The 144,179-nt window shown below is 47.0% G+C and overlaps 1 protein-coding gene across 2 annotated transcripts; it reads right to left on the bottom strand.

The window, feature by feature from the left end:
• Nucleotides 1-41,926: 41,926 nt before the first annotated feature.
• On the bottom strand, nucleotides 41,927-123,237 carry NCOA5 (nuclear receptor coactivator 5). Of its 2 annotated transcripts, XM_085619357.1 has the most exons (10): nucleotides 123,042-123,237; nucleotides 101,864-102,047; nucleotides 100,778-100,885; nucleotides 99,225-99,291; nucleotides 95,889-96,197; nucleotides 92,574-92,677; nucleotides 83,816-83,945; nucleotides 73,492-73,706; nucleotides 44,530-44,841; nucleotides 41,927-43,607 (listed from the first exon to the last, which is right to left on the bottom strand). In XM_085619357.1, exons 2-10 carry the CDS (start codon nucleotides 102,021-102,023, stop codon nucleotides 42,919-42,921), a joined length of 2,094 nt encoding a protein of 697 aa, XP_085475483.1. In that variant the 5' UTR covers nucleotides 102,024-102,047; nucleotides 123,042-123,237; the 3' UTR covers nucleotides 41,927-42,918. The 2 variants fall into 2 exon arrangements, with proteins under 2 accessions (XP_085475483.1, XP_085475484.1); XM_085619358.1 differs by lacking the exons at nucleotides 100,778-100,885; nucleotides 101,864-102,047 and having other exon boundaries at nucleotides 123,042-123,180.
• Nucleotides 123,238-144,179: the final 20,942 nt, after the last annotated feature.

The following is a 144,179-nucleotide window of genomic DNA, read 5'->3' as shown; positions in this document are numbered from 1 at the left end:
ACGGAGTGGTGAGAGTCGTCGCTGCCGGTGGGATCATCTTCACGCTGAGCCTGGGACTGTGATTGTTCCCCCCCCCATTGTTGGGGGAGGTCGATGACGTTGCCCTGTGTGTGAGAGAGATACAATGTTAATGCTGTTTCATGCCACATCCATGTTTCATACATATTCAAGTTGTCACAGATCCTCCAGGTAGTTGGATGTGCCTAGCATTCCTCTCAATGTCCACTTGGGGATGGGTATGTTGCGGGGGACAGTTTGGTATGTTCTCCTGAGTGTTTGACCAGTAGAATTTTAGCTCGGATTTGGCGATGGATTGGTCTTGTTGGGTCACATGTCCGTTGTGAGAGTGGGTAAATCCGTTGCCTGCCCCGGGGGTGTGTGCTTGTGTGAGGGGGGGGTGTGACCGGGCCTGCTGTTAGGTGTAGTGTGATTTGTCATTGGGTCTCCCAGGTGATGTGTCTGTCCCCTCATGGTGCATGCTGGCATGACAGTGAGTTTGAGTGCCTGTGCTAGATATCTGAGCTTGTGTAGTTGGGGTTTGAGTGTACAGTGGTCACAGAAGGGCCTTGTGTTGCATACAGCAGGGCCAAGTGTCAGCTACCTTGTAAGTACTTTGCCAGTCCCTGTGCATTGGGCATGGTGCATGGGTATGTACCTAGTCCATATGGGCTGAGGGCATTGGTGTCTGCTTCGGAGTTTCACAATGTGTTGTGTGAGCCCCACCCTCCCAGCATCTCGGACATCCAGTCTTGGGTTTGTGGTTGGTGTGGCCTGGGACATGGCATTGCCTTTATTTGTGAATGGGGCATGGAGACGTTAGTGGCAAGAGCGTGGTTTTAGAGTGTGGTTGTGTGCGGTGAGGGCTTGGGGGAAGTTGCGTGCATTTGGTGTATTTGTGGTGTGGATGGCATTCCCCCCATGTTACGTGAGTTGTTTGTGTACTCACCAGGCTCTGCGACTCCTTCGACTCCGTGTACTCCCACCGGCGGAAGCATGGCCATCACATTCTCCTCCCAGGGATGGTAATGTACGGGTCTGCGGGGCAGCCCGCCTCCTGTGATGTTACTCTGGGCGTATTCCTCGTTCATCTTCCTCTTAACTGCCCTGCACAGATCGTACCACCTGGCTTGGCATTCATGCCTGGTCCTTCGGATGGGCGCAACAGCATTCACGTTATAGACGATCCTCTGCCACAGGCTTGTTTTTTGGGCTATGCTGGTCTGTCTGACCAATGTTCCAAACAGCTGTGGCTCGACTCTGATGACTTCGTTGACGAGGAGGTCCAGCTCCACCCTTGTGAACTTTGGATTCTTGTCTGTGGGCATGGTGTGGGTGTGGATGGTTGTGGGTGTGAAGGTGTAGGTGTGTGTGTGAATGTGAAGAGGGGGTGTTTGTGAATGAGGTTGTGTGAAGGTGTGTAAGTGAAGGTGTAGTTAAGGTGTAAGTAAGGTGCAGTTGTTTGTCTGTGGGGTCTGGCAGCAGTGAGTCTGTTGCAAAGGCTCATGGGTTGTGTGTGTGCGCCCTTTTTATTGGTCCATTTGCGGGTGTGGCTGGGTTTGAATTTGTGGTGGGTGTGTTATAAGAGGTGGTTGTGATTTAGGGCCTCTGTTTGCCTGTTTGGATGTGCCAGGTCAGTCATAGAGATGTATTTTGTCATGTTGACGTGCTTTGTGGTGTTGTGCGTGTCGAATTGACCCTCCTTGTGCTGTTTTACTGTGTCCTGGTTCTGTACGAGTCTTTTTCGCGTAGGTAAGGTCCGTACATACGCGATGCTGGGTGAGGGGGCTGTGCTACGGTGTTGTGGTACGGTGCGTACAGGTACGGGGCTGGGCTACGGTGTTGGGGTACGGTGCGTACAAGTGCGGCTTTGTGCTACGGTGCTGGGGTACGGTGCGTACAGGTGCAGGGATGTGCTAGGGTGTTGGGGTACGGTGCGTACTGGTGCGGGGATGTGCTACGGTGTTGGGGTACAGTGCGTACAGATGCGGGTATGTGCTACGGTGTTGGGGTACGGTGCGTACAGGTGCGGGGCTGTGCTACGGTGTTGGGGTACGGTGCGTACAGGTGCGGGGATGTGCTACGGTGTTGGGGTATGGTGCGTACAGGTGCGGGGCTGTGCTACGGTGTTGGGGTATGGTGCGTACAGGTGCGGGGATGTGCTAGGGTGTTGGGGTACGGTGCGTACAGGTGCGGGGCTGGGCTACGGTGTTGGGGTACGGGGCTGGGCTACGGTGTTGGGGTACGGTGCGTACAGGTACGGGGCTGGGAGATGGGCCCGGGGTGCGGCGCGTACAGGTGGGGGGCTGGGGTACGGGGCGTACAGGTGCGGGGCTGGGGTACGGACCTGGGGTGCGGCGCGTACAGGTGCGGGGCTGTGCTACGGTGTTGGGGTACGGTGCGAGGGGGTACGGTGCCGACATACGGGGGTACGGTGCTGACATGTGCGGGATGAGGGGGGCTGTACGACTCGTATCTGGGCACAAGTTCACCCGTGTACATGTAGGCTACAGTGTTCGCTCCGTACGGTGCATTTTACATGCGGTTGTGTATTCGGACGGGTGGTACGGATCGTACTTGCGCGCTCGGACTTCTGTTTTACGATTTGCACGTAAAAATGTCCGGCTCCCTGTCGGACACTTTTCCCGACGCTATTCGGACGTAAAAATGTACAGCTCCCTCTCGGACCATTTTCCCCACGCAATTCGTATGTATTTTTCACGTACGAATCGTACTTGGCAGTTTGTACGGTACTTGTACGATTCGTACGTAAAAAAATACGGATACGAGTCGGACGGTAAATTTTTTTAACGGATCGGAATCGGCACCAGAATGTTTTTGTCCACAATATTTTTGTAATCTTATTATTTTGATCATGATATTATGGTTAAAGGATATTTTTGAGTCAATATTTAGTAGGTACACCATGAGGTAGTTAGAGGTTACTATGGTGATTGGTCAAGGATGTTTGTGGCTGCACGCAGTGCTGGTTTCTTGAGGAAACACATATGTGATACCAGTTAAGGGGCCATAGCAAAGGAGATAGTAGATGATGCACTGTAGTGAGGTCGGTATATTTTTCCACAGGCAATTATGAGAGTCCTCACTTGTCTAAAATCTAGAAAATAATGGTATGCTATGGTGAGGGTATATAAGGTTGTTGCTTGATAAGAGGGATAGAATTTCAGTGCTGCCGTCCATGATGGGGGATTCTCTATGCTGTCAAGTCCCTAACTGAGTTACAATCATTCCAGTTTCTTTGCTGTTTTAAAGGTGAGCACGGTGGGAGTGCACAGGAGAAATGGAGATGCAAACCTAGTATGGAGGGTGTCTTACTGGGTGAATGAGGACAAGATGGTTTTTAAGATCCCTTTTTCAAAGACTGACCATTTCAAACAGGGATCATTCCTGACCCTAGAAGCAAGTTCAAAGGCAATAGCATGCCCAGTTACTTTGGACCAGGATGACTTGATGGTCACCACTTGGGGTTGAGCAGTTACTAATGCATGGGGATGGCCCTCCAATCAAGCCTGTGCCTATTAATGTCTATAATGAGCGATGCCCTTAAGAAATGCAATATTAGGCAGTTTATTATTCACTGTATGGGGATGGGTGCCATCTCTGAACCTACAGAACCTAGGGCCTCATTTACAACAAAGTGCTGCAGCGTGGCACCGCTCTTTGGCTGTGCCACGCTGCGGCACTTTCAGAGCACAGGGATACCACTTATTTACAATAATATGTCCATTCCTAAGCTCTCCCCTGCGCTCACGCACAATGGGCTGCCATGAGCCAATGAAGACACCCTTGCACCATGGTGCAAGGATGCCTGGGTCACAGAGATGATTGTTTATGTGCAGGATGGGTTCCCTTCCTGCGCATAAACAATCTGAAATGGCGTTTTACATCTTCTATGTGTGCTGCATTAGCACACATAGAACTTGCAAAACATAATTTTTTTAATGATTGTTTATGTGCAGGATGGGAGACCTTCCTGTACATAAACAATCACCGGACGTGATTTCCTCATTCTATGTGTGCTGCAGAATGCAGCACGCATAGAAAGAGGAAAAAATGAGGAGAAATTAATACATTCCTCCTCGTTGTGCCTCCCTAGGCCTCCCCTGGGGAGGCTTAGCATTAAGACGCATTTCCAGGTTTACGTTTTCTCGTAAATTTGGAAATGTGTCAGGTTCCATGGGTGTTGTGTGGGAACACCCACAGCAACACCCATGGAACTCCCCTTTCATACAAAGTGCTGCGTGTAAAGGGGCCTTATTTACAAGGACAGTAAAAGCCACGCTAAAGAAAAAGTCGAACAAAGTTTTGAATTGCAGAGAGGAACTTTTCATGCCGTTCGCGCAATGAAGGGGCTGACACGGGAGTGCTAGTTAATAGCATCTTTATTCCTTTTCCATTTTTCCCGACTGCCGCTTCCACCCGCGGCTCCTCCCCTTCCTCCCCTTGCCATGCCTGACCTTGGGGCAAACCCGGGACAGGCATGGCGACATGACAGAACTCAGGCCTGAAAGATCACTTGATATGTGTTCAGTCATCAGGTACATGATCAATATCCGGGCCGAGGAGGACAGATCGAGGCTGACCGCGGGAGTGTGCGAGCATGGAAAAACTATAGCTCACTACCCCCCTCCCGGACCCATGATGTTAGTAACATCGAGTACTTAAACATTTATAGCCCCGGAATACTAGGATGGCTAGTCGGTAAAACCGTGAGTTTTACCATTTTGATCTCCACAGGTTAGGGTGCGCCTTAGCGTGTGCATACCGCCGTGGAGACCCTTGTGGTCCTGATGAAAGCTTAGCCAATTGGGCAACATAAGCAGAAACATGTCATGTCGACCTTATCACTAATTGGTTAAGCTCTGGTTAACCTAACAAGCCAGAACTTGTCCAATTCACGTTTTTATCGGTCTTTGGTTTGCCGACATTAAATCAGTTGATGGTTAAAACCATTTACCTTTTAATTCCACTCCCCTTCACATTCAAAAACCAGCTCCGCTGTAATTCAGGCGTTGTAGCACACCAGAGAGGCACTCGGCCTCTCTGGTGGGAACCCGATGATGAAGCATGTCACCAACTAGGTTGGTGAGTGAGGGTTCTTTTAACAATTCCTTTTGGTTTTTGCCCGTGCTTTTTTGCTCCTTCTTTTCCCTTGTCACTCTTTAGTTGTTTAATTGATTTAACCCTGGGGGAACAAGAGTGATAGTCCCTCACCCTCTTAGTGTTGTTTGACATGTACATTTCCACCACCTTAGGCATGGAACCTTACCAATCCTGGATTGCCAACCCAGGCTGAGACTGAATATGACCCACTTTTTAGTGGCCTTTTCTCTAGAAGGCGCCTGGTATGTCTCTTTCCCATGTTGCCCATGTGATGTTATCTCTGCCCAATCCACAATGCTCTTTTGCACCCTGTACCATACCTTTAGAATGTGCCTTTTATGCCCAATACTTCTGCATAAGCACTTTACTTCCTATAAAGAATGATTACTACATCTACAAAGTCTAGCTTCACCTGAAGTTTGCACTGCTGTATGCAGCTTTATTCTTGCTGTTATCAAAGTCAGGAAAAATAATGCATTTGAATAGTCTTATGAGATAGCTTATTATTATTATGCCATCTGTTTTTTAAAATGATATAAAATACATGCTTTAATTTTATTCTGAACTTTTCTTTTTTACATCTGTGCTTTTATGGTCATATGCATTGGCCGAATAAAGATAATTTTGACTTTAATAGATCGAGCTTTTTTGTAAGTAGTGTAGTTTTGACCAAGGTAAGGTAGGGTGCTGATCAGAACAGTGGCAGGGTGTACTATGACTGAGTGTGAAGCCATAGGTGCAAACTCTTTGTGAAACTATGATTGAGCCACAGTCTAGCCCTTAATGAACAGCGGCCAGACATACAAGTTCGGTAGGGAAACTTCTCATTTAGGTGCAAACGATTGTGGTGTGTACCATAGCTTTAGAGAGAAACTGTGTTTAGGTCTATTTACCTGGATTATGTCCTGTTGTTAGTTGCCAAGAATCAGTTTGAATTAAATTATCGAAAGACAGATGGTCACCCTCTGATGCTACCTGTGTGGTCACCTGGTAGCACTACATATGGTCGCAGAAAAAGCAACATTTGGATGTCTCTAGGACTTCTCAAATCTTTTGATTATGGAGCGTATATTCATGTGGTGGTGTCAAGGTGCAACACCATCCTAGTTTCTGGTATTTCGAAGAGCATGCGGTGTTCTGACAATTGGGGTAAGAGTCTACACCTTCTTGCACCAACATCAAAGTTGGTAGGCTTCTTGAGTTCATTCCAGAGAGTGGCTGTTTTTAGCGGATTAACGTGTTGATGTTTTATGCAGAGGTGTGGCATTGGAAGGCAAGAAATAAGATGAACAGTAGGTACTTCTTGACGGATGTGTTTTTGTTATTAAATTTCTCTTATCCTTAAACACATCAAAAAGTTTTCGACCATAAATCCTCGTGTTCTCTTAGGAAAGGTGTTAGAGTTGTACATATGTAGAATAAATGTAGATTCTATACTGTGGAAATAAATACACAACTTGCAATTGGTGGCAAACAGTGTTAGTACTTTAATATAGGCAGATTTGGGTCTTACATTGTATGGTAACAAATATATCGTTCACTGCTCTTCTGCTCTGAAAGTCAAACAACAACTAAATAATCATAGTGCCATCAAGCTCACTTAACTAGCTAAAGATTTTGAAGTTTTAAGAGTAAGAAAGTGGCTGGTCCAGTTATTCGTGGAGCAAATTCCCGGTAATGGCCACAAGAGGGCTCTGTTGGTTAATACAAAAGTAGTCACGGATTTACGTAGAAACCATAAAAGGACATTAACTGTAAAAAAAATACCGGAAAATGTAGGGAAATGAAAGAATATGGACTCACTTCAGGCGCGCAACACCCATTGGACTCGCAGGGCTTCAGCCCCCCCCCCCCCCCGGCGTGTGTGGCAGCCCGGGATGAGACAGCTTCCCGGCGCACACAAAGCCGCACCCGAGCACTTCACAGGTCTTTAAAATACCATTTGCATGTTAATGAGGCCTCGCTGTTGTTTCACCCCTTCTAAGAGCCCCTGCAGCTCCACTCTGCCTATGGCTTAAAAGATTCAGCCCCCCCCCCCGAAATTTTTTCTTAGCCCCCCCCCCCCCCCCCCCGCAATGTGGCTCTAGTTGCGCCTCTGACTCACTTAAACAAGGGTGGGAACACGTATAGTTTTTAGGTTATATTATCGTGTATATTGCTCAACGTCCGCCATTTCCAACAGGACTTCGTCGCTGTTCAGTGCTTAAAAACCTGGCACTGGCCAGACTCTAAAGGAAGATGGTTACGACCATTATCTGGCGTGGAGTTAAGGATCCCTCACTGCGGGTCGACTTATACTGCACTGTAAATGGACTTTCAAAACAGGACCATGACCCGGGGGTGCGGTCAGAGAAGTGAAATCGACACCACTCACCTCGCCGCTCTGCGCAGCGCAGCTCAGCCCAGCTAGAGTCCGCTCTATAACGGGCTGTCTAAGCCACGGAGTCTGCACTGCATCGCACAGCTCAGCCTCACCCTCGGCATAGCGCCGCTACCACGCAGATCTCAGAGGGAGCGTGTGCAGCGTCGGATTGGTAACGCGGGCACTGCCCGAGGGGCCGGTGTCCGAGTTCCAGCTGTTGGGCTACTTTTTGCAGCAGTGCCGATTTGGACGGTGTCGCTATTGTTTGAATACAGCCAGTAGGTGTCCGAGTGGCCTTTCTGGAGGCAGATGGGTGTCCATTACCTTCCTTTTATCAACAGGCAGAGGTGTCGCTTCCTTTCTCTCACTGGGCCAGCCCATTAAGGCAGGGGGGCTGAGCAGAAGTGGCCTCACTTGTTTTCAGGTGTGTTTCACCAGTGAAAACTAATCCGTTGTCCGCCCCCCCCCCCCTCCCCCCCCCCTTTTTTTTTTTTTTTTAAATAAAATTTCGCCGAAGCAGTGTTTTGATGAAAGTCAATATGCAAATGTGGGACACTTTTTTTAAGCGTGCCCGGGCCAATTTTTAATCCCAATCCAACACTGAGTGAGTGAGTAGTACTCAGTGAGCAGTGGTGTGGCGCTGCAAAAGCAATCTCCACCATCGTTCTCGAGCTTTGGTATCTCCCAGTGGTGGCTGGTGACATTTGAAAGTGGTGTGGCGTAAAACAATTGTGAAACTTCACCGATGCGAGCGAGCCCAAACCACCTAGAAAATTTTGAAAAAAGAGTGGACAAATGGTGCATTTTCAAGCAAATTTGAGAAAGCAGGGAGGTTAATAAAGCAATTGTGAAAGTGCAGTTATTACATTAATAAAGAGATGTCATATAACATAGGAAGACGCTTATTCAGTATAACCACAAAGCTTCATAATAGACTTTGCGAAACAATGTATTTCCGAGTACCTCACAGATGCTTTTTATTTAACAAACAATTAAACAGGTTGCAAACGGAACTAGTGCCAAGAACAATATTTGCAAGAGGTCTCATTTCTGGATATGCAGATCTTTCAGAGTTATTCGTGGCCTTAGAGATATAGATGTACAGACAATGTGAGTGATTATGAGAAGGAGTACAGTGTTTGTATGCTTCTGATTAGAACAGCACATGGTCATAAATAAGGATACCACAGAAAAAGAAGGGAAATGTGCCCCTTAATGCCCAAAAACAAAATCCGCACGGGCTAGGTTCAATTTCTCCACAGCACCTCTAAGATTTAACACTCTTTCTGGCAGTGGAAATGTGAACACTGCCAAAAAACAGAAAGATCCAAATATCTTTCGAAGAGGCAATACTCAAATCATTATTTTTCCAGGATGAAATAGGAAAGCACATTTTGATATTAATTTCACAGTAAGGTACTGCTTTGCTTAAAATAATCTTACGTATGTGACTCTAAACAGAAAAAAAAAAACGCTTGACTATTACTTAAACTTGGAAGTAAAGCTGCCTCTTGTAATAGAAGTTTCATACACAGCACAGCAACACAAATCACTAGCAACCACAAATTCACATTTGTAGTGATGCAAAATCAACTAACAAAACTACTATCAAACAGCCGAAGGGTGGCTAGGCTACAGTCTGTCGTTTTAGGACGCAGTATAGCGAATAGCAAACAGTATAGCATTACTCCCAATGTGCAGATACCAAGAGAATTAGATTATGTAGAACAAGACCACCACAATAACAGCGACTGATCGGTGGTTGGATTGTATACATGCAAGCAAAAACAGGGGCAGTAATGTTTCCCGCTTTCAGCATGTGCTGCTGTAGATGACATGCTGCTGTGCACAAACTTTAAAAAGCCGTTTCTAAATCTTTAACAGTATTTTGGGAGCCAAAGCGGGACATTTGTGAAACAGTATTTTAAGTACATTTGGACGGCATCTTGCTGGGATTGAATGAAAGGCTTATCATAAAAGGAGGCCAAAGAGGCAGTGAATCGCAAAGCTCTTTCAAGATGGTGCATAAAGGTGAGCAGCAAAGAATGCCAACAGAGTACTGAATTGTACATTTATACCCTGGTTTGGCGCGGAGGGGTTCTTGTGTTTTGTATTCGATGGACTTCGCTTGCTGTCACCACGGATATCGCTTTCCCTGCCGCCACCGATACATTTGCCATTCACTCCCTGACGCAGCCAACTTTCCTGAAATTCCCAGATTTGTACAGAAGCCTTTCCCTTCGCATTCACAGCAGGTCATTATCGTTTCATATCGTACTTGAAATACCCGGATATTAACGCAGCCATTTGTCAAGATTTCCAAACTGTCGCATTCTGCTACTTTACCCGCTTTTGGTGTTCTCGTCAGTACTCGCAGCCTATTGACGGCCCTCCCTAGCTAACATCACAATTGGACCTAGAATTTTCAAATTATTAAACAAAGCCGATCCTTTTTACAATGCAAGTGTAAACTAAGGAATGTCTTTATTTCTCACCACCACCAATGTGAACGGTATTCTTTAATTATTTGACACCTCTCGGTTAGCTGCGACAGTCAGTCCAATGTTATTTACAGCTGCTCGCCGCATAATGATTCGAGTGGCACTCCCATTAGCATTCACTAATTACTCTGCTCGCCAGTAAGCGTTATTAAAAACCACCAATCACCTGAAAGAAGCTCAATATGTATTGTGTTTTATGGGATTTTTTGCTGTTGATTCACAAACACTCAGATGCACTTGGTGACACTTTGAGATTAAAAATGAATTTAAAAGAAAAAAACAGCTGCAGTGTAATATTGTGTGCATATAACTATTGAAAGAAGCTGTGTTGCCCGGGGACTGCAGGAATTGTGAAGTTCAGGAGTATTTACAGCAGGCACAGACTCGCCATAAAAAGCGCGCTAAAGCTTACTTGGTTATTCCTTTCGAGTTAAGAATGAAAATCCTATTCACTTATGTTTTCCAAATTCCACGAAACTGCTCCACGTCGTGACTCGTGATAAACTTTGGTGGCTGGCTGTGACTATCACTGCTGCTACTAGCCAGGCTAGTCTCGACTCTCGACGACTGAGAGAGGGAAGGTGGCCGATTTTCCCAACAACGGCACAAGGACTGTCAATGGTCAATCAGTTGCATGGCTTAATAATAAACCATTACACTGATTGGCCATTGCTACGTTAGGCGCTGGGCGGGCCCTCCCACCCCTGCGGATTGCGGTGCCAACTGAACTGAACTTCAACTTCGTAACTCAAAACTGGTCATACCCCTGGGCTGCAGCAGCAGCCAATCCCGACGCAGATGCTGCTGTCGTAGGATTGGCGTCATGGCGTGAGCAGGCAAACTCGCCGCTCATTTTGCTCCTACTGGGATCTGCTGTTTTGGCCACCCCCCACGTTACCTTGTGCTTGCTGTAGCACAGCCACTATGCGCATGCTGGGTTCCTGGCCGAGAAAAGGCAGCCGGCCAAACCCAACACGCGCACGCCACCACACGAACATTACATTGCGCGCGGCCGCGCGCAGCACGCTCATCATGAAAATCAATGCTGCCTCCCGAGTCCTGCCTGAGTAACGGACACGGAGTCCGAGTCATAGTCACGTGACGCCGCGAGTGATGCGAGCGCGCCGCTTTAAAATTATTAAAACAATTTCAACTTTGAAAGTTGAATAATTTAAAGCGCCGCGCTCGAAATGTACAACAAATAATTAAGTGGGGCAACGCCCCACCGCCCCAACGCAAAAACCGCCACTGGTATCTCCTATAGATTCCCTCATTTACATCATCATTTCTAGTCTTCAGCCTGGGAGAGTATTATTTTTATTAATATTATATTTATAGTGGATTAAATAAAAGCATACCATAATCTACCAACTAAAACCAATTCAATTAATGATATCTAAAGAACACAGTTTTCAGGTCATTTAAAATCCAGACATTATGATAAAATTACAATCATAATAAAACAATGTACCAGATGTTCATGTTCACTGCTTTCAAAATGGCTCAACGCTGCATTCGTAAATTGAACTAAATTCGCTGTCATTTGGACATCTACGCCACTCATTGCAAATCTCGGATCCGCTTACACTTGACATCCCTTTTTGATGATAAAAAAAAATGGACTGAGCCAGCTTAGACTTTATGGTAAAAAGAACCGCACAAATGCATAATATTAGGAATCGAGTTTCTTGGATGTAGCCGAAGAAGCACAAAAAAAAAATAAGAACAGTGGGGCAGATTTACAAGCCCCTTGCGACACTTTTGCGTCACCGATGCGTCACTTTTGTGTTGTGGAGGGATAATTTGGAGTGCGCGTGATGTGGTAGCGCACTGCCTTTACAAACACCACATCTTCAAGTATTTGTTTCCACTACACTTCAGATTTACCAAAAAGGTGCTTCTTTTGTGCTTTCCATATTCTGAAATATATGCACAGTTTATTTACAGACATTTACAGTTTGCTTTTTTCTAGAGAAAAAAATAACATTGTACAGCACACCCCAAAGCAGCAAGCATGATTGTCATATGTACTCTCACATTGAAGTCAGAGAAAGAAAGATAAACTCCAAGCTCCTTGGAAGACAGAGCCTGATGTTTGGCCTTTGTCTTAGAATGCACAGCAAATGCGACAGGACCAAGATTTAAAGGCCTGTTTAATAAATTCAGTACTGATGGAAGACTACAGTAAATAGGGTTTGGGCTAAGGAAGGGGTGAATTCAAGCTGTACAGCCTAAAACAAATAAAGCCAGCAAATAGAAAGTCAAGCAAATGTCTTACAAACCACAAAGCCAATGGTAACCAATGGGTAGAATGCATTTCCAGGGAAGCTTTCCGAATGTCCTCAAAATGCCGTTAGCAAACCGGACAGCTGTGGTGTCTGGTAGGCTTCGAGCTAAAAACAATGTTGAGGTTCCATGCTTGGTCCTTGTTTTCCTCTTTCACTGGTGTGCAAGATTCCCCTGTGACCATTCAACCAATAGAAAGCGGAAGTAGATTTCCTCCAGCTATCACCAAAAGCATATTGCTAGATCCAATTAGAGGAACTGAGGGGCATATCAGCAACACCCGGCGATAATTATCGCTCAGCGCTCTTAGCGTGAGGATAATTATCACCGGGAAACGTGGATTTTTATCACTGAGATAGCGTGCTATTAGCAACGCTTATCTCCTCAGCAATAAAAATCCTCACGCTAACTGCCTAACGTGAGATTATCGCTGGAAACCCAGCGATAATCTCACGTAGTGTGGCGTTAACTTGTTGTTAGGGCCCCACAAACTTAGCCATGATATCCACCTTCCATAGGATATCACGGCTAAGTCAGTCCTGAAGCAGGCTTAAGGAAAGTAGCAATAACAGGGGTTATCGCTACTTTTCCTGCCGCTATGCTTCATAGCGTGGGGCTTGAAGATAGGAGAAATGTCGCTTAGTGACATTTCTCTTGTCATGTTAGGTCAGGAACGCCCACTTTGCATCTCATTAGAGATGCAAAGCTGGGTGTTAGGAATCCTGACGCTAAAGCAAGGTTTCACGCGTTAGAATGGCCTTGCTAATTAGGCGATAAAATTATCGCCGCTTTTTGGCCGAAAACGGCCGCAAAAGCAGCGATAATTTTTTATCGCCAGCTTGTAAATATGCCCCTATGTTTTCAAAAGACACAAGACACCTTGAATCTGGGCCATTTTTAACACACTATTATAGCACATTTGCAGCACACTGTCCACAATGAGACCTGGTTATGTCGGCTCAGGCTGTCTGTTTTTAAGGGAGACGGCCACAACACAGGAACAAGAGCACATGGTTTCGAAGTGTAAGGAAAAACAAGGACTTAACCCAAAAGGAATTTCCTGGCTACCTTTCCCACCCAACATTTACACCAGTTTCAGGGAAGGCGATAAGAGTTTGTGTGTATATAGGCTTAACATTGGCACTGCTATCACAGCAAAAAGGAAAAGGTCAGCTGGTGCAGCACACAGGTAGAGTACAATGGACTCCAGCACTCACCACTCTAGTGCCCTAAACGCGTACATACATATATATATAATATGAAGACATCTATAGGTATAATTGGTAATATATCCTCCTCAGGGTAGGAAAGGAGTCCCGCTAACCTTCATGAGGTTTGTTAAGCTTAAAAGACACAAATTAATTCCCCTAAAGATCTACTTGAATCTCTGCATGGCAGACTAAATTGAAATACCTTAGAATGTGCGACCCCCCTTATCTAGGTCAGGTACTATTTTGAATAGGCAGTAACTATCATTAGCGCAGCAGACAAAGTGGCACTAGATCCCAGGGTTTTGAGGGGCCTGCTGCACCAGAATCATGACAGTCTTACTCTCCAAAAGAGGCACAGAGCCTCACTAGCATTAAAGCTAAGGAAACTCTTCCTGCAAAGTGGGTGTTCATTTTTTTCTGTAAGGGGCAGTCTGTAACAGGACTGGACTAAAGGCCAGGTATTTGGGGGGGGGGGGGGTGTCAAGGCAAAGAGGCAGCCTGCTACTCAGGGCTGCTGCAAGCATATCATTAGTGCACCAGGTACCATTGCAGCCCTGGAGTGTGAGGGACTCCGTGCACCCTAATTATGTGGGGCAGACTTTTTTGGTACGTTTATGAAGTCTTATTCTGCTCACATTTTAAGCAGAATTTGAGCTAGAGAAGTATCCCTGAAATTCTCATACTCAGTGCCCCCTGTGGTCAACCATACCACTCAGGCCAAGTCTTGCCAAAAAGTTCTAGGGCAGGGGGCCCCAACTTATTTAATTTCTTTAGGGAGGGCTCACAGCAAAAAAAGCTTAAAGACCTCGGATGTAAACTACACTGGGGACGACCTGCCTAATTATAAACGGATGGCAACTGGTTTCATGGCTCTCCAGGAAGATAGTGGCTGGGGCACCTTGACAGACAGGCTAATTTCAACTTCAGGCCCTGCCATGGAAGAAAGTCATCTCCTTTGCCATGGCCACGAGAAAGTTAACAGAAATAAGAGCTCCAGTTACCCACAAGACTAATATTGGAGGTGCTTCAGTCTGGACAGATAGAGACAATGATTTCATTCAAGGGCTCTCCAGTGGCGTCAAGTCTATGTTAATGAACATGCCTTTCAAAGGCTCCCTCCTTTTTGGCGAGAAGGGAGAAACGGCCTTTGAGCGCTTTAAGGATAGTAGGGCCAAGGCAGACCACGGAGTCCGACAGCCCCACCACGCCAGATGCACCAACAGTTTCGCCCACTCCATTGCTATCGCAGGGGCTTTCAATATTGCCATCAAGTTCAGCCTTCCAAGCAAACCCTTCAGGCTTTTTGTGGCAGAGGTACACATACAACATGGACAAGAGCAGTATAGACTTCTACCCCTCCTCTGCCACGGCCTCAAACCCATAGTGTGCCCTTCAATGTACACACCCCATCTAAAATTTTCAGCCAGGGTGAAAGGCTGTAACTTTGGAAGAGCAGGCACTACAGACGTCCAGGGGGAGTTCCGCCCTACCATTTGTCACACTACCGCCAAACTTCCATCCTCACAATGACTGGAGGACCACCTGTCCCTCTTGTAGCAGGAAGTGCACACCCTTCTGCCCAAAGAAGCCAGAGTATGTCAGCATCAGAAAGTGGCTTTTGTTGTTACTCCTACTGCTTTCTATTGGCAGAGGCCTTTGATCTATTTCAGCTGTTCACCCTCTCAATGTCTTCCTACTGACCCAAGAACAGGCTGCCCTCGACCCTGGAGATGGAATGGTGGTGTTGGCCCTGCAGTATGCCACATTTCCATTACTGCAGGCCCACAGGCACAATCTGTAGTTAATGGTGGGAGCTCCACTTTGGTCTTATAAAACCAATCAGGTGTTCACCAAGGTGATAGCAGTGGTTGCACCACATTAAGAAGTCAGAGGTTCCAATCATCACCTAGCTGGCTGGCTGCTGAAGGGGGACTTGCCCCAGGCAGTCATCACCAGACTGCAGCGAACCTGCTCTATTCATTGGCATTCACTATAAACATGCCAAAGTCACACCTGAGCCATTCTGGACATGGTGTATTTTTGAAAACTAAGTGTCCAGGACAAATTGACTAGGATTCTGATACTTTACCCTCCATTCTGGACCACAGTGAGGATTACTTTAGGCTGCTGGGAATGATTGCTTCCTGCATCCAGTTAATTAAGCACACCAGGTGGCACATGCAGGCTCTCTGCAATGGGACCTGAAGTTCCACCATCATAGGATTTCTCCAATCACATCCAGATTTCAGAGAAGACTGCATAAAACCTGCAGTTGTAAATGCTGGACCACAACTTGGTCAATAGCAGACCCCTCTCTCACCCCAGCCAGAGCTAACCGTGGTGACCAATGGGTCACTTCTTGATTGGGGTACCCATTTGAGAGGTGGCGAGCAGAGAAATGTGGTCACCTGCAGAGCCCAGCTCAACATCAATGTTTTGGAGCTGCAGACCCTCCTACGATCCATCAAAAGGAGGCTGGTGCTTATAGACCACACCATTAGATATTGCAAAAAACAAAGCCATGTGAAAAGACATTTCTAAATATAGGTAGAGCACAGGAGGACCTTCCTGGTGGTACACCACCTGGCAGGATCTTTAAACGCTAAGGTGGACAAACCCAAAAGCTAACGCCTAGCAGATCACAAATGCAGTTGCATCCAGGAATGGGGCAAGATCTCATCTGCAAATGAGGAGATCCTTGGTTATCTCTTTTCACCAACACTGAAAAAGCGCAGTCGGCAATTGTGCACATTAGAGCTCAAGGTATCCCCCACACTAAACTCAACCCACTAGAGGGGGAAATCTGTACTAACAGTAAGGGTACCGGTCAGCTCCTTCAGACTTTGTGGTTGCCAGATCTGCTTTAGTTAAAATCAACTGTTGTGATGCATTCTTTTGAAGGGATGACCACATTTCTATTCACCCTCACTATCTTGCTTGTACTCCTTCTGAACTACTGCACAGCTTACCACAATTGCTTTTCACACTAAAGGCAAAGACCATCATAATGCCAGCAGGTGAGGGAGCTGCAAGCCATTTCCATCAACCGACCATACACTTTCTTCCACAGTTAAGCTGGTCCTGCGAACCAGAGCTTCATATATTTTATTTTTTTAAATTTCTTTCCAGGCCGGACGAAACATCACCCTACCAACATACTTCACTATACCTCACCCCTTTATGGACAAGGAGCGTCTCCATCAGCTAGATACTAAAAGGGCTCTTAGTCTTAACATCAATCATATCGGGAGACATTTGGGAATTGCCGGAAATGCAAAAGGGGACCGCCTCGGGTGGAATGTGCTATACATTAAAATCTGCTATGCGTCATCAAAGAGCCCCTCCAAGATTTGCAGACGCATTCCACCTGAGAAAAGGCTACTACCACTGTGTTGGCATTTAAAGTGCCTATTGTGGACATTTGCCAGGTTGCTACATGGGCATCACTCCATACATTCACAAAGCACTGTCTGGACAGCCAGGTTCGTCAAGCTGGGCATTATGCCAGCTCTGTCCAGCAGCACTTTCTGGTTTGACCCATCACCTAGCAGTTACTGTTTTGGTACGCAATTAAAAGAGGAATCTGTGTTAAGTATCTATCAGAAGAACAAGTTCCTTTAGATAACTTTCTAATAGACACCTCACCTACCCTACCCCCCGTTTTGAGAATTAGGCCCTTTTCTACCTCTAGACACTGATCAATATCAATTTGCTGCTGAGCTTTGTGCCTGCGGGGACTGTCAGCTCAGAAAGCAACTGACACAAGTTACTTACTTGTGTAACTATATATCTGTAAGACGTTCGTGATAGATTCCTTACCGTAGCATATCCCCAGGGTCAGACTGGATCCGGAAAGTTTATCAGCAGTACCCCTGCGCGTCGATAGGCGTCGTCATGCGGCTCCGCGTACGTCGCTGGCATTGTAGCCGCCGAGATGACGACGTAGCTACTTAAGACGCGCAGACATCAGTTCTGTACACGACTTTTCCATGCCAGGAACGCAGAGCCATGCCAGAGACCGACTACTGGTACAATAGAACTAGGGCCCTGAACCCTAGACAACAGTTCGCAGAACGGGGAGGATGGGCAGACGGTAAGGAATCTATCACTAACTAATGTCTCTTACAGATATATCGTTACACAAGTAACTAGTGCATCTGAAAGATACACGTTAGTGATCAATTGCTTGGCGTAGAATACATACCCAAGCAATACCAAACCCCATGGTGGGTCTGCGAAGTGAGATTACACCAGAAAGTCACAGAGAACCGAACGGCCAAAGAAGCAGTCTCTCCGGACCAGACTGTCAAGGCAATAGTGCTTAGTAAAAGTATGCAACAAGGCCCAAGTGGCTGCCTGAAAGATGTCTTGCAAGGGGACACCGCGTCCCAATGCTGTAGTAGCTGCTGTCGCCCTAGTAGAATGGGCACGCAGTCCAACCGGAGGTTCCTTTTTAGCCAGAGAGTAACAGACTTTAATGCACAAGACAACCCATTGGGTAATAGTTTGGTTGTGCACAGCCTGGCATTTCTTAGCACCCACATAGCCAACAAAGAGCTGGTCATCCACGCAGAACTGTTGTGTGCGGTTGAGATAGAACGAAAGCGCATGTTTTGGGTCCAGACTGTGGAGCCTCTTGTCTTCAAGGGTGCTGAGGCGGCGAGAAAGTGGGCAGAGTGACAGTTTGCCCGAGATGGAAGGCAGTGACTACTTCGGCAGAAAGGAGGGACGTGGTCAAAGCACAACCTTGTCCGGATGAATTGCCAGGAAAGGAGGTTTACAGGAAAGAGCCTGGAGCTCACTCACGTGCCGAGTGGAGGTGATGGCCACCAGGAAGACAGTTTTTAAAGTTAGTAACCTCAAAGGACAGTTGTGAAGAGGCTCAAAGGGAGCACACATCAAGTATGTGAAAACCAGGTTCAAGTCCCATTGGAGGCATCACAAAAGGAATAGGAGGGGAAAGGTGAGTAATGCCTTTGAGAAATCTATTGACAACTAGGGACTTGAAAAGAGAGGGCTGATCAGGCAGCCTAAGAAAGGCTGAAAGAGTAGAAAGTTAGCCCTTGATAGTGCCCAGAGCAGAGCCCTGCTGGGCCAAAGAGAAGGAACAATAGGACCTCAGAAAGAATCTACAGCTTTCGCTGTACACCATGCCACAAATTTTTTCCACCGACAGGCTAATACTGTTTCAGTGGAGGGACACCTGGCTGCCAGAATCACATTATAGACTTCGGGAGGCAAGTCAAATGGAATCCGCTGTCGCCGCTCAATCTCCATGCAAGGTGGTGGATGTTGGACAGGTTCGGGTGGAGGACTGTCCCTTGTTGCTGCGACGGGAGATCCTCCAGAAGAGGCAGTTGGATCGGGGGATCCACACTCATACTGAGTAGCTCGGGATACCAAACTGAGCCCAGTCCGGTGCCACAAAAATAACTTGGGCCCGGTCGCGTCTGATCTTCAGCACTCTGGGCAGAAGTGGTATAGGCGGAAAGTCATACAATAGACCGCAACTCCACTCGCGACAAAAAGCATCTGAGCGAGTGCCGCCTAGGAAACTCCAACGCGCAGTACTGACATTGCACGTTCTCTTCGGTGGCAAATCGACCTAACCTAGGTTCTCCCCACTGCTGAAAGACCTCGTGACACCTCGGAGTGAAGACGCCATTCATGATCCAACATGCACCTGCGGCTGAGTTCTTCCGCCATGGCATTCAGGGTACCTGCCAGATGTTGAACCACCAAGGAAATGCCTTGACGTTCCAGCCACGTCCAGAGACGTAGAGCCTCCTGACATAGGGTCTATGACCCCACCCGGCCCTGCTTGTTGCAGTACCACGTGGTGGTGGTGTTGTTGTTGTTGTCTGAACACCTGCACTTCTCTCCCCTTGACAGAGGGAAGGAATGCTTTCAGTGCAAATAGGATCGCCCTGAGCTCCAAAAGGTTAATATGGCACTTGGACTTCGCCGGAGACCAGAGTCCTCTGATCTCCGCCTCTCCCATGTGGCGACCCATCCCAGGAGGGACGCATCCGTCACTACTGTGTGCCCCGGTTGGGGAATGGAGAGGGACCTGCCACTGACCCAACGCTGGTCCGTGAGCCACCACTGCAAGTCCTGTGCAGTGCCCTCCAAGATCTGAACGTAGTCAGACAGGGTTCCCCGATGCGTCCACTTGAACTTCAGGTCCCACCTCCGAGCCCGCATATCCCATCTGGCATGACAGATCAGGATGCAGGCGGCCATGGGCCCAGCAGCCTCAGGGTCTTCCTGACCGAAACCCAGGGCCGAACGATCGGAATCATAGCCCGAATGTATTGGACTCGCTGTTCGAGAGGATAAACCCGAAACTGCGCCGTATCTTGAACCGCTCCCATAAAGAGGAGCTTTCGAGAGGGAATCAGGTGCGACTTCGGCACGTTGATGGAAAACCCTAGCAAATGCAGGAGGTCGGCTGTAGTCTGGAGGTGGGAGACTACTGCCTGGCAGCCAGTCGTCGAGATAGGGGAAGACTGAAAACCCTGACCTGCGCAGATAAGCTGCGACCACCGCCATCACTTACGTGAACACACGAGGGGCGCTGGTAAGGCCGAAAGGGAGCACGGTGAATTGAAAGTGCTTGTGGCCCACCGTGAACCATGGGTAACGCCGGTAGGATGGGAATATGAAAATAAGCATCCTGCAAGTCCAATGCTACCAGCCAGTATTGCGGGTCTAGGGCAGACAAGACCTGAGCAAGCGTGAGCATCTTGAAGTTCTCCTTCCGGAGGAAGCGATCGATGTTCCGGAGGTCTCAGATAGGACGCATACCTTTGGCTTCTTTGGAACCAAGAAGTAGTGGGAGTAACAACCATGACCTACTTCTGGCGAACAAATGCGCTCGATGACCCCCTTGGCCAAGAGGGCCGCAACTTCCTGCTGGAGAAGTGCCAAGTGATCCCCACATGCGGTGGTACTGAGGTGGCATGGCTGGAGGGGTAGACTCGAAGGGGAGCGAGTAGCCCTTTCGGACTATTTGCAGAACCCACCTGTCCGAAGTGATGGTGCGCCAGTGGGGAAGGTGATGGCGAATCCTGCCGTCCACTAGCGTCTGGTGGGTCTGAAACAGACTATGAAGGTTGAGGCGGCGGGGGTGGATTGACCCGCCCGCTGTCCCCAGCTATCACCACTGCAGGCTCGACGAACACTGCTGCACGTCTGAAAGTAACACGTTTGGGCGCCTCAACAGGAGGGAAAAGTGGACCCCGAAGGAGTGCGCGTGGTGGCGAGACCCAAGGACTGGGTCATAGCCCAAGAGTCCTTAAAGCGTTCCAGGGTGCTATCCGCCTGGTCACCAAACAGGGGTGTGCCACCAAACGCATGTCCAACAAAGTGTTCTGGACATCCCCAGAGAAGCCAGTCGCTCTGAGCCAAGCATAACGGCGAAGCACCACTGTTGAGGAAAGTGCCCTGCCGAGTGAATCTGCCGTGTCAAGTACACAACTGATTGTAAATTTAGCAGCATCTCTCCCCTCGGTAACAGCCCGGGAGAGCACCCCCCCCCCCCCCCAAGCTTCTACAGGGTACTGAGGCAGCACCTATGCCAGTGTCCCACACAGAATGTGAATAGCGGCCCAACAGGCACGCAGTTTTCACCGCCGCAACCCAGAACAGGTAGAAGTGAAAATCTTTTTCCGAAACTGCTCTTTTCTTTGATTCCTTATCTGGAGGGGCAGAAGGAAAAGCGCTTGGCGAGGCAGAGGCCTGGACAACCAGACTGAGGCATTGGGTGTTGTGTGAGAAAGCTGGGATCGCCCGGCACCGGCACTGGAGCCCCTGTGTTGGGTTTGTTCCAGGTGCTCAACAGGACGTCAGTAAGTGCGTCATTGAAGGGCAGCAGCGGCTCCGCAGAGGACGACGCTGGTTGCAGCACCTCAGTCAGGAGATTGGTCTTGACTGGTACACAGGGGAGCTCGAGGTCAAGAGCCTCAGCCGCCCTAAGCAACACCACAGAAAAAGTCCCAACCTCCTCCGTAGCCATGGAAGAGGGGGACAGCGTTCCAGAGTGTGGAGAGAAATCCAGATCTGGACCTTGCATATCACAGTCCCAGTCCGGCTGATCGTCGCATTGAGCTGCGAGAGGGTCTTCAGACCCCTCCCTGTACTCTCCTTCTTCCACCGGTTGTTGAAGAGGCCGGTTAGGACAAGGCGTCCGGGGAAAAGGGATAAACTCTCCACCAAGAAATGGAATGGGGGCGTAATGTGCCAACCCCAGTTCGCTGGGACTGGAGACGGCGCCGAGGCGGGAGCCTGTGGCGCCACTGGGTATCGTGCCAGCGTAGCCAGGGCCAAAGGCGGCAGCACAGGGGCAGAACCACCCGACAGGTCCGCGAGGCCCAAAGGCGCTCCGGAGGGACCAGAGGGGCCAAACAAATGGCCGACACGAAGGCCTGTATCCCGTCTGAAGTTATGTGCAAACCCAGAAAGTGCGGGTAGGCCGCAGGCAACAGAGGCGCCATCGGAGCTGCGGGGGAGTGACCGCCCGACCCCTCCACCGCGTCCGGTGAGGGGTAGACGAAGAGGGACGTCGCTTCTTCGACTTACCTGTCCCAGATTCAGACGAGCGATGGTGGCTCCGCGACCGGTCCCTAGACCTCCCACGGGACCTCGATCGGCGCGGAACAGATTGCCGGACCTCCAACAACTTTTGGGAACCCTCCTGCAAAGCTTTCAGCACCATGGCCCGACAATCAGGGCACGCCTCGGGTGTCATGGTCATGCCCAAAGCAGAAGAGACACGTCGTGCGGGTACACCACCGACATTCTCCGACGGCAGGCCCTACAGGACTTACACCCGGAAATCCCTACTGCACCAGGAGTCAATCGCTTGACAAAACAAGAGAAACAAAGTTCTCAGAAACCAAGTTAAAGTAATAACTAGGAGTATTGCTCTCATGGATCTGTAGCTCCAATGACATCATCTCGGTGGCTACGACCCCAGCGACTTACGCGGAGCCGCACGACACGCAGGGTTACTGCAGACAAAAACATTCCGGATCCAGTCTGATGCCTGGGGGTATTCTAAACTAAGGAATCTATCACTTACATGCCCTTTCAGATGTAGGTGCATGCAAGTGGCACCTACATGCGGTTCCATTAGTCCATTCTGGATTGAAATGACATTGGTGCAGAGCCACACAATACTACATACCAGCACACGGGTACTGCTAAAAGGTGGCCAGATCCAGTCTGATGCCTGATGAACATAAAAAGGAATCTTTTTAGACACTACCAGAAAGAGCTTTATCAAAAGGTAACAATTGTATAGACCTCTTTTCAGCACAGGTTTAAGAGACTTGATTCAGCCACAAAGGCAAGAGTCTCAAAAAACAGATTTCAAATAACCAGTTCTAAACCGGTAAAATTGCATAACGAAATCTCCAGTCATAAGGATTAAAAAAGTTAATAGTTAATTACCCTGTAACAATCAGTAGCTTGTGATGGTGTAGATTTATATACTCTTCACAATCCTACCCTCTAGTTTTCAGTGGACGTTTCAGAGTTTTGGTTCAAAACGTATTAAAGCACAAGAGGTCTCATGACTCCTACCTGAACCAAAATGCACTAAGATTCTACCCTCAGAGTGCGACCCGATGCTCCACAGCTTCACCCCCAAACAAGAAGTTATGGTGTACAGGTTTATAGTGCAAGCGACAATGATGTGGGGCACTGGCCTGCTTCAAGGAGGTGGGAGGGTGTATGTTAATCTACACCACTACAAGCTTCAAACCAATAGTTAAAGGGTAAACAATTCTCAGTTTCAGCAAGCGCTAATCTAGAGCACATGTTCAGCATAGGCTAAAATGCGGTGTACTCCGAGAAAGCACTGGCTAGATAGGAGATAGCTGTGTGAATGAATAGCTCATAGCAAACTTGAAAGTCCATTCAACGTTTAGTGCATGTGTGTAGTGCTGACAAAGCAGCTGCTTTGCATAACAGTTAAATAACCCAAGAAAGTCACTGTAGGCCCTTTCTTTCCAGCTGAATGTGCCTTCAGCCAATACAAAGTAAGTCATACCTTCACTGAGCAGATCAGCACACATTTGACTATCCGCTACACTAAACAAGACTTTGAAATGGGGTTCCTCACGTGATGTTTAAGAGATAGTTCTTACCGACACTTAGTCCTATTAAAAACATTAGCACCCTTTCATTGTCTGAAACGTGTAGTGCTCACGCTGCGCGCCTGACTTTGAATACAGAATTAAAAGCTTGGTAGCTATATACTTTGGTGAACACGAAATAAATAATCCACTTTGAGAAGAATAAAGTAGTTAGTGCACAAGAAGACTATCCCTGTGTACTTTACTAAAATGTTCTTAAAGGAAGAGCCTGTAACACACTGACTTCTTAGGAGGGTGATTGGGACCAGAACATGCCCTTTCCAAGAAAAGTATTGTGTGTCACTAAAAGGAAGTGTCTCAAATGCATAACCCATTAAATTTCCATGCAGGGAACTGTGGTAATCTTAAAGAGGTTACTCTTTAAACCCTCATTAAATTCTTTGACAGGATAAGGAGTGTTCCATGCTTTTCATTTTAGCAGCAATAGCTGCTAGATGCAATTAAAATGTGTAAAATAGACCTGCCTTCTGAATTTGCAACATTCAACTAATATCTAGCACCAAAGCCTTTAGACTGGCTGTATTCTTGATGAAGCAATAATGGAGAAAAAGTTTTCACCTTACTGACTAACAGGCACACGTGATAAGCTTACAACCCCTCGTGGGATTAGCCTACTCCACTCTGGAAGTTCACAATACTCAAACTAGGACCTCAGATGCCAAATTGTAAGGTTCCTTTCCTTGAGGTTTGGAAGTCTCTTGCCTCGGACTTACAGGACCTACCGTAAGAGGGGGTGCTCATGTAGACGGACTGTCACTTCTGGTGTGCTAAAAAACGAGGATTGCCTTAGCCACATTAGTGCAATTCGAGTGAGTCACTCATCTTGGTCTGCGCTTCTTAACCACATATGGAAGCTAAGGGAGAAGAGATAAATCGTAAGGATAAGTTACTTACCTGTAATCCTAGTTCTCTTCCAGGGGTATCCTCATCAAAGTCATAAGCACGTGAATATTCCCGCCCATGTGCAGGACCCCGGAAACACATCACATGTGAAAACCATAAATGTAGATATATATATACACACACACACACCACACAATGCAGCCTCCCATAGACATGCTGAGCAATGTTGCAATGAATTCTCATGTACATAAAGATATTCCAATAAAGCAGGGAGAAAGGCTCTGAAAACTGTTTTAATATACAGCAGAAAAGCACAATCCTGCAAGGAATAATGAAAGAAACATTGCCAGCACAAGGGCGCATTGTAGAAACAGTGTAGAAAGCTGAAAAGCTAACCCACAAACACTTGGATAAACTGGCATCGTGCCTTTAAGGCAGCCATGACCCCCAGCTTCCCATTATGCCTCAGGGGTGACAGTTAGGTCAGTTCAGTTCTTTGCAGATATCCGCAGACCATTTTACAAAGAATTGCATGCATCATGTTCACTTGCCCGGGGAGGCGGGTGGGTTGCTTATGACTTTGATGAGGATACCCCTGGAAGAGAACTAGGATTATAGGTAAGTAACTTATCCTTCTCTTACGCCCTCGCGCGCTGACGTCAGTTCTTGTACATAGCTTTCCGCGCCAGGAACGCAGAGCCATGCAAGAGACAGACACCGGTGCCAAAAAAGTCTAGGGGCCTGAAAAGGACAACCTTAACCCTAGATGTCAGTTCGCAGAACGGGGAGGATGGGTGGGTCGGTGAGGAATCTAACTAATGTTCCTTACAGATACATCGTTACCGAAGGTAAGTAACTTGTTCATCTGAAAGAAACAAGTTAGTTAGATTCCTCACCTTAGAATAGATACCCAAGCAATACCAACCCCGGTGGTGGGTCTGCGAACCAAGATCACACCAGAAAGTCCTGGAGGACAGAACAGCCAAAGAAGCCATCCCTCCAGACTTGGCTGTCTAGGCAATAATGCCTGGCAAACGTGTGTAGCGAAGCCCACGTAGCCGCCTGACAGATGTCCTGCAAAGGGACTCCCCATCCCAAAGCAGTAGTAGCTGCTGTAGCCCGAGTAGAATGGGCGCGCAGCCCAACAGGAGGGTCCTTTTTCGCCAAGGAGTAACCGATTTTGATGCATAAAACGACCCACCGGGAGATGGTCCGTTTGTGCACAGCTCTTCCCTTCTTAGCACCCACGTATCCAACGAAAAGTTGGTCGTCCACCCGGAACGGTTTTGTGCGGTCCAAATAAAAGGAGAGCGCACGTTTTGGGTCCAGACGGTGGAGCCTCTCTTCCTCTTTGGAAGGATGCGGAAAGAAGGTGGGCAAGGTGACAGATTGCCCAAGATGAAAAGGCGTCACCACCTTCGGTAGAAAAGAAGGACGAGGCCGAAGGACAACCTTGTCCGGATGAACAGACAGAAAAGGAGGCTTGGACGATAGAGCCTGGAGCTCACTCACCCGTCTAGCCGAGGTGATTGCTACCAGGAAAGCAGTCTTAAGCACCAGAAGACGAAGAGGACAATTGTGAAGAGGCTCAAAGGGAGCGCACATCAGAAATGTGAGAACAAGATTCAAGTCCCACTGAGGCATTACGAAAGGAACAAGAGGGAACGTATGAGTAATGCCTTTAAGAAAGCGTTGAACCACAGGGGACTTGAAAAGAGAAGGCTGATCAGGAAGCCGTAAGAAGGCAGAGAGGGCAGCAAGATAACCTTTCAAGGTGCCCAGGGGAGAGCCCTGCCGGGCCAAAGAAAGAAGAAAAAGGAGAACCTCAGAAAGAGGGGCGGAAAGGGGATCCACAGCCTTTGCTGTGCACCATGCCACAAATTTGTTCCACCGGCAGGCGTATACCGTCTTTGTGGAGGGACGCCTGGCTGCCATAATGATATCACAGACTTCAGAAGGCAAGTCAAATGGCATCAACTGCCACCGCTCAATCAACACGCATGGAGGTGGATGCTGGACAGGTTTGGGTGGAGGACCGTCCCCTGCTGCTGCGACAGAAGATCCTCCCGAAGGGGCAGACGTATCGGAGGATCGGTCAACATACTGAGTAGTTCGGGATACCAGTACCTTCGTGCCCAATCCGGAGCCACCAAGATGACTTGGGCCCGGTCGTGCCTGATCTTCAGCACTCTGGGCAGAAGTGGTATAGGCGGAAAGGCGTACACCGCAACTCCACTCGTGACGAAAAGCGTCGCCGAGCGAGTGCCGCCTTGGAAATTCCAACGCGCAGAACTGCTGACATTGCGCGTTCTCTTCGGTGGCGAATAGATCTAACCAAGGCTCTCCGCACTGCTGAAAGAGACCTTGCGCCACTTTGGAGTTCAGACGCCATTCGTGATCCATCATGCACCGGCGGCTGAGTTAGTCTGCTCTGGCGTTCAGAGAGCCCGCCAGATGTTGAACCAATAGGGTGACGCCCTGGTGTTCCAGCCATGTCCAGAGGCGCAGAGCCTCCTGACAAAGGGTCCACAACCCCACCCCGCCCTGTTTGTTGCAATACCACATGGCGGTGGTGTCCGTGAACACCTGCACGACACTTCCCCTGACAGAGGGAAGGAAGGTTTTCCGTGCAAGTCGGATCGCTCTCAACTCCAACAGGTTGATGTGGAGGCGAGACTCCGCCGGAGACCAGAGGCCTCTGATCTCCGCCTCTCCCATATGGCCACCCCATCCCAGGAGGGACGCATCCGTCACTACGACATGCTCCGGGTGGGGAAGGGAGAGGCTCTTGCCCGTGACCCAATCGCGGTCCGTGAGCCACCACTGCAACTGCTGTGCAGTGCCCTCCGAGATCAAGACATGGTCGGACAGGTTGCCGTGATGCTGGGCCCACTGAAACTTCAGGTCATCTGCAGAGCCCGCATGCGCCGCCTGGCGTGATGCACTAGTAGGATGCAGGAGGCCATCAGCCCCAGAAGCCGCAACACTAGCCTGACCGAAACCCAGGATAGAGGCCGAAAGATGGGAATCAGGGCCTGAATATCCCGGACCCGCTGTTCCGTCGGATAGACCCGGAACTGCGACAAATCGAGAACCGCTCTGATGAAGAGGAGCTTCTGAGAGGGACTCAGGTGTTACTTCGGCAGGTTGATGGAAAACCCCAGCAAATGCAGGAGGTGGGAGACGACTGCCTGGGGCAAGCCCGCCTTCAACAACCAGTCGTCGAGATAGGGGAAGACTGGAACCCCTGATCTGCGCAGATGAGCTGCGACCACCGCCATCACTTGCGTGAACACCCGAGGGGCACTGGTGAGGCCGAAGGGGAGCGGTGAACTGAAAATGCTCCTGGCCCACCGTGAACCGCAGGTAACGCCGGTGGACCGGCAGGACGGGGATGTGGAAATATGCGTCCTGCAAGTCCAACGCTACCATCCAGTCTCCAGGGTCGAGGGCAGCTAGAACCTGAGCCAAAGTCAACATTTTGAACCGTTCCTTCCGGAGGAAGGCATTGAAGTTCCTGAGGTCCAAGATAGGGCGTAGGCCCCCTTTGCCCTTCTTGGGAACCAGAAAGTAGTGGGAAAAACAACCACGACCTACTTCTGGGCTCGGAACGCGCTCGCCGGCCTCTTTGGCCAAGAGGGCCGAAACTTCCTCTCGCAGAAGATTCAAATGATCCTCCGAGATACGGTGGTGCTGCGGTGGGATGGCTGGAGGGGTCGTCTCGAAGGGGAGGGAGTAGCCCCTTTGGACGATTTGCAGCACCCACCTGTCCGAAGTGATGGTACGCCAGTGGAGCAGGTGATGGCGAACTCTGCCTCCCACTGGCAAGGAATGGGCCTGAAAGCTCGGACTAGGAAGGCTTTGAGGCGGATGCTGCCGGGATGGATGTGGACTGACCGCGTCGTCCTCCAGAACCGCCTCGGCGGAAACCACGTCCGTGCGCAGGTTGGGTCTGCGGCCGGTGGCTCTGCGGACGTGAGGAGGCGCCCCTTCCTTGGTCACGAAAGGGGCGAAAAGCGGAAGCTTGCGGCCGCGGGGCCGAAAGGCCCAAGGACTTGGCCGTAGCCCGGGAGTCCTTAAAGCGAGCCAGCGCACTGTCCACTTACTCACCAAAAAGGCGAGCGCCATCAAAGAGCATGTCCATGAGAGTGCTCTGGACATCCCCCGAAAATGACGTGGACCGCAGCCAGGCGTGACGCCGAAGCGCCACCGTGGTGGAAATCGCCCTACCCAGCGAGTCCGTGGTGTCAAGTCCACACCGGATTGCATGGCGCGCTGCATCCCTCCCATCGGCCAGAGCCTGGGAAAGTAGTGTCCGGGCCCCCTCCGGGCACAGGGGCAGCACGTCCTCCACCGTATCCCACAGAGTGGGAGAAACTGTTTAAGAGACAGGCGGTGTTTAAAGACCGCAGGCCTAAACTGAGAGAGGAGAACAGCTTTTTGCCAAACTGTTCCAGTCTCTTGGAATCCCGGTCCGGAGGAGCGGGCGGGAAGGAGGTTTGGGAGGTAGAGGCCTGGATAACCAGGCTCTCGGGGGTGGGATGTTGCAACAGAAAACTGGGGTCGCCCGGAGCAGGGCGGTGGCGCCTGGCGACGTTTCTATCCACAGGAGGGACTGTGGAGGGCTTGGACCAGGTGCCCTGCAGAACGTCAGTGAGGGCCTCATTGAATGGCAGCAGAGGCTCAGTGGAGCTTGCTGCAGACTGAAGCACCTCAGTGAGGATGTTAGTTCTCACAGCCACGGCAGGCAGCTCAAGCCCAAGGGCTTCGGCCGCCTTGCGCAGCACCACAGAAAAAGCTGCACCCTCCTCCGAAGCCACAGTCGGAGGAGAGATGAATCCAGTGTCCGGTGAGGTATCCAGACCACTGGCCTCCCCCAGTTCATCTGCCCAGTCCTGTGACAGTTGAGCCTGAACGGCCATATGGTAATCGGATCCCTCCCAGTCGCCCCCGTCATCCAATTCCTGGTAAACAGGTGGAATGATCGGAGCCGGACGATAGACATAGTGAGTCTCGAGCGGCGTCGGATGCGGCGTCGGTGGCTGCCGCATCGGCGTCTGGTCCGGACAGGGGCTGAACCGGGGAACGACGTCGACCGGAGTCTGCGTCGGGGGTGGAACCGGAGTCGGCGTTACTGGTCGACCGGCGTCGACGGGGGCCCAGGCATGGGCCCCTCGGGGACCAGCGGCGTCGGGGCCGGAGCCTCCAACGGCGCCGCCGGCACGCAAGGTCGCCCAGTCGAGTCCGCGGGGCCCGAAGGCGCGCCGGCGGAGGCAGTTTCCTCATGGCCGAGAGGAAGGCAGCGATCTCCGCCGGCGTCGCGTCAGTCCCAGGGACCGGCAGGTATGAGGACGTGCGCGGCTCCTGCGGAGCCGCGGGGGTGGAACCACCCTGACCCTTGGCCGAGTCGCGCGACCGGCGAGGGGAGTCTGAAGAGCGGCGTCGCCTCTTGGACTTCTTAGATCGCTTGGACTTACCCGAAGACTTCGAGCCAGACGAGCGATGAAGTCTGTCGCGGCTCCGCGACCGATCCTTGGACCTCCTCCTGGACCGGGATCGAGAAGGGCGCGGAGCCGAGTGTCGGGAGCTCGAGAAGCTTACGGGACCGCTCCCGCCTAGCTTTCGAGGTCAGGGCCTGGCAGTCTGAGCACGAGTCCGCGTCGTGGTCGAGGCCCAAACAGTAGAGGCACCGGCGGTGGTGATCGGTCACCAACATCAGTCGGTGGCAATCGTCGCAAGCCTTGAACCCAGGCATCCTACCGGCACCAGATGTCGATTAACAAAGATCAAAATATTTAGTCAAAAAAGACTAAAAGGGGTAGCTCTCCCGGATCGGCGCATACTGGCGCGGAAAAAAGAAGAACTGACGTCAGCGCGCGAGGGCAGCGTCTAAGCACTCAGACGACGTCATTACTGCGCACGACGCCAACAACGGACGCGGAGCCGCAGACTACGCCTAGCGACGCGCAAGGGGTATTGCTGACGAAAAATCTTCCGGATCCAGTCTGACGCCTGGGGATATTCTAAGGTGAGGAATCTAACTAACGTGTTTCTTTCAGATATATCCATGCAGCTTTGAGGAAGGTTCAAATGACCATACTGCAGGACTTCAGGAGCCATGCCGTTAAGCTGAGCGAGGGAAGGCTGGGATGCAGACTCTTCCCTCCCATTTTGGTGAGAAGGTCCGGCCTGCACGGAAGATTCCGATGCAGGCGAACCGAGAGTTGCAACAGGTCTGGATACCACCATTGGCGAGGCCAGTCCGGTGCTATGAGTATCATCTTCATCCTGGATCGCAGGAGTTTGGCCACCACCTTCGGAATGAGGGAGGGAGGGGTGGAAAGGCGTATGCAAACGTCCCTGACCGATCAAAAGCGCATTCCCCCTCGTTCCTGGTCGGTAAAACCTGGATGCGAAGGCGTGGCATTTTCCATTTTAATCGTCTGCAAAGAGGTCGATGAAGGGATGACCCAATTGATGGAAAAGGTCTTCCACCACTTCGTCTTTGAGCACCCAGTTCTCTTGCAAGTGACGACTGAGGGCATCTGCTCGCACGTTCTGCTCTCCCGGCAGGTGGACTGCCGTGATCAATAGGTTCCTGGCTAGCAGCCAGTGCCAGATCACCTGAGATTTGAGAGACAGGGCGAGTGTGTGTTCCACCTGGTTTGTTCAGATAATACATGGTGGTTGTATTGTCAGTTTGTACTAGGATCGATCCGGATTGAATTGACAGCTGAAAAGCCTTGAGGGCTAAATGAACCGCCCGCAGTTCCAGCATATTGATGATACGTCGGTTATGTTGGTCCATCTGCCTTGAGTTTGCAGATGACCCAGATGTGCTCCCCAGCCCTGAAGAGATGCATCCGCAGGGATTTCCCAGACAAAGTTTGGTGAAAAGGGACTCCCACCAGAAGGTTCTGTGGTTGCATTCACCAGAGAATGGACTTCTTTGCTGCAGGAGAGAGGAGAATCCGGTCATTCCACTGACCTGAGGATTGATCCCATTTGTCCTCTAGATCTTGCTGCAACAGTCTCATCCTCAATCTGGCGTTGGGTGTGAGCAAAATGCAGGAGGCCATCGAGCCCAGTAGAGAAGCCACCTGTCTCACTGATGGCGGATTAGTTTGAAGGATGACGTTACCTTTGTCTCATTGATGACAGTCTCTGCTGAAGGAAACGCTTTCCGAGGTCGGAGTTGATATTGGTGCCCAGATAGTGGAGTGATTGAGTTGGTTGAAGGATCGATTTGTCCAGATTGACATGCAGGCCTAAGCGTTGAAGGAGATTCATGCAGATGTGAAGGTGTTCCAGCACCATGTGAGGAGATGTTCCTTCAACAGCCAGTCGTCTAGGTATCGACACACAAACAGGCCTTGGCGATGTAATGCTGCTGCTACAACTGCCATGCATTTCGTGAATACCCTTGGAGCTGATTTTAGGCCAAAGGGTACGACTGAACTGGCAATGTCTTGTTCCCACCATGAATCGCAAGAACTTGCGATGTCGTGTTGTGATTGGAATGTGAAAGTACTCATCTTGGAGGTCCATCGAACACATCCAACCGCCTTTTTGTAGATGTGGCAATATTTGATGGAGCGCCAACATCCGAAACTTTTCCTTTTTGATGTATTTGTTCAGAGCACGTAGATTTAATATAGGTCTGAACTTGTTCGGTTGGTCTTTTTTCTGAACAAGGAAGTATCTTGAGTAAACTCCCATTTCTCTCTGTGCAGGAGGGACCTCTTCTATTGCTTGTTTCTTGAGAAGGGTTGACACTTCCCGATGCAGATCTAGATGTAGCCGACGAGAATTTACCAGAGGACTCTCTTGGGGACGCACAAAAGCGTAGTGCGTACCTATTTTCTAGTATATTTAGCACCCACTGATCTCTGGTTATGTTGCGCCACTCTTGAATGTAACTTGCTACACTTCCTCCCACTGGAGTGTGCAACGGTGCTAGAGGAAGGAGGACTGCTGTTGATGTCCTCTTCCCCTTGAGGAGCGTCGGCCTCGGTGTTGGGATTTACCCGGTTCGTTTTGTGACCATTGAGTGGTTTGAACCCTCTGTTGGTTACGTTTCTGATTGTAGGGCCTGTACCGCTTACTAAACTCCTTTTTCTTCTCCAGGCCCACCACCTTTAAGGTGTCCAATTCGGCCTTCATTCTCGCCATTTCTCAGTCTGTGTGGGCCCCAAACAGTGAAGTGCCAGAAAAAGGGAGATTCAGTATACACTGCTGTGCATCCGGTTTCAATGCGGTCAGGCGCTACCAGGAAGATCGTCATGCACATATGCCATGTGCATAAGAGTGAGCTGCCAAAGATACACCATCTGCTGCAGTGCCGATTACCTGGTTGGCCACCAGAGCACCTTCCTGAATGATTTCAGAGAAGTCCTGCTGATCCTCCTTTGGAAGTTGGTCTCTAAAGCGTTCCAGTGAATCCCATAGGGACCGGTCGTAACGACCCAGCAGGGCCGCAGCGTTGGACACTTGTAGAGATGACGCTGCCGAGCCACAAGCCTTCCGTCCAAGAATCTTGTGCTCTACTCTTTATCCGGATGAGCATGATGCAACTGCATGAGTCTTTTTCGCTGCTGTAATGCCAGAATCCGGAGGTGGATCTGATCTAAGGAAAAGAGGATCTGATGCAGCTGGCTTTTTTTCTTTATGCTCCGCGCTGGAGCTGCTTTAGCCAATGATGGGACTAGAAAGACATCCATTACCGGCTCAATGATCCCAGGGACCAAAGGGAGCACTGGTCTAGCCGTAGACTTTTGATGGAGTCTCAAAAATAATGGACGTTGTCGTCTGAGTAGTTGACATGGTGATGCCCAGCTTCTGAGCTCCTCTGGTGAGATCATGAAAAGTGTTCACATCATCAATGGGCGACACTCTGGAAGGGGGACTATCCGTCAGGGTAGGAGAGTAATCCTCTTGGATGAGTGTCGAAGAGGACGACCAAGACAGTGTACGCAGTCTTTTGTGATGCCCCTGAGTCGACCTGCGTTCAAGGGATCTGCCTTGGTGTTCTCTGGTCCGAGTGGTGGGTGATCTGTCTGCTTCCTGCACAAGACGCTGTAAGGGAGATCTGTGCAGTGGGCTGGAGTATTCCGCAGGCTGTTGTGTGACCTGTGGGTACTGTCTGCCAATGATTAAGAGGTTGCAGCCATCTGGGATAAAGATGGATGGAAGGAGATCGCAGTCTCCTTGGATAACCTCTTGGCGATGATCTTGTAGGCTCCTGTGAATGAGCAGAAGCACTGCGTGAAAACGCAATCGTCTGGGGAGAGCTCCAAATAGAGTGGGAGGACACACTGCGGCTTCTGGAGCGCGATCGCCGTCGTGATGTGACGTCGATGGGAGTGTCTTTACGTTGACTGGCTCTGTGTCACCATTACTGGCGAGTCCCCAGAACCAGATAGTATCCTCGTCGATCTGTGTGCTTCGACGTTGTATGGCGGGATGTCAAATGCCTGGACCCCATAGACCTCGCCTTCGATATTGAGCTTCTGGGAGACGTCAACGATTAGATGGAGAAAACCTTCGACGTCTATCTTTCCCTCGACGCGGACTGCCTGCTAGAAGTTAATGGAGTCGAGAGCAGGACACTTATCAATGGAGATTGCCGTTTGGTATATTTCATCCTTGGTCTCGACGTCGAATGCCTTGCCGGCGAGGATCTAGCCTTCAACGTCGAACATCACATGGACGCTGACAGGGGTGATGAGTGTCTAGCCTCAGGTGATGCGGCGTCTACGTCGATAGTCGCCTGGTTGTCGACGGAGAGGTGTGCTTCGAAGCCGATCGCTGGTGACCCTGCAACAGCGGAGCCCGTCTCGACGTCGAAAGCCGCCTCAACGGTCTGCCGCTCGGTGAGCCCACACCAGCGGAGAGCAACGCAGATCGTCGCCGGGTTGACGGCGGAGGATTCAACGTACCTTTCGACGATGCCCGGTGTTAGATGGCAAGCCCGCCGTCAATTGTCTTTTTCGTTGCCGATGAAGGGGTTTGAGGCGCCGAGCCAGACACCGATGGAGAGCATACTGGAAATCTAGATGGAGTGGATGCTCTCTCCATCGATGACCTGCCTCTAGAAGGGGATCTTCTCTTCTCAGCCAGCCCATAGAGGCGAACCCTCTTCCTGTTCTTCAGAGTTCTCTTGGACAGCAGCTGGCAGGTTTTAGGATCATGATCAGAAGGCAGGCATAAAATACAGACAGGATGAGAGTTTTAGCCTTCTTGCCACAGGAAGGGCAAGGGTCAAAAAGAGTGCATTTGACTAAAAACCAATGCTTAACTCGCTTTCTACACTAATCTTTCTACAATGCAGCCCTTGTGCTGGCAATGTTTTTCGTATTTCCTTGCAAGATTGTGCTTTTCCGCTGTATATTAAAGCAGTTTTCAAAGACTTTCTCCCTGCTTTATTGGTATATGTTTATGTACATGAGAATTCATTGCAACATTGCTCAGCATGTCTATGGGAGCCTGCATTGTGTATCGAATAGTTTACCTGTCGGTGTAGTTTTGCAGCTTGAAGATCTTTCTGGATTCACTATGCTGTGCATTATTCCGCGATCTGGTGGTTGGGTCCGGATTCGTAGTCGTTCTTTTTTTTGTAGCCCAGATGGGAGTCGACGTCCCACCATTTGGTGTACCTCTCGTGACGTCGGCCTGCTTCCTGCGGAAGTCCCACCTTTGGGGCGCCATCTTCGGGTTCTTTTTCCCCTTCCTTTCTCTTTTTTTTTTACCCTAGGCGTTAAGTATCTTCCTTATATCTCCTCTCAGTTTTATCCTGTTATTTATCTTTGTCCTTCCACCACTTTTTTCTCCTGCCTCATCTTTCTGGCAGAGGTGGGTGGGTGGGTTCGCTAGAGAATCCAGAAAGATCTTCAAGCTGCAAAACTACACCGACAGGTAAGAAACTATTTGTTTTGCAGCATGAATCTTTCTGGATTCACTATGCTGTGCATAGATTTTGTAGCGGTTGTTATCTGTGGCGGCTGGGTGGAAGATGAGCGTTGTTCGTTGAATATATGTTGAAGCACCTTCTGTCCTACTTGTGCTTCCTTGTTCATCTGTATATCCACGCAGTAGTGCTTGGTGAACGTGTGCACCGAAGCCCATGTTGCCGCCAGGCATATGTCTTGAATGGGTGTATTTGCCAGAAAGGCAATTGTTGCTCCCTTCTTCCTTGTGGAGTGGGCCCGTGGCCCCTCGGATAGTTCTTGCCCCACCGGTTTGTGGCAGAATTGTATTGTTAGCCAATCCATCGTGCGATGGTGCTTTTTGTCACTGGTCTACCCAGGAAGCTTGTAGCGAAGGACACAAAAAACTGTTTGGTTTTCCCAGAGTTCTTTTGTCCTCTCGATGTAGTGCATCACCGCCCTTCTAGCGTCTAGAGTGTGCAGTGCCCTTTCTGCGCTTGTTGCTGGGTCCTGAAAGAAACCTGGTATTTGAATGGTTTGATTTAAATGGAATGTTGACACCACCTTTGGCATACAGTGTGGGTCCGTTCTCATTACGACCCTGTCCTTGTGTATCTGGATGTAGGGCTCTTGCAGCGTTAGCGCTTGCAACTCGCTTACTCTGTGCAGTGAGGTTATTGCCACCAGAAAGCCTGTCTTCATTGTCAGCATTTGGAGGGAGGCCTTGTGCATGGGCTCAAAGGGCGCTTTCATAAGTTCCGTCAGGACTATGTTGAGGTTCCATGCCGGAGGCGGCACCCTCTTTGGTGGCGCTATTCTTTTCGCCCCTTCCAGGAATCTCTTTACTACCCGTGATGTAAAGAAGCTTCCTCCTGTCTCACCTCGTGTATAAGTTACGATCGCCACTAGGTGTACCCTCAGTGACGATGAGCAAAGTTTCACCTTTAGAAGGTGTGAGGTATCTAAGCACCGTTGATTCCTTTGTCATTTTTCCATGCAGTTTATTTTTGCTGCACCACATTGTGAACCTTTTCCACTTTTCCCCATAACATTTCCGTGTTGTTGGTCTCCTTGCCTCCCGCAGCACTCGCATAGTGCTTGGCGGTAGTTTAAGGTGTGCAAACTCTGTCTTCAGGAGCCAAGCTGCCAGGCAGAGGCTCTCTAGATCTGGGTGTAGAACCTCCCTGTTCTGCATGGAGAGCAAGTCCTTTCTTTTTGCGAATTTGTGTGGAGGTCCCTGTGCCATTTCCACTATTTGTGAGTAACATGTCTGTCTCGCCCACTGTGGTGCCACCAGGATCATTGTCATGTTGCTGGTCTTGCACTGGAGTACTCTGCATCAGTGGTATTGGTGGAAAAGCATATGCAAATGTCCTTGACCAACTTATCCATAGGGCATTCCCCTGGGATTGTTTTTCTGGTTGTCTGGATGCGAAGTTTCGGCATTTTGCATGCAGGCATGTTGCAAACAGGTCTATTGTCGGTGTACCCCACCTTTTGACTAGCCTTTGCGTTTCCTGTCCATTGAGCTCCCACTCGTGGGATGCCGAGGTCTGCCTGCTGAGCCAATCTGCTTCCACATTGTCTTTCCCTGGTAGGTATAATCACCAGCAGGTCTATTTTGAGTGGGATGGCTCATCTCCAAATCTCTTGTGCCAGAGTTGAAAGGGGGAACGATTGTGTTCCTCCCTGCTTGTTGATATAGAACATTGTGGTAGTATTGTCCGTCTGTATCAACACCTTTTGGTTGTATAGCTGCCTCTGGATGGACTTCAGGGCTAGCAGTACGGTCTTCAATTCCAGGCAGTTTGTGTCTGACCACATCTTCTGGAGTCCACAGACCCCTCACTCCGAGCTTGTTCATGTGCGCCCCCCCATCCTATCTGGGATGCGTCTGTGGTAATGGTCACAGTTGGGCTTGGTGGTGTCAAGGGCTTTCCTACAGTTATGTTCTCCCTGTTCCACCATGCTATCTCCTCTTGCACTGCGTGCGTAACAACCACTAGATCCTCCCAACTTCCGTTCGCTTGTGACCATTGTTGTTGCAGCCATTCCTGGAACGGTCTCATGTGAAGCCGTACATTGGGGACTAGGTGAATGCATGACATCATCATGCCCATGATCTTGCTCCCTGTTCTCACTGTCAGAGCTCGCCCCTTCTGGTAGAGACGCGTCTCCTTCAGCAGGGCTATCGTTCTCGTGTCGCTGGGCCTGACTGTTTTGTTTAAGGTGTTGATCTGCGCTCCCAGGAAGATCTTCACCTGTTCTGGTTCCATTGATGACTTTCCCCAGTGTATCGAGAACCCCAGGCTTGTTAGAGTTCTTGTCACCCGCTCTGCGTGCTCCTCGCACTTTTTGCGAGTACTTGCTTTGATCAGCCAGTCGTCTAGGTAAGGATACACATGAATCCCTTCTCTCCTTAGGTACGCTGCTAATGCTGCAAGGCATTTCGTGAATACCCTTGGTGCGGACTTTAGATCGAATGCCAGGGTTGTGAATTGGTAATGGTCCTGGTTGATGTTGAACCTTAACAGGTTTTTGTGGCACCTGTTCATCGGGATGTGCAGGTAGGCATCTTTGAGATCCACGGTGGACATGTAGTCTCCGCCTTGTATTTGAGGTAGCACTTCTTGTAGCGATGTAATTTTGAATTTGTGTCTTTATGAATTTGTTTAGGAAACGTAGATCCACGATGGGTCTTAGTGTTTCGTCCACCTTTGGGACCAGGAAGTAGTTTGAGTACACTTCCTTGTTCCTTTGTCTGCATGGCACTGGTTCTATGGCCTCCTTTTGGAGTAGCTGTATTGCCTCTTCCCTGAGTTGAGCAAGCTCTTGACCAGAGCGTTGTCTTCCCTTTGGTTTCCTGTTTGGAGGCCTTTTCTCCAACTCTATGCAGTATCCGTGCTGTATGACGTGGAGTATCCACTTGTCTGTGGTTATTTTTTGCCATTGTTGAAGGTAAAGTCCCAGTCTTCCGCCTACCGGTGTTGATAGCTCGTAGGCGCTTGTTTCGTGTACCCCCTCACTGTGTTCATTTTGCGCTTCACCCCTCGGGGTATACTGGGAGTGAGAGTCTCCTTGCGTGTAAAGTCACTTAGAAGAGGGTTGGTCTCCCCCTCTTCTTCTTTGGCCACGTCAGTTTCCCCTCCCGTGAAAGGACTGGCCTCGAGGTTGGTACTGCCAGTTCGGCTTCTGCTGTCCTTGTTGGCTGTGACTGTCACCCTGCTGTCCTTGCTGGAATGCTTGGTGTGACGTTCACTGCTGGTTACCTCCCCTTCCATAGGGTCTCTGAGCTGGGGTGCCTCTTCTCATCCCTCTGAACTGCAGGGCCCCCATGGACCTTGCAGTCTCATTTTCCTTCTTCAGTTGGGAGAGCTTCTCGTCCACCGGTGCCCCGAACAGCATTTCACCGTTGAACGGGGTGTTCAGTATGTTGTTCTGGACCTCTTGTTTGAATCCAGAAATTCTCAGCCAGGCCTGCCTCCTTTCAGTGATCCCATTTGCCATTAGGTCTGCTCGAAGTCTCAGCCCCGTCCAATGCAGTCTTAATGCATGAGTTGGCGATATTCTCCCCCTCCTCCACTAGATGGGAAGCCCTTTGTCGGTACTCTTCCGGGAGATGCTGGACTAGTTCCCCCATCTCATCCCAATGCTGGTACTGGTGCCTGTTCAGTAGCGCATTAAAGTTTGCCATGCGCCAGTGCATTGCGGCGTTTTTCAACCTTCCTTCCAGTGAGGTCCATCCTTCTGCTCTCCTTATCAGGAGGTGGTCCTGAGGTCGCCGGCACATTGGCTCTTCTCCTGGCAGTGGAAGCAATGATGGAGTCGGCAGTGACCGATCCCTTCCTGCGAGGAGTGCTTGTACTTTTTTTCCGTTCTGGGCGTGATGGACCGGCATGTTGCTGGGTCCTTAAACGCCTCCTTCCCTTGGTTCATCACGCTTTGGAGTATGGGGAGGAACTGGCTCCTCGTCTGGATGGGGAGCAGAGTCTAGAGTAGGAAATCAGCTTTCGGCTTTTCCTAGTCTAATTTCACTCCAAAAGCCGCAGCAGCGCTCTTGACGACCATGTTGTATACTCCGATGTCGTCTGGCGGCGAAGGCCTCGAAGGATAAGTCTCCACGGGCTCTTCGGGATTTTCGGTGTCGATGTCCTGCCATTCCAGCTCCGGAGTCGTCGACGGCGCCGAGCCGTAGTACGACTGCTGATCTTCATCTTCTCCCCCATAGTAGGGGCCTTCTTCCTCCTCATCCGGATCCTTAGACAGCTCTTCGGCGTCAAATTCTTCCTGTTCCTCGATCGACGACCTCCGTCGTTGGGATCTTGAATTTCTTCATTTTTTCGTTGAACTCCTTCCTCTGAAGGATGCTCTCCATCTCCGCCTCGAGCCTTCTCTTTTTCTTCTCCATTTCAGAGACTTGTTCGGCGTCGACCGCAGGTCTCTTCGACGGAGCTTGCGTCGACACGGCCTTGTCTTTCGACACCGAGCACCCCACCTCGTGGGCCTGCTTCGACGAACTCTGTCTTTCGGCGGCCTTCGGCACCTGGGAGTCCTTCTCGAAGGATCCGCTGGGCCTTCTGTCCTTGGATCCACTTGCGGTCGTCGAGCTTTTCGGCGCCGGTGTTCCTTTTGAGGACTTGGACTCTGTTTTTCGAGAGTCACTTTCAGATTTTCGGGCCCTTTTGGGGGTTTCGCACTCCGTGTCTTACCTAGTCAGGCGTTTTCTTATCGGTCTCTGCGACCGTGAAGACATCAGGTCCTTCGACGATATCATCGGCGGAGAGGCCCAGATCGTACAGCGACGGGGCCTTACCCTTGCCTTCCATGTTGAAATTGGCTCTCCCTCAACCGGAGAGTCTTTGGCGTGAATGCGGAACAGGCGTTGCAGTCCTTGCTCTCGTGGTCGATCGGCAGGCAAAGGTTGCACACCGGATGTTGGTCCTTCTGCACGTACTTGTGGTGGCAGTTAGGGCAGAATTTAAATGGTGTCTTATCCATTGCGCTCAGAGTCCCTGAATGCGCATTTTCCTATGGGCGTCGAAGAATTGAGGATCTCCTCCTTCGCCGTCCCGGCTGTAATTCCTTCCTCTCTGTAGTCTTCTATTAATTCTCCTCCGATGAAACTCGCGTATTTTCCTTCTTCCTTCGTTTAAAACTCTGGAGCTTAGACGAAGATCCAGACCCAACGGCGGTAAAAAGAATCTGAAGATGGCGCCCCAAAGGTGCGACTTCTGCAGGAAGCAGGCCGACGTCACGAGAGGTACACAAAATGGTGGGACGTCGACGCCCACCTGGGCTACAAAAAAAAAAAAACCACAGACTACGAATCCGGACCCAACCACCAGATCGCGGAATAATGCACAGCATAGGGAATCCAGAAAGATTCACGCTGCAAAACTATATAGCGCTATATATATGGTTCACATATATGTGATGTGTTTCCGGGGTCCCACACATGGGCGGGAATATTCAAGTGCTTAGGACTTTGAGGATCCCCTGGAAGAGAAGCTTATATCCATGAGCACCTCCTCTATAGTGCATTGCCCAAGGACTGTAGGTATCTGAATGTGAAGTTGTCATTTACAATTTTCTGCAGTGGCAAACAGACCAGCTGCAGGCGCTCTCAGTCTATGGGAATATTTGCAAAGCGCCTATGGATTCATCTCCCTTTGCATTCTGTCTAATAGGTAAGCAAAGTAGTTGCCCAGCAGATGCACCGCATAAGCCATTTATCGCAAATAGCACAGTGGCTGACACCTGATGAGTAAGTATTTCCTTGTTCCTTAATGTAATACAGAGCAGTCATGATGGCTGTCTTCTCCTAAAAGTTTGTTGAAATCCTAGTGCATATTACCGTGCCTTTTTTCCTTCCTTGGAAAAATCTTTCCAAATCTTTACATTTTTTGATTCAAACTGCTATGAAACCATAAGCATTTTTTCAGTTCGCTATCAAAAAGGTGCATTTCTTCTTCACAAGAAGCTAGATTTTTTTAATTAGTTCTCATCCTGGGTAAGAAACCAGTCTCACGTGTATCTGTATTGTCAACCATCCAAAATATTGACTTCGCGTTTATCAGATGGTTTAACAAGAAAACTGTTCAACAGATTCAGGTTTAAATGAGTACAAACCTAGACTTTGCCAAGAACACATTGACACTACAGAGGTTCTCATCAAAACAAATAAACATATGAACTGTAGGTCAGGGGGACCTTATGGTGCACTATTTTCCACCCTTGGATGAGAAACTTGGCTATGTCTTTATTGAAAGTGACCGGTTTTAAGTCATCTACAAAAAGGTAAATAGAACTGTTGTCTCATCAAGCAATACTAGTACAAGTTTGCAGCTGTCTTTAGAAACCACACCATACCCAACTCACGTTGCAAAATTAATTAATCTTATATCTCAATTACAGGACAGGATATATGGTTAAAGTTTAGGAGCGGCTGCTTGTATTCAGGGTTAATCTAAGACAAATTTTACAATTAACTGACTGTCACAAAAGTAAACACTACAAGTTTGACTTTTTTTTTTTTTTTTTTTTTTTTAATTAAAATTACTGTGCCTTCATGGTAACAATAGTATTTCCAGAATACAAAGGCCCACATTGGGAAACACTATACAACACAAATTTTGGAATCAAACAAATTTAAAAAATATAAAAATGAGTTCTTTGCTTGGACAACTTGTAGTCTTGCTTTGAAGGCTTCATTCTGTAACACCAGTCTGAAGACTCATGGAATCCACCTATGCCTTCCATGTGGGCTATCAGCCGCATTCCAACAAGAATCAGTGGGCAGATAATGCCTCCCCCAGGTTATAAAGTAATCAGGGCAAATAAGTTAAACCATAAATGAAATTAACTGTAGCCAAAAAAAGCCCTTTACAAAAGCAAAGACCTTATGTTTGCATCCCTTCATACCCCCCAAATCCAAAAGGTAGTGGTGCAGGAAGAGAAGCTTATTTTAGTTACCACTTACAGCATGCAAACTCGCTAGTTCCAGCCTCTTTCCTATGAACAAATATTACACAGCTGATGCGAAACAGTTGCTAACATTCACAACTTTAACAGGTGAGTAACAATAGTGAGTTTTAAGAAAAGTAACTGCCAGCATGTATGGTAAACAGTCACAGAACAGAGGTGTGTTCCCAATTTTATATAGCAAAGGAATCACTGCAAGGTCATTATTAGCTACTTGCATTGAAACAAATGCTTATAGCCATATTTTTCAGGTGCAGGCTAGTTCTACATAAGACTGGCAAAAACCCAATATTTTGGTCATGCAGAGATCATGAATCCCAAATTCAATAGAATACCCCAATCTCTAGGAAACCCTCTTAACTATTATGAGCATGGGATCTGCTCATTGAATCAAAGTAGGGTATACACATGAATCAGGAAAACTGCTGCATAACAAAGTTATTGGGGGCAGGGGGGAATTCAGTGAGGGGTGGGTGGTTGGGTAGACAAAGACTATCAACCAGTACTATGGGAAAGAGAAAAATGAAGTTAGAAGTTTCGCTGGTACCCACCCATCGATTGTTGACCCATAGGAGGCCCTGCACGTCCCACTTGTGTGGTTGTCTGGTTGACAAGGTGGGAGAGTGCAGGTCCACTTTGGATAAGTGTGTCCAGTGCTTTCTGCACACTGGGGTTGTCAAAGTTGATACCGGAGGATGCAGATGACTGCTGATTACTGGAATTGCGATTCTGTAGCTGCCCGTACTGTGGCTGATTCTGGGATGTGGACTGGGATGGAACTCCTGGTCTGGGTCCAGCACCCCTAAGACCTCCCTGACCCGCAAGACCAGAAAGTTGATTACTAGGAGCTTGCATCATCTGCTGGGCCTGTCCAAGGCCGGTTGCATTGATTGGGCCAGGGCGTGCCTGGTTTCCGGTACCATAATTTTGATTTTCGGTACTAACTGAGGAACCAGCTGCCAAGTTAGACGTGCCTTTGGCAGCTACGGACCCAGCCCCGCTATTGAAAAGGCTGAGAATCTTTGCCTGAAGCTCCTGTTGTGGATTACTCTGAGGCGGATTAGCAGGTGGGGGATTAGCCAAAACTTGAGACATTGCATGAGCCATAGCTTGAGACATAGGCTGTGAGCTCTGGAGTGGCTGAGAGGCTGCAAGACCAGACTGGCTGTCGAGGGGACGAATTGCAGGTGCTCCAAGAGCTGGTCTAGAGAGTTGAGCTGTGGAGACAAAGTTGGTTTCTGTTATACATTGTTAAAGAAGAGAATGCAATTAACCAACCTAGTCGGTGGCCATGTATTAAGAAAACTTGATGAACTTTGAATATAAACCAGAACATTGCTATACAATGCAAGCATGCACAAACACCTATTCGAGTTACATTCCTTCTGACCCTCAGTACAAACCACCATAACCACATAACTGAAGCTTCGGACACCAACCCAAATACAGCCTACACGTGATTTATATAAAGCATACAAACATTTGTGTATGTAGGGATATAAAAACTGTAGACAACCATTGCTACTAGTGAGGCACAGCAGCAAAGCCTTAAATTTTTACTGCCATAAAGTGCTGCAGTGAGAACAAAACAAGCAGAAATGGCACTAAGTGAGAGAACAGGAATCAGACAGTAAAAGTTAAGGCATAGACCAGGAGTGGGAAGGTGAAAGGCACATACTGGTGGTATTCAGGGGACACTAAGGTGAAAGGCACATACTGGAGGCATTCAGGGGGACACTAAAACGAGTTTTGCATTAACAGAAAGGGAGTACACAGTGGATGAAGGTGTAGTGTGTAAGCAAGTAGGTAGAAGGGTTCAAAATACTGCAAGGTATAGTACCATTAGGAACCATAACACTTACAGGAGAGAGGATGTGAGGCTGAATGGGAAACCATATACCTGATCGTGAACAAGTCTCAACTCCCTTCTTGAAAGGCAGTTTTGACCCACTGTAACATGAACAATGCCATAACACCAAGTATACAGCCCCACCATCGACATGCCGCAATGAAAACCTCATATCCACTGTAATCTTTCCCAAAATAACCGGGCCTATCACATACAAAATACTCACCACTCCTAAATGCAACAGAACCGTTCAACTATGCATTCCAAGTCAAATTAACATTTACACTTACACTGCAGGGGATCAGAGGGTCCACGAATCCTTTCCTTCTTCTCCATCAAGTAATTTATAAGTTTATCAAGTTCATCAGTCGTCAGATACCGGTTTTCAACTAAAAGACTAAGAAGAGACTGGATTCCTGGAGGATGGGCTCCTCGCCCTACATCAGCTAAGCGATCACGCTCCTGGAGAATTATTTCATCAGCCATCTTTGCAGCTTGCCTGGCAATATCTTCTCGTTCCTTTTCTCTGATCTCCAATTTGCAACGCTCATAGCTTCTTGCCACCAGAACTACAGCATCCGCCAGAGGCATATTACGATGTTCTGCAACAAACAGAAGTAACATTACAATATTAGCTTTCATGACAATGCTAAGTTTAGTGAACTCAAGTTTATGGGACTTTGGATCATACTGCACCCACAACCACTGCATCCGGGGGTCAGACATATAGGAAGTATGCAACATTGTTTCATTACTGTCTGCACAAGTCTCACCGAGAAGAACTTGATGCTGCAGGACTCTGGTTTTGCTTTGTTTAGAGGGTCAAGCACAATCCCATCAAACATAACATTGGCCATAGAGCCTTCATGCTTAAACAAAAAGAAAAGGTTTGGGGATGTATCTTGGTAGAAGTAGGCACAAAGGATCTTTTTGCTTTTTTATCATTACAAATTATTTTTACTGCCCGTCAATAGATATTTAGGAACAGGGAAATGACTGGCCCTTGAATGTCCCTGTAAGCACAATATGCTGCATCTGATCCTTCCACCTGCCTACAATAAAGTTTTTCGTTCTCCACCCCTGGAGAGTCAAGAGTAAAGCAAACAACGAAAAGTTACTTACCTGTAGATCTAGTTCTCTTCCAGGAGTATACTGCAAGTCATAAGCACAGACTAGTCCTGCCCACGTGCGGGGACCCCCAGAGCATATACAAAATACATGTATGTTTAAAAACATAAAAGTACCCTCCAACATACATACAGGTGTGTAAAAACATACATGCAGCCTCAACTACCAAATAGGCTAAAATGGCAACATTTCATTTGAATTTTCTTTAAATATATCTATTTAGCATTTTGGAACAGAGAACATACGCTTTCACTGTTTGAACATTGCCTTTTTCTTTGAAAATTAAGGCAAAATAATAGAAGGCATGTTAGCACATAGGCTGCAAACACAGAATAAAACTGGTGCTGTGCCTTTAAGGCCTCCATGCTCCCATCATGCCCCTTTTTTTACGGTGCATCATCATGCGTAGTGAAAGTAAGTAAGAAGAGTTACTGTAAAGGGTATTCTTCCAGGGACGCAGGTGGGATGCTTGGGACTTTGAGTATACCCGTGGAAGAGAAGGAAAATGCTACTTACCAGTATGCATCCGTTCTTGGCATGTAGAGCTGCAGAATATCATACTTTTGATTAGATCGCCATCTGGTGTTGGGCTCGGATGCTTTCACCTTGTTGTCTTGGAAGAAGTCTCTTGTGGTCACGAGATAGGCGACTCCTCCCTTGGACGATAGTGCGCATGGGCATAGACTCCATCCTCAAATTGTTTTTCACCATGATGGGAAATGATGGAGTTTGTTAGAAACAGAAAAGATATCCATGTGAATGTATCTCAGTAGGATAACACTGAAACAGATACAGGTTCCGGGGAGGCAGGTGGGCGTATGATATTCTGCAGCTCTACATGCCAAGAACAGATGCATACTGGTAAGTAGCATTTTCCAGTCAAGGCATATGAGCTGCAGAATTCATACTTTTACATAGACTGTACAGCAGTGTCTCCCTTAGCGGTGGTCACCAGTATCTGTTGCAGTGGTTTGGAAAAGTGTCTTGAGAACCGCCTGGCCTACAGAAGCCTGTTGCTTCGCCTGCACATCTACACAATAGTGTTTGGTGAAGGTGTGTGTGGTAGACCATGTCACTGCCTTAAAATGTCTTCTTGGGGAATGTTCCCTAAGAATGCTATAGAAGCCCCTAGTTTGCGTGGAGTGCGCTCTAGGGGGAATTGTTAATGTGCCTTTTGCCTTCTGATCGCATATTTGAATGCATTTGACTATCCACCTGGCAATTCCAGCTTTGGAGATGGGTTTCCTTTATGCGGCGGAGAGAAAGCTACAGTTGATTTGTCTTTCTAAAATGTTTAGTCCCATCAATGTAATAAAGTATAGCTCTTTTGACGTCAAGAGTGTGAAGATGTCTCTCTGCTACGGAATCTGGGTTTTGGAAAAACACCGGTAACTCTACATATTTATTAAGATGAAAAGCAGAGATTACTTTGGGAAGGAATTTTGGATTTGTTTTAAGAACCACCTTGTTACGATTTATTTGTAAGAATGGTTCTTGTATGGTTAAAGCCTGGATCTCACGTACTCTCCTAGGAGAAGTGATTGCGACAAGGAAAGCTACTTGTCATGCAAGGAACTGCAGTTCGCATTTGTGTAGAGGTTCAAATGCCATGAGCCTAGTAAGGACAATGTTTAGATTCCACACCAGAGAGGGTGGCAGTGTGGGAGGAATCATCATTTTAAGGCCTCCCATAAAGTCTTTGATAGCGGGTACTCTGAACAATGACAAATGTTGTCCGTTTTGCAGGTAGGCAGCAAGGGCAGCCAGATGTAATCTTATGGAAGAGTATGCTCGATTACATCTTTGTAGATGCAGTAAATAGCAAATTATGTTTTGTATTGAAGCATCTAGCGGGTCAATTTTGTTGTGATTGCAGTAAATTACAAATATTTTCCATTTGGCTGCAAAGCAAGCTCTAGTAGTAGGAAGTCTGGCTTCTTTGATAATGTTCATACAGTCCAGTGGAAGGTTAAGGTAGCCAAACTCTAGGACTTCAAAAGCCAGGCTGCTAGATCAGATGTGCTGGATCTGGGTGCCTTATCTCTCCATGGTTCTGCGTCAGCAGCTTTGGGGAGAGGCTTAGTTTTTGGTGTGGAACTACTGAGAGTTCGAGGAGTGTTGTGAACCATGGTTGCCGTGCCCATGTGGGAACAACAAGGATCACCTTGAGACTGTTGCTTGAGCTTGCATACTACTAGCGGAATGAGAGGGAGTGGCGGAAAAGCGTACGCAAATCTGCCTGACCAGTTCATCCATATCGCATTGCCCATGGACAACTTTTGTGGAAACCTGGCGGCTAAGGTTGGGCATTTTGCGTTTGCGGCAAACCGATCTATGTCTGGGTGGCCCCACATCTTGAAAAATGGTTGAAGAACTTGAGGATGAAGTTCCCATTTGTGTATCTGCTGTGCGACGACTTAGCAGGTCCGCAATTTGATTGTGCACTCCTGGAAGATGTTCTGTCAGAAGATATATGTTTTGCGGAATGGCCCATCTCCATATGCTTTGCGCTAGATGAGACAACTGCAAAGTGTGTTCCTCCTTGTTTTTGTATGCAATACATTGCTGTCATTCAGACCCCCAGGATTTTGCAGCAAGGATTAGGAAATTTAGCAGCACAAATATGGAAATTTAGCGGCATTTTATTTTACTCCATCATTAATTTTCTGCCTAGAATCAATGGAAACTGTTTTAGCTGAGTATTCCACTTTGAAATAGGCATGTTTAAAGAGCCTGCAGCTCTACGGAAGCACAGCTCCAGTCCTAACCTCGTAGGAGGGAGCTGTATTTCTAAATGTAATTTTGTAAGTAGACCTCCAAGTGGAGTCTAGTTTCCATGGGTTCATCCAAAGCAGTCTAGGACCCTCACCTAGCCTCAGAGGACTCTCCAAACCCAAACAGGAATCTTCTGATCCGTGGCTTACATTCCTTCCTAGGACTCCGTCCCAGTGTTCATTACGGCCATTTTGCAAGATTACGCAAGTTACGCCCACCCCTAAAGTACCTGCACATAGTACAGGAAACAGAAGCATCATCTTTACTTCATTATTGTATATGTCCCAGAGCCCTCCTGCTCTGTCACTCTGTTGATTGGCACAGTCAGGGTATCCTACTGAGAGGTCAGAAGGGTCCATATCGGCCTGAAAGCTACGTCGGATAGTTTCACGTGGAACCACAAACTGAATAGACAGACCTGCAAAAACACTGACTTAAAATAGCTCTTGCTAAAATATCAATAACTCATGAATCTGATTGCAAAAATGTCAATCGACTTCCATAGTCCAAGTCCAGTCAAACTCGCATCCCATCTATTTTAGGACTGCTCAAACAAAGGGCCCAGCTGCTGCTGGATAGTGGGTTTAGCTGCTTGATGAACACTTTGCATGCAGACATTAATTTATGGCAGATACTTTGAACAGTGATGTTTTAAGTTTTACAGTTGACACTATGCAATTTGAGCCACATGTTCAAAGTAATTAGCATTCTGAAGATCGTAGTGGTGTAGATTTACTAATTTCCGGAATTCGCACAAATTCTGTAATTTCCACCTAAAGTGGGACTCCAGACTTAGCTTTGCAAGTATTACCCCGGAAAACCTGTGTCAATTCCAGTTTCTCATGCAAAAATGTACACGTTTCTCATGAGAAAACCTGCAAAAGAAGTGAAAACGCACTTGCTAACTTCATTTTTTCACATGGAAAATATTTTATCATGGAAAACTGTTTTCCCTCCAATGGACCCTACTAATGTTGAGTGTTTTCTTCCCTATTCCATGTTTTTTTTTTTTTACAGTTTTATATAGTGCCAACGTGACCTGAAGGCTTTCGAGTGCTCTACATGGGCATCAGTTACATTGCAGAAAGAGATTTGCCCAGAATCACGTTGCCCAGAATCACATGACGTTGAGCAGACGCCGAGACTTTAACTTCGTTCTCTGTTCCTAAATCGCGAGCTTTTGCCATAATGCCACATCCTCTCCCACTATGAAAAGGGAACACCTTTCCCATTGATGTAAGCAAATCACCGACCGAGGAAGTGGGTTTACTAAAATGAAAAATATCAGAGTGTAAATCCTTTTATGAGTGGAAAATCTGTATTCTTTCAAAATGCATATGAGCATTTGCATGTGTAAGTCTGTCCTACAGCCCATGTCATTCTAAGATAAATGACCTATGTTTTTCACGTGCTAAGTTAGGCTGCCCACGACAACTAAGTAAAATGTATTCTGCTTAGTACAATGCTCTCTTCAAGGCACTAGAAGGAATATGCTACTTACCAATATGCATTTGTTCTTGGCATGTAGAGCTGCAGATATACACACTTGTGCATAAATCGCCATCTGGTGTTGGGCCCGGATCTTTGTAGTTTGTTTTTCCTCTTGGAAAGTCTTTGGAAGTCACAAGGTCGGTGACTCCTCTTTTGAAATCGTATTGCGCATGGGCTTCGGCTCCATCCTCAGATTGTTTTTCGCCAGCAGGGAAAGATGGAGCGTAGTAGTAGTAACAGTGAAGATGCCCATGTGTGTGCTATCTAAATAAGATAAACTGGAACAGATAAAGGTAGCCGTGGAGGCTGGTGGGCGTGTGTAGATCTGCAGCTCTACATGCCAAGAACAGATGCATACTGGTAAGTAGCATATTTACCAGTGGGAGGGGAATCGGCACTCACGACCCTCTGCGCCGGGGTGATGTCCTCCACATCTGAGTCGTCGGCCTCGGAAGCGCCGACGAGGCCTTTCATTCGGTGTACCGCTCTGGAGCGTCGATGCCTTCTCGGAAGATGTCATCCGGAATATTCGTCGAGGAGTGCGCCATAGTTCTTCTGGCTCTTCGGTCCCGAATAGTCTTTTTGGACCGGAAGGACTTACACGCTGGACAGTCTCGAGCCTCGTGTTCAGGGGAGAGGCAGAGATTGCATACCTAGTGGAGATCGGTGTGGGGGAACTTGGACCCACATCGAGGGCACTTTTTAAATGGAGTCCTTTCCATTAGCCAGGACCGAAGCTTGGAGAGGCCCGAAGGTCGCCGTCGACTAACTGAAGGTCCGTGCCGATGAGAAGGCACGTTGAGTGGGGGAGATCGCGATCAAAACAATACCGCGGTTTGGGGTGAGGATTGCGCGTCGACCGAACTGGAAGCTATTCGGAACCGGAGCGCGAAGATCACATCCGAGCCCGATGGCGGGAAAAAACATTGAGGATGGAGCCGAAGCCCATGCGCAATACGATCCAAAGGAGGAGGCACCGACCTCGTGACTTCCAAAGACTTTCCAAGAGGAAAAACAAACTGCAAACATCCGGGCCCAACACCAGATGGCGATCTATGCACAAGTGTGTAATCTGCAGCTCATATGCCTCAAACTAATTGGTTTTCCAGTAAGCATTCCGCTGCGCCACTAGCCTAACACGTGAAACTAAAAATAACCTAGTTTCCCCTCTTCCGGCTCCAGTTTTTCAATGATTTCACTTTCGTGGTCTTAAAGTAATAAGGTAAGTTAATGAGGCTAAAATGACATTTAAAATCTGGTCAAAATACAGCTGTCCCACAAGCAAATTTAAGTAGACCCCCAGGATTTTGAATTTCGGGCAGTTTTGTAAAAATCATGGCATTTTTACAAAACTGCAGATTTCGCGATTTGGTGCAAATCGCGAAATCCTGGATGGTCTGCATATTGTCCATGTGGACGAGGACAGTCTTGTTGAGAAGTGCTTGGAATGACTATAACGCTAGAAATATCGCTAGTAATTCTAAGTGATTGATGTGGAGCACTTTGTTGAGTGGTCCACCTGCCCTGAACTATGTGGTTTAGGAGATAGGCTCCCCAGCCGGTGAGTGATGCGTCCGCTGTTAGCACCATCTGTGGAACTGGCTCCAGGAACGGCCGCCCTCTGTAAAGGTTTTGTGTGTTCCACCACTGCAGAGAGCGATGTGTGCAGCTGTCCACCAACACCAGATCTGTAAATTGACCTGGAGACCGATTCCACTGACGTGCTAAGCATTCTTGTAAGGGGCGCATTTGAAGTCTTGCGTGAGGTACAATGAAAATGCAAGAGGCCATCATTCCTATGAGCTGCATAAACACTCGAGCTGGAAGGGAGTGTTGGGGTTGAAATTTTGTGATGAGGGTTTGCATACTGGTTTTCCTGGATGGGTTGGGGTATGCTTGAGCTTTGGAAGTGTCTATCATGGCCTCTAGATACTGATGTAGGTAGGAGAGCTGTAGATGTGACTTGGCGTGGTTTATTGTGAACCCCAAGTGGTTTAGTAGTAGAATTGTTTGGTGAGTGTGATAAACACACTGACACTGTGACTTGGCTTTTATGAGTCAGCTGTCCAAGTATGGAAACACATGGATCTGCTGTATTTGCAAGTGTGCTGCTACTACCGCGAGACACTTTGTGAAGACCCTGGGTGCTGCGGTTACTCCGAATGGGAGAACCTTGAACTGATAAGTGTTGGCCGTCCACTGTGAATCTTAGATATTTCCTGTGAGCAGGGTGTATGGGAATATGAAGTAGGCATCCTGGAGATCTAATGTGGCAAGGAAGTAGAATTGTTGAAGCAGTGGAAGGAGTTGAAGAGTGATCATGTGAAAGTGATCTGACTATGTAGAAATTGAGAGGTCTGAGGTCCAGTATCAGCCTGAGAGTACCGTCCTTTTGGGGGATTAGAGAATATAGGGAGTAAAACCCTGTCCGTTGATGCTCTAGGAGAACTGGTGGTTCTAATGCATGCTTTTGAAGCAGCGAGAGAACTTCCTGTTGGAGGAGCGTTAGCTGTTCTGTGGACATGGGATGCTGTTTGGGCTGTATGGTGGTGGTGGTGGGGGTTTCGGGGGGGGGGGGGGGGGGAGTTGCAGTAAGTTCCAGGCAGTAACCATACTAGCTGATTTCTCTTGCCCACCTGTCTATAGTGATGGAATTCCAGACATGTAGGAATGAGTCTCACTCCGACCGGAGTGAAATGGTCTGGAGGTAGTGGAGGGAAGTTACTGTTTGTTAGTGGGGGAGGTGCAAGTGTTGTTACCTCGGCCTCTCCCTTTGTAGTTATTTCCCCTGTATCCACCTCTGAAATATCCCTTGTTGGGGGATGTTTGTGTGGGACTTTTGTAGGAGGAGGAAGCAGTGCCTGTGCTGATGTTCTTGGATGCACTCCTATAAAAAGATAGACGAAACGAGCCTAGTGTAGATGGACTGTAATGCTCCCATAGATTTCGCAGTCTGTCTTTTTTCATTTTCTCTAAGGCGGTGCCTACAGCTGGGCCAAAAAGTTGCTCCTGATTGAACGGCTGATTCAGGATAGTAGTCTGCACTTCTTGTTTGAACCCAGTAATGTGCAACCATGGGTGCCTTCGTAATAACACTAGTGCGGACTGATCTAGATGCAGTTTCTGCTGCATCGAGGCCACATTCAATAGATACGTTTGTTATTAACTTGCCCTCCTGAATCAAATCATTGGCCTTGGCCTTGTATTGGTCAGGCAAATGCTGCATAAGGCCCTCAAGCTAGTCATAGTGAGCCCCATCGTATCTGGCAAGTAATGCCTGTGCATTAGCTATCCTCCAGTGATTAGCTGCCTGGGAGGCAACTCGTATGACAAGCGTCTAGCAATTTAGACTGTCTGGAGGTGCAGCATTACCGGAGGCCTGAGAGTTGGCACGCTTCCTAGCATTGGTCACTACCGGGGAATCTAAGGGGAGTTGGCCCTTAATGTAGGTGGGATCATTTAGGGGCGGGTTTATATTTATCAATCCGAGGATTGAGAATTCTGGTCCTGACAGGGTCTTTGAAGAAGTCTGTAGCATGTTTAATGACACCTTTTAGCATCGGTAATGTTTGTACTGTCTTTTGTGACTGTGCAAAAGGGTCTACCAGGACGTCTTCCTCTGTGGGGTCTGGATGCATTTGAACACCATGATATTGGGCAGCCCCATCAATGAGCAGACTAAAGCCAATGTCATCTGGAGGAGGTGGCCTTGTTGGGTATGCATCTGGACCAGGAAGGTCTGGAGAATCTACAGCATGGGTACTCACAAACTTTCTCTCGGGGGCCAAATTTACAGTGTGGTTTGTGGCCGAGGGCCGCACTGGTGGGGGCGGGGTCAGTGGGGGAGGGGGCGGGGCTAAAGCCACAAAAAAACTGTGACCACGAGGTTGAACACAGGTCCCTGCAGCGGACGCCTACATCCACTGAGCCTCCAGACCCGTTATATATATATATATATACACACATATACACTCGCTCTCTCTCTTTCCCTCCCTCTCTCTCTCTCTCTTTCCCTCCCTCTCTCTCTCTCTTTCCCTCCCTCTCTCTCCCCCCTTCCTCCCTCTGTCACCCTCTCTCTCTCTCCCTCCTTCTCCCTTTCCCTCCCTCTGTCACCCTCTCTCTCTCCCTCCCCCTCCCTTTCCCTCCCTCTGTCACCCTCTCCCCCTCCCCCTCCCTTTCCCTCCCTGTCACCCTCTCTCTCTCTCTCTCTCCCTCCCTTTCCCTCCTTCTGTCACCCTCTCCCTCCCCCTCCCTTTCCCTCCCTCGGTCACCCTCTCTCTCTCTCCCTCCCTTTCCCTCCCCCTCCCTTTCCCTCTCTCTCTCTCTCTCCCCTCCTACTCCCTTGCCCTCCCTCTGTCACCCTCTCTCTCTCTCCCCCTCCCTTTCCCTCCCTCTGTCACCCTCTATCCCCCCCTCCCTTTCCCTCCCTGTCACCCTCTCTCTCTCTCTCCCTCCCCCTCCCTTTCCCTCCCTCTGTCACCCTCTCTCCCTCCCCCTCCCTTTCCCTCCCCGTCACCCTCTCTCTCTCCCTCCCCCTCCCTTTCCCTCCCTGTCACCCTCTCTCTCTCTCTCTCCCTTTCCCTCCCTCTGTCACCCTCTCTCCCTCTGTCTCCCTCCCTCTGTCTCCCTCCCTTTGGCTCCCTCCCTCTGTCTCCCTCTCCCTCCGTCTCAACCCCTTTTGGCTCCCTCCCTCTGTCTCCCTCTCCCTCCGTCTCAACCCCTTTTGGCTCCCTCCCTCTGTCTCCCTGTTCCTTCCTCCTTTTCCCTCCCTCCCTCTCCCTCCGTCTCCCTCCCTCTACCTCCCTCCTTTTCCCTCCCTCCTTTTCCCTCCCTCCTTTTCCCTCTCTCCCTCCCTCTGTCTCCCTCCCTCTACCTCCCTTTGTCATCCTCTGTCATCTCACACTGCGTGTGTGCCAACCGGCTGACGCAGCTTCCAGGGCACACCAACAGCCGCACCCGAGCACTTCACAGGTCTTCAAAAGACCATTTGCATATCAATTGTTGTTTTTCACCTCTTCTGAGGCCCCGCAGCTCCACTCGGACTATCCCTGGAACGCCCGCCCCCCACAGAGCAGAGACAGAGTTGCGCTGGTGCAACCGGACAGTGTTTAGGAACACTCATGATTTTAATGTTTTTTTAACCACGGGTACGATGTCATTAAGGTCCGCGGGCCGCCAAGGGAGGCTTGCCGGGCCTCAGGCGGCCCGCGGGCCGTACTATGAGTACCCGTGATCTACAGGGTCATTGTGGTCATCCCATGTGTCCTGTGGTATATCAGTGTCATCATCAGGATCATTTAAAGTGTCATTTCCACCCCCAAGGTCATCATCCTGTGGTGGTGGTGGTGAGTAAGGAGGAAGTATAGGAGACTTTGGAGGAGAGAAAGTTTTAGTAGGAAGAACAGGAGAAGAGGGTCTTAATGGTAAAGTTACAGTCCTTTTCTTCATAGGCACCTCAGGAAGTTGTGGGGTGTCCATTTTCTCTGGTTCTTGGTAATACTGACAATATGGCCTGTTTTAGGGTTCACATGCAGTGTTTTCTGTTTCGTATCGATGGGATCTGGTAGAAACAGTTCTTCCTCGGTGTGTGCTTTTGGTGCAGATTTTTGTTCGGTTCCGAACGTGGTTTAGATTTCTGCTCTGGAGCCTTAGAAGGGGTTTTGGGTCCTTCGGCTTAGAGTCCGAAATCTTTTTCGGATCCGAAGGTTTGAGGTGTCTTCGGATCAGAGGCCTTTTGTTCTTTCGGTGCAGAAGTGCTTGGTGCTGAGGCCTTATTGGAGACAGCGGGAGTAGGATGTGCTCCCACTTTCGGCACTGACTTTTTGGGGCACCGACATGCGGCTTGTTCGGTCCCATGCTGCCGGAAGGTTTCTCCTTTGTCTTCGGAGCCAGGCCCAGGGCTTCTGAAGTTCTCTTTTGGTTGCGAGTAAGGCCTTCAGGCGAAGTCTTGACCGGAGCCTTCTTTTTTTCGGTTGGGGCAGGGGCAGTTGTACTCGTTGACCTGGAGTGATGGTCAATGGAGTCATCTGCTTCGGATGCGAAGTAGAGATCCTCCAAATCCTCTGCCTCTGGAACATCAGAGCATTCATCGAAGATGTCTTCTGGCACCGGTGCAGCCTGTTGCGCCATAACGTGTTGTCGAGCCCGGCGATCACGGATAGTCTTTTTAGACCGGAAGGAGGCGCAGGCTTGGCAATTTTTCTCTTCGTGCTAGGGAGAGAAACAAAAGTTGCAGACCTTGCGTTGGTCGCTGTGTGTGAATTTAGCTCCACACTGGGGGCCTTTTTTTAAATGGAGTCCTTTCCATTAGCCGTAGGCCCGAATGGCGTCGATGGGCCCAGCGGCCCGTGTCAACGGCCAGAATCGAAATTCGTGTTAGCGCTTCGAAAGGCACGCGAACGAGAATAGTAGAGTTTGCACGTCTAAATGGTTTGGAAAACAGGGTGCAGAACCGGAGTGCTGAAGTTGCATACGAACCCGATGGTGAAAAAAACAATCTGAGGATGGAGTTGATGCCCATGCACACTATCGTCCAAGGGAGGAGTCGCCTATCTCGTGACCACAAAAGACTTCATACAGGACAACAAAGTGCAAGCATCCGAGCCCAACACCAGAAGGCGATCTATGCAAAAGTATGGAATCTGCAGCTCATATGCCTCGAACATAGGATTACAGGTAAGTAACATCCTTCTCTGCCAGGGGATACTCATCAATAGTCATTAGCACTGAATAGAACAGCAACCTCATCCCCAGAATCCTGCGGACAAACACCAGAACAGTTACTAAGGGTAATTTACCCAGACAGGTTCCTGAAGTAGAATTGCCCAAACTGGGCATCTGCCCAAGTGTCAGAATCTGAGCAATAGTGGAGCAAGAGTGTTTACAGAATGCCATGTGGCAGCTTTACAGATTGCAGCAATGGGTACATTTCTTTGAAGGGCTGTAGTGGAGGTCTTTCCCTTGGTGGAATGAGCCTCCAGTCTACCAAGAAGTGGTTTGTTAGCTAACTGGTAAGAGAAGGAAATACAAGAAACTATCCATGTAGTGATGGTTTGCTTTGAGGAAGGAAAACTAGTGTGCATGGGTCCATAATTTACAAATAAATAGTCCGATTTCCTTGTCCTTGGATTTATCCACAAAGTTTAAGAACACTTTTGAGGTCAAGAGAATGGAACGCCCTTTCAGGAGGGATGGACGGGTTAGGGGAAAAAAGGTAGGAGGTGTAAAACCAACTTTATTAATATGAAAATCAGAAGCAACTTTAGGTAAAAAACTAGGGTGGGTTCTCAGTACCACCCTGCTGGAATGGAAAAGGAGATAAGGTTCCTTAGAACACAGGACTGGATCTGGCCAACTCTCCAAGCAGAGGCAACTGACACCAAGAAAGCAGCCTTCCAAGTCAGGTGTTGCAGGGATGCTTTATGTATTGTTTCGAAGGGCGATTCCTTCAATTTAGAAAGGACTAAATTAAGTTGCCAAGGAGGGGAGGGATATCTAACTGGAGGGTAGACCACCTTCAATCCTTCAAGGAAGTCTCAACTACAGGCATCTTGAAAAAGGAAGCCTGCGTGGGTGATTACCAGTATGCTGTAATGACAGCTAAGTGCACCTTTATAGAGGCACACTGAAGACCTGATTTAGCCAAATACAATAAGTAGGGAAGGATACCCTGTTCCTGTCCTAGAATAGGATTTATGGCCGTTGCACCATAAGTAGAAACGCTTCCATATGAAAGCGTACAACTTCCGTAGATATGGCCTCCTTGATTCTTTTTTGAACATTCATACAATCTGATGGAAGATGTAGATTTCCATATTGTAGGACCTCCGGAGCCATGCAGTCAAGCTCAGAGAGGAGGTTGGGTTGTCTGAATTAACAGCGTAGCCATTATCAAAAGTGGGGTGACCCAGTGGTCCTGGACTTGGATTAATTATGATACAAAAAAACAGTCTTGGACCGGATTCAATATCTATAACAACTTACAATAAATATTTCAACAAATTATTTCTTGAGCCGGTAACCTATTGGCTCATGGTAATTAAATACAAAACGATCCACCAAAATGCAACAACCATGAAGTATTGGTTTGACAGTTTTATTACAACATATTTAATACACACTTCTATGTCAATGCAAAAATAAATTTAGAAGTGAATTAGGACGGAAAGAAAAGGAGGGTTGCTCCAAGGGAATGTGCGTGAAGAGGAAGTGCTCTAGTGTAGAGGGGGTGAAAGGAATGTAGACTGTGTGAAACACAAATTGGTTACAATAATTCAAAACTGAGACTGATCCAATTTTCTCAATCTATTTTAACCTGGCCATACACAATACAATATCAATTCGTATAATTCTGGGGACACTATATCAATCTTGTGTTGCACGTTGTAAAACAGGGATACGTGATCCAGGTTGAAAGAACGTGGGCGTCGACGTTTCGGCCAGACTTGGGGCGCAAGGGATAATTGGGGACCTCTGCCAGCAGATCTTCCTCAGGACGAATAGGGGCAACCTGACGGCGGATGCGGTATCAAAGTCCCACACCCGCTAATCCTTTGTGGGCTATGTGGGTCCTCCAGTTGAGTTAGGGCAAAAAGGTCCTTTTTCCAAAGTAAATGGATAAGTAGGATAATAGCGATTATTTCCAATATCGGTAATATTTCAAGGCATTAAATGCTGAGCTGCGTGTAGAACGATCCTGCGTGCACTGTCCGCCCAGGATACTAGCAGCCCCTATTCATCCTGAGGAAGACCCGCTGGCCGAGGTACCCAATTATCCCTTGCGCCCCAAGTCAGGTCGAAACGTCGACGCCCACATTCTTTCAACCCGGACCACGTATCCCTGTTTTAACACGTGCAACACAAGATTGATTGTGTCCCCAGAATTATACGAATTGATATTGTATTATATGTGTATGGCCAGGTTAAAATAGACTGAGAAAATTGGTTGTCACGGTTTTGAATTATTGTAACCAATTTGTTTCACACCGTCTGAATTCCTTTCACCCCCCTACACTAGAGCACTTCCTCTTCACGCACAATCCCTTGGCGCAACCCTCCTTTTCTTCCCAGTCCTAACTCACTTCTAAATTAATTTTAGCATGGACATAAAAGTGCGTATTAAATATGATGTAATAAAACTGTCAAACCAATACCTCATGGTTGTTGCATTTTGGTAGATCGTTTTGCAATTACGATGAGCCAATAGGTTACCGGTGCAAGAAATAATGTTGAATTATTTATTGTAAGTTATTGGTTATAGATATTGAATCAGGTCCAGGACCATTGTTTTTTGTATCATGGATTAACAGGGAGCGTGTCTGGATGGAAGGGAGGAATGACTTGAACGCTAGATGAACAACTCACTTCCAACATATTGATCGGCTACCCCCTTCTCCACTTTTGACCACAACCCCTGAACTTGGAGGGCCAATGTGGGCTTCCATCATTTCATCCACCATTGCAGGGATTCTTTGGCCATCTGAGGCAGTCACTGGGTCCTCCCAGCGGTCAGAGATCTGTGACCACTGATACTTTAAAGCATGCTGGAGAGGTTGCATTTGAACCCAGGCATTGGGAACAATGAAGATGTAGGACACCATGGATCCAAGAAGAGAGGATACCTGTCTGGACATGGGGTGAAGTGTGTGGAAGAGAGTGCGACAATTGGTGATGGAGGATAAAATTTCCACCTGACACTCTTACACCTGCAGTATCCAGAGTCGCACCCAGGTAGTGAATCCTATGGATTGGGTTGAGGATAGACTTTTTGTAGTCAACTTGGAGGCCCAAACAGCATAGCACTTAAATGCAGGATGGAAAGTGTCCCTGCAGTAGATTAGGTGGCAAGCTCTTGAGCAACCAGTCATCCAGGTAAATTAAAATCTTCTGCAGGAAGGCTGCTACCACCGCCATCCATTTTGAGAACGCGTGGGGTGCCGAATTGAGCACAAATGGGAAGACCTAGTACTGGAAGTGCTCGGACGCCACCTGGAACAGTAGGAATTTGATGTTTTCCTGAAATCGGGACATGAAAATATGCAACCTGCAGGTCGATTGAGCACATCCAGTCCCCTTGATGGAGCTGGGGGAATATATTATGCAGTGCCAGCATCCTCAACCTCTCCTTGCAGATGAACTTGTTTAAGAGACTTAAATCCAATATGGGTAGTCCCCTCGCCCTGAAGCAAGTCTTGCTGATGAACAGATGTTATCAGAGGTGGGACTGCCAGAGGCGGGGACTTGATTACAAATGAGTAACCATTCAGCATATTGAGCACCCACTTGCCTTTTGTGAATTTGTGACTCGCCCATGTGTGCCGCGATACACAATCCCAAACCCGGAGTGGGAAACAGACAGGGGAAGCAAACGCCCATTGTCTGGTTGGCTGCTTATGGCCTGGAAGCTTCCCGTCCACGTCCTGGCTGATGGTACTGGGACCTGGACTGGTGATGTGAAGCCCAGTGAGGGGTTTGAACCCCATCTGCTGATACTGGCAACAGTAGTGGGGTGTGTCTCTGCACCTGAAGTCTGAGTTTCTCCAAACCCACTGCTTCCAGGGTGTGGAGCTCAGATTTCATCCTTGCCATTTCATCATCAGCATGTGTACTCAATAGTGAGGTTCCACTGAAGGGCAGGTTCAGAATCCTGCGGAGCCTTTGGTTTCATCCAGTGGGCTGTAGGCAGGAGTAGCAAATAGAGCAGATGCCAGAGGCAGAGCGGCATCTTGTTTCCTTTCTGCCCCTATTCTCTGACTGAACTTGAGAGGAGGGCTCTTTGAAAGATCGCGGAGACCATTCAAGGCCACTTGCAGATCTCACCTTTCCTCTCTCCTGTATGGCACACAGCTTTATTCTTGCACGGTTATGCAGTGCCCTTCAGAAAAATGTGACAGTAGTAACACTGGTCTAGTTGGTGAGAAGATGGTAAGCAATGCACCCTGTGGATCAGATTTTGCCATTTCCCCCCCACACACGAAGGACATTTGTTGACTAAGGCTAGCATTTCTGACTGAAAAGTATAGCAAACTAGTCAGAAAAATGTGATGGTACAACAGATTGTACTAAAAAAAATGTTAAATGAAGGTAGAAAACAACAACTTCTATATAACAATTCTTGACAAAGTCAAAAACTGCCGAGCTCAATGCTCCAAGATTCTCACAGAAAGAGCCGGAGAAAAGACATGACCTAACGGTCACCTGTGGGGCATGATGGGGGCATGGAGATATTAAAGGCACAGCTCCAGTTTTATTCTGTTGTGGTTTCTCTGTGCAGCCTATCGGCTAACATGCCTTCTATTACTTTGCCCTTTTCTTTGAAAATAAGAATAGGTTTGATCAGTGGAAGAGTGCATGTCCTATGTTATAGAAATGCTAAATAGATAATGCATTTATTTTAAATGAAGATTCCAATGAAATTTTGGCATTTTAGTATGTTTGAGGGAACGTCATACTATACAATCATACATATTAACAAGTTACTTACCTTCGGTAACTATGTATCTGTAAGAAACATTAGTTAGATTCCTCACCTTAGAATATCCCCAGGCGTCAGGCTGGATCCGGAAAGATTGTCAGCAAAATACCTTGCGCGTCGGCATCGTGCGCCAGAATGACTGAGTACTTAAACGCCGCCCTTGCGCGCTGACTTCAGTTCTTGTACATTGCTTTCCACGCCAGGAACGCAGAGCCATGCAAGAGACCGACACTGGTGCCCAAAAATTCTAGGGCCCTGAAAGGGGGTGACCTCAACCCTAGAAATCGGTCCGCAGAACGGGGAGGATGGGTGGGTCGGTGAGGAATCCAACTGCAGCGAGGCCCACGTTGCTGCCTGACAGATGTCCTGCAAGGGGACTCATCGGCCCAGGGCAGTTGTCGCCGCTGTGGCCCAGGTGGAATTGGCCCTCAGCCCTACAGGAGGATCCTTTTTAGCCAAGGAGTAAAAAGATTTTATACACAATACGACCCAACGCAAGATGGTTCGCTTGTGTACCGCCCGCCCCTTCTAAGCGCCCACGTAGCCAACAAAGAGTTGGTCATCCACCTGGAACTGTTTGGTGGAGTCCAAATATAAAGACAGCGCCCGTTTTGGGTCCAGACGGTGGAGCCTCTCTTCCGCCTTCGAAGGATGCGGAAAAAAGGTGGGCAACGTGACAGACTGCCCGATGTGAAAGGCAGTCACCACTTTCAGAAGAAAGGAAGGACGAGTCCTGAGGACAACCTTATCCGGATGGACAGAAAGAAAAGGAGGCTTAGAAAACAGAGCCTGGAGCTCACTCACCAGTCTAGCCGAGGTGATGGCTACCAGGAAAGCAGTATTAAGAGTCAGAAGACGAAGAGGACAATTATGAAGAGGCGCACATAAGATACGTCAAGACCAGGTTCAAATCCCACTGAGGCATTACGAAAGGGACAGGAGGAAACATGTGAGTAATGCCTTTGAAGAAGTGAGAAACAGGCGATTTAAAAAGAGAAGGCTGATCAGGAAGCCGCACAAAAGCAGAAATAGCTGAAAGATAAACCTTTAAGAGTGCCCAGAGCAGAGCCCTGCTGGGCCATGGACTGAAGAAAGAGGAGACCCTCAGAAAGAGGGGATTCGCAGCCTTTGCTGTGCACCATGCCACAAATTTGTTCCACATGCAGGCGTATACAGATTTTGTGGAAGGACGCCTGGCTGCCAGAATCACATCGCAGACTTCAGGAGGCAAGTCAAATGGCATCAACTGTCGCTGCTCAATCTCCACGCATGAGGTGGAGACTGGACAGGTTCGGGTGGAAGACCGTCCCCTGCTGCTGCGACCAGAAGGTCCTCCTGAAGAGGCAGTCGTATCGGGGGATCGATTGACAGACTGAGTAGCTCAGTATACCAGTACCTTCGTGCCCAATCCGGAGCCACCAAGATGACTTGGGCCCGGTCGCGCCTGATCTTCAGCACTCTGGGCAGAAGTGGTATAGGCGGAAAGGCGTACAACAGACCGCAACTCCACTCGTGACGAAAAGCGTCGCCGAGCGAGTGCCGCCTTGGAAATTCCAACACGCAGAACTGCTGACATTGCGTGTTCTCTTCGGTGGCGAATAGATCTAACCAAGGCTCTCCCCACTGCCGAAAAAGGCCTTGAACCACGTCCGAGTTTAGACGCCATTCGTGAGCCATCATGCACCGGTGGATGAGTTAGTCTGCTCTGGCGTTCAGAGAACCTGCCAGATGTTGAACCACCAGGGTGATGCCCTGATGTTCCAGCCATGTACAGAGGCGCAGAGCCTCCTGACAAAGGGTCCACGACCCTACCCAGTCCAGTTCGAACACCTGCACTACACTTCCCCGGAGAACGGGAAGGAATGCCTTCAGTGCAAGTCGGATCGCTCTCAGCTCCAAAAGGTTGATTTGGAGCCAAGACTCCGCCGGAGACCAGAGTCCTCTGATCTCCGCCTCAGTCACTACTACGTGCTCCGGTTGGGGGTAGGGAGAAGTATCTGCCGCTGACCCAATCGCGGTCCGTGAGCCACCACTGCAACTGCTTGGCAGTGCCCTCTGAGATCAAGACATGGTCGGACAGGTTGCCCCGATGCTGGGCCCACTGAAACTTCAGGTCCCACTGCAGAGCCCGCATTCGCCACCTGGCGTGATGCACTAACAGGATGCAGGAGACTATCAGACCCAGAAGCCGCAGCACCAACCTGACCGAAACCCGGATAGAGGCTGAAAGATGGGAATCAGAGCCTGAATATCCCGGAACCGCTGTTCCGGAGGATAAGCCCGGAACTGCGCTACGTCCAGAAGCGCCCCGATAAAGAGGAGCGTTTGGGAGGGACTCGGATGCGACTTCGGCACATTGATGGGAGAACCCCAGCAAATGCAGGAAGTCGGGCGTAGTCTGGAGGTGGACTACTTGCTGGGGCGAGCCCGCCTTCAACAGCCAGTCGTCGAGATAGGGGAAGACTGGAACCCCTGATCTGCGCAGATGAGCTGCGACCACCGCCATCACTTTCGTGAACACCCATGGGGCACTGCTGAGAACGAAGCGGAGCACAGTAAACTGAAAATGCTCCTGACCCAACGTGAACCGTAGGTAACGCCGGTGGGCCGGCAGGACGGGGATGTGAAAATAAGCGTCCTGCAAGTCCAACGCTACCATCCAGTCTCCTGGGTTTAGGGCAGCCAGAACCTGAGCTAAGGTGAGCATCTTGAACCTTTCCTTCCGGAGAAAGGCGTTGACGCTCCTGAGGTCCAAGATAGGCCGTAGGCACCCTTTGCCCTTCCTGGGAACCAGAAAGTAGTGGGAATAACAACCACGGCCTACTTCTGGACCAGGAACGCGCTCGACGGCCCCTTTGGCCAAGAGGGCCGTAACTTCCTCCCGTAGAAGATTCAAGTGATCCCCCGACATGCGGTGGCACGGCTGGAGGGGTAGTCTCGAAGGGGAGGGAGTAGCCCCTTCGGACAATTTGCAGCACCCACCTGTCCGAAGTGATGGAACACCAGTGGAGCAGGTGATGGTGAACTCTGTCTCCCACTGGCGTGGAATGGGCCTGAAAGCACGGACTAGGAAGGCTTTGAGGCGGATGCAACTGGGGTGGATGTGGATGGAACGGCACGTTGTCCCCCTGTACCACCTCGGCGAAATCCACGTCTGCGACCGCGTGGAGGATGGTTCTGCGGCTAGTAGGACGTGAAGGGGCGCCCCTTCCTTGGCCACGAAAGGGGCGAAAAGCAGAAGGTTGCGGGCGCAGGCCGAGAGGCCCAAGGACTTGGCCGTAGCCCTGGAGTCCTTAAAACGCTCCAGCGCACTGTCCGCTTTGTCGCCAATGAGGCGATCGCCATTCAAATTGCATGTCCATGAGGGTGCTCTGGACATCCCCGGAAAAAGACGTGGACCGCAACCAGGCGTGATGACGAAGCGCCACCTTGGAAGACATTGCCATGCCAAGCGAGTCCAAACCACATCGGATGGCATACCGCGCTGCGTCCCGCCAGTCGGCAAGAGCCTGGGCGAGCAGTGTCCGGGCCTCCTCCGGACACAGGGGTAGCACGTCCTCCACCGTATTCCACAGAGAGTGGGAGTAAAGGTCCAAGAGACAAGCGGTGTTAATAGACCGCAGCCCTAAACTAAGGGAGGAGAACAGCTTTTTGCCAAACTGCGCCAGTCTCTTGGATTCCTGATCCGGGGGATCGGACGGGAAGGAGGTCTGGGAAGTAGAGGCTTGGATAACCAGGCTCTCAGGGGTGGGGTGTTGGGACAGAAAACTGGGGTAGCCCGGTGCAGGGCGGTGGCGCCGGACCACGTTCCGATCCACAGGAGGTACTGTAGAGGGCTTGGACCAGGTGCCCTTGAGAACGTCCATCAGTGCTTTGCTAAACAGCAGCAGAGGCTCCGAGGAGTTTGCTGACGGTTGGAGCACTTCAGTGAGGTTAGTCCTCACGGCCACAGCAAGCAGTTCCAGCCCGAGGGCTTCGGCCGCCTTACGCAGTGCCACAGAAAACGTAGCACCTTCCTCCAAAGCCACGGTCGGAGGAGAGATGAAGCCAGTGTCAGGGGAGGTGTCAAGGCCACTGGCATCCCCCAGCTCATCTGCCCAGTCCTGTGATAACTGACCCTGGCGGGTCAGAGGGTCCTCAGACCCCTCCCAGTCGCCACCATCATCCGATTCCTGATAAACAGGGGGAAAAACCAGAGCCGGGCAGAAGATGAAATGGTCATCAATCTGCATCGGATGCGGCGCCTCCGGCGCCGGGCCCAGACTGAACCGGGGAACGGCGTCGTCCGGAGACGGCGCCGGGGGTGGAACCGGTGTCGGCAGAGGAGGAGTCCAAAAAGTTTGTCAAAAAGTGACTAAAGGGGTAAGTTCTTCCCGGTTCGGCGCTGTCTGGCGCGGAATAAAGAAGAACCGACGTCAGCGCGCGAGGGTGGCGTCTAAGTACTCCAACGTCGTTCCAGCGCACGACGCTGGATGCGGAGCCGCAGAAGACGCCTAGCGACGCGCAAGGGGTATTGCTAACGAAAAATCTTTCCGGATCCAGCCTGACGCCTGGGGATAATCTAAGGTGAGGAATCTAACGTGTTTCTTTCAGATTCCTATGTTTATATGCTCTGGAGTCCACGCATTTGGCTGGGACTTTTCAGTGCCTATGACTATTGATGGGTATCCCCTGGAAGAGAACTTGTTATCCCCTGGAAGAGAACTTGGTATCCACTTGCAGAACATTAGTATTGGTGGCACTGGGACTACAGTATGCCCACAAAGAATACCTATGACAGATTCAGGGAAAATCATTTACACAGTTCGTCTGGGTCAGGATTTTTAAACTGGTCACCAGAACAAGAGGCTTCAGACAAAGTCCAACTGCATTAAAAAATTGAAGACTCCAATCTTCCTTCTATGTGATCTGTTTTCACAGGCTTCTGCAGCAGCAACCAAGAGGCATATTGAATATGCTACTTACCAGTATGCATCTGTTCTTGGCATGTAGGGCTGCTGACATTCATATCTGTGCATAGATCGCCGCCTAGTGTTGGGTCCGGATGTTTGCACGTTGTTGTCCTGGAAGAGTCTTCGAAGTATCCTTGGATAGGTGACTCCTCCCCTGGACTACAGTGCGCATGGGCATCCTCTCCATCCTCAGATTGTTTTTCGCCATTGTGGCAGTGATGGAGTAGATACAGAAAGTGATGACCATGCTTGCAGTAATTCTGAGAGCTGCAGCTGCGACAGGCGCCGGGGAGGAGGGAGAGCGATATGAATGTCAGCAGCCCTACATGCCAAGAACAGATGCATACTGGTAAGTAGCATATTCAGTTCGAGGCATGTGGGCTGCTGAATTCATATCTGTGCATAGAATACATAGCAGTGCCCTCTATTAGCGGCGGCTACCCGTGCCAGCTGCAGCGGTCTGAAAAAGTGTTTTGAGAACAGCCTGTCCTACAGCTGCCTGCTGTTTTGACTGCACATCTACGCAATAGTGTTTTGTAAATGTGTGTGTAGTGGACCATGTGGCTGCTCTGCATATATCATGCAGGGGAATATTTCCTAGGAAGGCCATGGAGGCCCCCAACTTACGTGTTGAGTGGGCTCGTGGTGGAATAGTTAATGTGCGTTTTGCCTTTTGATAACAGATTTGAATACACTTAACTATCCATCTGGCTATCCCTGCTTTGGAGATGGCGTTACCTTTGTGGTGTGGGGCAAAGGCAACGAACAGTTGTTTTGTCTTCCTGAATGGTTTAGTCCTGTCGATGTAGTACATGAGGGCCCTCCGTACATCTAGTGTATGTAGTGCCCTTTCTGCAACAGTTTGTGGATTTTGGAAGAAAACGGGCAGTTCAATAGTCTGGTTCATGTGGAACTGCGATATTACCTTGGGCATGAACTTGGGGTTGGTACGTAGTACGACCCTGTTGGCGTGAACCTGAATAAATGGCTCTTGAACGGTTAGTGCCTGGAGTTCACTAACTCTTCTGAGGGAAGTGATCGCTACTAGGAAGGCCACTTTCCAGGTAAGGAATTGAATCTCGCATGAGTGTAGAGGTTCAAAGGGTGGACCCATCAGGCGTGTGAGGACCAAGTTGAGGTTCCACATTGGAGCCGGTGGGTGACTAGGTGGAATGACTCGTTTGAGCCCTTCCAAGAATGCTTTGATGGCAGGCACTCTGAATAGAGAGAGGTGCTGCCTGGTTTGCAGATAGGCTGATATTGCGGTCAAATGGACACGTATAGAGGTGTACGCCAGATTGCATCGATATAGGTGTAAGAGATAAGAGATGTTTTGGATGGATGCGTCCAGCGGGTTGATGTCATTATTACCGCAATAAATGACGAACCTTTTCCATTTGGCTGCATAGCAAGCTCTGGTAGTGGGTCTCCTGGCCTCCTTGATGATGTCCATACAGTCAGGTGGCAGGTTGAGATAGCCAAACTCTAGGACTTCAGGAGCCAGATCGCCAGATTCAGCTGTTGCGGATCTGGGTGCTGAACCTCTCCATGGTTCTGCGTCAAATGGGCGGGTTTGATCCGCAGCCTTTGATGCGGCACCACGGAAAGTTCGAGGAAGGTGGTGTACCACGGCTGACGTGCCCACGTGGGAGCAACTAGGACGAGTGTCAGGGAGTGTTGTCGGAGTTTGCGGGCCACTAGCGGTATCAATGGCGCTGGGGGAAAAGCGTACGCAAATCTGCCGGACCAGTTCATCCATATCGCATTGCCCTGCGACTGCGGATGTGGGAATCTGGCGGCGAAGCTTGGGCATTTTGCGTTTGCTTGTCGCGAATAGGTCTATCTCCGGATGACCCCACTGCTGAAAGTACGGTTGGAGAACTGATGGGTGTAACTCCCACTCGTGCATTTGGTGGCTGTGTCTGCTGAGCAGATCCGCCATCTGGTTGTCCTTGCCAGGGAGGTGTTCTGCCATGAGGAACATGTTCCTTTGAATGGCCCACTTCCACATGCTCTGAGCCAGATGAGACAACTGTGGAGAGTGTGTGCCTCCCTGTTTCTGTATGTAGTACATTGCGGTCATGTTGTCCGTCCGGATCAACACGACCTTGTTGCATAGATGTACTTTGAATGCCTTCATGGCTAGGAAGATTGCCATCAATTCCAGAAGGTTGATGTGCAACTTCTTTTGTTGTGTTGTCCATAGTCCTTGCACTGTGTAGTGGAGTACATGAGCTCCCCATCCCTGGAGAGACGCGTCCGCTGTCAGTACTATTTGTGGGACAGGCTCTTGGAACGGTCGGCCCTTGCAAAGGTTTTGTGGATTCCACCAATGCAGAGAGTTGTATGCCCGACCGCTCACCAACACTAGGTCCTTTAACTGTCCTTGAGCCTGATTCCACTGACGTGCTAGGCACTCCTGAAGTGGGCGCATATGTAATCTCGCGTGCGGGACTATGAAGATGCAGGAGGCCATCATGCCTATCAACTGCATAAACACTCGCGCTGGAAGTGAGTGATTGGGTTTGAATTTGGAGATCAGCAGTTGTATGCTGTTGATCCTCACTAAATTTGGCTGAGCTGTGGCCGCCAGAGTGTCTATAGTCGCACCTAGGTACTGTTGTACGTGTGCGGGCTGGAGATGGGACTTTGGATAATTTAGTGAGAATCCCAGACTGTGAAGAAGGTGAATGGTGCGGGACATGTGGTTTGCACATTGCTGGGCTGACTTCGATTGAACGAGCCAGTCGTCTAGGTAGGGGTAGACGTGTATATGCTGCCTCCGTAGATGTGCTGCCACCGTAGCTAGGCACTTCGTGAAAACCCTGGGCGCTGTTGTCACGCCGAAGGGAAGGACTTTGAACTGATAGTGCTGCCCCTGAACAGTGAACCTGAGGTATTTTTTGTGTGAGGGGTGGATGGGTATGTGAAAGTACGCATCCTTGAGGTCCAGTGTGGCTAGGAAGTCTCCCTGCTTGAGAAGCGGAAGGACTTGCTGTAGAGTGAGCATATGAAAGTGCTCTGAAAGAATGTACTGGTTCAGGGGTCTCAGGTCCAATATAGGTCTGAGCGACCCGTCCTTTTTTGGAATTAAGAAGTAGAGGGAGTACACTCCCGCACCCTGCTCGTGGATGGGTACGACCTCTATAGCGCCTTTTAGAAGCATACTTTGCACTTCTTGCTGTAAGAGCGTTAAGTGCTCTGAGGACATAGGACGGCTTCTTGGTGGTATTGTGGGTGGAGTGGAGGTTAACTCCAGACAGTAACCGTATTTTATAATATCTTTGACCCACCTGTCCGTGGTGATGGAATCCCACGTGGACAGGAACCTTTGTAGCCTTCCCCCGACAGGTGTTATGTGGTCGGGAGGAAGGGAGAGGGCGTCACTGCTTGTTCTTGGGGGAGGACCTGGTGTTGCCGTAGCCGCGTCCTCTGCCCTTTGTGCTGGAGCCACGATATCCACCTCGGGTATTTTTATCATAGGTGGTCTGTGTATTGCCTTTGTTATATGTTTGTTGTGACCCCTGTCCTCTACCTGCTCCCTTGTTTCCGGGGCGACGAAAGGAGCCGCTCCGAAAGGACTGAGTTTGTAGTGCGCCCATGGACTTTGCAGTGTCCGTATCCTTTATCTTCGAGGGTGGTGTCAATCTCTGGCCCGAATAAATAGTCGGGGTTGACGGGCTGGTTCAGTATATTGTTTTGTACCTCAGGCTTGAATCCTGAGATCCGTAGCCAGGCATGTCGTCGCAACATGACGCTTGTGTTTATGGCTCTGGCAGCCGTGTCTGCAGCATCTAGTGCGCATTTGATGGAAGCGTTCGTTAGTAGCTGTCCTTCTCTGATGAGCATTTCTGCGGCTTCCTTGAACTGGTCAGGGAGATGTTGGAATATTTGCTCCAGTGTGTCATAGTGCGCTCTATCATAGCGAGCAAGGAGCGCCTGAGTGTTGGCTATGCGCCATATGTTGGCAGCTTGGGCGGCAACTCGCTTGCCAGAGGTTTCTAACACCTTGGACTCTTTGTCCGGGGGAGGAGCGTCACCTGTTGTTTGCGAGTGTGCCCTCTTGCGTGCATTCGCTACGACGATGGAGTCGAGTGGTAATTGTCCTCTGATGTAAGTAGGATCCCCAGGTGCTGATCTGTATTTTTTATCAATCCTGGGGTTTATCACTCGTGCCCTGGTGGGTTCTTTGAAAATGTCCTTGGCTGGTTTGAGGACCCCCTTCAACATTGGCAGAGTCTTTACATGTCTTTCTGAGGATGCAAAGGTGTCCATTAGAAAGTCATCTTCGATGGTATCAGAGTGAAGCTGCACCCCATGGTTATTGGCAGCACGTTCGATAAGAGCATTGAACGCCGCAGTATCCTCCGTAGGAGATGTCTTTGCCCCATAGAGTTGTGGATCCTGTGCATCGAGAGGTGCACTGGGGTCTGCAGGGTCGCCCCAAGTTTGATCAGGGTCCTGCTGGTCATCAGGGTCCGTGTCTACATGGTAGGGGACTTGGTCAGCCATGTAGTCCTCCAACGCGTCTGTATCGGAGCGTGTGGGGGAGAACCGGTGTGGATCCTGGTAGGATGAATGGAAGGGTTCATAAAGGAGAGGTTCCGATTCTGCAGGCAACTTCCTTTTTAGTGGGATCCTGAAAGGGTCCAATGGCGGCTCCGAAGTTATCCTTCGGTCCTGGAGAATCATCCTGCCAGTGCCGGCGTCGATGATACGTGCCGGAGACGTCTCAGCAGGTGTGACCGTAGGTTGGGTGACCCGTGTCCTGAGTTGGAACATTTTTGGGATTGTTGACGGAGGCAAGCCGAAGGTAATGTTGGTCGGCACCGAAGAGGCTGCGGGAGCTCCGACAGAACCGGAGCCCGACGCGTCCTGGAGGACAGTTGTGGTTTTGCTGCCTTGCGTCGCACCAGGTCGTACTTGGGGCGCCTTCGAGGCTTTGGCACCGGCCAGGCTCGTAGAGGCAGCCGTAGATTTTTTCGGCGCCGGCGGGTCATCGAGTCGAGGGGAAGAGATCACCGTCGAAGTCTTCGATACCTGAGGCTTAGGTGTCGTCGAGGGAGCGATGTGAGACACAACAGGCGGTACGGCCCTTGGTGTCGTCGGTGCCGGTAGCCGAGCAGGTTTGTCGGTGCCGATGGCTTTTTTCTGTTTGTCGACTCCAACGTCGCCCGCTTCAAGTTCGGCACCGAAGTCCCTCTTGGTGCGGTCGGTGCCGACGCGGTGCGCTGGCGTCGAAGGCCTCAATCCGACCAGCGCTACTTTCAGTTTCGGTTTCGGTGGAACCTGAGCAGCTTTCGGTTTCGGTTTTGTGGTAGGGAAACCAGCCGGTTTATGTAGTAATGGCTGCCGCTAAACGTCCGAGGCCGGGCCCGAGGGCGGGGCCGAAGAACTGCGGGATGGGTCTCGGGTAAGGCCCGAAGGCGATCCCTCGACCGGAGCCATAGGCTGTGGCACTGGTGTTTGAACGGTTTGAACAGGTAGGCCTTGTTCATCATTGGAGCTACTTTCTTCGGCCCCGAAGGCCTCCTCGTCGTCTCCTACCTCGGTGTCGTCTTCACCTCTGTGGAAGAGTGACTCGTCTTCCTCGTCCGATCCGGGTTCGTGTTCGGAAACGGGACTGGAGGGCAAGACTTCCAATTCCTCGACGTCTTCGGCCTCGCCGAAGATGTCTGTTGGGGCCGGTGCCGCGTGCTGCGCCTCAAGTCTCGCCGCTCGTCGATTCCGCAGAGTCTTCTTGGAGCGGAACCGGGCACAGGCCATGCATGTTGATTCGTTGTGGTCCGGCGAAAGGCATTTGTTGCACACCGGATGGACGTCGATGTGTGGGTACTTCGCATTGCATACCGGACACCTTTTGAATGGCGTCCTGGATTCCATCGTCGAAGTAGTCGATGGACAGGTAAATGCGAAAGAAGTCGGTGCTGAAAGTTAGTAAACTAACAAATTCTATCGAACCCGATCGATAAACAGTACCGACGCGAACTAAAGGCCTTTTGGCCTCGAAAAAATATTTTCCTAACTTGAGCTAAGATAGCACATCCGAACCCAATGGCGGAAAAAAACAATCTGAGGATGGAGAGGATGCCCATGCGCACTGTAGTCCAGGGGAGGAGTCACCTATCCAAGGATACTTCGAAGACTCTTCCAGGACAACAACGTGCAAACATCCGGACCCAACACTAGGCGGCGATCTATGCACAGATATGAATTCAGCAGCCCACATGCCTCGAACCAATTTCAACTTGTCAAGATGTAAATGTTAATCCTCAGACAGAAAGCCTTGAGTGGCGAAGCTTGCTGCTGTAGGTCAAACAGGTTTGGGAGATTTATGGAGAGTAGATATTTTCAAATTAGAGGTTTCTGTTGTGTAGATTTCAACTCCGATTAAATTACGTTCCTACCATCCCTGCCAGTATGCTAGACAGCTATGCCACATATGGGCCTGGATAAGCTGGCACAGATAAAGCAAATCATTGGCAGAACCCTTTCCATGACCAGATAGCGATCTGTTCTACTTAAATTCACAACTGAGAATTGTGATAACCTGCACCATGGTAAACTTTTGTTTTTACTCCTCTATACATCAGAAAATTCAACTTTAGGGTCTTGGGAAAAGCATACATATTTTATGATTCTTACTCCTGGGTATTGGAAAGGCATCAATAACACAAAGATGAATTGGAGATATTCATCTGACGCATCATTCCGCATTGGTATAAGGATTTAAAAAAAAAAAAACACTTCCTTATAGGACTGCCCATTAACAAGGTAAGTGGCACTGTTGAGCCCTAGAATAACTTAAGCTCACAAGTCAGACAATAAAAAGCAGTCAAAACAAAATTAATTGTACTTAAGTGCAATAGGACTAAAGAACAGGAAAAAAAAAAGAAAGGTCCAATATAGGAGAGATGGGCAAGTTTAACGACAGAACATAGGTGGATGGAGAAAACCATCTCCACCATAAGTTGATTACATAAATTAAGTGTGGAGATCATTTAAAGAGAATTAACTCCTAGTCCAGACATTTAAAAAATATTGAAATAAGCGGTGAAAGAAAATGGTGAAGCCCTCTAATTAAAACCATTTACCCTCAAGACTTGCCAATTAGACTAATCTTGCGTAGCTCAGCCCAAAAAGGATCATTACAGGTTAGGTAAAACACTTCACACTACTTCCCAACAAATGAGGGCAGATCGTTCTGCCTAGTGAACCTTTGTCTAATAAAGAGCACATGCAAAGGTTGGAGCCTACAAATGGGTAGCAAATTTCAGAAACTACGTCTTGTCTGCAACTTGTGCTTTAGCACATTGAAGCCTTTGTAGCAACATTTTAATTCAATTTGGCTTGACTAGTGGTTTGATCAATGCAGTAAGAGTTCCATGCACAGTCCCAAAAACAAATCTTTTTTCACATTCCGGCAAACTTACCTTGTGGTGTACCAAATAATATGTTGACTGTACAGGAACGGTGAGCTTCATGCTGCTGAGTTATTACTATGGCAAAGGGTGACCCTGCTCTGCTAACATCCTCTAAAGCCTGGGTCAATGACGCTTCAGTGTTCAAGAAGATCAGGTCCACCACCATTCCCAAGTCACGCACTTTCCGACCTACAACCTCTGCATATTCACGAACCACTCCAGGACTAGGAAGAGTGTGGGAGGTAGGAGGGGAGAGAATGATGAAAGGATAAGGGAACAAAATTGGGGTTACTTTTTCCATGAATGCACAATAGTTTAATCAAATCAATACAGTAAATTCAGGGATATAGAGAACGTGGAATGAGTGCTGCATAAGACTCATTTCTTTAATACATTTAGCAGTTCCACAGGTATGAAAAGGTGGTCATTTTGGTAATGTGCATAAAACAGGCTCCTGCAAAGAGAACTAGGAGCTTTAAGATCACTGATCAGCCCTTTGGAGGGTTGTCCTAAGCAAAGGATCAAAGGAGATTTCAGGGTTGTGGAATTCCCATCACTGGATGGCCAGGACATACTGTTTGGGATCAAGGATAGGTTTTCATGTTTTTGTCTTTAGGACAAGTCACCCCAACCCCCTGCAGCACAATCTTTTTAGCTACACAGTTTCCACATTATGCATCTGTGAAAAGATTATAGTCTGCAGCTAATGTTCGGTTTGTATCCATATGTCCATGCTGTTCAAATGTGCATTTATGCTTCAATAAAGCAATGCCTTTAGTATTAGGTGGAGATATTTAAGGAAGTACAGAGAGCCTTGCACTACTGACCGTATTTCCAGTACAAAATGTGTACATGTTTGCAAAGTACGGTATAAGACTACTTACAATATTCTGATTAGATGCAAATACTTGCAGAAGTTTACCACAAGACTGATTTGCAATCAAAATAAAATGTACAGAAAAAATGCAACTAGAATTATTTTTGCTAAACTACTGAACAAGTTTAGGTACCATTTATTTGAAGCTTCATTTAGTAAATAGTGTTTGATACATGCTAGTATATAAAAAAAAATGAATGGAAAGTGAGTGTTAAGACAGTCTCTGCAAGATTATGGAAAAAACAATAATAAACAATGATTGGCAAAGCCAATAGTCTGGCAATGAATGACGCCTTCCGGTTTTACTAAGAAGGTGAGGGAGTAAGGAGCCCAACTTCGATTATTAGGCCCATGAAACTGGTCGCTCCATTCACAAGCTAAAGACTGACAAGAAAAAAGAAAATGGGAAAAATATTACGATTATGCTTTACAATCCTTTTAGTTTGTTCAATGCAAATTATATTTCAGTATAACAAGACGTGTTCAGCCTGATAACCAAACGCATTATAACTAGACCGAAGAAAACCGCAGCGTTTGGTGACAAGTTATATGCGTCTGTCAAATCGGTCAAATAACCTTTGAAACAATTTGCTGTAGCAGGAGAAACATTCAGAGAAATTGAAAGAGTTACATTTCCTGAGAAATGTAGGCAGTACGAAAGATAGAACTGAGCAGTTTCCATGATCTCATTCACACATGTAATACAAATCTGAGCTATGATGGCCTCTTTGGTGGGGTTTAGAGAGCTCAGCACTTTAACCTCATAAGCGGAGGTGAATGTGGTATTAAAGAAACTTGCTGGGTCTATAACTTTTAACTCGGTTCACTGCTATTTTGAGAGTGTATGGGATCCCTATCTATTGTTTTAAGCATATATATCTATTAAAAATCTCCCGCTGGAGAAAATGTGGGTTTATTTAATTGGGTATCATTGGGTAAGGCTTTGTAAAAGCCTGAATCAGTGACGTTCCTCAGATTTATTTACACATTTACTACATAGCAAGATACTCCCCGAAGGCATTACAGAGTGCATTACATAAGTCAAACTACATGCTGATAAGTTGGATAAGCATTACATATGAAGTAGCAAGTTACACACGAGTACAAATTTGTACGTTTTCCACAATCTGAAAAGGTAAGAGATCGGCAAAATAATCATGACGAATTGAATTCCATTAGTCAGCAATTATCCCTACCCAGTACTTTCATAAAAAGAGAAGATAGTGAGAGTTAAAATAATCAGGACGTGAGGACCAGACAGTTTTGAGATATGGAGTAGGATGTCAGTTGCAGTGAGCAGGATGGGGAGAGGAAAGAAAGAAGAGTATCAGTGTCAGCAGCAAGCCTTAACAAGTTGTTCCAAGTGCCTAGCAGAAGTAGACCAGAAATAACATGGGCAACAGGGATCAGGAGAAGAGGGCCCAATATAAATCTTTGGAACAGAATGGCTTTCAATTCGGTCTTGATTATAGGCAATGAAAGAGGTTACTGGCCTAGAGGCAAAGAATTCCAGATTCTGGTGGCACTACTATTCTATGTTAAAAACCAAAGGTTCGAGAAGCAGTGTGGCAGCACAATGAGGACCTGAGCTGACCAGATTCTTTAGCTTAGATGTCGGGTATCACGCAATGGAGGTGACCTTGTGAGTGATGCAGATGTTTTTATAAAGCTCTATCTGCTTTTGGTGCCATAAAGCAGTACGCTACAACACTGGTAATAGAAGCTTTGTCCCGAAGAGCCCTTTAAAGTTTCTAAATAAGAGAACAATTTCAAGTTTCTGGATCCAGTCTGGCACTTGAAAGGGATTCATGAGGAGAGGAGCTGCAGATAAAAGTATCCATTAGAAAATGTACAACTGCTCCCAAGTCCAGTGGATCATGTTACAAAGGCGGTCAAGACAGCCCCCTAACTTGGTGTCAGACATACTTTCTCATAATTGTTACTATAAGGACTGGTGGTTTAAAATGTTCTTACCCATGTACGGTTAAGCTATTTTAAAAATCTAAACACCTTTTGCATCCTCCAAGGCCTCTAAAGTCTGAGACCACGCTTTCATGAGCATTTCTTGATAAGAATGGGCAGACTTTATATGATGCCTTCACTCCCAACAAAATCACTGTTTGGTCAGTGACAGTGGTCATGGAATGGCAAACCGGTTTCTGAAACGTATAAATTCTTTGACTAAAGTACTTCCGTTGTTGAGGCCACGTTTTATCTGCTCCCAGGAATAACTTATGTTGGGATGTTATGGGAAATTACTATATGCTACATATACAGCAACTATTCCAGGTGGAGTGATCTCACGCTCCTTATCTGACGCACATCTCTGCTCTTTTGCACAAAAGGTAGCAAGAGATCGCTCCACCTGGAATAGTCGTTACTCAAGTGGTTGTAGGGCAAAACCATAATTATCTGGACTGCACGCAAATGGACTATATCAGCAAGAATCTTTTGAATAAAACTGGACAAAATGGTGTGCATTTCGTCACTCGTGTATGTAATTAAACATATATAGCAACCCCAACTGATATAGAAGATAGTTTGGTTCATGCTGCTCTAGGATATTTGGAACAAGTTAATTCACTAAAAGGACATCTCAACAAAAACATTCACGTTTAGTCTGACATCTTAGACGAGCAGCCACAAGAGACTCAGAATAGTCTTGCTGCCCATTAGCTACAAAAAGTCAAAACTGAGAAATGATATTGAAACACTCCCCAACACTAATCTGAGGCAACCCTGGTGTATATGTATATGGAAGGAGGAGTCATTTAGGTTCACGACTGGCAACAAATCCTTATACTGCAGATGTATTACGTCTTGCAACATGTATGGATACCTTGAATTGGAGTTGTTCTGCCCTATTTCTTGAATGTGTGGTTTCTGGTCTGAGCAATGCCATGAGAATACTTCCGTTAGACACCCCAGTAACGTACGTGCAAGTGGGTCTCTAGATTATATTTACTCGCATTTGTTGATTGGTGGGTGTGTCCTTCCAAAAATAGCACCAAGACCACAATGCTTCACACGCCACAGCAACATTATTTGCCTTAATCTTTAAAATTAGAGGTCTATAAATATTTTTAACAACTGTTCTCCACTGAACGGAATACGTTTGATTACCTTGGGCTTGAATGCAGACTGTTAGGCCCAGTATGAGCAGGCTTTCCAGACGATATAAAGACCATACCTTAAAACCAGGCTTAATTGTACGCCAACATGAATCATTCACTCTTTAGATGGTCTATGTTCAAGGCTTAGAGCCTGAAAAATAAAGCAAGTTACTTACCTGTAACGGTTTTGCAGCTAGACGCCTCTACATTAGCATGCTATGCATACACCTATCAAATGCAGTCAGAATTGATTTTATAGTTTGTTTTTTTTTTAAACTAGACGTGTGTGTAACCAGATCCCTCCAGTCTGGGGTTTCCCCTTTGTGTGTGCAAGTTCTCAGATTTCTTATGCCATGTGAAAGAGTTGACTAAGCATTGTATTACTTATATATACACCCTGAATATTGTACTGCGTGCAGACACTTGACATACACTTTATTTTCTTGTGCTCATTTCAGCCAAAAGCACTACTTTGTGTTCTGCCGGAAGGTTTTACAAAAGCCCCACATTTTCTACCCCAGTTCTTGATCAATTCAAAGCGGTTGAATTTTCCACCAGTCTTTCACAGCAGCTGCGATTTCCACTGGGTTCTACTCCAACTGCACCCAGTTTTACCATCTTTATCTGGTGAAGAACCAGTATCGGATGCCGAATTTTTAAGGGTTTTTTTTTGCAATTCGTGAGTGTGCCACTACACAGCTTTAACCATACAGTGGCCCACTGGTGAAGGCCTATACGTCTACCCCATTCGTTCAGTCAAGTGCTTAGGCAGTTGCAGGGTTGTTGAACAATGCACTAGATGGCACTGACAGAAGTTTGCGATTTTCTGTGATGGAAACTTTTCAGGAAAACATGCATCTTTCTGTTCTTGCTCAGAGTTCCACAGGTTACTACAGCTGCTCATTGCCTAAGTGTGATATTTTACTAAGTAAAAGGCAGGAGGTGGAGCAACAGAAGGAGTTAATGTAACATTTAACATCTTCGACGGAGGCATGTGTGTATTTTCCAAATTCATATACTTCTAAATATTTAGAGTTTATGACACTACCGTTGTACGGTACCATCAGTCTAAGAGTCATCTATCCCCATTAGTATACCCTGGTGTGGTAGGACCAGGCATGTCATACAGAGTAAAGTTGACTGTTTTGACCCAGCACACAGGTCGTACTTTTTTTGTAGCATTGCACCATTGGAGGTTTAGTCTTGGAATATAATGTTTTCGGCTCAAAAATGGAGTTACTAGTGCTGAAGGGTACAGAGACGTTATAGTTGGCTCAGATTTCACTCCAAACCATAGAAATTCATCAGTTATAGTTACCTGAGCCAACTAGAACCTACACCCCTGCAATGCGCTGCTTAGGACCTCACATATTAAATCACTCATGACAGTCAGTAACATCACAGACGACATCACCGATGACATCATCCAGTGATGAGTGCAACACATACGAATGCATCACAAAAGTAAAATGAGTTTACTTTGTGTACTACTGAGTGATTCTATGCGAGTGTGCATGCATACGGGTGAATACGTGGCTGTGTGAGTAGATCAACAGGTGAGTGGGTGTGCAAGTTGTGTGTTTGGATGAGTGAGTTGGTATGTGAGAAACTATAGATGAGTGGTTGTGTGAGTTTTTGTACGGGTGAATGAGTGGCTGCATAGTGGGTGTGAAAGTGACAAAATGGTGACTGAGTGCATGAGAGGCTGCATGGTGAGTGAGCAGGTACATGAGGGTCTATATGGGTGTGAGGTTACACAAGTTGCTGTATGGGTGCGTGAGTGGGTGTTGTGAGTGCCTGTATGGGTGAATGAGATGCTCCATGGGAGACTATGTGGCTGCCTCAGAGACCAAGTACATGTGTTAATATCTGTACGAGTGAGTGACTTGTTGCATGCCTGTTCGAGTGAGTAGGTGTGAGTGGCTCTAAGCTTATGTGCATGAGTATTTGTATGGGTTTGCGAATGGCTGTAGGAGTGGTTCTGTAGATTTAATCAGTGATGTCATTTGAAATGTCAGTGATGTCACGGACCAGGTCAGGAGCGATGTAATGTGAGATTGTAAGCAGTGCATTGCGTGGACTTAAGTTAGTTACCTCAGGTAACTATATCTGAATTTCTATGAAAGAGCCCAACTAGAAAGACCTTTTGACATTTGCTTTTTTTCCCAGTGAATTTGTTTTTTAATGTGATTTCCTAACTGTAACCTTTGAGAGGGAGCGCATGCCTCACTGGGTGCGCGAACGACAGCGCGGGTGTGCGAGCGCCAGAGTGGGTGTGCGAGCGCCAGAGTGGGTGTGCGAGCGCCAGAGTGGGTGTGCGAGTGCGTTCTGAGAGTGCGTTCTGCTTGTTTTCTGCCTTTTGTTTCCGCCTCACTTATAACTTTATTTTGTCTCTGTTCGTTGCGTAACCTTTATTTCTCCTCTTTCTGCTGGCCTGGGCGGAGCTAGGAGTTTCACTCTACCGAATTCCCGAAAAGCTTCGCCAAATTCCAGAGTTCTGTGAGCAGACGGAGTAGTGCTTCACCACCCCTACTTTAGTCCCCTTGAATGCAGAGTATTTAGGAGCAAAGAACCCCTCCTGTTACCTCTAGTAAGTCCCCCACAGCGGGATTGATGAGACCAAGGCCATGCATGGGTTTGATTCTTAACGGACTGGCGGTCCCTAGCCCAGAAAGGGGGCTGCAAGCCACGCCACCCTTCCTTCAAAGGGGGTCCCCAGGGTAAAATGAAGCCTCCCTCTTTTAAACAACCTGCATGCCCCTGGGACCTGGCCCACCCAGGGACTATAATTTAAGCACGGAAGCCCACGCATTTTGTTGTTGCGAATTTCACGAATTTGCTTCATTTTATTTTTTAAATGCGTTAATGCCGTGGCAGGATTCCACGGGAAGCACAAGATAAAGGCTAGGGGGCAGGATATTCCTACCCTGCCCCTTTTCTTTGTGTGACTTGGCGGGAGCAGTCCCACGATGGCTGCCAACACTCCCTGATTGAAGCATTGGCAGCCAATCAGAGCTCTGTATTTGACAGCATGAGCTATTTCACAAATGACCTGCAGCCTTATATATCACTATCTTGATTCGCTTAAATTTCTCATTAACTACTGAACGGATTTACACCGGATAACTGAACGAGTGACCTGCGAACCAAAATCTACCATCCTGGCACCTTATGTAATTCCATCCAGTGATTCGAGCTGCAGACAGGTCTAAAGGTTCTATGTGAATTAAGATGGGGAAAGGCACCTTTTTAGCCCCCCGCCCCTCCTTTCACAGCCCTACTTGATGATCTGCCCAAAACTTCCTACTCACAAGACTGACACTTTTTGGGGAAAATTTCATGAAGATTCGTCAAAGTTAGACAAGTCAAAAAATGCTTTTTCTATGGAAACATGGTGCCAACTGTAATTACCTACTGGCAACCGCCTAGTAGGTTATATAAATATATATTTTTTTCAATTACTTACGGACGATTGCCAATATGTAGTTCTAGTTAGGACTTAGTTTCCATAGCTAAAGTGGTTTGTTTTGCTAGCAACTTTGGCGTGGTATGACAAATCACACATTTTTCAAAACTAGTTTGCCTCTCACTTCAGCTGCTGTCTGGAAAGTGTTAGTGTGATTCATCAACCAGGGAATGAGCAGGGGAAAGTGAAGATGCCAAAACGCACCCCCATGCAATTTACCTTAGGGATTTTAGACATGACAGACCCAAACGCTGAATGGAAATGCACCAATTTGGCAGAAAGCTAGATCTTGGTCCAAAAAGATTAGTCATTTAGTGTAAATCAGTTCAGTAGTTTAACTGAAAATAAAACGTATGTATATCTAGGGACAAAAAGGGTTTGTGGATCTGACAGATCTCAATCGGATTGGCTGCTATCTCGGGACTCTGCACGAGTCACAAGAAAAACTTTTTTTTAAACCACATAAAAGGGGGGTAGGGAAGTAATACCCTGACCCCCCTAGGCCTGGAGGTGGGGTGCCACACTGACCGCACCGGGGAAGGGGCAAAAACTTTTTTAAAAATGTTTAATTTGCGGTAAATTTGCAGAGGATCTGTGGCAAAATACATTTTAAAAGGCAGTCTCCGGCACTTTGTGTGCCTTTGATTCTGTGGATACAATAGTTTCCCAGATTGCTGCTCTGACTGGCCTCACTTCATTCATAAGGAATTTGAATGTATCCATATCTCGACAACCGGCTAATCCAAGTACTTGGGGTAGAGCCTTTGCAGTCTAACTTGAGCCGAGTTCCTCAAACTGGGGCAAGTCAGTTATAGTTCCATCTCAAGATCTGTCTTTCATACACGCTCGACTTGGTACCGATTTGGAGATTGTTAGTGCAGGAGGCTCATCCGGCTCTTGCCTGGCTGAGGGCCCAGAGGATTTAACCTCAACTATTTTTCTGTCAACACAAATTCTGTTGTCTCTTCTAATGAACAATCTGAATTGGTGGTTGAAGCCACTTCTTTTGACATGAGTACTTTTATCCCCTACAGGGCCAATAGTTATCACAACAGGCGCTAGTTTGTCAGACTGGGGTGCATGGTAAACTATCAAAGGGGTCATTTACTCTAAATGACTTGGGAGGCTAAGTGATCATTGCACCGTAGAGAGGTTCAGGCTGTGTGGTTAGCACTACGATCATTCAAGCAGTGAATCTGGGGCAAATCAGTCCCAATTTGAACAGACTGAGAATTTAAAAAAATCTTTCAGATGGGTCAATGTGCTCAGATTTCCCCAACTGCAATACAAATTCAGGGAATCTGCAACGTAGGCGCAGACATCTCAGCAAGCAAATTATTTTGCCCCTAAACTTTTCACTCCATGCAAAAATTGTAAATTGCAAATCTCCAGAACAATGTGGTCTTCCAGGGCTGGACTAATTTGCATTCTCAGACACCAAGGCAAAGGTTCTGTTCACCGGGAAGGGACAGCCGAGCATGGGCAATAGACTTACTTTCCTGCGCACAGCTTCCAAGTCTGCTGTACAAAGGCTAACTTAATTTTCAAGGAACAGGAGATTCTTTTACTTGAGTTTTTCCATCTCGGCCTTCTGAGGAAAGGCGGTTGCATTCATTAGATGTTAGATCTGGTCTTTCAGCTTATTTGGATAGAGTTCAGCCTTTAAGAAAGGCAGAGTCACTTATGAAAATTATCGTCCATCTGAAAAAGGGGTAAAGCCATTGACTGCTTCTCTAAGAAAGTGGGTCGGGCCTAAGATTTCCATGCATTATGCCAATACAAATAGAAGCCTCCCAGTGGGGAGTCAGGAAGATATATATGTAGCTTGTCCTCCACAAGGGCAGCATTGCAGGGGGCTTCCATTACTGAAATCTGTAGGGCAGCTACTTGGTCTCCCCCTCTCCACCTTCAGACACTACAGTGCTTTCGGAGGAAATGCCCAGAGAAAGAACTAGGACACAAGAGCTCTCCTCTAGGAAGCAAAATCTTCTGGTTTGGAGCTTTCAACTACATTGGTCAATCTAGCTTGCTAGATCACAAAAGAAGCAAATCGAGGGGTAGGACGCTGCATTAATGACTATATTGGAGAGGGGGGGGGGGGGGGAATACTTATATAGCCATGGTGTTTTCCGAGGTGAGATTGCCTTAGTTATGAATTAAAGCAAAGGACTAGAGCTAGGCAAAAACCAATTATTGATATCCAATATCCCCAAATCAAGGAATCATGGGAACTGAAAAATAAAAAGGCAATTCACTGTTTTCCTCTTATATGCTTCAGCATTTTCAGCCATACAATTCTCCCTCAAGGAGCTACAGTGTGTCCGGGCATTCAGAGATCAACTGCTCTCAGGAACTGAATATATACTCTGCTAACAAAAGCTGACAGTCATATTGTATTCCAACACCGGTAGTGCCATGGATGGAGATTACTATCTCAGCCCCAAAAATAAAAATCCTCCTACAGCACAGAATTGAGAATTCTCTGCAATCAAAATAGCACCTGGTGCTGGTTCCTCACATCTCTGGGACTACTTTTAAAAGATTTTGAAAAAAGTTGGGATACATTTGAGAAAGAACACAAACTCAATTCTAGCACTTTTACACATCCCTGGCTGTTTCTCAATCTTTCTTGCCCTGACCGTCCATCAAAACCAGGAGCACAGATGGCAACTAAATAGTTCAATCACATGTCAAACAAAGCCCTTTTCATGCAACATTCCTCTGCGGCTTTCGATTAATCTATTCAACCTCGCCCCTTACATTGTTAGGTGGATCCTGCATATTTCCCACACAACCACTGTTCAACTGCTACACCACAAGATGGCAATGTGCATTTTGAGCATTATGCTTTACTGAAGATATGCATGTGGCACCTACTTGGCCTGCTTGTTTACAACAACAACAACTGAGCAGTCCACTGGTCTCTCCGATTCAAAGCGCCTCTGAATTTCTTCAAAGTACTTGCGATACAGCTCTTCTCTGCGTCTTTCTTCACGCTTCAGGCGTTCTAAAAGTTTTTAAAAGTAACAATATCAATATTAACTCATTTCACATCTTGGATCATGCAGAAAGAGGACATTTTTCCTCAGATCACTAAGAAACATATGTACAATTTAAACCATATGAAACAAGAGCAAGTGAAACCCCCACGGAAGGTTAGCTGCCTGCCAGGAATTAGGCACAATGCCTGGTGTGGTTGGACAGGTGGATAGCCTGATCAAAAAGTTACATGTCTAGTTAATTAAGTGCGAAAAAAAAAAGTTCACAGTTCATTATCGGAGGACAGAATTTCTTCTTTCAAAACCATTTTTATTTCCACTACAGAATGAGGATACTAGACCACTGTATTTGCCTTAAAAGCAGCAACAATAGAATACCAGTGAGGTTTTTTTCTAAACAAATTTATCCTTGAATGGCATTGAGCTCCCCCAACTACATAAACTTCACACAGCAAACAAAGATAAATTGTTGTAAGGAACACGTTCCTCACATGTTCCATGAGACCGTGTACTGACAGGTGGAGGGGTGAATAGGCTTCACAATCAATCATCCGAAGGCTTTTAAAAAAAAGAATGTCTGGAATGTTAAAATTTAATGTTCAATTGCTTACCGTGCACCAACAGATGGTGTAGCTGCCAGTCTTATCTAGAGGAATGGCAGTGCAGTGGCCAAAGCAAGACAGGGTTGGCACAAGTGCCTCAAGCCGAGAACTCCGGTGGGTCCACAGGGCTTATCCTTTTTAGGAGGTCTTATGACTAGATGTCTTGGGTGGTGGTCTTGGCTAGAAACGAAGTCTAAAAGCGTCAAATTTCAAAAGACCAGTACTGGGTGGGGGGGATGGGGAGGAAGAAAAGTGCCTGGAATGAGATGCATAAAGGCTAACTGAGGAAGAGCAGAAGTGAGGTCAAGAACCAGAGGTCGCCCAGAGGAGTTTGAGACTGGGTCCCTTCAGGGAGAAGAGACATCGTTCCTACCAAAGAATTAAAATTGCAGCCAAGTGCTCCCTGATCTACACATGGGGCTGAGGTAGATAGCCTCCCTGTACCTCAACCTAATGCAGGACATTTGGCAAGCGTCACATCCCCTGGATATGGAAATCAGGAAGGAGTAGTTTCTTTTCTGTAACTCCAGTTCTGTAGTAGGGGTATCTCGGTTATAGTCATAATCTAGTGAATAGTCCCGCCCATGTGCGCGGACCCCGGAGCAATAAAAATAATCTCTTAAGTTGTCAAGTCATGCAGACCTGCATCCACGCTTAAGAGAGAATTTCAAAGACAGATAATGCAGCCTATATCCACAGGCTACACTGTCCAGTACTTCAACTAGAAAGAATTCCACCAGCAACCACTAACAGCTTTTTCCATAGAGAAAGAAACCTGCCTCTTCCAGCAAAAGCCCATGGAATGATAGAGAGGAAGGAATGGACAGACAAGCCCCATAGGCTGCCATTATGTGGCTCAGAACAGGATACTGTGCTTTTAAGAAAACTTTCCAGAACTTTTCCAGTATCCACAGCAGGTCCCTTTTACTTTCAGTTCTTTTTGAAGGCGTAGCACGCCAGACCTGTAGCATTCCTTATATTAACATTCATCTCTCCACCGGGGAGGAGGGCGGGCGCTTATGGCTATAACAGAGATAACCCTACTACAGAACTGGAGTTACAGAAAAGAAACTACTCCTTCTGTAGTAGGGGATCTGTGTGTATAGTCATAATCTAGTGAATAGAATGGCAAGCTCATCCCCACACAAAAACGGCGGTGGAGAAGATTACAAAATAATACCACTACTGTGAGAACAAATTTCGCAGCGAAGCCTGCCCAACCTGAGCATCTGCCCTGGTATCCACGTCCAGACAGTAATGCGCAGCAAAGGTATGGACCGACTTCCAAGTGGCCGCCTTGCAGATTTCTGCAATCGGAACATTACGCAGCAAAGCAGTCGTGGCAGCTTTGCCCCTGGTGGAATGAGCCTTAGGTTAACCCCCTATGGTCTTATTAGCCTTTTGGTAACACAACTGCATACAGGACACAATCCACCGAGAGATGGACTGTTTGGAGGTAGCAAGACCGGTCCTGACTGATCCATAATTGATAAACAATTGGTCTGACCTACGAATATCTTTGGTCTTATCAAGATAAAACTTCAACACCCTCCTCACGTCCAGGGAATGTAGGGACCTTTCCGCTGGAGAAGAAGGATTCTGAAAAAACGTAAGTAAAGTTATGGTCTGGTTGACATGAAAATCAGATATAACCATAGGAAGAAATTTAGGGTGAGTACGCATAACAACCATAGCAGCATGAAATACAGTATAAAGTTCTCGGCAACACAACGCCTGAAGTTCACTCACCCTGCGGGCCGATGTAATGGCCACTAGGAACGCCGCCTTCCAGGACAGGTGCTGCAACGAAGCCTTGTGAATAGGTTCAAAAGGCTCCTTCATCAATCTGGACAGCACCACATTCAATTCCCAGGAAGGCGAGGGAAGTCTGACCGGAGGGAACACCTTCTTCAAGCCTTCCAAAAAATCCTTGACCACAGGGATCTGAAAGAAGGAAGTCTGTGAAGGGCATTTCCTGTAAGCAGTCAAAGCAGCGAGATGAACCTTAATGGAGTGGAAATTAAGGCCAGACTGTGCCAAATGTAAAAGATATGGAAGGCTGACATCTCCTTACATGTTGTCGGGTCAAAATACTTGGATTTGCACCAGATGCAGAATCTCTTCCACTTGTAAGCATAGGAAGTCCTAGTGGAAGGACGTTTAGCCTCCTTCAGTATGCCCATACAATCTTCTGGTAGATTCAAATGGCCATATTGCACTATCTCGGGAGCCATGCCGCCAAACTCAAAGACGAGAGGTTGGGATGCACCATCCGCCCCCCGAACTTCGTGAGAAGGTCCGGCCTGCACGGCAGCTGCATGTGAGGAAGGAGAGACCGGTGAAGCAGATCCGTGAACCACCACTGCCTGGGCCATTCCGGGGCAATCAGGATCATCCGCGCCCTGGACTTGGACAGTTTGATGAGTACTGCTGGAATCAGGGGAATGGGTGGAAAAGTGTACAGAAAGCTGTTCGACCAAATCGATCCATAGCGCATTCCCCAGCGTCCCCCGCTGGTAGTACCTGGATGCGAAGTCTCGGCATTTGCTGTTTTTGGCAGTGGCAAACAGATCCAAGTCTGGAGTCCCCCACCATGCGAAGACTTCTCCTAGTACCTCGTCGTTTATGACCCATTCGTGGTTCTCCTGAAGCAGCCTGCTCAGCGCGTCCGCCTGAACATTATGCACACCTGGCAGATGCGTGGCCGTGATCATCAATCCGCGGGCCAGAAGCAAGCGCCAGATCGCCTGCGCCTCCTGCGACAGAGTGCGCGATCTTGACCCCCCCCCCCCTGCTTGTTGAGGTAATACATAGTGGTTGTATTACCGTCTATCAGCAACGAGGTGGTCTGGAAGGACGGATGAAAGGCCTTCAACGCCAGGTACACGGCTCTGAGTTCCAGGAAATTGATGTGGTGCGTCGACTCCAACGGGGACCACTTTCCTTGTATCTGTAATTCTCCGGAGTGCGCTCCCCAACCTTGGAGAGACGCATCCGTCACGATAGTCGTCTCGGGAATGTCCTTGTGGAAGGGAACCCCCCTGAGGAGATTCTCCGCCTACCACCACCATTTCAGAGACTGAAGAGCATGTAGAGACAGCCGGATCTTGTCGTCCCAAGAACCTGTTCTCTGATCCTATTGATCCTCCAAGCACTCCTGCAGTGGTCGCATGTGCAGGCGTGCGTGCGGCGTGAGGAAGATACAGGAGGCCATCGACCCCAGCGGCAAAGACACCTTCCTCACTGTCGCTGATGAAGCGGCCATGAGGTCCTGAGCCTTCCGAAGGAGCGATAACCGTCTTTCCTCCGAAGGAGACACGCTTGCTGACCGTGTATCAATGGAGGCCCCCCCCCCCGCCCCCCCCCCCCCCCCAAGTACTGTATGCACTGGACCGGAGTCGGGACAGATTTGGACATGTTGACGTGTAACCCCAGCTTGTTCAAGAGAACGCACGTCCTCCGGAAGTGCGCCTGCGCTTCCGAAAAAGATGAGGCCTTGATCAACCAGTCGTCCAGGTACGGGTAGACAAACACCTTGTTCCTTCGTAGGTGCGCCGCTACCACTGCCATGCACTTCGAGAAGGTCCTTGGGGCAGACTTTAGCCCGAATGGCAGTACTGTGTATTGATAATGATTGGCGCAGACTTGGAACCGCAGGAACTTCCTGTGTTTCCGTGCAATGGGCACATGGAAGTACGCATCTTGTGGGTCTATGGCACAGAGCCAGTCTCCCTGTTGCAGCTGAGGGTAAATCTGATGCAACGACAGCATGCAAAACTTCTCTGCGAATCCATTTGTTTGCTTGCCGCAAATCCAGAATGGGCCTGAACTCGTTCTTCTTGCGAACCAGGAAGAAATGAGAGTACAGACCTCTTCCCCTTTGAGACAGAGGTACGTCTTCCACCGCCTTTTTACTTAACAGGATGTCTGCCTCCGCCTGGAGCTCTCGCAGTTGATACCGCGAGCTTACCGGGGGAATCGCTGGAGGCGGCCTGATGAATCGAAGACTGTATCCATTGCAAACAATATTCAGCACCCACTTGTCCCGAGTAATTTTTCTCCACTCTGCCGGAAAAAATTGAATGCTTCCCCCCACTGGAGTGGGTAACTGTTGCAGGGGGAAGTAAATTCTCAAGGCCGCGACCCGGCCGAGCCCTTGGTAGCCGGAGCGGACTGCTGGCCCCCTCTACCCTTCTGGCGTTTCTGGAAGGGTTTACGGAGCTGCTGCTGCTGTCCCGAGGCCTGCCCACGTCCTCTGCCCGCAGACCCGAACCGTCTCTGGAAGGGGCGTTTCTTCTTTTCTGGCTTCTCCAAACCGACAGCAGTCAGGGTCTCCGCTTTCATGCGGGCCATCTCGTCGTCCGCATGCTGCCTGAACCGGGTTTCCCCCGAGAAAGGCAGATTGGCCACTCTCTACCGAGCCTCCGGCTTGAGCGAGGTAAGGCGAAGCCACGCGTGCCGCCGTTGGTGGACTCCATGACAGTACCCATGCGCCGCAAGCAGGGACACATCCGCTGCCGCACTGATCACCTGGTTTGAGACCAGCATCCCCTCGCGCAGAGTCTCCAAGAAGTCTTCCCTCTTGTCACGAGGGACTAGCTCCGCATACTGCTGGAGAGTCTCCCACAGGGCCCGGTCGTAACGCCCCAACAGGGCCCCGGCACTTGCCGCCTTCATGGTGGTGGCAGCCGTACCACAGACCTTCCTGCCCGCCGAAGCCAGCCAGCGGCTTTCCTTGTCGGGCGGAACTGTCGATGAGGGGGTGGTAGCATGCTGCTTCCTTGCCGCCGTCACAATGACTGCATCCGGCTAAGGGTCCGTCCTCAAAAAGGTCGGGTCCGAGTCAGATTCTTCTTCATAAGCCGGGAGGGGGCGGATTTCGTCACTGCCGGAGTGAGGAACAACTCCATAGCTGGCTCCACCAGTCCCGGCACGAGAGGCAACAGGGGGCGAGACAGGTGCTTCTTGTGCAGCGTCTCGAATATCACGGACGTCGTAGGTGTCGGTACCGTCACCGTGATTCCCAACTTGGCTGTACCTCTCAGCAGTACCTCCTGGAAGGAGACCAGATTGTCAACCGGCGACACCCTCGTCCCGGGTGAGTCCGACAGCGGCGGTGAGAAGTCCCTGGCCGATGATAGAGTGCGCGATCTGGATCTGCGCCTCCTGCGGCGCCGTCTCGATGTGGAGGACGAACGCCCACGGCTCCGCGATCTCCCTCTCCGTCCGGAGCGGGAGCGCGATCTTCCTGGCTTCGGTCTGTTCGCTGGCCTCGCCGACCGTGGCTTACCCTGGCGCCGCGGCTGAGGAGTTCCCTGCGGCGGATACCTGGGCAATGAGACCGATCGCGTCGGAACCGGTGGTGGGCCCGAAGGCCTGCGAGGCGGAATCGGAGGAGGAGGAGGAGGAGGAGTTGGCGGTGGTGTCGGAGGCGGCGTATATACCACTGAGTACCCCAAGCCCGGGGACTCAGTCGAGGGACTCCTGGTGTCCGGTTGCCCCCTGCGCCCCCTCGACAGCAAACGCCCCCCTCGACGGCGAACGCCCCCCCCCCTCGACGGCGAACGCCCCCGACGGAGACCTCCCCTCGACGGTGAGCGCCGACGCCGGGCCTGATAGACGTCGATGCCTCGACGGAGACGTTGACGGCATCGACGCCGACGATGCCGAAGTCATCGACGGCGGTCCGATCAGTTCCCTCGAAGTCGATTCTCCCCAGAGCCCTGGGGGGACGGTGAACACACCGTGGTCATCCCTCGACGCCTTAGTCGACGTAATTGACGCTGGTGGAGAGTGGGGGCGTTTGTCTTCCTGCCCCTGGGGAGCCCCCCAGAGGCCTCAGCATGGGCAGAATTAGCCCCTCCTGACCCACCTTGTGCCTTCAGCCTTCTGTCCTCCAGGACTTGGAGCCTGATCTTCATTCTTTCCCTCAGGGTCCTGGCTGAGAACGAGTGGCAGATATCACTCTTCAGGCACATGGGACTGGGGAAGGCAGCCTATACACACCTTGTGTGGATCTGACTTAGCCTTCTTTCTGTCGCACTCTGGGCACTTGTCGAACAAGCCAGGCATGTTGACAGCACCAGAACACTAAACACTTGAAAAATTGACAAAAAACACCAATAAACCCCTGAAAAGGGAGAGCTCAATGCTCCAGGGTCCTGCTAGCAGGAGCCGGAAAAAAGAACTGAAAGTAAAAGGGACCTGCTGTGCATTCTGGGATACTGGAAAAGTTCTGGAAAGTTCTTAAAGGCACAGTATCCTGTTCTGAGCCACATAATGGCAGCCTATGGGGCTTGTCTGTCCATTCCTTCCTCTCTATCATTCCAGAGGCTTTTGCTGGAAGAGGCAGGTTTCTTTCTCTATGGAAAAAGCTGGACAGGCAGTGCTGTTAGTGGTTGCTGTTGGAATTCTTTCTAGTTGAAGTACTGGACAGTGTAGCCTGTGAATATAGGCTGCATTATCTGTCTTTGAAATTCTCTCTTAAGCGTGGATGCAGGTCTGCATGACTTGACAACTTAAGAGATTCTTTTTATTGCTTCGGGGTCCGCGCACATGGGCGGGACTATTCACTAGATTATGACTATACACAGAGATTCCCTACTACAGAACACAGACCACAAAATACGCAATGCCATAGGCCTCAAGATACACCCTACTGCTGAGATCCAAATAGGAGAAAAGTGGGCTAGAGGTGATTAGTTCCCGTGCGGTAGGGGATCACACCTGGCAATCCAGGATAGACTGTTCCACTGAGGGCTCATTTATCTCCACTCGAGCTAAAAGCCCATATAGTAGCTGGATTTACATCTGCCAAGTGCTCGCCTCCAATAGGTGGTTCAGAAAAAGGATCACTGACAAATCTGCATTGCATGACTGAAAAAAGTGAAAGTAATGTATTCCCTGTCCATGAGCCAGCGGAATTTTCCTATAGTAATCTCCAGGAACAGACTTTGTTTGACCAAGTAGTCTTTCCACTTGTGCTTCCCTTGAGATGTTCCATCTTGGACGTACCTGGAGTGGGTTCCTCCCTTGTGAGTCTTTAATCTCCAAACTATCACTACAATCATGTCAGTTATTCCGCCTCATCCTTTTTCTTTGGGCATGGTAGCGCAGTCTCTAGTTCAATAGGCAGGGGCAGTGGTTGTGAAACCATCTCCTGGCAGAGGCACAGGAGGAGCAACTGGCTGCGACTTGGCAAGCATGAAAGTCTAGCATCATTTTCCGACTGGCAAGCTGCATTCAGACTACAGTTGGGATGTGCATGTCTATTAATAATATAGCCTGTTCAGGCAAAATAAGTTATAGGGTATTATCCCTTCCCAAGAAAGGAAATCCGCGATTACCAATGATTTCCCAATCCAACAGCTGAACAATTCAAGTTTGTAAGACTGGTGAAGTCAGAAAATTTAGAAAACTAGAGCCCAGAACAACCTTAACAGGACTTCAACCATGCATGCATCTACGGTTTCATATGACCCAGCTTGTCTTTGTGTAATTTCTGCCTTCTAGTTGTATTTGCATCATTAAAATCAGGCCAAAAACCACACATGAAAAAAATAATTAGGGCAACGGATGAGACCGTTAAATATTATAAAAGAGCACCATAAATCAAGTTAAGGCCAAAAGGCCTACTGTAATAAGGCATGAGGGGTATTGTGAGGGAATGAGGGGAGGGATGTCTTAACGACTGAATTTGCTAATATTTCAGAATCACAGCCAATCTCATGCACGGCAGAAATATTTGTAAGATCCAACGGTAAATCCCTCACAAGAACAAGGACATAAAGGATCCATCCCAAAAGTAAGCATTAGGCAACCGAATGAAAACTGGTTTATTAAAAGGAAAAAAAGTAGTGTGTGATAATTCCATATTCTTATTTCTCAAACGTAGCGGTTTAGCAGCCGTACGTACCCCTTGGAAGTGCTATTGACAAAACAATAGCTTCACACTACAACACCATGCTTGGACGTTCTGTCGGTATCTGTTCCGAACATTACACCAGAGACCATTCCTACAAGGAGGATACCAACCTTCTGCACTTAATGGCAGATCTCGAAATCGGTCCATGAAAGGATCTTCCTTCCTCCGATACAAATCTTCATAACGCATTAATCTATCCAAAACCTCATCACGCCTGGAAAACAAAATATGGACATACTGATGGACTTGGGACGACAAAATTCACAGGTTAGGTAAACTGCTCATTGTGCAAAAAAAATTTATATATTAATAGCAACTTCAACCAACTTTGTGAATCACACAATCACCAGTGTTTAAACCACATTTCAATCTTACGCAGCAGTAGGTTGCGCATGTAAAAACACAAATTAGGCATTTGTTTTGTTTCCACCAACATAAGTACAAATTGGCTTTTCAAAAAAGGTAAATAGATCCACAACGAAAAATTTGTTTTCAAGCTATGTTTTTTGCTAAGCAACCGGTTTATTAGTGTCAACGACAGCCACCACTGAAGAAGGTCACTGCAAATGTTATATGCAAAACTAAAACAGTACTCCTTTAGAGGAGGTAAACTTGCAGCAAACATGCCTAAACAACGCTTTAGAAATAACTATTAACCAGTTCATAGACTTTTGCAAATTTTGCCCATTATTTTCAAAGTGAAAGATAAACTGATCGTAACTAAGCCATAAGGATTTGACTTCAAAGGTTCTATGTTCCTTCACAAAGACCGTAGAAAAGATTTGTATGTCCTGTATATTAGCCACAATGGCTTATAACCTTTCTGAATTTATTGCATTGAGAAATACCGGTTAAAACAAAAGCAACGCCACCACCATCCTTGCAGTGTTTTTCGTTTGACTTTAACTGCTTTGAGTCCATAGCTACTGATGCCAAAGCAATTCAGCGAGCAGCTTTAATCTCAAACGAGTAATCCCAACAGCATAATTAGGCATTAACGGCCATATAGATGTCTGCTTGTGCTTTCACTGGGTTATATGCCCCGATTTAGAGGCTATAGTAGTGCCTACCACAAAAGGGAGCTCTACCATTCATGTTTACACTTAGTGTCCAGCCTGATGGTATCCAGACTAAACGTGTGCAGAGCAATCCACCAGAAGTTGTGAGCTTGTCTGCAAGATCAGCAGGGTTGTAGGTCGTGATGACCTTGCAAATGACTAGGCTAGTTTTGAAGATGGTGCAGGATGGTAAAGGGAGTCAATGAAGGGGGTTGATGTGAACATCTCTTCAAGCCCAGGATGTACCGAGCATCAGCATGTAGGATTCCCTTGAGGCGGACCTATGAGGAGTCTGGGAGGTCATAGGGCAGGGCATTACCACAATACAGGTGTGAGGAAGACAGCGTAACTTCAGTTCTGAAGTCGCTGTCAGAAATAAACTACTTCACCTTCTTAAAAAAGAAACTGAACTAGAATGAAGCTATGTTTTTAGGTTTTTGCCTTTGCCAATGTGTTTGAGGGCGAGACTGGTGTGCAGTGTGAATTTAAGTGTCATGGCATTCAATAAAAGAAGGGGTTCCAAGAAGTTAAAGTTCATGAGCCAGGTGTGCTGGACTTTCAGGTCTAAAGGAGGCGAGGCAGTGTTTGAGGTGTTCCATGTATTGGAGCAGAAGACTTTCAAGTAGAGTGGTTTCTTTTTGGCTATTGGTGAGTTTTGAAGCTGTTATCTGTGATTAGAGCCCCCAAGGGTTTCAATAGAGGTTGAAGATTAGAGACTGGATGGGCCTATGTGAACAAATTGGTTTTGGCTGGAAAGGAAGGAGGAGAACCTGTGAGGGAAACAGCCAGGAAGAGTTGGTAAGTGATGGGTCGGTGACTGCAGAAGTCATAGGGCCTAGAGTAGATTTCTTCAAGTGTGGGAGGAGATTCGATGAAAGGGGAGGATAAAACATGACCTTCCTTGCCTTACCCTACTACTCTTCGAAAACATTTTTTTCAAACCCACTCAGTACAGTACTCACTCCTGCTTTCCTCCTAGAGGGGTAGAACAAATTGAGCCAGAAGCACTGGAAAAGAAGTTCACAGCAGCTGTGTCAAGAAAATGTGTCAGTGGAGTGTCAGTAACGTGGAATCTTACTCAACAGAACTTCACTTCTTTTCTAAACACTTTGTTAAAAGACTGTACAGAAAACAGAACGAGAGTGTCCATTATAGGTTTTAAGGGCCAAGTAATATATCTAACTACTGGACAAGGCTGTGATATTAGGATTGTCACAAGAGGACGCGTTTACGGACATGGCTTTGTCTGCATATTATTTTTACTTTCATGTATGTTTCATAGCTCATGTAAAGTGATACGGTCCTGAACATTCTAGGAGAAACAGAACCTGAAGCAGGAGATCAAACCCGCCAGTCAGTAACAAAGTAGGAGTTTGCGCATTGAGACATCTCCAGTCTGTCCTCCTTGCCTCCTCTGGATTGGAGACTCGCATTTATGATCACTTGAGAAATTACTGTGATGAGGCTCAACATTTTTATTTTTACTTATTGGTTTTGGAAATACCCTCTAGGGGAAGCTGAAGAAACGAGTGTCAGAATAAAAAAAAATTTAAAAAAACCTGGAAGAATCTAGTTTGAGATCCTTTCTAAACTTTTAACAAGTCCTAGATAGTAGCTCATTAGTAAGGGAATCACTGGGAGGTTTTCAAAAGAAACTAACTGTATGAGCCAATCCAGGACAAGAATGCAAACTACCTTAAGATGCATTGTCCTTTGTTTGCTTTTGATCTAGCCCCACACACAGCCTTTTTGTTTAGTAGGGGTTAAAACTACATTAAGATTTTTTTTTTTTTTAAATATAAACTTGCTACACTGTACTCACCCTACAGATAAATTGAAATGTGCACATCAGATCTGGAAAAAAATTCAATATGCCTTTGAAGATACCAAAGTACACCAAACACTAGCCAACTTGTACATTCAAGAACACAGTTGCCAGTCTACATTATGGCTCAAACACCCAGCACTGCTCACAAAATCCATTACAGTGGCCTTCTGCAAAATATCGCTGCACCAATAGGAGATTGGCAAAGTAATCATGAGAGAATACAATATCTATGGTACTTCGGATTTACAAAATGTCGAACTTTGGTAGAACATTCGTCACCATTTGATTTTTACAGTTGTGTGCACCCTCGTCACAACATATGCAAGCTTTTAAATACAGCAAATACCCAAAAAAGTTGAAATTCATTTCAGCAAATTGTCCTTCTGCAACACATCACAAAACTGGTAGACCTTAACATTTAAGCAAAGAAGCTAGGACTGAGTGATTGAAATGTAAGTGCACAATATGCTCAGTCGCACTAAGATCGGGATGTTTGGGTTTCAATGTAGCTCCCACAAACACAGTATATATAACCATACCTGAAAAGGGGGTCCTGTGGCACTCTCAGATCCCGAAATCTATCAAAAAGTGGGTCTCTCAGCTCGTGAGGGACACGTAGGTCACGCATATCAAGAGGGTTCCTAAGACTCTGCAGGCTCCTCATGTCTCTTATATCTCTATGGTCAATTAGGTCTCTGGGATCCCGAAGGTCTCGGCCATCTCTAGGATCATGGAGGTCTCGCAACTCTCTACCACCACGAATATCTCTAGCATCTCTTCTTGGGCTGGTACGTAGAGGTGATCGATCCCGTCTATCATCACGGCCATCTCCAAACGCATTTGGAGCTCTGAGTAAGCACCCAAAAAAGAAAAGAAGAAAAAAAAGGAACATTAAATAAGGGAAGACAATTACTACTTTTACTGGCACAGACATCCAAGTGAAACCTACCTTTCCTGCCAGACAAAAGATTTAAAATGGCAGGAACATCCCAAACGGCTGAAACGATGGCCTAACATACAGCTCATAACAGCCATTAGAAAACTTAATTGTCGTTCATAAAGAAAAATAAAACAGGAAAAATCAAGTGTAAATAAAACCGGGGACAGTCATGGTAGTTGAGATTTTTGCAACAAAACAAACTCTAGATATATTCTAAGGCCACATTTGTCAATTATGTGGTTCAAATGTATTGTTAGAATGAGGTCTTGATCCATTCAGTGCTTACAAGTCAGAGCATAAATGAAAAGAGTGGATAAAAGCCAAAGTACTCCCCAAGCCACACAAAAAAAGTGAAAGCACAACCCAGGAGAACATTAATTTCAGGGCACTCAACATGACGAAGCTGATTAACAGTTCTGGGTTCACGGAATACCCAGTCTACAAGAGCAAGAATGTAGGATTCACGAGCATTAACAGTTTTGAAAATCAGTGGAGCAATTGTACACCCAATATTCAATAACAGACCTGCCCAAGGTAACTCATGCTGCATGTTCACACATGACCAAGACCTGACAGGCACATCAAGATGTGTAGGTGTATGTAGGCACACACAAGTACTTAACTTGCCCAGAACATCGGATCTAGATTTCAACCTGAAGACTGAACTCATTATTTTAACGGGGTTGCCATAAAACGTGGCTTAGTCATCATTTCAGTACATTAATCCTATCAGCAAACCACGGGTCCAGAACATTGGAACAGGCCCTCACCCTAAATCGCAGGGATCCCAGAAGGTAATTGAGGTCACGTGGAAGATTCGACTGCTTTTAGTCAAGTATCTAATAACGTGGTAATGGGAGGTAAATGCAGCAACCGAGATTCATTTCATTATCACAGTTCTGTGATGACACAAGGCCCTCTTCGTAACCGATATCTACAATCGGACAAAGATAGTAGGTCATGTGAAGAGAAAAAAAAAAAAACACAGCCAAGGGGCATGTGATCATTGTTCTTAAAATCATATCAACGATTGTGGGAGGACTGCAGCAGGTCACTTAATAGACGCATTTCATCAGGTTTTAAGTCTTGTACTTTTAAATCAAAACTCCACAATAACCTCGAGTATGGAGTCATGCAACTATAAAAACATCTAGAATACACTAGAAGACGGGAACATTAAGCCCTTACCTCAAACTCGCATCTGCTATCAGAGGCTTGCAGCTGGGAAATTAAAAGCGTACCTTGCCACTTGTACCACAGCAATCACTGACCTCTAACTGAAACAGTATTGCAATGTTTAAATGAGGCCCGATGCAGAGGATTACTGCACGCTGTAATCCTATCCCAGGCCTAACAAGTTAAAGAATCGATGCAGAATATCGCAGCGCATCATTTTCTACTACAAATCAAAGGGCCAATGCAGTGAATTGACCTAGGGGCATGCATAAATTAGTGTACGTTCATAGCTGGTCAGCGCAGCTCATAATTCCTACAACATCCTCGGATCTAAAAAAACAAACAGACTGCAGGTCAATCTTTAAAAGGTATGCACTGCAGTACATTCGCACAAGCAAATCGTACACCTTAAATTACAGGTGGGAAAGAGTTAGTGGAATGTACTTATTAAAGTACAGCATGCCATTTCTAAACGGTCAGTCAATTAGGACAATAGTTTGACCGAAAATGTATACCATGTAATTTTATTTTTATTTTACGGAGTTTTATATAGCGCGAACTTGACCCGACGATTGTAATTGTTTCTAAACTATAGATCTACAAAAATAGACAGTATGCAGCCCAAACCAGAACAGATTATCCAATAAATTGCAGTATGCAGCCAAGCTTCCATAATGGAAGTTTGACTAAGTCACTTTGTTTGATGTAGACTGAAAATGTGGAGAGAAAAAATGTGAGCCGACGGCGATATCTCGTGGTACCCAATGGTTTAAGTGTAGTTTGATCGTGACCAACGCCGGACAAGATTATGAAAGTGCTGTGTACTGTGTTCATAATTTAAGAGGTTTGTTTTTTTAGCTTAAATAATAAATGTAAAAAAGGGCCGTTTGGTAGGAACAAAAGAAGCACGTAAATAGATACGGGACAGCAGTCGAGCGTTGTAGTCCACTAGATGCGTCCAAATTCAGAAATAAATAGTACCCCAAAACTTTTTGGGGCGGAGTTACAATTCCAAAAGGAGAAGATTAAAAATGACGGGAGGAAACGTGAGTGCATGGCGTGGTTCGCGCAATGTGGGGATATCCTGAAAAATTGCTTATTGTTAAAGAACACCAGCTTTGGCAAACTGCATCCATTTGGGACAAGTCATGTGGCCTAGAAGGATGCTGGTAAAAACAAAAACAGCTAAAAACACAATGCTCAGATACATACAGGTTTCCTATATAAACTGCGAATCTTGCACAGTCATTACTGACACCATTTTATTGTAAAGATAACCTCTGAAATGAATGTTCAAATGATGACAGCATTTGGAAGACGACCGAGGTATTTAAAATCTAGTAGGTAGGTGCGTGTCGAAGGTGAAATGTGATTCGCACTGTGGTTAAACACGAATGCAGGAAAGATTTTTCAAAATACGGAAATAATTCAGATCCCTACTGGATATGCAATTGACAAGGCGGTTAGAATCCAAAGCGTTAAGTGATCAGCTTCCAGCGTTTCTCCGTCAATATTTTGCCGATACGGACTGCTTAACAGGGATAAAAAACAGACGAGGGAAATGGAGTAACATCTGAACACGGTTTTTTTTAGTCAGGAGATTTTAACCAACCATCCGTCTGTAAATCCTTTCATCCCTCTAGGAATCCCAATAGCTACTGTCAGGTGGATTGGGGACGTGGGAAACGTTCTGTAGTCATGGCTAGGTAGGCTGGTATGCCAAAGTCCGGCGGCGACTCAATGCTTCACGGTACTTTACCTTCGCGGTGGGCTGGACCTGGCAGGAGTCTTATTCGCATTTCTTCTTTCTGCTGCCATATTAACATCTGAAAAGAACAATCAACCCATCCAATTCAATTCAATGCTACGGAAATAAAACAAGATTGTAAAAACATCATTGGGAAAACAGACTTTAAAGAATGGAACAAATAAAACGCAAGAGGCAAAGAAACACACTCACGCATGGCTGACTTATAGTTTTAATTCTACTACTTAGAAAATAAAAACATCCTTAGATATGTTTCTTCAGAAGAATCTTATTCCGTTTTCGGAAATCACAGCAGGCAGACATCCTTCCACAATAGCTCTTTTTTGTGAGGGGGGGTCGGGCAGGTTACAGAGCAATGCACAAAGCGGTAAAAGAACCACCATTCAAAAAACACTATCCTAGATGTAGTATACGGGTGAAGGAAGTTTCACCCACGGGTTCCTACACATGCAATGAGCCTGTTCTTCTAAGCTTTAAAGCCACGGAACGCAAAAGGAATGATACCCAAAAGCAGAAACTTTTATTGGGCACCCCTTACCACGAGTGTAACTGACAAAAAGCGCTGTAGAGAAAGAAAAAAAATTAAAAAGGTGTCGGGGGTGATCCGAATTGAATCTAGTTACATAAGTCAGCAGAAAACCGAGGGAAGCCTCAAGTCGTCAGCCGAGAAAAAGCCGATAAAAACGTATCACTCCGGGCACCACCTATTTTTTTTTAGCAGGGATTTTCAGTACCTTTCTAGAGACCTGCTCTGTCTGCAGGCATTGCAAAACGGGTATTAAGGAAACGGTCACCAAGGACCCACAACAAGCATCAATGCAGCCATGAAGACAGTAGCAGATAAGAGGACAGGAAGGCCTACCTGCACTGAATTCTACATGGTGTATGGTCAGGGGCACAACATGCAACTAGTGTACAATTAAGTAATGTACAAACTACCTCGGGCGTCCTACTGGAAGATAAGTTTTATTGCAAGTGGCAGTTTCATTTGTATACATAAGAATTTCCTAAAAAAAAATAGGTATGGATTTCATAGTTTGTGAAAATTTGCAAATATGGGCATCCGCGAAGTAGAAAATATAATTTAATAATGTATTTCATGTTCGGGGGCTACAACATTTGTGATAGATGAGAGGAGATGGTACCGCTTTCTAGATTTTACGTATTCCCTCCTGTACAGAAGTAAGAAAAACCGCGGACACAATAAGCATAGGTAAAAAGAAAAATGATACCGGTGGGGCAAAAACGTCAATTAGCAGACGATTAAATTGTTTATCAAGCAAAGAAAACACTCAATATGTGCAAAAATGATCCTAGAAGCAAAGCATTGCAAGTAACAAAAACTCCACCCAAAATTGTAAAATTCTTTTTGGAAAATCAAACAAGAAAATCCCACCGAGATCTGCCAACCGTTAAAAGCGCAACGCACAAGTGCAAACAACTTGCACTAAGTGGGACAAGGCCACGGTAGTATTAACATGCGTTCGCAGACTGCTGTATTGTTTTCAGCGCCACAAGTCGGGGTTTGTACAAGTTAACCTTACCTAATTTATGCCCTTTTAACTGACGACCATTCTCACCCTCCACGGCAGCCTGGGCATCTTCAGGACGTTCAAACTGCACGAACCCAAAGCCACGGAGCATGTTGTGTGCTGGAAAAGGTAACAGCAGGGCAAGAACAGTTACATCTCCAGGACAGCACTGTCCACCCGGCATGTCACAATCTAAAATGGACCACAGAGAACTATGCTCATCCCAACTGGCCCACATTAAAGTGAGCATACAAGCAGCTCACTTTAAACAGCTGCTTGATCCACTACGTAACACAGTAGTGTACCATGGATTTGGTCTACAGCCAAGGTCGGAAGAAAGAGCTAGATAATGCAGAGTGTGAGAGCGTGTGCGTTGTAGCGTGTGTTGTATGTAGCCTGTGTGTGTTAATACCAAAACGTATCTGGTGAGAAATTAGCAAAACGAACTCTACATAGAAGAAACAGAGGTGATTTGCTAGTTCTAGCACACATTGTTTTAATATCAATTGTTTTGTGTCAATAAAAAGAAACGTTTTCTTCTTTTGATGTTAGAAGCCAGCGTCTTTAACCACCTCTTGGTGTCTTTCAGTCACTTGGCTACAAATGAGGCACCTTGTGAAATTACCTTTTTAATCCATAATAAACGGGAATAAGAAAACAGTAATTGACATATGTCCTCTAGTGAATTTGGGCCACAGCAGGGTGTCTACGGAAGAAAAGGTATTGGAGACGTTTAGGTGGACCAGCTGGAAACAGATTTGCTTGGCAAAAAAAAAAAACCCCACCCATCAATATAGACTTGAAGTCAAAACGCACAGAGCTAGTGGTAGCAAACGGATCCAAAAAACTGTGTAAAATACTTTCCAATCAATTTTTTAATGCCCTGAAGACTGTGGTTCATTACCCATGCATTAAAGTAAGTGTTCAGATGAGGGAAGGGGAAGATAATTGCATTACATATTCAAAGTCAAAAGGTGTGAGTGACCCCAAGTGCCTCATTTGAAGTGACGCAAAACAAACTTTACAAGATTAATCTATAAGCAGAACAATTGTCATATTGCTTCTTGCTCATAAAAGACATAAAAATTAAATACTAACCAACGATCTTGCCATATTTGGAAAACATTTCTTCCAACTCTTGGGGAGTCATTTGGAATGTGGGCAAATTGCCGACAAAAATCCTCCTTTCTAAATCCTTGGGTTTATTGCTGATTAGTTTGTCCTGGCCACCTGCCCCCTTGCTTCTTGCAGCAGCCATGATGCTGTTCCGGTCCAAACGTAACTTCGCAAAAAAGAAAAACGGCCAAGTATATCATTTCATGTGCATAAAGAAACGCAGGTAAATTTAAGTGAAAGTTAACGCAACTGCAGGCTCAATTAACACGGATTTTGAGCGCCAGAAAGCAATCAGCCAAGCGTTACTGATTCGCATGCGCAAGTCGTATCTGCATAATGAATCAAGGAGTAAACGAGACGTTTGATCCAACAGTGGAACCCGCAATATTATGCACTTGTTGGGCTGAAGCCATAGGATGGCCTTAGCCAAGGGAAAAAGACGCAGCAGGAAAATTGGCTTTCCTATTGAAAAATCGCTTTGAAAAAGCACAAATTAGTTCCTAAACGTACCTGAACCATTGAGCAATTAATACCACACACGGTAGTGCTAAATATAATTTTTGTAAAACAGCGCATTGTAAATATGACAATTAACCGTATTTTCGTAGAAATCTTAGCGAAAGATTTCCACGTGAAATCCGGAGGAAAAGATACAAGACCCATTAAAAAGTGAGACTCACAGTAACCCCCCACTCCCCCTAAAACAACGTAGAGGCAAAACGAAGACTGTTTAACATTTATGCATTGCAGTACAACTTTACCTGCTGTGCGCTATAAAAGTGCTTTTAACACAACATACCCTCCCTTATGCTAGTATTCCGATTTGTGCGTGCCTTTCCCTTTTTCTGCTTTGTTGTGCTGGGCCTTCTTGTCCAAGCGCCGGGACGCCCCTTAGCTGGGGCAGCTGTGCGCTATAAAAGTGCTTTTAACATAACATAACAAATCACCCTTCATCTCAGATCTCACGTGAACAGAAATGCCGATTTAACGTTTAATCGGGAGTTACTCAGCTGTAGATTACTCCACTATTTAAAGTTTCAAACGCATGTTTTTAAAGGAAAACGTTACTCACCTGTAAAATTCAGTATACATCTTGTGTTGTAGTAGATACACGAAATAGCAGACTACAGCCACAAGGTTTTGGGTTCGGAATATTCCAAATGGTTTATCTTTGTTCTTTTTGGGACAAGCATTTGAGTGACTCGAGAACACGTTCCCTGAATAGCTACTTGCCCCCCCCCCCCCTGGAATAGTGGTTTGTGTTTGAAATAAGTGAGTGACCTCAATGTGCAAGCTTTACTATTTGTCTTGCCCCAGGGAGGGTCACGTGAATCTCCAACAGAAGCTGCAGACGAACGGTTAAAAACAAATAACCCTTAAGTGTGCGCGATCTATAAATTATATTTTTTAATGTGGATACCAGAAAGGAGCTAAATATGAAGTTTTTTAAACCATCTGCCGGACGTGTGCTTCTTTTCTGGTATGTCTGGATATACCATATCATCTTGTGAACTTGTGGACGAGAGTCAGTAAATGGGATATTCCCTAAATGCACCACTGTAGCTCCCCATGGCAGTGAAATACGGACATGGCTTATTCTTTTAAGGGTTAGCTTCATCTTTGAAAAACAAACCTGAACGCATCTAACCTCCCAGAAATACTATCTTTACACTGCGTTGGCTCAACTGGGCTGTGCAAGGGCAACAAAAAGCGTTTTTTTTTTTTTTAATGGAGAAAAGCAATCTTTAAACTATCAAGTGTGGTTCTTCAACCGAATGCCAATATCTTACCTACTTTGCGCAGTGATGTTACTACCACTTAGAATTCTATCTATATCACCTTCCATTTCAACTTCGAGTATGTACAAGTGCAATAGTTCGAAAGATGTTCTGAAGTTCCAATATGGTACTGGGTTGTATTTTTGTGGGAAAATTCTAAGAATACCTTTATAATCCGCATCATCAAATGGATGCATGTTGTCCATTTTTTTTTTTTTTTAAACGGGCAGATTTGGCTGTCGATTCAATTTACTGTCAAAATTGGGCCCGTGTAACGCATAGAAGGATACTTAATGTCAGTCTTAAAACGAGGCTTGCAAATCAAGTATGATAACGATTACAATAGTTTGCAAAATGTCCACTCTACTGCTTAAACTGCTCTTGCTGTCAGACGTTGCATTTTTTTTTTTTGAGTTTACACGTTTGGGAAAGAGTATTATTCCCCGTATTGCTAGGATTACTTACCGGTAATCCCCATTACTCTTAGTCTTACTCGTCCTCGACCCAGTCATCACTAATGAGGTATTCCACAAGACAGGAAACAAAACAGGAAACGCTTTTTAGGCTCCACCCACCCTCCCATCAGGGGCTACAAGAACCTAGCCAACCAAAAGCACATCCTGACATACCAAGCAACAAAGGCCTGATCAGGGAGGGCGGGAAGTATGACTGGGTAGAGGACGAGTAGGACTAAGAGTAATGGGGATTACCGGTAAGTAATCATAGCATTACCTCTACGTCCCTCGCCCCAGTCATCACTAAGGAGGCATACCAAAGCACCCCCGGCAACAGGCCTTTGGTAAACCACACAGAGAACAGAGACCGAACACAAAGAGGTGTGAAGCAAAATAAATTTTATTGAAAAACACAGAATCAGGGAGGTGGAACAACCTCCACAGCACGCAACACACCACTATCAAAATTGGGCCGGTCAGACAGAGCACAATTCAGGAGATAGTGCCTCACAAAAGTAGACTCAGAGGCCCACGTCCCAGCCAGACAGATATCAAGGGAAACCCCATGAAAAGCAGCCCAGGAAGCAGAAACACCCCTAGTGGAACGGGCCTGAACACCAGAAGGGCAAGGCAAACCAGAGCCCTGATAAGCCAAAGAAATAACAGACTTGATCCAGCGACCCAGAGTAAGCCGAGACGCAGCCTTACCCCGACAAGCCAAACCAAAAGTTACAAAAATGGAGTCCGAAGAACAGAACCCCGCAGACCGGGCAACAAAGGGACAAAGCACGCCGCACATCCAAAGAGTGAAGCAACAACTCAGAAGGAGAAGGACAGAAAGAAGGAAGAATCAACTCCTGAGAGCAAGAAAAACGAGAACTAATCTTGGGAACAAAACCAGGATCCAAAGAAAGGACCACCGCGTCATCCAAGAAGCGTATAAAGGGAGGAGAACAACGTAAGGCAGTGAGTTCACCCAACCGCCGGGCAGAAGTCACAGCAACCAAAAACGCCACCTTAAAAGAGAGGAACTTAAGGTCCACCGACTCCAAGGGCTCAAAAGGAGCAGACTGCAGAGCACCCAAGACCAAAGAGAGATCCCAAGGAGGAACCGGAGAGCGCGAAGGAGAGAACAGAGAGAAACTCCGAAACAAACGGGAAACCAACAAACCATCCGAAGGAAGAGAATCAGGATCCCGGAAAGCAGCCCACTGCCCCCTCAGAGTAGATAAAGTGTACTTCTTCTGAAAGCCATCCAAGAAAAACTGCAGAATGGAAGCGATAGGACAAGACAGGAGAGAGACCAAACCCCGAACACCAGGAGGAGAAAGAAGCCCAATGCTTAGAGTAGGAGGACATAGTGGAACCCCTGCATCACAGTGATGAGGTTATCAGGCAAACCCCAGACCCCAAGCGACAACCGTTCAACCTCCAAGGTGAGAGGGACCAGAAGCGGAGGGGGACCTCAGGGGAGATGGATAACGTGGAAGAATCCAAGGAGGGCCCACCGCCAGGCTCAACAACAACGGGAACCAGGACCTCCGCGGCCAGTGAGGCAAGACCGCCACCACCCGGGCACCCACCCTCTGGACCTTCAGCAAGAAGGCAGGAATCAGGGGAAAGGGAAGGAAGGCGCACAGCAACCAAGGGGGCCACCGAAGAGGCAGCGACTCCACACCCCCCCCCCCCCCCCCAAGCACCCAACTCCGGGGTCAGAGAACAAAACAGGGGAAGTTGAGCATCCGCCCGGGGGGCAAACAAGTACAGCTGGGGAGTCCCGAACCTCCGACAGATCAACCGGAACACCCTGGGTGAGATACACAGGGAGAGGGAAGATGGAAACCTGCGACTCAACGCGTCCGCCACCACATTGTCCACCCCCGGATATGTTGAGCAGAGAGAGCTAGAAGATGACACTCCGCCCAACCTGCAATTGTACAGGCCACCAAATTCAAGGAAGGGCTGCGAGTACTGCCCTGGTGGTTGATGTAAGCCACAGTCACGGAGTTGTCAGACCTCACCAGGACATTGCACCACAGCAGACGTGAGTGGAAGAAACGAAGAGCCCTGGCCACAGCAGACAGTTCCCTCCAATTGGACGAGCGGCGGGACTCCACCCGTAGCCAACGAGCCAGAACAGACCACAGCCCCAGCGTGGACCCCAACCGGACGCACTGGCATCCGTTGTCAACACCAAAGGAGGCGGCAGGTGAATCCACATCCCTTTCAAGAGATTTGCGGAATCCAGCCACCACTGGAGAGCCGACACCGGCACAGACTGAGCATAGTCCCGAATCGGAAATGGCACCCAACGCTGAACATGCCACAGCAGAGGCCAAAGATGAACCCTGGCCCAGGGCACCGTGAAGACAATAGCGGCCATATGACCCTGAACCTCGAGCCACGGAAGAAGGGGGGCTGCAGCCTGGGAACAACAAGTTCCGCAACAGGCACTGAAGACGTCAAATCCGTGAATCCGGCAGGAACACCATGCCCAGGCTAGAGTCGAAGACGGCCCCAATGAAAGGCAGTCGAGTAGCAGGAAGGAGCTGGCACTTCGGAAAGTTCACCAGAAACCCATGACTTTCTAGCGTAAGGATGGTCATGGATAGGTGCTGAGACATGACCGCCGGGGAAGGAGCCTGGAGCAGCCAATCGTCCAGGTAGGGGAACACCGACACCCCCTGGAGGTGAAGGGCCACCAAAGGAGCAACCACCTTGGTGAACACACGGGGAGCGGACCGGAGACCAAATGGAAGGACACAGAACTGCCAATGACGACCCTCCAGGCAAACATCTGATCCTCCCGAGCCACCGGCACATGAACTTAGGCGTCCTGGTGATCCAGAGTAGCAAACACCCAGCCGGCCTGAATCAGAGGAACCACCTGCTGCAAAGTCTCCATCTTCAACGGGATCTTCCTCACAAACAGGTTCAGACTCCGGAGATTGATGACAATCCGAAACCCTCCTGTGACTTTCGGAACTAGGAAAACAATCGAATAGGTCCCCAGACCCCACTCCAACTGGGGAACGGGAACAATCGAGTCCTTCAAAAACAGAGCCTGAACACCGTCCCTCAAGGACTGGCGACGGGAGCAGCACATGGGAGTCGGAGTCCGCACCACACCTGAGGGAGGAGGAGGGGACAGGAACTTGATCAGATACCCCCGGTCCAGGACATCCAGCACCCACTGATCGGAGGTAGACAGACGCCAAGCTGTAAGGAACAACCTCAATCTCCCACCAACAGCGGGCGCCACTCCAGCGGGACCCATGACCGGAGAGGCATAGTCAGGAACGCTGCGGCCCAGGACCAGCATCACGAGGAGGCTTCTTCTGGAACTTCCGAGGGAAACTACGATCAGCACCACGAGAACCTTTAAAGGAGGACTGCTGAAACCTGGAAGGCTGGCGAAAGGTCTTGGCCTGAGAAAAGGAAAAATCCTTACGGGAAGGCTGCCTTCAGAAGGAAAAAGAATGTTTGCGCTCCTTGAACACCTTATGCAGCCTATCTTCAAGAGCGTCCCCAAAGAGACGAGGGCCGGTAAAGGGCAAACGCAAAGCCATGGACCTCTGGGCGGCATCAGTATTCCAACCCTTGAACTTTCTACGAGCAGCGATAAGAGGAACCACAAGACAGCACGGAAGCACGCACAGAATCTAAAGCAATATCCAAAAGGAATTCAACCTGAGATCCATCGAATCCGGACAGCAGCCACCCTCCGGCATAGTCGACAACAAAGTCTTAAAGTCAGTCAAGAGAGATTGAGCGACATAAGCACCATAGACACCAGAACGGATGGCCAGGTGAGAACCAGCATAGGACTTGCGTAAAGCAGAGTCAATCTTCTTATCCACTCCACCGCAAAGAATGTTATCAGCCATGGAAGGACGACCAACCAAACTAGCGACAAGGGAGGCCACATGCACAGACTCAGGAAAAAACTCCATGTCCTGCAAAGGGTAAAGCTTCGACATGAAGCGCGGCAACATAATATGATCAGGGTCCTTCCACTCAATTCAAGAGCACACCCATCACAAACGGATGAATAGGAAGTGAAGTCGCAACATGCTTCCGAAACTGCGGCAGAACAGCATCCGACAAAGTACTAGCCACAGCGTCATCCGGAAACCCCATGTTCTCACGTACATGAGAAAGTAAGCCCGGCAACAGTTCCCTGGAGATATACTTCTCCTTCAGATCCACTGCACCCAAAGAAGCGTCAGAGGACCCAGAAGAGGAAATGTCAGAATAAAGGGCCGCACCCCCACCAGAACGACTTCCAGCAGATTTCTTGGAGGACTACAGGTCAGACAAAGTCTCCAAAATCAGACGCTTCAACCGGTCCTCATCCAACCAGGGACGTTTCCCCGCAGGGGCAGGATCCCCACTGTCTGGAGGGGAAGAGGACACAGGAGACACATGCCTCCGCTTCCTATGATGTTTCCCCATAAAAATCATCAGCGAGCAGAGAAACAGCAAGTAATCCAGCAAGACCCACACGGTAGCAGAGAAGCAGAGTAACGACCAACCCCCTCCTTATGTAGATAAAGAACAAAGACAAAGCGCGCCCCCCCCCCCCCCCCAGCAGAACTCGAAAGTGAGGCAAAAGGGGGCGTGGCCAGGATCACTGAAAATAAGTCAGTGCGCGGCCGCCGAAGGCAGAACAGCACCCTGCAGCGCAAACGGAGCCCACCCAGGCGCCACGACCACCGCCGTCAGAAAGAGGGGGCACTCGGCCCCCAACCAGAGTGCCCCAAAGAAAACAGAACACGGAGCGCCCGGACCCTATCCTGGGCGCTCCAACGGAAGGCGGGCCAAGAAATGCACAGAGCGCCCGGACCCCATCCCGGGCGCTCCAACGGAAGACGGTAAATCAAACACCTGAGCGCACAGACCGCACACCAGGCGCTCAACAAAGGCCCCGCCCGAGGCAGCTGAAAAGAGAACCCGGAAATGGAGCCCACGGAGCGCCCGGACCCCAAATCGGGCGCTCCTCTAGCGAAATCACCGCCTGAACCAAAAAACAACAGGGAGCACCCGGACCCCAATACGGGCACTCCAACCTCGCAGGAAAGCGGGAAAACAACCAAACCTTCCAAGGAGAGTGAAGGAGCAGCAGGAGCAGGAACCACAGGAAGCCAGCACAGCAGGACCAGCAACCAGGAACCCGAAGAGTCCAGGAAGCCCAGCAGCCCGACACAATGAAGTCCCACGGAGGTCCAGCAGCGGTCCCAAAGCCCAGCAGAGGAGGACACCACAGGACAACAGGAACTCGAAGCAGGTAAGTGCCCGGCACCTACCCCAGCGTCCCAGTCAGGTCCACCAACAGGATGTGCTTTTGGTTGGCTAGGTTCTTATAGCCCCCGACGGGAGGGTGGGTGGAGCCTAAAAAGCGTTTCCTGTCTTGTGGAATACCTCATTAGTGATGACTGGGACGAGGGACGTAGAGGTAATGGACGGTTGGGAGCTGCGGTAATGCAATAACGGTTTAAACTTTAAACTCTTTAGTAACACTAGCAGATTATTGAAAATCCACTGATCAGAGTAAATCTCCCCAGACTTGTGGAATAAGCTACAGGTATTAGAGATGTGTGGTTTAGAGTAACAAGGGTGTGGAGTCGCTTGCCTTGGATCTAACATTTCCCCGAAAGTGTGCCCAGTTACCTGCAGAGCTCGTCTAAACTGCTGTTGCCAGGTAGTTGGCACGATTGGTGCCGTTGTATTTAGCCTGTGACATAAGAATGTTCTATTATACTACCGGCAAAGTTGAATTTGGAGTCACTTATTTTACAGTTTACCTTCTTTATATTTTTCCAGCATCTCAAACACCTACAGGCTGAAAAGATGGTTTCAACAAAAGATATATTTACAGGATATGTTGAACTGCTGGTCTACTAAGACGGAAGACAAGTGGTAATCTCTCCATCAGTACCGGGGTCCATCTAGAGTACAAAAATTATCGCCGGTTTAGCGGCAGAAAACTGCTGCCACACGGCGATAATGGGCTTGATAATATGCTCTATGGACTTTTCATAGAAGCCCATGTTCTGGTGTGAACATGGGCTTCTATGGGAATTCTCCAGGGCATATCATCAAGCCCATTATCGCCGGTTTAGCGGCAGTTTTCTGCCGCTATACCAGCGATAATGTTAACGCCGTCCTTGACAATATGCCCCTTGGGTTCTTCTCCTGGAGCTCTCTCCCCGTAAAGGTGAGAGGCCTTATCCCGCTAAATGAATTAAAGACATGGTGGTGGTTATCAATTTAGTTAAAACTTAAACTGGTTGTTTCCCCACGTTCAATGCCTTGCAAGCCACCCTTACCACCTGGAGCCTTGTCAGAAAAAAGACGGCAAGACATTGCAAGAAAACGCCTCTCAAATACCTATGCTTCAACTGCCTTCTCTATTTCATGGTCTTGAAAACAGCACTGGTAAAATACCTCTGAAACCGATAGTGAAAACAAATAGGATATGGAGTGCAGTCTGTACTTGTGTATTTTGGGTGTCTTGTTTAGTAACCAAGTCATTTGATGTACGACTGAGACAGAAACAAAGACTTTGAAGGAAAAGAAACTTCAGAATGCCCAAAACATCAATGGAAGGGGTAGGATGCAAAGCATATGTATCTACAACACAAGCGGTAAACTCGTTGCATACTCAATGTGGTATACCTTTCCGTTGCCAGTCCTCTTACCCAGAGGATCTTACATTTTTTTTTTTACCTGCCAATCAATGATGTAACCTCAACCCAGGCCAATGGAAACATGGATTGTTCCCAACCAGAGATTCTCAAATATGAATTTGCAGCACTTGTCATACACACCATTCTAACTCCATAACCTGTATTAACCAAAACATTTTCTGGATCAAAGTTGTAAGTCACCGAGCAACGCCACAACTGACAGAAAAGGTTACCTTACCATCATTTTGCTGCTGACTGATGGACTGGATGTATTTAAATGGGTCACAAATTTGATTGTGCAATAAATAACCACCAGTTCCGAGGCTGTAAGGTAGCCTATCGGCAGCTGGAAAACAAAACCTTAAACACCTTCCAAGTAATTTAATTATGGTGGCAAGAAGGATGTATTCTAGGATATCTAAGTAGGACTGAGTTCCAGAGGCGTTATTTAGTGAGGGCACAATGTCAAAACTGAATGCCAATTTAGAACTTTACTGTAACGAGCAGAATGAGATGCATATTTTATTGTAATTAGTGTAAACGTGTAGCTGCATTTTCTGAATAGTTCAGAATTTCACATTTTACACAATCGGTTTTACTATAGAAAATGGAGAAAGGCGCCCAGCTCCACCAAAGGAAAACAAAACTTCGAACTGCGAACAACATTTTTAAAAGGAAGAAGCTGAACGTGTTAGGTTTCACTCTTAAGAAACACCATTTTGGGGGCAGTCGAGCCTGATGCACAAGTGGTGGAATAGATGGTTTACATTTGCCAAAGAGCGTATTGTATTACGTGCCTTTAATTATACGATGGGCACCAATACCTAAGTTTCTTAACCGCTTGATCAGCGAACCCGCACAATTTGGTTCCAGTCTTCATACACTTATCTCCACCCCAATTTCCCCATACTAAAGGGTTTCCTATTAAAGATGCCCATGTCTTCCCTCAATTATCAACTGATGCTATATTGGCTTTATACTATTCACATTAGAAAGATTTAATGACAGACCATCAGGTCTCGAAATCCTAAAATGTAGTAACAATTTCAGATATTGATATCAACAACCACAGATCATTCTATGCACAAGTGCCAAAATTCCCAAATGGTGGCCATTATCCGCAGCTGATGGTACAGGCTTTCTCATTCAAATAGGTAGCCATATAGCCTAAAGCTGCGTGCCCCTGCTGCAACTGACACGTTAGGCTCATTGTATTGTGAATGTATCTAAAAGACATACAAAGGCTCAATAATGCTCTTTGGATAATAAGCAGGGAAACACCTGTTGGATGCAACTGTCTACTTATAAAGCAACATACATACAAATGCAAACAAAAGAGAAAAGCACTCTTATAGACACATTAGGAAAAAGAACGTCCTTTAGAGACTCAAATTAAAACATGAAATCCCAAGTAAGAGTCAGAAGTCGGAGTTGCATCAAATCCAAATCAATATATGTAGACATAATACAAGCATGTTTTGAAGACAACAGTTCTTTATTGGCTTCAACATTAAAAGTAAAGGAGAAGGGCACAGCTAACACGTTTAGTTCAGAAAAATTGGGACTTCTTCAGGGCTGTTAAAAACACAAAATGTAGGAGCACATACAATACAAAATGAAAACATTATTTACACATTAGACCAACAAATACAGAAACAGGATAAAAACACCCATATACCAAACATTAAAATACATATCACTGGTTTCCACATTTCAATTTCTGAAAGCTTTCAAAAGAAAACATTGTGGTGCAAACAAACATTAATACAAACATACCACTGTGTGCAAGAAAAATAGAATCATTAGGCACCAAAAGCAGAAAAAAAACAGTGTGATGTCTTAACGAGGCCACGTTTTAATATGCGAAGCAAATTAAACTGAATACAGACCCAATTTTTTGGGACGAAACGCGTTGGCTGTGTCCTTACCCGTTACTATTAAAGTTGAAGCAAAGGAATAAAAAACTACCATCTTCAAAACATGCTTTTATTGTGATGCCTACATATATCGTTTTGAATTTGATGTAACTTATTTCTGACTCTTGGGACTTCATGTTTAAATTTAAGTCTCTATTAGACTATCTTTTCCTAAAGTGTCTATAGGAGAGCTTCTCTTTTGTGTTTGTGTCTTGCGCAATTATTGGGGCGGGTTGGCGCTGGGAGTGAGCACCCCTTCAATTGGGAACGGTACAGTATGGCGACTGTCACTGTTAGAAAGTCACCCTTTCTGGTCTGTTCACCCCCATGTTCATGCTGAATGGAAATGGTGGTAGCGGACTGTCCTGGGTTCTGCTAGTCAGGCCCAGTGCTATGTTAAACACAAAAACACACATTGAGGTACACTTATAACTGGCATGACTTACCCAACAAGTCCTTAGTAGATAGTAGGACAAGGGGGATAAAGACTACCTAGAAGATCCTAGTATATAATAGGGACAGGCAGTTTAGAGACCAGCAGCCTTTGTTGCACTTGCATGTGTGCAATACTGAGAGCCTGAGGCAATTTTAAAAGTAGCCCTGCTTTTACAAGTACCTGTCAATGCAAGTTTGACTTTGTGGTGTTATGGGCACTTTAAATGTGATAATGCCCCTTGTTAGGTCTCGCCTTGGCAAGCAGCCGGTAATTTCTCCTGCCACTTGCCATTGGCTTAGTGTTGTTCTTACCTTTGTTTTCAGTGGATGTTGATGTCCAACTGACTTCCGTGTAGTCCAGAAGCAGCGGCCACCAACTAGTTTTAGTCCGCACTGTTCGGACTTTTCGTTGGTCTTGTGCATCGCTGCCTGACCTAAACATGGCAGCGGCGCATGCGTAAGGAGCCGGTGTGCGCAAGGGGTGGGCAAGCGCATGCTGCTTGTTAACTTCATTGGCGAGCGTGGCTCTTGCTTCATTGGCACCTCACTCTGCATTTAGATCCCGCCGGGTTTGGCCCAGAGGCAGTAAGAGTGTCTCGTGACTTGAGTCTGCACCATCGGATCCAGGATGGAGATGGGTGAAATTGCCTGTGTGTGAGGGGATTAGTAGGCCTTTCACTCATGGCCCAACAATCAGGCTTCGGTTCCTCACTCCACTGCTCCCTGGGTCTTTTCCAGAGTTTAAATGGAATGGCTCCGCTTCTCTCTGCACAGCGCGCTGAACGGGCTATTATGTGTGGCGTTTTTAATTAGGATTGCCCTTAAACTGCCACATAACTCAGAATAGAGGAGTCTTGCGGACAAGAATAATTTCCGTGTGTTTGCTGTTCGCATGCCCACACTGCCCTTCTGCACGCCGGCATTTTCACTCCTTGTAGGAGATGTGCAGTGCGAGGTCGCGCAGTTTATTAGTGGGTGTCATTTCAAGCACGCTGTATATTTTGTTTCTTTTTTGGATGGGACAGGGTGGCAGACGAGGACAGTTCTCACGTGACTGGCTTGCGGTTTCGGAAGATGTGATTTTTCTATGCGCAAATGGCCCAAATTAAGAACAAGACACCGAGCAGGCAAAGTGAGGAGAATTCTTATTTCGTGTGATGTGCTCCTCCATCGCCTGACACTGCCAGCGGGCTTGAGTACACCAAGACCATGGCCCTTCAAAGACTAGCCCCTGCTGTTCCCCCCTAGTCTGTGATCCGGAAACTTAAAGCCCGCAGGCATGCGGTCCGCTTCAAATACGCGCCTTGCTGAGAGGAGGCAGGTGCACACCGCTACTCTCAGCACAGTCTTGACAGACTGTCATCTCCAGAAGAGCAGTCTCGCGACCCCCAGCATTCATGGCCACCTGCGTGAAGCTGAGCACCGGGGCTCTCATGCCAGCACTGGGGCTGGGCACGTGGCAGGTAAGGTGGGGGTAGGTACAGGCAGAAGGTCAGAAGCTAGGATGTGATTGCTTGGGTGCCCAGTTGGATATGATCAGGGCTTTAAGAGGAATGGGGGGAAAAAAAACTGGGGTCTCGCAAAAGCGTGTGGCCGATGTAATTAACGGCGTGATTAAAACACGCCTGCTAAGAAATCTGTACTAAGCATTGTGCGCCGCCCGACTACGTTTGCTGCTTCTGTCATTTTATCCAGATAAATGATACAAGTAACGTTTCACCCAGAAGAAGCCAGGACTATCGGCTTTGCCAGTGGTTAGTTGCATAAACTAAATAAGCAAAATTGAAAAAGCTACAGTTCTGAAATAATCTTAACTAAAAGGATAGTCATTGACGTTGCATCAAAGGCACTGAATGTGACAATGTGCCTGCAATAGATTTGGACCCTTTGGACGGAGCGTGTACAGGGAAAGGGGGGGGCTGATGGTAGGCTGGCAAATTGAAATTCATACAACCTCCATTGATGTCAAACCGCAGTATTTCATGATTAATGTGCATGAAATGCCAACATAGTGTGCACACTGCACTGATCACTACAAAAAACATGCAATCTGTGATCATGGCTGTACTGCTGAACATATACGGTCGCCTGCCTATTGTTTTGTGCTTAACACGCCAATAATGGGGCATCGCAGCGCCTTTTTTGGTCCATAGTGGGCTTTGCAAACTTTTCCATCTTTCGCGAGGCTGAGTGTTGTGCGATACGTATGGAATGGCTGTTAGTTATCCCAGAGATGCCTTCAGTTCAGAACGGGCCTGGGTCTCAAAGAGAGAACTCGGATCATGGAGGATCTCGTGTGATAAAGAGGTGACTTCATTGCTGCCTGGGCCTGAGGACAAGAGAGCTACCCCCCTCCCCAGCATGAAGTGCACCTTGGCGTGTTCACACGTGCTAGAGAGATAGCGTCAGTGTGCTGAATGAACATGGGGGGGGGGGGGGGGGGGGGGTGACAAGAGTTACTCCTTAAGTTAACTCTCCCCATGCCCAGTGTTGAGGGTGGGGGCTGATTTGAACATGCAAGTACAGGGTTGGATTCAGATAAAAAAAAAAAAAAAAAATCTGCCTGGGCACGCTAAAAAACAATGATAGGCATAGCCAAAAGGTCTTGCCTTTGGGACCTTAGAAGTGTTTAGTCATGCAGCAGTTAATGTTGTTGCAGTAAGGATATTGTGCTGCATAACTAAATACTCAAGGTCCCAAAGGCGAGACCTATTGGCTATGCCAATGCTTGTTTTTACACTGCGAGTACCTCCAAGGTCTCCCCTAGGTGTTCCCAGGGTGGGTGTGAGTGTTGGGGTTGAGTCAAGCAACTGTAAGCAGGTCCCAATAAAAGATGTTTTATAAACCCTGGAGAGTGAAAGCTGCCCATTTTATTTTTACCCAGTGTAGAAAATTCACTACAGTCAACTTTGCTGCTGGGAGCACTGAAGTAATAACCAAAATCGTTTTAGCATATTAGGTGCCCGGGGTCTCCCCTCGGTGCCCAGTAGGAACTTTATAAAACGTTTTATAAACACTGGTGAGGAAGAAATTGCTAATTTAATTTTCTCCATTGAAGATACTTGGGCCTCATAGGCTAACATAGCAATATTTTGTGAACACAACTATTACTAGGAAAGTATGAAAATAGCATTCAAAGACTTAACAGAATGGTTTTGATAAAACCAAGATTGCTCGTTGGATTTATCCTAACTTATACAGAAAGCAAGTCAACACTTTCGTCTATGACCCAAAATCCAGCCTTTCAGCAGTCTTCCTCGATTGGTCAGTGCTAACAGGCTTATCAGGGCTGCCTTGATTAGGTAATAAGTGGCTACCCAGGGGAAAGGCTATCTGCTTGAGAGAGCTCTGCAGCTACTTCAGGAATGCCAGGCAGGGGAGAGGGGTCATAAAGCATGAGGCTTCAAAGGAGGATAGGACCGGTAGGGAATGCCAGGCCTACCTACCCTAGTCCCCTGTGCCCCAGCCAGCTAGCAGGTTTAAGGAAAGAATTTGCAGATGTTAAAGGGGGATGACAGCTATGGAAATGAGCCACACAGTTGGTTTAGTTAGCTCTTGCTGCTCTGCTGAGAATTCAGCAATGATGGATTTTGGAGGAATAGTGCTTTCTGGGACAAGAGGATGCCACACTTGGAGAAAGTGGTCATGCGCCTGGGTGACACTGCATCCCATTGGTCAGTGGTGTGTCCCCTCCCCTTTGATGACCAGAAGCGGAGATTAAATATGCGAGATGTGCAAAGCCTCTCAGTTCTGCTGCCTGAAACGACAAGAAGGTGCAATGTCCTGCTGAAACCTGACCCGGACCCAAGGGCCTGCCTTTTGACGACTGCACCATCTGGGACTACAGCTCTGATGACTTTGCCTTGATTCAAGAAGTAAGGAGTGGACGCCCTGCAACTACAGGTCAACATAGCTAACTGCCCTTTCTCCAGTCAAAGTCCCCCTCCTGAAGTGCGTCCAGTGGAGTTTAAGGGGCTGACCAAGTGCATTATGGGAAGAGATGCCCAGGCCTGCCAAGGGCTATTTAGGAGATTACAGACCCTTGGAACCAACCAGGAGACCTTCTGGAAGGACGTCCAGAACTTTGGGGAACTTTTTGGAAAAAGCTCCATAAAATCACCAACCCGACAACAAAAGCCAAGCCAGCCACCTTCAACTGTGTCTCGGATTCCAGCTTCGTCCTGCTGAAGAGCTCCGGAGGTCTGACTTCCAGAGTTTGACCAGGAGCTCCCTGAAGGTCAAGCCGACAAACCCTCTCCGAATCCAGACTGGTGGAACGCAGCAAGGGCCCTCGGCAGAAAAAGTTCCAGAAAGGCGCCTCAGTCCAAGGGTGAAAATTAGACTGAGGCCTAATGCACGGGGTATTGGAGCAGGTATCCATTGCAGTCAGCCTCAACCTGTCCCAGTCAGGCACAAAAAGATCACCAGAAGTGGCACTATTGGTGCCCAAGCACTAGAAAGTATTTATCCTTTAAAAAATTCACACCTCTGGTTTCCTACACTGGATTTTCATGGTTTTGGTGTCATTTTAAAAGATGCAAATTCCTGTGAGCATAAATTGGTGTGTATTTTTATTGCGTTGTGTCTTACTTATTGTACTGTATTGGTGTTTTTGAAATGCTTTACATGCCTATCTCCCAAGTTAAGCCTTATTGCTCAGTGTCAGCCAACAAGGAACTAATTTAGAGAGACCCTCTTTAGGACACAGTGTGGTACTGCTATTAGGTGCCTACATACCCCTCCCAATAACCCACCTTCCAACAGTTACCACAACCTTTCAAGTTGCGTTAGTATACATACAAATACAACAGAATCTGGCCTATGACTAAGTGACATACAAGTGTACATAAAACAAGCATTGCATAGCCAATAGGTCTCGCTCTTGGGACCTTATAAGTATATTTACTTTCGCTATAATTGCGGCACGTAAAGCTCGGGTGCCGCGATTATAGCAAAAGTAAAGAAATAGAAAAAAAACATCCATTTCTTTACTTTTGCTATAATCGCGGCACCCGCGCTTTACGTGCCACGATTATAGCAAAAGTAAACATACTATTTAGATCCCAAAAGCGAGACCTATTGGCTATGCCAATGCTTGTTTACTTTCCGCGCAGGGGAGGGGGGCCTGCGAGATTCCCTTGCGGGAGCGTGCGACCATATGGCGCCGCGCGCCCCCGCAAGGAAATCGCCAGACGTGCATGCGTTGCCATTGCAAGCAATGCAACGCATGCAGGTTTTTGTCCCCAAAGCTGTGCTGATGGCATTAGGTCTCTCTCCTATGCAGCGCATGCGAGACCTAAAAAGTAGCTGTAAGTAAACATGCAAATGACGTAAGGTCACACTTACCTGAAAAATCTTATATGAAAACAGTCCAGCATGTGAATACAGTTAAAGTGTTTGCACATATTAATATACTCATGTAAAAGTTTAAATAGTGAGAGCATGTGAACCCCTTCATGTTTATATGTTGTTCCTTAATTAGGTCTTCAGACTATGAAAACAACTCATTCAAAACAGTTTATTTCGACCATAATCACAAAAAGTTTACAATTAATTACTTCTCACAATAAAGTAGACAATTACAAACACACACGGCATCGTTAAAACTAAACCTAAGAGAAGATAGTCACAAATTCTAGATATCACGGAGGAGCTTCTGAATCACTGACAATTCAATTATTTCATCCATTATGAAACCACTCAATATTCTGCTACAGGCTCTTAAAAAGCCTCATATCTAACTGGTCTTTAAATTGAAGGAAGTTTGCCTCGGTGCAGAGAAATACGGAGGCGACTAACAAACCATTGACAAAGCCAATAGCCCCGACTTGTAGGTATGATGTTACTTGTTGTATTATATCTAGATGCACTGACAAACAGCAAAATACAAGTCGAGCGGCACACTATGCTAAGCACAGGTTTTTAACTTTAAGTGTTTTAAGCCACGCCCTGAATTATATTGACCACGCCCTTTTGTGAGACCCTGTGGTTTTTTCATCCCACTTAAAGCCCTGGGTATATACAGAGATGGTTCACTCACTTCGCCCGAATCTGGTGACCATTGAGGGATCCCTCTGTGAGCGCAAAGGACGTCTTGTGTAAAGGCAAGAGTCAATCCATACTTTTTTTTCCTACCGTAACCCTCCACCAGCACGGGCTCTTCCCCACTGAACTAACGAACTGCGGGTTACTCATGGATCACCTTTAGAAACACGTGTGCGTGGAGCTTTCTTGCTGGCATACACACCCGACCAAGCGACAAGCAGCAGTGCTGCGCAGCAGGCACATTGACCGTTAATGCTATCATAGGAGAATTCCAGTTTGAACCTGCAGATTACAACACAGGCTCCGCGGCATTAGAGGGCCCCTCCTACACCTCCCATAATAATGCGCACAGCCTGGGGGCAGACACTGGAGTGTGCAGACAAACAAGGAAATGAGCCCTCCACGCCGGCCCAGCGTGAGCCTCACTCTCCTGCAGCGAGGCAAGCACCGCAGGAAATCCTGCGTCGTGAAATGTGCGGCAGAGGACCCACTCCCATTGACCTTTATATTAAGCACATATCTCAACAATCCTTTGTTAAAAACAATAACCGCATTTTATTATTATTTTTTTATAGACTGGTGTTAGTTTGTTCGTATTACAATCCAGCACGTAGCAGGCATTATTACGATATACTATCGATACACATAGCATAGTCTTCCAAATAGCGCTGTCGGCAAGCCGCCATGCTAAAGAGCGCACGTTCGCACGTGTGTGGGGTTGTGTTAAGTGGCCACCTTTAAATTACACACAACTTTGCTTCTAGCTAATTGTTTTCCTTCCTTCTCTACAGTCACTCTACGTTCTTGCCTCATACATGCCAATAGACCCGATTTTGGCAGGAGAATCCAGATTTTTTTTAACCAAAATGTATCTTTGTTTTTGCCTGTCTCCCGCATGAATTTGCCTCTTTCAATAGAAGTCAAGGGGGGGGGGGGGGGGGGGGAATACATTCTCCCGATTTTTAATCTCTCCCTTCCTTCTTCTAAACGGTTACCATGTGTGCCCCTCCACAACCCAATACCTCATAACCAACGGGTGTCTAAGCAAAGGCTACACTAGCACTGCAGGCATGTAGGTGTCGCTCTACATGTAAAGAGAGGCTGCTGCTCGTTAGTAATATTGAGTTGGTCAAAAAAGTGGTTGGTATAGGAAAAGAAAACACATTTTAACGTGTTGGATTTCACAATAAAAACAAATGTATCATTAAAATGGATAACAGCAAGGACAAGTTTGAAACACATGGCTCCATAAAGATAAGAAACCTTTGACAGGAGGAAAGCAGGCGAGCCCGTCCAAGTGGGCCGTCTGAAAAAGCCAAAAGTACACGCCATAAAAAGCTCTTTTCCAATGGCTGGCCACCGTTTAGCATAAACGGTGACGCCAGCCAATGGAAGATAGAGGCGGGACTTAAAGCGCTTTACATAAGTTACTCAAAGTCATTACATCTCACCGAGCGAGTTGCCCATGTGCGCAGGCACGGCAGCCGAGACCTAAAAAGGTCTAAATGTGGTCCGGCTTAAGTGGTGTTTCTTCCCATTGTATGCTTACTGAGAAACTTCCCGTCTTGAATATGTAACAGGAAAGAAATTCAGCGCAGCAAGAACGTTCTAATTGTAGTTTGTAAGTGTAGCATGAAAAGTCATTAACACAGAGAAAAGATGCAGGAAATGTATGTAATCTGGGTGGGACATAACGGAAAAACAGGAAGCTTTTTCCTATTGTTCATATTGTATTAGTTATGGAAATTAGCCAAAATTAGTATTATAAGACTAGACTCCTACTGTGTGTAAATTGAGACCGACTTGTGCTTAGACCTAAAAAGGTCTAAATGTGGTCCGGCTTAAGTGGTGTTTCTTCCCATTGTATGCTTACTGAGAAACTTCCCGTCTTGAATATGTAACAGGAAAGAAATTCAGCGCAGCAAGAATGTTCTAATTGTAGTTTGTAAGTGTAGCATGAAAAGTCATTAACACAGAGAAAAGATGCAGGAAATGTATGTAATCTGGGTGGGACATAACGGAAAAACAGGAAGCTTTTTCCTATTGTTCATATTGTATTAGTTATGGAAATTAGCCAAAATTAGTATTATAAGACTAGACTCCTACTGTGTGTAAATTGAGACCGACTTGTGCTTTTCTTATAGCATGTCGCTCCCCCAGCTGTATTACTCTGGCATGTGCAATAAACCCGTTTGTACTCCTTTTGTTGCAGATGTGGCGATTTAATGACTTTCACAGCTTAATGGCCCCCCTCTCCGACACGTGACTTTTGCGCCAACAGATGCATCAGGATTTCTGGCGCACCTGTCAATCTTTGCGCCACGGTGTGCCATATTGTAAATACGGCGCATCCATAGTGGGGCATGGGTCATCTCTACAGATGCATCGCTTACTTGCTAGTCTGTCCCTGAGTTTAAGATGCTCTATCCTGCTCACTGATGGAAATCCACATCACGATGCATGTGGCATGTCACAAACACTAGTGATGGAGAAAATTAACAAAACCAGGAACCCAAGATTCTGAAAAGCAAGGTTGATACCTCTTCCAACACCCACTCCCCCGCGGGGAGCTCCACATCTGTAGCCTTCCATAAAGTACTTGCCTCAACATTTTGAAGAAACGAAACAGTGGAGCAGAGTGTCATCACCGAAAACAAAATCTAGTATTCCAACTTGTGAGCTGCTGTTTGATCGGTCTCTCGGAAGCACCGGTATATCAGGCGAGTAACTTAGCCCAATTATGCAGGTCACAATCAAAGTTTGGGAGGATGGCTGTGAACTGAGCGAATGGCATGGCACAGTACCGTGGCTACTTGTCACCCTGAGGAGAGCCCCTCTGTCTTCCCCTCCCATTGGTTAAATAGCCACCTCGAGGACAGGTTTTTGCGCATTTAGATTAATTGCCAAGGGCAATTCTGCCAACCAAAGAGGGCAGACAGGAGTCAGTACATGGGAAGGGATCTGCAGGAGCTTGTACGTGGGCATGCACAGGCGTCAGTACATGGGAAGGGGTCTGCAGGAGCTTGTACGTGGCACTGCTGGCACCCCGCTCTGGTGCTTGGACTTTTGTTTACCAATATGCATTCAAATATCCATTGCCACGCCTAATTGTACCTAAAGATCCAATGAGATCGACCTTTAATCACCATTTGCTTTAACATTTCTTGAAAATATCGATAACCCTGTAACAAACTTTTCATGTCTAGCCAATCACCAGTAACTCAAACAATCTGCTATTCTTTGTACCATTATCTACGAATTCCTTAAAATGCCATAGTAGGAAGACCCAAGCCCTCATGCAAGAGTTTTTTAATGCTATCCAGCTATAAATCAGTTACTAATATGATGTACATTCAAGTAGCCAGTTCAACACAGAGAAGCCGAATTGTACCCCCACCCCACGTGTATAACGGACGTAGACCACGAACCTAATTAAAAGGCAGCGAAGGTCTGTACATGGTCATGGGCGATCAACAGGACAAAAGCGAGTTGGGAACAGTTAATTAATGTCTTTGTGCGCTTAACAGTTAGTAGGCAATGGGTACCTTAAACATACGGAGAGCCAGCAACCCACAGCCGCCAGAGATTAAGACCTGCCTGGACGTTAAGAAATCTTGCCCTCGGAGCCTGTCCCCGTGGAAATCCCGAAAACCCCATGAGCAGAGATCCGTCGCTCTGCAGAAGCAGGTCTTTACAACGCTGCGCAGTGAGCATGCATTTTAAAGCCGGCTGAAAAGGGGACAGGCCCAGTACAAAATAAGCAGGCCCGTTGCAATACATCATGGACGCAGCCTGCCTTTCTTCTATTTCAGGTACAAAAACGCTGGATACAGAGGGCTTACCAATTACGAGGCAGACTAGAATGTCGGGATACGGGCTGAACGGCACCTTCTAACTCCCCGTCCCTGTCCGAGGCGCGCAAGCTTTGGCTGCGAATGGCGGCTAATGGCTGCCTACGAGCACAATGACGCCAGATCCTCGTTCCGGCCGCTTAGCGACACTTTCACGACCCTCCCAGAGGACGCTCTTTACGACACCAATACGTAGACTACTGCAGCTCTCTATCGTGGACCCTGAGTGGCGGTTGGAAACGCAACAGAAAACTGCGACGTAGCTCCACCCCCGCCGCCATTTTAGGACGTTTGTTGCAATAAACCTATCGAAACAGGAGGTGCGATAACATGGTGGAAGCTTTGCTTTACGTTTTCTCGCTTAATTAAGGTACACTCACATACGAACGTCAGAGTTCACCGTCTTTCTACATGTGTTTTTTAACGGAATAAAGCATCGCGGATACGGTGGGTAACTAGTCCAATTGAAGACGTTATTTTACGTTTTCATATTCTCAAAAATCACTTTCTTTCATGAACAATTGGTGAAAGTCATTTTGACGTTTCGTACAAATATTGTTAATCGTTATAAAGCATTAGAGATTAAGGGGCAGCCTTACGTGTCACTTTGCGTGGAGACATCATCTTTTTTTTTTACAGTTTTGTTTATATAGAGCGGACTCGATCCGAAGGTGTTAAATTACATGAGCCTCTGTTTCATTTACGGTTGCCACCTGACTGGTTTTATACCTGCACCAACCGGAATTTTATGTCCTAGCCCTATAATATTGAGCAAAATCACTTAAAAAGACGGGTATTTTTGATCTTTATCTTTACATACTTCCATCTGGAAATATAAATGGCACTTTTAACCCCTTGTGTGCCCATGTCGAGCTGGACTCGTCATGGGCCGCGGTTGCGCTGTGGCCATGACGAGTCCAGCTCGTCATAAACCCCGCCCGCTAATGTAACGGCCGGCACAGGGCGGGGAAAGGGCGTGGCACACAAGGGGTTAATTGTTTTCAAGAGCTGTGTTAATGATCCATGTGTAATGAAGCGAGGAATCCGTGGTTTATATAAAAATAATTCTTCTTTATTTAAAGTGCCATGGAAGGACCCACTGGTGCAAGAGCCAAGGCATCCAACTCAGTCAACCTCCAACCGCTTCTCAGCCTTTCAAAAACAAGCTCTTGCATCAGTGAATTCCATATTACACAAGCAAATTCCAAATGATATAAACAATAAGGTAATGACATAAGTAACTCTAAACTCTATCATAGAGATAAAGAAAAGACACAATACCACATGTATCCTTTTAATAAAACTAAATAAAACAATTATTCCAAAATATAATCCTCAAATTTCTTAGGCATCCTAGAATTCCTCTTTTGTAACACAATTTTCTTCAATCGAGGAATCCACAATTTCTTGTGCATTGGATTCAGACACCTTAGATTCAGTCTGACATGCACCAGGTATATTGAATTCTTCAACACTCATGTGATCTTGAGGAATAGAATTACAGGTGCCAATCTTATCAAACCACACATCACCATCTTCATCTTTTCCCCAAAAACATTCTTGCCCCGGTTTAAGAACAACAACAGAGCTTTTGCTCCACCAGCCCTTGTCCTTTAATAGAACTGCAGTATCAGTCACTCTTTCGACTTTGAAGGGAAGAGTGAATTTGGATGAACCCTTACGATTCAATGTTGGTTTAATAATACGTACCCAGTTGCCAATTTCCACACTTTTACTCTTTGTTTTATGACACAAATCATGATAATTTTTTCCAGAAATGCGAGAAGCTGTTATATTCCTTCTGGCTTTGGCAATAGACAATTCATAAGTTTCCCTTCCAGTTTCTTTTTTAGGTCCCGCTGAGGCCAGCGCATGCGCTGGCTCGGAGAGACATTTTGTAGTTGGGATTTTTAAAGTGCTGCTTGTGGCCTAAAGCTTGAGTGCACGTGAGCTTGCTTGCCACACAGCGCTCCCGTCCAAGCGATCGCGATCACTTTCGCTTTGATCGTGATCGCTATTACTTTCGTTTTCACGGCCGTGTGGCCATTACTTTTACGGCCGCGCTGCCGAATGCTTGTTTTAAAATTGTTGCCGTACTCTTTACTTCCACCTCTTTGTTAGGCTCACTCCTCCAATACCGCCACCCCCAGCCGTGCGTTTGTTGCCGTACTCTTTACTTCCACCTCTTTGTTAGGCTCACTCCTCCAATACCGCCACCCCAGCCGTGCGTCTGGTTACTCATCTAGACTATTAATAAAAGCATGTCCCGCGAAACTGGTCCCCATAATGACATATGGTGACACAATTTGGTTACCATATCGTAAAAAACCTTGTTATTATTGTTTCCTGCTTGTGTCTTTAGTACTTGTTTATTTTGTAGTACAAAAGGGGGTGGCGATGGACGGAGCATCAGAACCAATCAAACACTAACACCCAGTCAACAGATCTGGGTTTGATCCATCACCGTTTTTTAGCCCATTCTGCCACCCCAGTTCAGACATGGCCATATGCAAATCAGTCTGACCCTGTGCCTCATGGGAACAGTCCAGCCCGAACTGCCAAGCCATGCCTTCCCTGGACCGGAAACAAGCTTCCTAGGACCGGTTTCTGGCATTTCAGCCGTCTTCAGCCAGGCTTGCTTGAATCCAGTGGCAAAGTGAGCAAGGGACTCACGTCTGAGCATACCCTGCCAAATTATGGCGAACAAAGCGGTACAAAAGGGGGTGGCGATGGACGGAGCATCAGAACCAATCAAACACTAACACCCAGTCAACAGATCTGGGTTTGATCCATCACCGTTTTTTAGCCCATTCTGCCACCCCAGTTCAGACATGGCCATATGCAAATCAGTCTGACCCTGTGCCTCATGGGAACAGTCCAGCCCGAACTGCCAAGCCATGCCTTCCCTGGACCGGAAACAAGCTTCCTAGGACCGGTTTCTGGCATTTCAGCCGTCTTCAGCCAGGCTTGCTTGAATCCAGTGGCAAAGTGAGCAAGGGACTCACGTCTGAGCATACCCTGCCAAATTATGGCGAACAAAGCGGTACAAAAGGGGGTGGCGATGGACGGAGCATCAGAACCAATCAAACACTAACACCTAGTCAACAGATCTGGGTTTGATCCATCACCGTTTTTTAGCCCATTCTGCCACCCCAGTTCAGACATGGCCATATGCAAATCAGTCTGACCCTGTGCCTCATGGGAACAGTCCAGCCCGAACTGCCAAGCCATGCCTTCCCTGGACCGGAAACAAGCTTCCTAGGACCGGTTTCTGGCATTTCAGCCGTCTTCAGCCAGGCTTGCTTGAATCCAGTGGCAAAGTGAGCAAGGGACTCACGTCTGAGCATACCCTGCCAAATTATGGCGAACAAAGCGGTACAAAAGGGGGTGGCGATGGACGGAGCATCAGAACCAATCAAACACTAACACCCAGTCAACAGATCTGGGTTTGATCCATCACCGTTTTTTAGCCCATTCTGCCACCCCAGTTCAGACATGGCCATATGCAAATCAGTCTGACCCTGTGCCTCATGGGAACAGTCCAGCCCGAACTGCCAAGCCATGCCTTCCCTGGACCGGAAACAAGCTTCCTAGGACCGGTTTCTGGCATTTCAGCCGTCTTCAGCCAGGCTTGCTTGAATCCAGTGGCAAAGTGAGCAAGGGACTCACGTCTGAGCATACCCTGCCAAATTATGGCGAACAAAGCGGTACAAAAGGGGGTGGCGATGGACGGAGCATCAGAACCAATCAAACACTAACACCCAGTCAACAGATCTGGGTTTGATCCATCACCGTTTTTTAGCCCATTCTGCCACCCCAGTTCAGACATGGCCATATGCAAATCAGTCTGACCCTGTGCCTCATGGGAACAGTCCAGCCCGAACTGCCAAGCCATGCCTTCCCTGGACCGGAAACAAGCTTCCTAGGACCGGTTTCTGGCATTTCAGCCGTCTTCAGCCAGGCCTGCTTGAATCCAGTGGCAAAGTGAGCAAGGGACTCACGTCTGAGCATACCCTGCCAAATTATGGCGAACAAAGCGGTACAAAAGGGGGTGGCGATGGACGGAGCATCAGAACCAATCAAACACTTACACCCAGTCAACAGATCTGGGTTTGATCCATCACCGTTTTTTAGCCCATTCTGCCACCCCAGTTCAGACATGGCCATATGCTTTACTCTTCCCCAAAACTGCCCCCGGGCTGGTGCTTCCCACAAAGTTCAACCGGAAAAACAAAAGAAACACAGGATACTTATGTCACAAGTGTTCTACTGAAGCTATAGTTCTACAGGGTGCTCCGTTCACCAATCTCCCTAGGTCACCAGGGTGAGTGCGAGGTATTCAGGACTGGTATAGGAGAAAAGAGGAGGGGGTGGTGCAAAAGTTACGTTCAAAGCGTGAGGGTTTCTAACTGTTCCACAAACCCAGGAAACCCTTTCCCTCCAACCTCTTCCTCTACCCTTCCCTCCACGTCACTTGCCTGGGGCTACGGCCCGCGGGGACCGTAGCAGTGGGTATCTCGGTGTCCTGATGCCTCTGGGGATCACCGGATACTGGAGCGTGATGGGTTGAGTGCCTCTCCTTCGGTACTGCTGGGCCGTCCTCCTCGAGTCTCGCATCAACGTTCGGCGTCCCGCCAGTCTCTCCTCCTCTGTTCCGCTCCCTTTCACGCTCCTCTTCTCCTTCTTCCTCCGCTTCTTGCTCCTCCTTCTCACCGGCACGCTCCTTTTCTCCCGAGGCCGCTCCTCCCTTCATCCCGGAAGCTACACTCCTTGCTGAATCGACAGAAGCTACACCGCTCACCGCTGCATCGACGGGCGTCCCGTCGGGCGCCATCTTGAAGTTCCCGGCGTCCGATTCCTCCTTATCACAGGCACGTTAACTTTGCTTTAGGCGCGGGTAGATTAAGTGAATTGCCCAGGATCACAGTGTTTTAAACCAACATCGGGACTCCAATCCGGTTCCAGAAGCGGCAGCTGTAGCCCTAAGCCAGATATCATCCCCACCCTTTTCCTGTTAAGCTCACAATGTGCACACGATTCTCCTCCTTTCACCTGCACGCTTCACCCATCCCAAGGCACTTAATCGCCACCCGTCTTGCACAATACGGCCAATGCAGCATCTCTCCCTATAACTTTCTCCCTTTTCACCCCATGTTCCTTCTCCCACCCGTGCCCTCATATTGATTCACCCACCTGCTCTCTGTGATCCCTCACAACCCCACTTCCTGTTGCTCTGCCCTCCAGTGTTACTGTTTTCTTTTATTTTTCTTCAACTGGGACCGGCAAACAAAATCTATTTTGAAAAAAGTGCTTCTCATTCCGTTGGTGCATGCATGCTTGGGGCTTGCTCCTGTAAAATACACAGCCGACAGTGTATGCCTCTTCGTCTCCTTTTTTTTTTTTTAAAGCAGTGCTGCACAGCATCTGGGATGCTTTTACGCAGATCTCAAAACGTTAGCAAAGCTGATAGGGTCCAGGGGCAAGATATATTGGCTTTGCCAAGAGTTGTTTTTGTAGCGATGATGATAAACTCACCTTTTCTGACATCTGCGACAGGCCCATTCACCTCGATGAAATCTCGCACTCATCAGCAAATTTCACATTGAGGCGTAAACTGAAGTTCTTTGGTGTGGCGATCACTTCTATGTCTTCTCTGTGGAAATGTGTTTATCACACATGTTGGTGATATGAGAGAGCCTTCAGTTTCTATGTATCACGTTACAGTTGTTTTTACTACACCCTGTGATTTGTTTGACATGTTTGTATTGGTGATAACTTGAACAGATAGCAGCAGAATGTGCAAATAGGTCGTTTAAAGCATATAATAGTTAATGAGAGGACACTAGAATTTGATGGACGACAGATAGTCAAAACCACATAATTATACCAAAACCAATGCCACATAAATATACCCCTCATAAAACCACTCTATGCCACATAGCAACATTCAATATAAATACACTCCACACCACATAATTCCCATCAGCATAATTGCACTCAATATCACAGTTCCACGCTACATAATTCAGCTCCACACCACATAATTCAACTCAATTCACTTACACAACACACCGCCTGCATCCATTCCACAAAATTCCACATCATGCCACAAAATTCAACAGCACTCAACATAATTAAACTCCACTACATATCCCAACACAAAATACCAAACACCATAATTACATTCCGTAACAATCCCACTATACATAATTTCAGTACACTCAATACCATATAAATACTATCCACATAATTACACTGCACACCATGCCACATCATTCCACTGCTCAAATCCACTACACACCACACTATTCCACGCCACACAATTCCACAACTAAAAATGTCAATCCAACCCACATAATTCCATTCCACTCCACACCACAATGTGGCTGGCGTCCCGTGTGCGTCCTTTCTGGCCGGCTACATGATAACCTGCATCAGTTTCAAAGATATGTCCGTCAATTACTTAAGCTGCACTTGCCGCAGAAGACGATGTGGTTTCCAGACCAGTTGCAGTTGAGGTCCGCAGTCACTGGGATTAAACGTGTCAAGCCAAAAAATGTACCTTTTTTCCTGTATACATACAGGTCTGCGTCGTTCTAAAGGGATGCTATGCAAAACCACACAGAGGCTTTACATTTATATTACAGTCCACCTTCCCCGCATCCACTTTGTAATGAATTCTTCAAATGCAAGTGTGCTTTGCAGTCTAGTACCAGAAACTTCTCTTTGCTTTCACCACTGCTTAATTTGCCCCGGTGTCCGTTGCCGGTAGTCGGTGTTTCTTTTAGTGAGATCACAGCTTCTCCCCTGCCCCCACTACCCAAGTCTACAAAACTCCCAACCACGTAACACACTAGAGTGACACCAAATTCTCCCATGAGTTCACTACGGTTCTACCAACTGATGTTTTTCTTCCAGCTAATGAAACCAGAGAGGCAGTTACGTCACTGCCTTAGGTTTCATCAGCAGAAGGCTTTCCTTTTATTATTTTTGAAAGTGTACCAGTTACCTAGACACCGCATTGTTTTGTGTTTTTTTCCAACATATCGGTGTATAGATCTGTGCCAACGCGCAGTTTCCGTTAACAGTATATGTTGTTACATAGATTGCATAATGCTGTATTGCCATTGGTATGGCCTCGCAGTAATCCCATAGTTCTAGACTAACAACTGCTTGATAAAATGCACGTTAGGTCTGGATTGTGCTGACTAAAACATAATTCTGCAATTTTCCACGTCTCTGCCAATATCCACTACATGGTGAGTGAATCGTTCATGTCCGTTGAGTGTCTCATCCCTTCGCCAAATGCAGGCCCGATTTCTTTGCCCCTCCCCCCCCCCCCCTGCACGCCCGATTTACAAACACACATCTAAAAGGTAGGAAGTGTACACATGTGGGTTTAATTTTAAGTAGGTAGTACATTAGTCAGTTGTGATGGATTCACAACAATCGCAGTGGGTACTCCTTGGAGTGCAGGGCTACTCTAGATTTCTAGTAGTTGTCTTCCTTGTCCGCACTCGGGTATATCTTTTTTTTCATTAGGTGGACAATTTGCCTATGTATAGCAAAAGTACATTTGCACATTGACTTTTTTCTTCTGTTTTTCTTCAAAGAGTAAGTAGTTCTAACTCTCTCTCTCTCATAGACTCTCTCTCTCACTAACTCTCTAACTCCTTACTAACTCTCTCACTAACTCACTCTCTCACTATCTGACTAACACTCTCACTAACTCTCTCATTAACTAACTGACTAACTATCTCACTAACGGTTACACAAATACTATTTCCCAAGATTCAGCCTTTTGTTATTTATACCCCCATAACAAAAACAAAAAATAACAAGCAAGCACTAGCACATGCAGAAACAAGTTGCCAGCATTCAAAGGACAAAAGTAAATCAAGACATTATTTATGGGTAATACTTTTTTAATATGGTCTTTTACTTGTACGTCATGCTTTCTTGGTCATATATAAGGTAACAAAAATGCTTTGAACACTTATTTATTGTAACTTTTAAGCATCCTGCAAACTGATGTACAGCACAGCTTAAAAACATAGGCAAAGTCAATATCTCTAGCTAAACACTTATAAGGTCCCTAAGGCGAGACCTATTGGCTATGCCAATGCTTGTTAAACAGAGGTGTCAACAAGGATTTGGCCTGTCTACCTCTCATTAACAAGTATGGAGATTACACCAGTACATGCATTCGGGGTTATGTGGTAACTCCAAACCTTTTCTTTTAAAAATTCAAAAACATCAAGATTGCTCTCCAAAGCAGCTTGAATCCCTTCTTTTAAAAACCTATTGGCCCTTTCTACTTGACCATTTGCGCGGGGACAATATAGTGACGCTCTCTCAGAATGCACACCAAATTTATTCAAAAACAATTTCATCTTAGTGGAAATGAATTGCACCCCATGGTAGCAGGCGCACCTTCAATTCTGAAGATGTGCTCCAAGAATACAATAACTTCATCAGTAACTGGATGTTCTACAAAAGTGTAATACATCCACTTTGAAAAATTGTCAATGACAACAATTAAAAATCTCTTCTCCCTGCCTAAGGATTCATACGGACCAGAAAAATCAATAGAAATGTTCTCTCACGGACCAGCAGGAGCTTCTTGAACTGATATGGGCTGAGTAGATACTTTCCAATGTTTGTCAGATTTGACACATACAGAGCAATTATCCACCCATCTCCCAACACTTGCATCCATGCCCGGCCACCAATAGTGAACCTTGAGCAATTTTTTAGTACCAGACACTCCAGGATGTCCCGAATGAGCTAACTGGATACGTTTATTCCTGACACCAGCCGGTGGCACAAACAAATCCTGTCTCAACAAAATGCCATTTTCGAAGCTTAGTTCATCGGCAACCTGAGCAAAGCTTCTGAGAGGAATCTCTAAATTTTTACAAGGTGGCCACCCATGGATAACAAAATGCTTGACCTTGGACAAAAAGGTATCAACTGCTACGGAATCATTCTATTCTTTTTCAGAAATAGTAGAATTACACGAATCAACGGCATCAATCAATGCCACAACACATTCATGCTGATCAATGATCTCATTTTCACACTCCTCCACAGGTGGAAGTCTAGATAAACAGTCAGCAGTAACATTTTTACCTCCAGGAATGTGCTGAATTTCAAAATTAAACTCTTGCAATCTTGCAATAAGTCTTACAAACCTGGATGAAGCTTTACCGCTTCTGACTCCATCCATCATGTAAACAAGAGGCTTGTGATCAGTAACAAGAACAAAAGGTCGCCCCCACAAAAAATTCTTACGTTTTTCCACTGCCCATACACAGGCCAAAGCCTCTTTTTCGATGGTACTATAATGCCTTTCAGCCCCACGAATTCCTCTTGAAATGAACAAAAGGACTCTTTCTTTGCCATCCACAATCTGTGTAAACACAGCACCAAGCCCAATTGCACTAGCATCCACAGTAACATAAGATCTTCCTTGAGAATCAAAAGTATTGAGACCAGGTGCTTTAGCTATAAGACTTTTAACATTAGCAAAGGCTTCATCATGAACATCTGTCCAAATAAATTGAGACTCTTTTTTTAAAAGTTGTCTGAGAGGCTCAACCACAAGAGCATAACCCTTAACTAATCTTGAATAATACTTGCCCAACCCCAGAAAAGAACGCAATGAATCTTTATCTTGAGGCCTGCTAGCTTTCTCCAAAGTATTAATGAGATCTTCCTTTGGTAAAATGCCATCAGGAGTGATCCTGTGGCCCAAATAATTAATCTCCTCTACAAGAAACTTGCATTTGTCTTTACTCACTGTCATCCTCTTGCTTTCTAAGATGTTCAAAACATTGTCAAGAATCTTGTTGTGATGCTCACAAGTTTCAGCAACAATTAAAATGTCATCCTGAAATGACTGCACACCACTCAAACCCTGAAACAGGCTCTCAATTAATTTTTGAAAAACACTAGCCGCTGAGGCCAACCCAAACGGCATTCTCAAAAACCTATAAAGACCAAATGGAGTGATGAATGTTGTGAGATCTTTTGAAGACTCATCAAGAAGCTCTTGATGGTACGCTGATTTAAGATTGATTATGGAGAAAAACTTTGCACCATTAACAGCTGCCAACATTTCCTGAATTCTGGGTAAGGGATAAGTGTCTACCACAATATTTTTATTAAGAGACCTAAGGTCCACACACAATCTTAAATCTTGATTTTTTTTAAGGGCAATAACTATAGCAGAAACCCACTCAGAACTATCTGTGGATTCGATGATGCCCTCAGAACACAGAGTATCTAGGTGAGATTTTAATTGTTTCCGTATACCTAGAGGAACCATGCGTACTTTATGTTGAATTGGCACAGCTCCGTTTATAAGCTTGATTCTGTGTGTATAACCTTTTACTTGCCCAACTTCATCTTTAAAAATATCACTGTGTTTCTTCAGAATCATCTCCAAAGAAGACTTATCAATTGAAATGCTTTTGACAGCTAAATCTCTTAATTGAATAGGGCGATCTGAGCCTGGACATAAAATCACACCCAACTTCCCCAAATCAAACCATCCTACTATGTTTTTACCATCAATAGCCACATACATTTTTGTAAGCACCTTGCGTCCCTCAAATTCCAACGTATCTTCAAAGAAGCCTAACATGGAAATATAAAAATTACCAAACGCCTTGGTGTTAACATCAGTTTTCATGAGTTTAACACCCCTCAATTATTTTTGAAAAAAATATCGGAAAGGATGGTAATCGGTGAACCTGAGTCCGCCATGGCTTCAAAAGCTACGTCACCTACTAATACAGTACCCAAAGGAGCCTTAAAGGGAATGGTAATGTTGTTTACAGAATCATCAAACAAATCATCATAAACAGTAAGAAGTAAATTTCCTATGTCATGCTCTGCACTAGAAATATTATTAACACTAGAGTTTGACATTTTCTTTGGTGCTTTGCACACCGATGAAAAATGACCAACTTTGCCACATTTTATGCATTTTCTTTTTAAAGCCGGACAGTCAGAACAATTGGCCAAGTGTGTTTTGGCACCGCATCTGTAACAACTTAGATTACTGTCTCTGTTATTTTTGGCATTTCCCTTATTGAAAGATTGTATGGCACAAACAGGAGAAGAGGAAGCAGCATTTCTAGATTCTTCAGCAGTGATGACCTTCGAGGACAAAATAGACCTTTCAATTCCTTTAGCCAAATCTAACACTTTACCTAATGTAGGATTGAGACAGGCAAGGAGTCTTTCTTGTACTTTTTTTGACTCACAATTGAACACAAATTGATCTCTAATGAAGAAATCTACATTTGCTCCATACTCACAGTTCACTGCCAAAACTCCGAGCTGCAACATATTCTTCAATGGTTTCATCAGGAAGTTGTTTCCTTTTGTGAAAAGAATGTTGTAGTAATCTTGAAAGAAATGCAGACTCCAGAGCAGGTGAGTCCAAGTGTCTTTATTTCTGATCATCCACTCTCCATCTACACAGAATAGATCCCAACATTCTAACATGAGCTCCCTGGGAGGGACTAAGAACTGGGGACTGACAGGGAGGGCCGTAACGAACCATTCCATGAAAAACACATTACTGTTAAATTACAACACATCTCCCTATGTAGGGGAAGATTATGCTAAACAAAAATCACGATGTGTTCACATTGCTCTATTTACACATTATAAAACTCAGATCACTATGTGTTCACAATTCTATCCTTACTCCATGTCTTACCATTTTCCAGACGAACTACATTCTTACCAGACTTGTCCACCCGTATGGAAGCTCCATACTTGCTCCACCCAGGTGGTACATAAGTTGGTTTCCTGACCATCACCGGAGTGTCTGACTCAAAATCTACATTTTTGACACCATGTTTGACATCATACCAAACTTTGTATTTCTGTTGATGACATTCTACTTTCTCTTTGCTCTGGTTTAGATCAGGACAAACACTCTTCCCACTCCCCAACCATCTGGGATACATTTTGGTACTCGGCTCCCTCCCTCTCAGGAACACAAAAGGAGATACTCCAGTAACAACATTGGGAGCGGTGTGGTATGCCCACAACCACTCTCTTAATGAGTCTTCTACATTGAACCCATTTGTGATAGCTAGCTGAATGTGCTCTTTCACCATCCGATTCACTCTCTCAACTAAGCCATTGGCTTTCGGACAATAGAGTGCAGTCTTTTCATGCCTTATATTTAGTTCTTCCAAGAATTCCTTCATTGTCTCAGAGACAAACTGCACCCCATTGTCTGTCACAAGAGTAGCAGGAATACCTTCATAGACAAAGATGTTCTTCAAAAAAGAGATGACACTGTTCGTTGTGGTAGATGCTGTAAATTTGAAATTGACCCAATGAGATGTATAATCCACCAGAACAAACATGAACCTCTTCTGCGGACCCAGCATTTCCATAGGGCCAATGATATCCATGGCCAATTTGGTCCATGGGGTCATCGGAACACTGACCGGGGCCAAAGGAGCTTTGTAAGGAGATCATCAAAATCCTCAAAATCTTTGATATTTGTCAACGTGAATGGTGAGCATGAATCAGCGAACACCTCCAACGGTTTATTATCAAATAAAACAACACACTTGGGATAGTTAGGTTTTGACCCTGCATCACTATCTTTTACCTGAAATACAAATCTGGCCTGTGGTTCCTCCTGTGTATTAATCACATTAACAGTGTTACTCACGCCATCTCTACACACCCTTGCCAGATGCCCTCTCCTGTTACATTTCTTACATAAAACACCACGTGCAGTACACAAAGGATTGTTCGCAAAGTGGTTGCTGCTGCCGCATCTAAAACATTTCAAACCATGCCCCTCTTTGCTAAGTTTTACGGTAGCACTATCCTTATTGAAACACTTGTCAGATATCTTCTGTACTTCATTGTTACTGGCTTCCGCTTGTACTACGGCAACTACCTCATCTTTAACCCTCATTTCCTTTACACATTTAGCAGTATGTTCAATAGATTGTACAATCGAGATAGCCTCCCTAAGCATGGGATTTTTCTCAAGTAGTTTTTCTTGAACCCTGCTATTGTTCGTGCATCTGACAAGTTGATCTCGGATGAGCGAGTCATTTAGATCCCCAAATTCACATAACTGGGTGAGACCTCTTAAGGCTGCAATATAGTTATTGATAGACTCACTCTTCCCTTGCACTCTGCTAAAGAATTTATGTCGTTCCAGAACCACATTAACTTTGTCTCCAAAGTGTGACTCTAATTTTACAAGAGTAACATCGTAAATATTAAAATCATCATCATTATCCACTTCAGGTTCAGGAAGGGTTTCATACACTTTACGACCATGCACGCCCAAGTTATGCAACAGTATGTGTTGTTTACGGAGAGCTGAGAATTTCTCCCCCCCCCCAATGCAATAAGATAGGACTCAAATAACTTTGTCCAATCTTTCCAGTGAATCTCAGGATCACCGCACTCATTAAGAAAAGACGGTGGCTGGTTAATACCTGGAGTTCCCATAATGGAGATTGTACTGCTCACACACCAGTATCTGTGCTTTGGCTAGTGAAGACAACCCCCACAGGAATTTAGACCAGCCCGGAACTCAGGACTAAAGAAAACTTGTATTAAATTGGTAGAACTCAGCTCCTTTGAAAATTTTCAGTCAGCGCCCATCATGTGAGCAAGTACGAGAACGTCAGAAACCACAGTACTGACACCCCCTGACACCCACTGCACACAAGAGTCTTACTTGCAAGGCGTACAACAAAGTTCCGCTTGGACGGCTTCTGAGGATCAACTCACAGCACCCAGCGATGCCAGGTAATCTCTTGCGCGAATGCCTGGCACGCACAGCCTGTACCTCGGCCGCAGATCCACAAAAGGAATCCCCCAGACAGTAGCTGACAGGCACTCTCTCTGACAATCGGCACAGGCACGGCCCTCATGTAGTTGGGGCGCCGGAGCTCCTACAGCCGGGAGAAAGCTCCGTGGAATCTGGGTAAAACCCGGCCCTCTGGTGTTGGAGCGCCAGAATTTCGCAGAAAGAAAAGGAACTCGGCGTCAGCGCGGCCCTCTAGTGGTTGAGGCGCCGGACCTCCGACTGCCGGAAAGACGCATACGGAAGGAAACTACCAGCCCTTTAACTTTGAAGCGCCGCCGCTGAGGAAAATGTTGTCCACAAGTTTCAGACCTCTGATTGTCCAAGGCGATTCTTAATGCAACGGATATCGGCACAGCAGCAGCAGTGGCGGCTAAAGGCACGGACCCGCCTCGAATATAAGGCAAAAGCAGGCGATGTGGAAACTTACACGAAGCCGATAGCTCCTAAGGCACCTCACGGAGCTGCTCCCCAAACGCCACAGATGCCCAGTGACCCACCTTAAGCTGAGGGCTATCACGGTAGCGACAGGCAAACCCCTCAGGACGCCAGGAGAGTAGAAAGCAAAGCGTCAAAATCCGCCTCAACTCCGTGCTGACACTTATCCAGGCAAAAACAGGCGACGTGAAGGCTTACCATATGAAGCCCAACCGCCACTATGCCACCATACGGAAAAGCTCATTGAACGCCACCATATGCCAATGAAATCCAACTCCGGGTGGAAACGCTGAGGAGGATATTGTCCACCAGTAGCCCCTATGGCACTTCACGGAACTGCTCCGCAGACGCCACCAGGAGATAGGAACCCCCCTAGGCAGATGGCTCACACGGGGTGTTTCAAAGTGTCCCGAGTCTCACAGGACATAAAGTGTCCACAGGGTAACAGCGCACCCCACTCGACTGTAGAAAGGACCTCACTTTCAGCATATCAAATTCCTGGAGAGTAGCATCACGACCAAAATGATGGAGAGAGAAAACAAAGGGGAGATGATCAGCTGCCCCCCCCCCCCCCCCTCAGCTCGTTGCCAGTGTAGTAATCTTGAAAGAAATGCAGACTCCAGAGCAGGTGAGTCCAAGTGTCTTTATTTCTGATCATCCACTCTCCATCTACACAGAATAGATATCAACATTCTAACATGAGCTCCCTGGGAGGGACTAAGAACTGGGGACTGACAGGGAGGGCCGGAACGAACCATTCCATGAAAAACACATTACTGTTAAATTACAACAAATGTCTTTCAATTAAAACATTAGGTTCATCCTCAAATTGTTTCTCTAGTCTTGCTACAGCTTCCTTATAAACATTCCATCCATCTCCTCCACTACTGGGTGGTGCTATGGGGATGAGATTCTTGAATATTTCAATTGCTGCCGTGCCTAGAAAACTAAATAAAATTGCTTTCAATCTTTCAGGTGAAAATTTAGTGCCATCAATGGCTATTATGTAGTTTTCAATTGATTCAAACCATTTCTTCCATGGCAATTTTGGTTTGCCTGGAATCTGCAAAAATATGGCAGGCTTATTACAAATTTGAGAAGCTGCCATTTTCAAATTAAAATTTAGTACGTTAAACTTTGTTTTTTAACTACACTGTATAGTGATTAAAATATTAATCTGTCAGACTTAAGTACACATATCACTCAAATAAAGTGTGCATATCACTGTAGAAGAAGCATGGACAAATAATTATACAGGAAATGCACAAGTAATATTAGCACAAAAGTGTGCAAATCGTGTTGTAAAAGTTAATGAGAAATGTACTTATTAAAGATGTACCTCAATATAGTACCATTAGAACTTTACTTAAAACCTCCAACCTTCTAGTAAGTGAGCGAATCACTGATTGTACTCAAAGTGTGCGTATCACTGGATCCGCAAGTAAGATTTAAAACACACCAAAACTGAAGCTAGTCAGCGCGAAGAACTGAAATGTTCCAGAAGAAGCCGCAGTAAGCCTTGTTGTAACGGATCACAGCGTTTCCAAATGCAAAGCTGGTTATGGAAAATCCAACAACATTAAAATGGCCTCCACGTGACGTAAAACGTGCAAAACGTCCTCCCAAGATGGCCGCCTGTGACGTGAGCTGCGTAGAGGCACGTCTGACACGTCAGCGCATAGGTAACTTGGCAACAATCGTCAGGGAGAGACGTCACAAGGATCACTCGCGTGAACAGCTCAGAGCGCGTTGCAAGACTAAAGCACGAGCAATGTCACGAGCGAGCAACAGATCCTTCAAGTAATAATTTCAAATTACAGTACCTTGACTTAAGACGAGGAAGTAGCCGTGAAGAAAGTGAATCATGAAGAATACCTCGACGAATATATTCCAAATTTGTAGAAAAGGTAACTTCAGGGATTCTTTCTCAGATAAAAAAAAAACGCAGTGGGTCGGCACAGATTATTAAAAACCAATCGTCGCCATTGTAATGAAGCGAGGAATCCGTGGTTTATATAAAAATAATTCTTCTTTATTTAAAGTGCCATGAAAGGACCCACTGGTGCAAGAGCCAAGGCATCCAACTCAGTCAACCCAAACGCTTCTTAGCCTTTCAAACACAAGCTCTTGCATCAGTGAATTCCATATTACACATGCAAATTCCAAATGACATAAACAATAAGGTAATGACATCAGTAGCTCTAAACTCTATAATAGAGATAAAGAAAAGACACAATACCACACCATGTCTAATATTTAAAGTAAACAAATACAGAAAAGTTATGATACAAATTATTAAATACATTTTGTTTACACGTCTATTTTGTATCATGCCCAGGCCTTTGCAGACTCTTAGAACGATAGCAAATGGCTGATATTTTTCTTTCACAAATATGGGAACCCAAGTTACATTACAAAAGGACACATACATTTTTTGTAGGTACAGGGAAATTAAATGATTTGCCCAGAATCACAGCATGTTAACACAACACTGAGACCCAAACCTCGTTTCTCAGTTCCAAAGTCAGCAGCTATGGCCATTACTCCACATCCTCTCTCTGTTTGTTTGTGATGGAGGGATTTGGTACTAAGAGTCTCTATTGATACCTTAGGAGAGACTGGTTTTTTAAATGAGCAACTGTGGTAGGGTAAGCCCGAACTCCAAAATTGGGGACATTTAAAATTGAAAATGCTCGAAATTTACCTCTGGTGTTTCAGCTTCGGGGTTGATCTTTTGATAAAAGGCACCCTCCTCAACATCAGACCCAACATACATTTTGCAGGGTAGCAAATACGTAACTGTGACCACTCAATAACTGAGTTCTAGATCTGGGAAAAGATACCGGTTTTTATCAGAAGATCAAGCGGTACAGAACTAAAGGTTAAATGCTAGGTTTAAATGGAGAGTACATAATAAAAATCCAAAATAGTTTAAGGCCCAAATGATCAGCAAAAATGATAAAAGAAACAGGCAGCATCCTTGGCTTAAAGATGTTCAGGAAAATCTCTGTCCCACCCCCTAAACAAAGGGTTCCCATACACAATTCTATCTCAGGACCAGAGGCGAGAATTATACTTCACTTTCTCCACTTTTATTAAACCAGTAGTCTTCATCAACAAGCAACTCTCTTGAACAACAGTGATGAAACAGAGAAAAAAAATCAACCAATAAAAGTAATTTTCAACAGTTATAGTTCATTATCTCTCTCTACGCCCCTCTTTTTCGCTGCTCCGGCAGCCTGGAAGTTAATTGGCTCCGCTTCTCCTTATTCTGTGAGGGATGAAAAATGTTAAAGCTTACGCGTCAAGAATTTACAATTCCACTAAGGACATAGAGGCGAGGATTACGCTACTCTTTTCTTTAATACTATATTTCAGTAGCCAGTCACTTTAAAATAAAGCTACATTATGCATGGCCCCCCTGTACATCACATATTACATAACCCAATCACAGGCAAGCAACCAGTTTAAGTACAGATGCCACCGTTTTGTGTCCTCTTCCTTATTTTTAGTTAAAGACTACAAGAAATCCAATCAAATTTCCATGTAGCATCCTTAAGGGCAAAGAAAATCAAAAGTATATGCCTAACTCAAGTTCGAAGGCTCATGGTTCAACCAATCACTATATCCAGAGCACTCTTTAATTCTTGTTGTCAGAGGAGACCAAATCTGTCCTCCCCCCTGTTTTCTGGCACTCTTCCCCTTAAAAGTTTACAATGCTTTCTCTATAGTGTACATGCTTATTAACCGAGAAAACCATTGTTGTACCATAGGTGATTCATTGTCCTACCATGCAGTTGCAATTAGAAGACATGCCACAGCCGTGGAGATAAACATAAATTAAAGCTGCCCCACATCCCCCACAAAAGAAGAGTTGACTACCCATAACATCAAAGATGGATTTAGATGTGCAATCATTCTATAAATCCTGTTCCAACAATCCTCACTACCCTCTCTTAGTGGAGTTAACTTCACACAATCACAAAACATATGTTCCATATCAGCAGGCCCATTCCCATACCAAGAGCATTTGTCGTTGAACCTTTTGCCCCATCTGAACCATTTGGACGGTGTATAGTAGAGAATAAAAATTGTTTTTTAATGTTGGGTTTTCAGGTTTGCAGTCAACAGCACAGACAGTCCCTATCTCTATTGAGGTCCAAATATCTAAGCCCTGAATCCTCAATTTCTCTGCCCAATTTACTCCCCGATGATCAAGATCATCGACCGCCATATTGTTCAGTAATGTAGAAATCTGTCTGATATTAGTACCCTGGCATAACAACATATCCAAAAGGGGAAGTTTTCTAAGTGAAAACTGACCACTTGCCAATTTTTTCAAGCAATCTCTAATCTGCAGGAATTTGTAAAAAGACGCCTTCATTTTTCATTGTGCGTTTGGTCGAGACCTCACCTGCCTGTGTGGGGAAGGATTGCTGTCTTTGCGGTTTGTCTCCCTCTGGTTGCCGCTCCCGCCATTCCATCGCGGCCGCAGCACAGAGAGGGAACTACACCTCCCAGCAACCTCTGCGGCGGAAGTGGAAGCCGCCTGTGTACTTTCGCGCCCGGAGGCGCTACAAACAGCTGCTGGATCTCCGCCTCGCGGGACGCGCGCGGGCGGCGCCGGGCTGAGCCCGGGCAGAGGGCGGGCCGTCTGTGGCCGTCCGGGGCCGAAGGAGGCCGGGCAGGGCCATACCCTTTACACCTGGGACCAGAAGTAAGTCGCTGCTAGCCATAATACCTGGGCAACTGACTATTGCATAAACATTGACTATTATTATACACTGGTTCCGTGTGAAATGGCAGGAAAGGGGAAGCGTTCCACAGTCCCCTCCACAATTGCAGGGACTATGGACCAATTCATTACCCGAGCGGTCTCGGTCTTGGACCATGAAATTGCCATCACTGAAAGACGCCTCTCGATAGACCCCTCACTTGTCAGGCTTTCATCACTGGGCCCCCTAGCTCTTGTAAAATCACCAAGTAACTTTAGCGAGCAGTTACGAGAGGAGGCGCCACTACTTCCACCAGATATCACTGATTCAGAGGCCGTATCGTTAGTAGAGGAAGTTGTATCCACATCTGCACCTAAAGCCCCCCGCCCTCAGACTAGAGCAGGGGCCAGATCTATTACATCTATCAGGCCAGTCACACAGAAAAGGAAAAGGGGAGGGGTGACGGATGGCACCAGGCCGGCAAAAATTTCCAAAGCACTTAAAAACATGGTTCCTCTTGATTCATCAAGCACTAGTGTCCGTACTTCTATGACTGACACTAGTACACATGCCTTACCTCCATCTGATCCAAGCAACTTAGCTTCTCAGCTAGAGTGCATTGTTCGTTCCTTAATTACTCCACTAATGGAAAGGATTGAAATGGTTGTACTTAAAGTAGATAAACTGGAACAAACTATTCTGGATAATTTCTGCTCGCTAAAGAACGTCGTTAAGTTATGCACCAGGGACATACCTAAAACTAATTGCCCACAGAGAGCAAACTCTGTTGTTGCTGTTCCATTTTTATCTGGTATACCTTCTGCCCCTGCCCCTGCTCCAACCACTGTAGATATTCCAATTTTAAATACCCAACAACCGCTACGGCAGGTGGGAATGACACAAAATAGCCAATCCCCGAGGCGGGAGGGTCGGTCAAGCAAAGCATCCCAGGGTATTAATATTACGAACCCAGGTAGCTCGAGCACTAACTTAGATATCTCAAACATCGCTCCCCAAGGTAATGACATTAGGCCATCCTCGATCCAACTACACCTACCACGCGAATCCTTCCCCTATGTTGTAGTATTAACGGGTGTTCCCGAACTCCCCACTAACAAAAATGAATCTAATGAGCAATTAAAAAATAAAGTAAGCCATTGGCTCAACATTCATAGACCAATTCCAAATGAATTGAATGGTCGGATTCTATTTGTTAGAAGGGTACAATGGGTAGGTTTCCAACCCAAAAATATTCGGGGAGATTGTATTATCGTCAATTTTAAAGACGCACGCCTTTCTAGGTTTATTATGGAACACATACCCTATGGTCCCAGATCTGGAATAGAGGTCCACGACCTAAGCTATTTTTATACCCCAGGCATTTGCCACTGACAATTTCATAGTATGAAAACTCCCCAAACTACCATGACATCGGGGGCAAACGACAGTTTATTTATAGATGGCGAGGCAGTCACTTCTGCGGCCTTATTGTCGCCCTCAACCAGGTTGGAAGAGAGGGTAAATGTATCTAGCTGCTTTTCTGAGCCCCATGTCACACGTCCTGGTAAAAACTTCGGCACCCTTTTGTCTTGGAACTTGGCTGGTATCATGACTAAAATTGACTCTCCTGACTGGGTTAGATTCATTAACAACTATGATGTCTGCCTATTTCAGGAAACATGGTCCTCTGAGGCTCGGTTTATGCCGGGTTATCTGAATTTTATGTTTCTGCAACCAAAGGCCCAAAAGGCCGCCCTTCTGGCGGACTAACCATATGGGCTCGCCAGGATTTATTCTCACGCGCTGTTGTAATTGACACTGGGTCCCGGGATATCCAACTGGTGAGGCTCACTTTCGGTACCAAGAGTACTTTGGATATATACAACATCTATCTTCGGGGAACGAAGGGGAAAAAGTCAAGTGAGTTGGACATCCTAACTACACTTATAGAATCCAAATCGTGTAGTAGGGACCTGATTGTAGCTGGGGACTTCAATGTTACTTTCGAACCCCTCCTAGATTGTGACTCTGAATGGGGCCTTGACCCCGACGAGGACCTACGCTGGGGTATCCCAGTGCTTTCGCTACCTCCCATCAAAAGGTGGT

Source organism: Triturus cristatus, chromosome 7 (assembly GCF_964204655.1).
Source record: "Triturus cristatus chromosome 7, aTriCri1.1, whole genome shotgun sequence".
Taxonomy (NCBI): Eukaryota; Metazoa; Chordata; class Amphibia; order Caudata; family Salamandridae; genus Triturus; species Triturus cristatus.
The sequence above is the reverse complement of the archived record's forward strand: the minus strand, read 5'-3'. Positions and strand labels throughout refer to the sequence as shown.

What these genes read in the sequence shown, in the direction of transcription:
- NCOA5 (XM_085619357.1), bottom strand. Translation starts at nt 102,023, where the DNA reads ATGGCTGCTGCAAGAAGCAAGGGGGCAGGTGGCCAGGACAAACTAATC. An exon ending in CAAATATGGCAAGATCGTTG is followed by an intron (nt 100,886 to 101,863) that starts GTTAGTATTTAA and finishes TACCTTTTCCAG; the next exon opens with CACACAACATGCTCCGTGGC. An exon ending in TCTGCCATTAAGTGCAGAAG is followed by an intron (nt 83,946 to 92,573) that starts GTTGGTATCCTC and finishes AAAAACTTTTAG; the next exon opens with AACGCCTGAAGCGTGAAGAA.